This window comes from Tursiops truncatus, chromosome 8 (genome assembly GCF_011762595.2).
Source record: "Tursiops truncatus isolate mTurTru1 chromosome 8, mTurTru1.mat.Y, whole genome shotgun sequence".
NCBI lineage: Eukaryota > Metazoa > Chordata > Mammalia > Artiodactyla > Delphinidae > Tursiops > Tursiops truncatus.
Window position 1 is genome coordinate 1,149,389 of NC_047041.1, and position 144,179 is coordinate 1,293,567.

The 144,179-nt window shown below is 47.3% G+C and overlaps 1 long non-coding RNA gene across 1 annotated transcript; it reads left to right on the forward strand.

Moving 5' to 3' along the window:
- The first annotated feature begins 3,895 nt into the window (after positions 1–3,895).
- On the forward strand, positions 3,896–66,555 carry LOC141279237 (uncharacterized). Its single transcript, XR_012333207.1, has 3 exons — positions 3,896–3,910; positions 4,451–4,621; positions 66,520–66,555. It is a non-coding gene; the product is annotated as an uncharacterized lncRNA (long non-coding RNA).
- Positions 66,556–144,179: the final 77,624 nt, after the last annotated feature.

Below are 144,179 nucleotides of genomic sequence, written 5' to 3' on the forward strand. Positions count from 1 at the left end.
TGTACTTGCTGTTGGAAGAGAACAGGGCATGGGTGATGTAAAATAGATCACAGGATATTTTTTACTTGGCTTTGAAATGTTTTTTATTTTCTTTAGCAGGGAAATTTGATAATTAGCTTTCCTTGCCTGAGCACTTAGACTGATGTCAGGAGGAATTTAAGCTGTCAGAAAAAAAAAAAAAAAGAAGGAGGGGAAGAAGGGAGTAAGGAAGGAAGAAAGAGGAAGAATGAAAAAGAGAGAGAAAAAAGGAAGAAGGCAAGCAAGCAAACAGCAGAGAGGGTGGTTTACCTGACTTCCTTGGGTATGTTTGAAGTGGCGTTATACCAAGATGTGAAAATACGCACATTTACTTTACATCATGGTGAATATTTACTTATTTATTTTTAGTGGGGTATAATTGTTTCACAGTGCTGTGTTAGTTTCTACTGTACAGCGAAGTGGAGTTCCCTGTGCTATACAGCAGATTCTCATTAGTTATCTATTTTATACATATTAATGTATATATGCCAGTCCCAATCTCCCAATTCATCCCACCCCACCCCCTTTCCCCCCTTGGTATACATACGTTTGTTCTCTACATCTGTGTCTCTATTTCTCCCTTGCAGACAGGTTCATCTGTACCATTTTTCTAGATTCCACATATAAGTGATATTATACAATATTTGCTTTTCTCTTTCTGACTTACTTCACTCTGTATGACAGTCTCTAGGTCCATCCACGTCTCTACAAAGGACACAGTTTCGTTCCTTTTTATGGCTGAGTAATATTCCGTTGTATATATGTACCTCATGGTGAATACTTAAGAAACTTAAGTGTGAGAGCTGCAGAGCATTCCACAGAGGGTAGGAAGGGCTGGGGCTGGGAGGGTCTGCATGCCGCCCTGAGGACTGCAGAGGGAGAAAGGAGCTCTGGAGGGTGACCTGCCCACACTCAGGGGTCATCCTGGTCCCCACCTGGCACTGCATCCCTGGCATCCTCGGAGGAACTCCTGGGTAATTATGGGGAAGGAGAGCTCCTCCGTGCCTTGGCCACGGAGAGGGCAGTGAAGGGCACGTGAGGGGCCTCACCAGCTGACCAGATGGGGGCATGGTGGACGTGGTGCTGGGCTGAAGGAGAAGGCTTTGGAGTCTGGTGGGCATGGGCTGGATTCTGGCTGTGTCACTTACTAGCAGTGTGGCCTCTGGCCAGTTGTAAATCTCTCTGAGCATCAGTTTTGTCAGCGGCATCAAAGGGAAATAACACCTGCTTCATGGGGTTGCTGTGAGGATAGAGGACATTCTGTGCAGAGCACGCTGGGCGGACGTCCGTCCTGAGTGTGCCCGGCCCCTCCACTTGATCCGTGTTCTCTCCTGCCCAAGTATCCAGGGCCCCCTGTGGCAGGGCTCAGGAGGCTAGGTTGGTACATGCTCCAGTCAGATTTTCAGAGAAGCCACCTTTGCGTTCTGACTCTGAGATCAGACAGTTGGGGAGCTTGGTGGGAGGGGGTCAGGAGAGGGTCAAGCATTTGAGTGCCCAGGGCAAAAATAAAGATGCTCAGATAGATGCTCGGGTGGAGCAGGGCGTCTGGCTTTATTCTTATCAGCACACCCCTTGGGATCTCGTTTCTTCAGACAAAAGTCCTACCTGGAAGCCCACAGGCACTCACCAGGTAAAGGTGAGACAGTTCTGTGGTGGAGCCCCTCCCAGAGCAGACCCGCCCTCCCTTCCCAGGGGGAGTCCCGAGACTTCTGGGGCACAGCGCTGGTTAATTCAGAGCCACTTCTAGAACTAAATCTTAATCCAGGGATTATCTCCAGACACCATGATGTCTCTTGGCAGAGGGGTTCTTGCTATTCCCTCCTTGACTGGGTTGCTGCATATTTTAGGTAAGATGAACTAGCTACTCCCAGACATCAGTGCAGTAGAAGTTTGCTTCTTGCTCACATGACGGTCCGCTACAGAATTTCTGATCAGCAGGTGGCGTTCCATCCCGTGATGGTGGAGGAACTCAAGGTCCTTCATCAGTGGTTCTATTTCAGAAAGCCTTGCTCCCTCTTTATCTAGAGGCGGGGGCGGGGGGGGGGGGAGAACCACGGCGGGGGCACAGATACTTCCTAGAGGCCAGGAAAAGGCACCCTGTGTTCGCTCGTGTTCCATTGGTGAGAGCTTTGCACGTGGCCACGTTTAATGGCGAGAGAGGCTGGGAAGTTGAGTCTGGCCGTGGGCCCAGAGAGGAGGGCACAGCAGAAACCTCAGTGTTGCTGGACAGCCGGCCAGCTCTCCCACAGGTGGCCCTCTGGTCCCCGAATACCTTTTGGGGCTGTCCTTCCCACGCAGAGACCCTCGCACGCCCTAGCCTCTGAGGACACACGGTCTTCCCTGCCAGGATCCCCTGTGGTTTCTGAAGGTCTGTGAACTAAAAGGCAAGCTCTCCACCCCTCACACTTGCCCCCAGTACCACCGGGGTCCCCCCGCCCATTCGGATGGTGCCCAATGGCAGGCACTCAGCATCCACAGGAGTGGTGACGTCTTGCTGGGCGGGCAGAGTGAAGACGCTCTACGCCTGGTTGGACCGTGCTTCTGCTCTGGGAGAAAAGTCCTTGTCTGCTGCTCTCAAAGTGCCTGCTCTGCCCTTTGTCCACGCCTGCTGTGGTCGTGTCTGAGGCGGGCGCTGGGGAGACTGACCTCTTGGGAGCGGCACCACTTGCCCAGCCTGCCCCCGTCTGGGGCGGGTTTTCCACTCTCAGGCTCCTTTGGTATTCAGTTCCCTTAAAAACTTTGGTGGGTTTCTGAGCTATTTGCTTCCAGTCAGTGCCAAATGCTGGTAACAGCACCTGAAGTTCTTTCCGAGGTACAGTTCTCAGTGGGTTTCATTTTTTCTTCTTTACCCCTACCTCGCGGGCTTCCCTGGTGGCGCAGTGGTTGAGAGTCCGCCTGCCGATGCAGGGGACGCGGGTTCGTGCCCCGGTCTGGGAGGATCCCACATGCCGCGGAGCGGCTGGGCCCGTGAGCCATGGCTGCTGAGCCTGCGCGTCCGGAGCCTGTGCTCCGCAACGGGAGAGGCCACAACAGTGAGAGGCCTGCGTACCGAAGTAAAAAAAAAAAAAGGTCACCCCTACCTCGCACCTAGGGCTCCTCCCACCTCCCCAATTTAATAGCAGCCACCGTGAGCAGTCGGAAACAATAGGCTTGGAAGGTGATTGGTTTGCCAGGGCTGCCGTCACAAAGTACCGCAGGCTGAATGGCTTATAAAAAGGCACTCATTGTCTCACGGTTTTGGAGGCTGGAGGTCCGAGATCAAGGTGTCAGCAGGGCTGTTCCTCCCGAGGGCTGTGAGAGCCTGTTCTCTGCCGCACCCCAGCTCCTGGCGGTCTGCCGCCAGTCTCTGACGTCCCTTGGCTTCTTGCTACATCACCCTGGCCTCTTCTTTCATCTTCACATGGCATTCTTCCCGCGAGGGTATCTCTGTGTCCAAATTCTCCCTTTTCATAAGGACGCCAGTCATATTGGATCGGCCCCCCTACTCACCTATGGCCTCATCTTCGCTGATCTTATCTGCAGTGACCCTGTTTCCAAATAAGAGGTCCTGGGGCTAGGACTTCAGCGTCTGAATTTTTAGGGGACGCAGTTAACCCACGGCAGAAGGCAGACAGCCTCTTAAATCTGATCTCTGTTACAGGGCTGAGTCCCTCTGCTTCACTGAGGATTCTTAACGAGACTTTGCTACTAAAAGCCCTTTCAGTTTCATCCCTGTCCCAGCTGTTTGTTGCCCCAATTTCTGAACTCTCTTCAAACATTCTTCCTAGAAAGAAAACTAATCCAGAGGAAAGGAGATTATCATACACTGAAGACCTACTAAGTGCATTATATGAGTTTCGGGTGTACGATATAATGATTCAATATTTGTACATATTGTGAAAGGATCACCGCAGTAAGTCTAGGGAACATCCATCACTATATACATAGTTACAGATTTTTTTTCTTGTGATGAGGGCTTTGAATCATGTACCCTCCTAGCAGCTTTCAAAGACACAGTGCAGTATTTTAACTATAGTTACCATGCTGCACATCACACCCCCAGGACTTACGTTTTTGACCCTCTTCACCTATTTCACCCAGCTTGGTTTTTGCTCTTTGTTTTTTATTTTAGATTCCACACAAAAGTGAGATTATACGGTACTTGTCTTTCTCTGTCTGACTTATTTCACTCAGCATAATGCCCTCGAGGTCCATCCACGATGTCACAGTCCACGAACAAACTCTGAAAAACATGTCCCCTCCCTAACCTCAATTCTTTGTCCAGATGTCAGCTCCTGGGGGAGCGTTCCCTGAACACTCCATTTAGAATTTTGCTGCTCTAGTATTTCTGATCTCAGACACTTTCTTGCTCTTTTTCCTTGTAACACTTGTGCTGATCACCTTCTGATGAAGTGTGTCATTTTCTAATCTTGTTTATTGTCTGTCTTTCTAGGTGTTTACTCCTTGAAGACAGCAGAGATTTTTGCTACTTCATTCAGTGAAGTACTCTCAGTGCCTGGAACAGTGCCGGGCACCTCGTTGAATGAATGGATTGAAGATGTCTCGTGGAACCTGGGAGATTGGGGCCGAGGGCAAGTTCCCAGGGGCTGAGCCAGTGTTACAGGTAAGCAGATGGGCGAGTCCCAGCCCAGTGGTTTCCCAGGTGTGGACCTGAGTTGAGGAAAGTTACTTCATCTTTCTGTCCTTTAGTTGCCTCGTTGGAAAATGGGGGCAATCACCGTCCTTTCCCTACCGGACTGTTGGAGAACTAACTAACAGAACACACAGCGTGCGCAGGGGTGTGGCATGCTGGTGGTGCTGACAAATGTTGGGTCTTACTCATCCCGTGTTGGTGACACTGATGCTCACAAAAGAAAATCGCCCTGCCTTTTCTCCTGTCGCTTCACTGTTGATGTATTTTTTGTTTGACCCCTTATGTTGGAGAATGCGAAATGATGCCCCTGTAGGTAAGAAGGCAGAAGGTGGCTTTTGCTATAAGATACTCAGTGTTATTCCACTTGGTTTCTTCCTGGCCCCGTGGACAGTCACCCAGTTGTGTGCACAGCTGTGAGACCACTGGGCTTGCCAACAGCCTGCCTGGTCCCGGGTGTTGCCCTGCCCCAGCCCCACCCGGCCGGACACCTCGGTCCTGGAGTCTCATCACGCCCCTTGCCTCGTTTCTTTATTTGTGAAATAAAGGGGTTTCTTTCTTGGTAGGTAATTTGAAGAGAGTTCTGGCATTTGGGGCATTGAAGGGTTGTGATAGAGATGAAACTGGAAGGGACTTGAGTAATAACAGCCCATTAATAGTTTTCATTAAACAAAGTGTGTAAAGTTCCTTCAGTTCCGACTTTTCCTGATACTGCCCTCTATGGTTTAGCCAGAACTATTTCTCCCCTGTTACTGTCCAGCCGCTAAAGTCTCTAGGTTCTATAGGCTGTCATGCTTGCCAGACTCCCGTGTCTCTCCTGGTGCCACCTGGGCAGATTCTCCTTTGGCCTCGGGACCGTCTTTCCATGAACCGTCCTGGACCAATGGGATCAGCCTTGGTTCTCCAGCTTCAGAGTGCAGGAGATCTGGCACTCGGCAGGCTCCTCTCCACCCAGGAGGGCTGGGATGTGCGGGCGCAGAGAGGGTGCAGGGAGATGGGAGGTCAGGGACGACAAGGCACTGACACCCCAGCCCGCAACCCCCACCCTGTCCCTTCTGCACATGGGAGCTAATTCAGGGCCAGTGAGGACAGGACCGGACAGCTGTACTCTGACTGACTGTGCGCTCATTAACGAAGGGAGCAGACAGCACTGGAGTGTAATGACATCACAGTGTGTCGGGTCTGATTATGCTAATGGATTCCTTTGGCTTATCACAGGGTCTCCTGGTTGGGTTCGTGTCAGGGATTCCCAGAGTATTTGGAGAGGCTGTCGGGGTGGAGTGGGAGCTGCTCCTGCGGTCCCCATTGCCTGTCCAGGGCAGCGGCTGCGGTGTTGCCCTGGGATTCGGGCTGAGCCCATCCTGGAGAGCATCCTGGAGCTCGTGGTCCCCCAGGAGAGGCAGAGCTCGCACCTCCGCACCCTCACCATGGTGGCTGCAGGCCAGGGGCCTGACCCCAGCATTGGTCCAGCCACCCCTGCCTCCACCCACAACCTGTGAAGCACCTCTTGACCCCCAGAGGGTTCATCGCTCATACTTTGGCCAGAACATTATCCCGTTCTGTGCCTGTGTCTTCAATTTGTATCTCTTTCCAGCTCTCTTTCTCCATCTCTTCCTCCAGTTGTGGGTGTATTTTCATGATGGGGCTAGACTTCACGTTTGGCTGGGCAGGTAGCATATTGCCTATTTAAGGCATCTTGAGAAAACTCAGAAACCCAAATAATCGTACTCTCACCTCACCAGCTGCCTAAAATTTTGGGGGGCTTAAATCATAGATATGTGTTAAAGGGGCCCATCTCCCATGGGTAAATGTGCAGTGCTTTAAGCTCTTATCCATCATACCCATTGGGGGATAATCTTCAGGTCCTCTCTTTAGGGGAGTTATCAAAGGTGGTGGAGCGAAGGGACATTGAGAGCCTTGTAGAGAGGGTGGGGTCTCTACAAGAGACAAGGGGAAAGAATAGTGAGACCAGGGGTCGGGACGCTACATGGTCATACTTTCTCCAGAGCTGCTAGGGCTACATCTCCAGCGGTCACTTGTAGGACACACCAGTGTATCCCTCTGTCCTACTCCGGAGGGTCCCGCTCGAAGCTGTGTCTCTGGACGGACCCTGGCAGATCCCGAATTCCAGGAGGCAGGGCCGCGTCTCACAGCGTGTGGACAGAATGGTGTTCAGAACCAGCGTTTAGGGCAGGCCACCTGAGTCTCAGAGGACTGAAGAGGATGCGGGTGGAGCCATGGGGCGTGGACAAGTCGCGTCTACGTTCTGGCAGAGATTCAGGACCATGGAGCTCATTTCTCTGGGAGCTCTGGACATGATGCAATATTGCAATAGGAGACTCAGAGTTTGGAGCTGACGGCATTAGTTTTCTACTGCTGCTATGCAAACGGCCACCAGCAGTGGCCTGAAACACACATCGGACAGTTCTGTGGGTCAGAAGTCCAGCACGGGTCTCAGAGGCTAAAGTCACAGCACTGGCAGGGCCATGCTCCTTCCTGGACTTTCCTCCTGTGCCTCTTGCCTCTTCCAGCCTCTCGAGTCCCATGGCTCACAGCTCCCTCCTCTGTCTCCAGGGCCAGCAACGTTGCATCTCTCTGACCTTCTTCTGTGGTCACACACTGTCCCCCCATCCCCACCCCTTGTGACCAAGGCAGGGGAAGGTTTCTCTGCTTTTAAGGACTCGTGTCATTAGGTTGCACTCGGCTGGATGATCCTCATGAAGGTCCTTAACTTTACTGACCTGGGCACAGTCCCTGTTGCCATGTAAGGTCACATACTCACTGAGTAGGGGGATGGGACACAAACATCTTCGGACCGTTATCCTGCCGCCACTTGGCAGTACTTAGACAAACCTCGAGCAGGTGCCTAAGGACAAGCTGCTGGGAGGGTCTGGTCCTCAGAGCAGAGCCTCGGGGGAGGGGTCCGTCGGGACCCAGTGCTGACCTTTCTCTCTGACTCTGGGCAGACGGGAGAGGACTGGCGGGATGCTTGTTTCTTCTTCCCGGGGGCATAGCCGAGCCAGGCTACGCTTTCCTCATAGTTATGTGGGGACAGTGGTCTGTGGGGAGGAGTGAAGCTGGCAACGCCCAGGCCTGGTGCATGCTCTCCATGCTGGCGGGATGCAGACGACATGGGAGGAGGGCTGCCGGGCACTGCCGGAGGGGAGTCTACTGGCCCGGCAGGAGCCTGAGTTGGAGCAGGGGCCCCTCCCCTGCCCACACGCGTCAGGCTGTGATGTGAGTTCAAAGCAGACTTTAAAAACAAAAAAAATCTATCTGTCTATCTATCTATCTGTGCTGGGTCTTAGTTGTGGCACGCGGGATTTTTTTTTAGTTGCGGCATGCAGACTCTTAGTTGTGGCATGCATGTGGGATCTAGTTCCCTGACCAGGGCTCGAACCCAGGCCCCCCGCATTGGGGGTGCGGAGTCTTATCCACTGGGCCACCAGGGAAGTCCTGAAAAGCAGACTTTGAAGAGTTAAGCTGCTGAATTGTGGACTCTCTGTTACAGGGTTAGGTCACCCTGAGTGACACAGAAAGTGATCCCAGGAGTGATGCTTCCAGAACAAAAGGTCTAAAACATGGGACGTTGACTTACTAGTCAGGTGGCAGGTGGTGAGGGCTCGGAGGTGGGAGAGCCTGTGAGTGGGGATAAAGCGCTTGGTAGGGCTTCACGGCGATGACTTGGAAGGGAGGAGACCTTGTGCCTCCTGAGGGGTCAGATCCAGGAGGGTTGTTGGGAAAGGATTAACTAACTTTGAAGAAAAATAAAAGGGAGTGGAGAAAATGTGGAATTCGGGGCATCAAACGTGTTCCAGCTGTTACTGCTGTGTAAGAAATCACTCCAAAATATAGCACATAACCCTAGGTTCATCCGAAGCGCAAAGATTTCTTTTCCTCCCAGAGATTCTGGGCTTCTGGAATTCAGGCAGGACATCGCAGGGGCGTCTCGTGTCTGCTCCACAGTGTTTGGGTCTCAGCTGGGAGGCTGGAGGGCAGGGAACTGGGATCTTGGGATGCTCACTCACTCAGAGGTGTGGGGCTGGATGGGGGCCTCTGCATGAGGCAGTGAGCGCGTCCTTACAGCCTAGACAAGCCAGCCGCCGGGCATGAGCGTCCCGTCCTCCTCCTGTTGGCACTGTCACCAAGTCACTAAGGCTGCCCGTGCTTAGAGGGAGGGGAGCGAGGCCCTCGCGCACGGTGGGCTGGGTGTCAGGCTCGGCAGAACAGAGAGCCTGGCTGGCAAAATGGCCAGGCGAGACGCGCCCACTTCCAGTTCCCCTCTGACCTTCCCTTCGTCCTGCCAGCTGGGCTCAGAAGGGCCGGGCAGACTCCGAGTGATCCAGCAGCAGTGCCCCTCCTGGCCTCACCCCCGACATCCCTGCCACCCACAGTCGACCGGGATGTGAGCAAGAAATAAGCCTTCGGGGTTTTGTAAATAGCAGTTAGTCTGCCCTGACTAGTGCGGACTGTTTTCCTGACATACCCTTTGAAGAGACAGTGAATGATATTTGTAGGTAAGTCCATTTCTTTAATGCACTGGCACGTCAATTCTCTGCCTCCCCCGGTCCCGCCAGCCATGGCTGACTGCTTCGAGGGCGTACAGATGACCTAAAGTGAGTCGGCCACCTCACCAGGCTGGGGCATTTGGGCTAGGAGTTTAGTAGGCTGCTGTTGTGTGTTGTGGATGAGAGGGGCCCAGGAAGGCAGCCGTTGGTCGCTGCTGGGCACAGAAACAGGAGACTGGGCAGCGGGAGAGGACGGTGCAGAGAGAGCACGGTCAGGTGCCATGCACCGTGGAGAGTGAGGAACTGGTGCTGGGCCTTCCCGTCCCAGCTGTCCTTTCCTGGGTTCTAGCACGGATTCCTGGTTTATATAATCAATTCCCTTTGCATCTACTTTTAGTGGGTTTCATTTGTCATAAACCAGCGTTGACTAAGACAGAAGCAACATGGAAGAGTGTTCATGGAATTCCAGGTGGAGGGAGCAGGGCACACAGTAGATTGTATGTATGTTATGACCTGGAACTTGTGCTGGTCATTGTATATACATGTATAAGAAATGTAGAACGTACACCAACATATAAACAGTGGTTATCTCTGGGAGAAGGGGCAGTATAGGGAATTTTTAAACGTTCTTGTGCTTTTGGTATTTAAATTTTGTACCACCAGCTCTGGACCCTGGATGTTCTACTCTCAGCCCCTGACTGGCTCTTCTGAAGGCTTGCTGGCGGCTGGCTTTTACCCTTTGGTGCCTGTTGAATTCTTTCTCTTTTGTTCCAGTCTTGTCCATCTGGCCTGGCCACATCTGCTTCCTAGGAGCCAGTTGGCTTGATCTGTCTCATTTCCCAGAGCAGACATGATCATCCTACTCCAGCCCCACCCACGTCCCCTCTCCTTCCTGCTTGCCCCTCAGAGGCTTGGTATTACAGAGCTCTAGCAATCACACTGCAAAGGCAGCAAACTAACAGTGCGGGGAAGACCTAGGCCTAGAGAACACAGGCCTCTCCTGGAGCTCCCAGGGGACCCAGCCAGACTCTCTCCTGGAAGGACACGGTGGTCTCCCTGCTTCCGAGATTGGGGATGTTTGCCAAAATGGAATTGCCCCAGCTCCATGTACAATGCTGTTGGTTGAAACTCATGTTTTGAAAATGCTGATGACATTTTCATTTTATTGTTTAGTTTAATTATCATCCTCTTATTGCCTTGAAACAGTGTTCTCTTTCCCCTGCAGGAGTGTTAGCCCAAACACAGCTGCATCCTTGGGTTATGTGGGAGAAGGGACCTGGAAGGAGTGAAACAGACTGCAGGCAGGAAATGAGTTTGACCCGCAGTCTGTGTGCGGGATTCCCAAATCTGCCCTGGATTTGGGAAGTGTCTCTGTCATTAGAACAGGCATCCCTGAGAGGGGGCATTGACCCTGGGGCCCAGCACAGCTGACCAGTACTCCAGGCACAGGGATATCTACTCTCAGAGATGATTGTCCTTGAGGGGAGGCAGAGATGTGTTTTCAGTCCTCTTTTTGGGAGACAGGGGGATTTATTAGGAAATTAGAAGTCGAAGCTATGTAGGAATCCATAGTTCAAAGTGCTGAAGCACAGTTCAGAAATAACTTTGCTGCTTTAAATGATATCTGTGTTTACACATGAGGCATCTTGTACGATTCATGAGGATTTTGCATCATTTACCAGGAAGGATCAGCAACTATAACTTTCACCTTCTTGTAACTTTGCAGGTCCTAGGCATGCACGGCCTCACCTGACAGGCACATTTGTACCACTGCAGGGACTTTGTGATGAGCGTAGCAGCACTCACAGGGTACAGATGTCATTGATAACAGCAATTCTTGGCTTCCAAACAAACCAGGGAAGTCAACATTATTCCCATTTCTACTCCTGTTCCTACCCCAGGAACCAAGGCTCTGAGAAGCTGCGTGTTTGAGCTAAGGTCACAGCACTGTGGGGCTGCAGTAAAACTCAAGGCCATCTGGCTCCAAGGCTCATGTCTTATTTCTCTAAACATGGCAGCGATGGAACCAAAACGCACAGCAACCCAACCCAACCCCACCCAACCTAACCCAACCCAACGCAGTGCAACACAATACAACCCAACCCAACATGACTGGACCCAACACAACCTAACTCAAACCAAGTCAACCCAAGCCAACACAACCCAAGCCAACACCACCCAATGCAATCCAACCCATCCCAACCTGACCCAAAACAACAACACCCAATTCACAACCCAACCCAATGGGACAGTACACCCAACACAACACAACCGAACCCAACCCAACGTAAAACCCTGTTGCTTGGAGGACAGGAGAGAGCTCTCCCCCCTGCACAGAGGGAGGCATTTACATCCTTCAGTTTTCCAGTTCCCCTTGGATTTACTCTTGTTAGGCTGTTAGACTGTGACATTTCAAGGAGAGAGACATCACTTAGGGTATCCAGATCCTCCAGATATTTGATACTTATTTTGATATAACGGGATTTGGTGGGGGCTTTGCTAGGGAAACCCTGGGGTAGCGTGTGTCGATGGCTGTCAGTTTGTAACATGAGACAGGTGGAGAAAATACTGTCAATCTTGAGAAGGATTAGGGCAAACATTTCATATTTTGTTCCATGGAATTGCTGTTCAGCATTTACCTTGACACTCGTTTGGTCATTTTTCTGTCCTTCTGATTCTCTCTCTGTTCACAGGTCCCCCAAACGCCACTGTTGCTGGGGAGATAGTTATACAGACGCACTGTTCTGTTTTCAGAGCACATAGGGCTGTGTGCTGAAGGCTGTCCTCAGCCTTTCCTTGTGGATCCTTTGAAATTTCGTTGTCTTATCAGAGGATCGAATCCAGTGAATCCTTTACAATTAGGTTTCTATGGATAAGAGACGGTGAGAGGTACTAGTATTACAACATCCACTTGCAAATATCAATTATTAATCTGACAAGCTGGGGGATTTGGGGCTTTCTGAGCCAGACACTGAGAGGCTGAACACTTTCAGTCTCTAAAAGCTCGGGATCTGGGTCCAGCAGTCCAGCAGGATCACTTCCTTGCCATGTAAATTTGTGTTTTGGCCGAAGGTCCTTCTCAGTGTAGGCAGAGGCCTCTGTCAAAAGCAGGCTGAGCATGGCAGCTGTCCCAGGCCTGGCTCCATTCCCTTCCCTCCCCCTCCTCCTTTCTCGTGGGCCTTTCTGTGGGGCTGGGCCCTCGTGGGGCTTATCAGGTGCACCTCATTCACTGGGCCCCACTGTATGAGATGGGTCTCAGCTGGAGGCAGCCGTGTAGGGGGAAAAAAGGGCTGATTGAATTTGGTTTGGGATCAGCTCCAAGTCCCGCAAGGCTTGCTAATATTTGGGGGTGATTTCCATATCACTCTAAAGTTGCTTGTCTTTCTCCCAGAGGCAAAGGCTGCTGCCAAGAGTGGAGGACCTAAAGCTGGAGGCTGCCCTAAAGATGGGAAATGAGGCAAACTCCGCTTCTGGAGATTGTGCTGTGTGTGTGCGTGCGTGTGCGTGTGTGAGCATGACGGTCCTTGGCTCCCTGCTAACTCCCTGCAGTAGAGATCACAGTGCTGAGGAGAAGACCAGGGCTTGGCTAGGCATCTGGCCAGTGACGAGCACACGGTGACACCGTATGAGGGGGAGAGGGGGTTCCTGGGAGAAAATGGAACGTGGCAGCGTGAGCCTTGGCTACTCTGGAGAGATGTGCAGGGCAGGGTTGACGATGAGTGTGGAGTGACCCTCAGTGAAACAGGAGGAGCCAGGACAAGCTTGTTTGCAGCTGGATCTGGTGGAATCCCTTTATGCAAGTCACTGGCTGCTCTGTACCCCATAGGTTCTAGGCTGTGGATGGAGACAGTGGTTCTCTTGGAGCTCTCTGGTCAGTGATCACATAGTGGAAGGAGGTACTGGGATGAATGAGCCGCTGCCCTGGTCCTCGAGGAGCTCCCTGCTGAGCTGGGGGACAGGTGCAACGTTTGGAAGAGGCTGTGACATATGTGACTGTGCATTTGGTGGGAGGAAGACTAGGTGGCTTCTGAGGTCCTTTTCAGTTTGAGGGCTGAGTTTCTACGAAGCCAAGTCAGACACATTATCCATTCACTTGATTCTTCAGCAGTTATGTATGAAGCACGTTTGATAACCCACGTCCTGGGGTTCAGTGAGAAGGAAGACAGAAGTGCCCCTGCACGTATGGAGCCTGGTGTCTAACAGACATTGAAGGGACGATTTGTATGACACACAGACCTAGGCAGGCCCTCTCCTCGGGGCGGCAGGCGTGGCTTCTCAGAGAAAGGGGTGACTAAGCGATACCTGACAGTGATTGGCTGGATGACAGGGCGAGGGAAGGGGGACAGATGAGGGCGTGGCGTGCATGCAGGTCCTGCCATGAGGGAGAAGGTGACATCTTCAGGGCTGGGAGGGGTCCAGGCTGCTGGGAGGAAGTGGAGATGAAGTTAGACAGGAAGGGAGGCAGGAGCTGAATTATGTCTGGCTCTGCCACATGTTATCTTTATCCTAAAGAAGGAGACTGTGACCCTGTCAGCCTCAGGTCAAAAGGGAAGCCTTTCCCGAGTACCTGAAAGTACAGGAGGCTTCCCTGGTTACACAGTCTCAAAGGACAGATCTTTTCCTTCAGAGCTCTTATCCAACTTATAATTAAAATGATTTTCATGTTTGTTTTTTAATGGCTGTCATGCTTGCTGTACCACTAAAAATGCAAGGGTCGTCACGACTTTTCTAACCAGTCTGTATCCAGTGCTGGTTACAGCGGCCGGCACATTGTGGAAATGTCATAGATGATGATTGCCTGAATATATGCGGCCCGGTGGGAGTGTCTAGGGATTCCTTTGCCTGCATTGTGGGCAACTCTTGCAGAAGACCAGGTGAGATAAGGGCAGGTTGAAACAGGTGGGAGGTGGTATTGACAGATAGAAAGAAGTGGGCAGACAGTGAGAAGCACCCAGGATGTTGTGGTGGGTTAGCTGGGAGAGAGGGGGGACGGGCTGCCCAGGTTTCTGGCTGGAGCAGCTGCATGGATAGGGTGCCTTTACTGACGTGAGTTCTCGAAGAGGAGCTTAATGAGTGGCCTGGGGTGAGGATAATGCGCCCAGTTGCAGAGGCCCACGCGGTGGCACGTCTGGCCTCTTGCTCGTTACATGTAGATGGACCACTTCCTGTCTCCCTGTTCTCTGCACATGGATGCTTTTCCATTGGGCTCTCGTGGTGCACGAGTCCATTGTCCATGCAAATAGTATGAAGTGAGGAATTCTCTGTTGTCGGCTCTTCAGATGGTCACTTGAGAAGTCGTGTGGGGAAGACAGGACGAGTGCTTCAGCGCAGCGCACTGTCTTCACTTCTGGGCAGCTCTGTTCTGACTCCATGGACTTCCCTCCCCACTTAAACCGGGTTGACAGGCTGGACGGGGAAGTTGGTGTGCTTTACCAAACCATCCTTGAGATCCTGTCTAGCCCACAAGCCCTGAAAAGACATCCCTATTGATTGTATTACTTCTTTTCTCTCAGCCCAAGCTGGCTGAGTTAGAAGTAGACACTTGGTCCAAGGCCAGCTTACCCGAGCAGTGGTCAATCAGATTCTCTCAGGGATCTGGTCAGTGGAGGTATTTGAGCAGAAATGTCTGTAGGCTTGGCACTGGGGTACTCTGAGGGACTAGGAGAATATAATGAAGTGAAGAGACAGAGAAGGACATAGATACACAAGTGGCGATGAAAGGCCAGTTGGAGGGAGGGGGCGCAGAGACCGATTTCCAGTTCTTATTTCAGTGGAATTGAAAGGACCTTATGTCCTTTCTCCTATGTCAAATGCAGCCCATAGAGAATGGGAATTTTGCCTTTTCTCCTTGTAGGAGCAAGCTGGGGATGAAGTCTCTACTACTTGTTCCTACTTGTTTACCTGAAATATTTAGGAAGTACAGTCAAGGAGAGTAATAGCAAGTGTTTGTGTACTCACCAACTAGATGGGCCAGATCTCAGCATTTTCTCTTTTGCTATATTTCGTTGACATCCCCACACTTCTCCCCTGTTCCATCCTACTCCTTTCTCCCTCAGAGGTACCCACTGCTCTATATTTGTTGTTTATCAGATAATTTTTCCATATTCAATATACTCATTGACATTATAAAGTATTGGGATTTTTTGCTTGGTATTAAACTTTATATAATTGGTTTTATTCTGTAAAAAATTTTGTAATGTTCTTTTCACTTAATGTTATGTATTTTAGATTTGTCCATGTTACTCACTGCAGGTCTAATTTTTTCATTTGCATTGCTGTAGATTATTGGGTTGCATGACTATATTCCAATTTATCCATTCTTCTATTGATGATCTTTCAAATTGTTTTCCTATATTTTTCCAATTACAAAAACGTTACAATGAATATTCTCACGCAGGGCTCCTAATGAAGACACACAGGGTTTTCCTAGGGAAGATACTTAGAGTTGTAGGTGCTACATCTTAAGGCCGTGCACATCTTCAACATAACTAGACTTAGCCAAATTGTTTTCTAAAGTGGTTTACTAATTCTGCCTGCTCTGTATTCTCACCAACATTTGGTATCATTAGACTTTTAAATCTTTGCCAGTAGATGGATGTGAAAAGATATATCACTGTTGTAATTTACATTTCTATGATTACTGGTGAGTTGGCTATACTTTCTAATGTTGGCCATTTCAGCTTTTTTTCCCCCTAAGATTTGCCTGTTTATTCCAGTTGCCAATTTTCCTCCATAGGATTGTTAGCTTTTGCTTATTTAGTTTCTATATGTTCTGGATATAAATCCTTGTTGGCTATATGTATTGCATAAATCTTTTCCTTATTTGTGGTTTGTCTTTCCAATTTGTATATGGTAACTTTCATAGGTTTTAAGTTTTAATGTGAAATTTATAAGCCTTCTTTATGGCTGGTGCTTTTTGTGTCTTAAGAAATCCTTTTGTACCTGAAGTCATAAAGATATTCTTTAATTTTCTTCTGAAGCTTTTTAAAGATTGATTTTGTATTTAGTTTTTAGATCCACGTGGAATATATTTTTGGTCTGAAGTGCGGAACATAATTTTGGTCTTCTCCAAATGAGTACCTTGTGGTCTTGGCATCATTTATTTATTACCCTGTACTTTACCCAGTACTCATCACTCTGTCCTATATACCAACTTTCATTATATTCAAGGTTCTGTCCTGGGCCTTCTATTTTGTTTTCTTCATTTCTGCAGCAGTGTCACATTATTTTAACTTTAGCTTTATATTAATATCTGATATAATGATTATGCCCACTTTGTTTTTCTTAAAAGTTTTTGGTCAATTTTTCATCTTTTTCTTTTTTTTTAACATCTTTATTGGAGTATAATTGCTTTACATTGTTGTGTTAGTTGCTGCTCTATAACAAAGTGAATCAGCTATATGTATACATATATCCCCATATCCCCTCCCTCTTGCGTCTCCCTCCCACCCTCCCTATCCTACCCCTCTAGGTGGTCACAAAGCACCAAGCTGATCTCCCTGTGCTATGCGGCTGCTTCCCACTACCTATCTATTTTATATTTGGTAGTGTATATACGTCCATGCCACTCTTTCACTTTGTCACAGTTTACCCTTCCCCCTCCCTGTGTCCTCAAGTCCATTCTCTAAGTCTGCGTCTTTATTCTTGTCCTGCCCCTAGGGTCATCAGAACCCTTTTTTTTTTTTTTTTTTTAGATTCCATATATATGTGTTAGCATATGGTATTTGTTTTTCTCTTTCTGACTTACTTCACTCTGTCTGACAGACTCCAATTCCATCCACCTCACTACAAATAACTCAGTTTCGTTTCTTTTTATGGCTGAGTAATATTCCATTGTATATATGGGCCACATCTTCTTTATCCATTCATCTGTCGATGGACACTTAAGTTGCTTCCATGTCCTGGCTGTTGTAAATACAGCTGCAATGAACATTGTGGTACATGACTCTTTTTGAATTATAGTTTTCTCAGGGTATATGCCCAGTAGTGGGATTGCTGGGTCATATGGTAGTTCTATTTTTAGTTTTTTAAGGAACCTCCATACTGTTCTCCGTAGTGGCTGTATCAATTTACATTCCCACCAACAGTGCAAGAGGGTTCCCTTTTCTCCACACCCTCTCCAGCATTTGTTGTTTGTAGATTTTTTGATAATGGCCATTCTGACTGGTGTGAGATGATACCTCATTGTAGTTTTGATTTGCATTTCTCTAATGATTAGTGGTGTTGAGCATCCTTTCATGTGTTTGTTGCCAATCTGTATGTCTTCTTTGGAGAAATGTCTGTTTAGGTCTTCTGCCCATTTTTGGATCGAGTTGTTTGTTTTTTTTGATATTGAGCTGCGTGAGCTGCTTGTAAATTTTTGAGATTAATTCTTTGTCAGTTGCTTCATTTGCAAATATTTTCTCCCATTCTGAGGGTTGTCTTTTCATCTTGTTTATCATTTCTTTTGCTGTGCAAAAGCTTTGAAGTTTCATTAGGTCCCATTTGTTTATTTTTGTTTTTATTTCTATTCTCTAGGAGGTGGGTCAAAAACGATCTTGCTGTGAGTTATGTCATAGAGTGTTCTGCCTATGTTTTCCACTAAGAGTTTTATAGTGTCTGGCCTTACATTTAGGTCTCTAATACATTTTGAGTTTATGTTTGTGTATGGTGTTAGGGAGTGTTCTAATTTCATTCTTTTACATGTAGCTGTCCAGTTTTCCCAGCACCACTTATTGAAGAGGCTGTCTTTTCTCCATTGTACATTCTTGCCTCCTTTATCAAAAATAAGGTGACCATATGTGTGTGGGTTTATCTCTGGGCTTTCTATTCTGTTCCATTGATCTATATTTCTGTTTTTGTGCCTGTATCATACTATCTTGATTACTGTAGCATTGTAGTACAGTCTGAAGTCAAGGAGCCTGATTCCAGCTCCATTTTTTTTTCTCAAGATTGCTTTGGCGATTCGGGGTCTTTTGTGTTTCCATACAAACTGTGAAATTTTTTGTTCTAGTTCTGTGAAAAATGCCATTGGTAGTTTGATAGGGATTGTATTGAATCTGTAGATTGCTTTGGGTAGTATAGTCATTTTCACAATGTTGATTCTTCCAATCCAAGAACATGGTATATCTCTCCATCTGTTTGTATCATCTTTAATTTCTTTCATCAGAGTCTTATACTTTTCTGCACCCAGGTCTTTTGTCTCCTTAGCTAGGTTTATTCCTAGATATTTTATTCTTTTTGTTGCAGTGGTAAATGGGAAGGTTTCCTTAATTTCTTTTTCAGATTTTTCATCATTAGTGTATAGGAATGTAAGAGATTTCTGTGCATTAATTTTGTATCCTGCTACTTTATCAAATTCATTGATTAGCTCTAGTAGTTTTCTGGTAGCATCCTTAGGATTCTCTATGTAGAGTATCATGTCATCTGCGAACAGTGACAGTTTTACTTCTTTTCCAATTTGGATTCCTTTTATTTCTTTTTCTTCTCTGATTGCTGTGGCTAAAACTTCCAAAACTATGTTGAATAATAGTGGTGAGAATGGGCAACCTTGTCTTGTTCCTGATCTTAATGGAAATGGTTTCAGTTTTTCACCATTGAGAATGATGTTTGCTGTGGGTTTGTCATATATGGCCTTTATTATGTTGAGGTAAGTTCCCTCTGTGCCTACTTTCTGGAGAGTTTTTATCATAAATGGGTGTTGAATTTTGTTGAAAGCTTTCTCTGCATCTATTGAGATGATCATATGGTTTTTCTCCTTCAGTTTGTTAATATGGTGTATCACATTGATTGATTTGCATATCTTGAAGAATCCTTGCATTCCTGGGATAAACCCCACTTGATCATGGTGTATGATCCTTTTAATGTGCTGATGGATTCTGTTTGCTAGTATTTTGTTGAGGATTTTTGCATCTATGTTCATCAGTGATATTGGCCTGTAGTTTTCTTTCTTGGTGACATCTTTGTCTGGTTTTGGTATCAGGGTGATGGTGGCCTCATAGAATGAGTTTGGCAGAGTATATAGCCAAACTATATACAGAGGGAGTTTTCCTCCTTCTGCTATATTTTGGAAGAGTTTGAGAAGGATAGGTGTTAGCTCTTCTTTAAATGTTTGATAGAATTCGCCCGTGAAACTATCTGGTCGTGGGCTTTTGTTTGTTGGAAGATTTTTAATCACAGTTTCAATTTCAGTGCTTGTGATTGGTCTGTTTATATATTCTATTTCTTCCTGCTTCAGTCTCAAAAGGTTGCGATTTCCTAAGAAATTGTCCATTTCTTCCAGGTTGTCCATTTTATTGGCATATAGTAATATGTAATATTGTAGTAATCCCTCATGATCCTTTGTATTTCTGCAGTGTCAGTTGTTACTTCTCCTTTTTCATTTCTAATTCTGTTGATTTGAGTCTTCTCCCTTTTTTTCTTAATGAGTCTGGCTAATGGTTTATCAGTTTTATCTTCTCAAAGAACCAGCTTTTAGTTTTATTGATCTTTGCTATCGTTTCCTTCATTTCTTTTTCATTTATTTCTGATCTGATCTTTATGATTTCTTTCCTTCTGCTAACTTTTGGGGTTTTTTTGTTCTTCTTTCTCTAATTGCTTTAGGTGTAAGGTTAGGTTGTTTATTTGAGATGTTTCTTGTTTCTTGAGGTAGGAATGTATTGCTATAAGCTTCCCTGTGAGAATTGCAAATTAAGGACGTTTTCAACTATAATTTCTTCAAATATTTTCTCAGTCCCTTTCTTTTTCTCTTCTTCTTCTGGGACCCCTATAATTCGAATGTTGGTGCATTTAATATTGTCCCAGATGCCTCTGAGACTGTCCTCAATTTTTTTCATTCTTTTTTATTCTACTCTGCAGTAGTTATTTCCACTATTTTATCTTCCAGCTCACTTATCCGTTCTTCTGCCTCAGTTATTCTGCTATTGATTCCTTCTAGAGAAGTTTTAATTTCATTTGTTTTGTTGTTTATCATTGTTTGTTTGCTCTTTAGTTCTTCTAGGTCCTTGTTAAATGTTTCTTGTATATTCTCCATTCTATTTCCAAGATTTTGGATCATCTTTACTATCATTACTCTGAATTCTTTTTCAGGTAGACTGCCTATTTCCTCTTCATTTGTTTGCTCTGGTGGATTTTTACCTTGCTCCTTCATCTGCTGCGTATTTCCTTGTCTTCTAATTTTGCTCAACCTACTGTGTTTAGGGTCTCCTTTTTGCAGTCTGCAGGTTCGTAGTTACCATTGTTTTTGGTGTCTGCCCCCAGTGGGTAAGGTTGGTTCAGTGGTTTTTGTAGGCTTTCTGGTAGAGGGGACTGGTGTGTATGTTCTGGTGGTTAAGAATGGATCTCATCTTTTGGTGGGCACACCGCATCTGGTGGTGTGTTTTGGGGTGTCTGTGAACTTAGTATGATTTTAAGCTAATGGGTGGGGTTGTGTTCCTGTCTTGCTAGTTGTTTGGCATGGGGTGGCCAGCACTGGAACTTGCTGGTTGTTGAGTTGAGCTGGGTCTTAGCATTGAGACAGAGATCTCTCAGAGAGCTCTTGCCAATTGATATTACATGGGGCCAGGAGGACTCTGGTGGTCCAATGTCCTGAACTCGGCTCTCCGACCTCAGGCCTGACACCCGGCCGGAACACTTAAGACCCTATCAGTCACACAGCCAGGTATGTGGGGAGTTTCTTGCCTTTTGGGAAGTCTGAGGTCTTCTGCCAGCATTCAGCAGGTGTTCTGTAGGAGTTGTTCCACATGTAGATGTATTTCTGATGTATTTGTGGGGAGGAAGTTGATCTCCACATCTTACTCCTGCACCATCTTGAAGGTCCCCCTCATCTTTTTATTTTCTATACACATTTTAGAATCAGTTTGTCATAGTCCTCTAAGATCCTTGTTTGAGTTTATTGAAATTACATAAAGTATTTAGATTAGTGTCAAGAGAAAGATCAGTTTCATAATATTATCTTCCCACTTATGACATACCTCTTCATTTATGCTTTCATTAACATCTTTCAATAACATTTTATTTTTTTTTAGAAATATAATGTATAGCTTTTGTTATTATTATTTCTCTATACCATTATTATTTTCTATTATTTTTATATACTTAAAATTTTTTTAAAATATTATTTTAAAGCTACCTTTGGGCCCATGGCCATGGCCACTGAGCCTGCGTGTCCGGAGTCTGTGCTCCGCAATAGGAGAGGCCACAACAGTGAGAGGCCCGCATACTGCAAAAAAAAAAAAAGCTACCTTTGCTTATACATAGGGCCACTACTGACTTTTAGAAATTAATTACATGTGTAACAAACTTGCTGAACTTTCTTGTTGGTTCCAATTTTTTGTTTTCTGTTTATTAATTTTGTTCTTAGTTTTTATTATTTTGTTTTTCAAAAAAGCTTTGTGTATTACCTTGTTATTTTCTACATTCTTCATATTCAGATACAACTCAATCTTTATTTTCTAGTAAATGTATTTTAACACTATACATTTACCTCTAAGTACAACTTTAACTACAGTTACAGTTGTACTTAAAGCTGTGTAAGTTTTAATATACTATATCTTTTTGCTCAATTCTAAATATTTTGTTACTTAAGTAGTAATTTACTATATCCAAGGGTTTATTTAAGAATGCATTGAAATTTCTAACATATTTATTTCCGGGACTGCATTGGTCTATCTCTTTATTGTTCTTTTTCATATAAATACAATTTGTCAGAACATTTGTTCTATGATATTAGTACTTCTAAAATTTCTGAGATGTTTCTGTACTAGTTCAAGTTCAATTTTCATGAATACTCCGTGGATGTTCTTCATTTGTTGGTGCAGCATTTCATGTTCATGTCTGTCTGATCAACCTTGCTTGCTTTGTTGAGTGAGTCTTTAATGTCTTAACTTTATCTACTTGCTTTATCTATTTTGGATAGAAATATTCTGAAATTTTCAAGTATGATTGTAAAATATTCATTTCTTAATGTAATTTTGTCAGTGTAAGGTATATTTTGCAGCAAAATCATCATTTACATAAAATAACGATTTTTACAACTTCCTGGTGAATTGTTTTGTTGATCATTCTGCAGTGGCCCATTATGGTAGACTGTATTATTATTAAAATATTCACTCCTCCCACTAAGGCAAGATTCTACTTCTCTTCCCTTGTCATAAAGTTTACTTGTGTAACTTGGCTGGGGCAGTGAAGTTGAGTGGAAGTGAGAAGCACCACTTTCAAATAGAAGATTTAAAAGCCAGCACATGGTTCATGATGTCCTTTTCTTTTCTTCTATCATGGGACCAGCAAAGTTTTGGATAGAGATTAACCCAACAGCCAGGGTCCAAGGGTGAAAGCATTATAAAGCAGAGCTGCTCCCACCAGTGATGGGTATGTTCCTGAGTGGGAAATAGACCTTTTTTGAGTGAGTTGCTGAGATCTTTTGGGTTGTTTGTTACTGCAGCCTAACCTAACCAATCATGACTAATGCGTCCAACTAACTCTTATGAATGCCGTCTGCCTTAAGGTTGATTTTTGTCTATCATGACTACAGCCACTCCAGCTTTCTTTGGAATAGTGCTTTCCTGGTGTGTCCTCTTTAACCTTTCTCCCTTCAACCTTCTTTAGTCTCATAATTTTGGTATGTCTCCTCTAAACCATGTTTAGCTACATTTTGTTTCCATTCTATTCTGAGATGCTCTGGCCATTTAATTTTACTGTTTTTACTGATGCATTTCTTCCATCTTAATTTGTGATTTCTGCTTAGCTTACTTTTTACTTTTGCCTTTGCCATCTTTCCCATCATCCATAAACTGTTGTAGTGTGCTGATGGGAGCATCCAAAAAAGATATGTTCGCTTCCTAATCCTCAGAACCTACGATTTATATGGCAAAAGAGTGAGCATTACCTTATATGGAAACAGGTATTATTAAGTTAATGATCTTGGGAGAAGAAGCTTATTATGTATTATCCAGCTGGGCCCTAAGTACAGTCATATGAATCTTTATAAGACAGACACACAGAAGAGAAGGAGGCAGTGTAACCATGGAGGCAAAGATTGGAAAGACGTAGCCAGAAGTCAAGGAAAGTGGACAGCTTCCAGAGGAAAGGACAGTTTCTCCCCTAGAGCCTCCAGAGGGAATGTGGCCTTGCCAACACCTTTAGTTAAGACTTCTGGCCTCCAGAACTGGGAGATGATAAATTTCTGTGGTTGTAAGCCATCCAGTTTGCAGTGATTTGTTACAGCCACCACAGCAAACTAACACAAGTGGAAATAATAGTGTTCATATCCCATAGGATCATTGTGAGAATTAAATGAGATAATACAGATAAAGGACCTATCAGTGCCTGGCCTACATTAAGTGCTTGATAATTTTTAGCCATTATTCTAATTATTATTGTCAGTTAAAATATGTCTTAGGTCTGGTTCCCTAGAAGAGCCTGAGATGGAGACTTTTATTGAAGGGTAAACCTGAAAGATAGTGAGGGGGCAAGGGGGGCAAGGGAACCGTGTAGAGTCTAGCTGCTAGACAAGTAGCTGCTAGACAAGAGCTGAAGGCGAGTCTCAGCCTGACCCTGTGAGAATCTATGAACGACACCTGGAGTTTTCCTACCTTGGGACAACAGAGCCAAACTTTTCTTTTTTTAAAAAAATTTATTTAGTTACTTTTGGCTGCATTGGGACTTTGTTGCTGGGTGCCGGCATTCTCTAGTTGTGAGTGGGGGCTACTCTTCATTGCAGTGCGCGGGCTTCTCGTTGCAGTGGCTTCTCTTGTTGCGGAGCATGGGCGCTAGGCGTGTGGGCCTCAGTAGTTGTGGAGCATGGGCTTCAGTAGTTGTGACTCACAGGCTCTAGAGCATAGGCTCAGTAGTTGTGGCACACGGGCTCAGTAGTTGTGGCTCGTGGACTGTAGCACGCAGGCTCGGTAGTTGTGGCGCACGGGTTTAGTTGCTCTGCGGCATGTGGGATCTTCCCGGACCAGGGCTCAAACCCATGTCCCCTGCATTGGCAGGTGGATTCTTAACCACTGCACCACCAGGGAAGTCTGAGCTAAACTTTTCTATTCCTACATTAGTCAGTCACTGGATGGGGTGCTAGGGAATGGGGTGGGATGGGGTAGTGAGGGGTGGAGGCAGCATAGCCTTCCTCTCACTTCAGGGTGAGCAGGTTCTTCCCATCCCAGGGCATATCTCTTGAGAAGGGTGCAGCTGTGAGCTGCTGGCATCCAGTCCTCACAGCAGCTGGGGAAAGAAGCGCAGCCCATGTAGTAGGGGTGTGGCTGGACACCACCAGTGTCTCCTATACAATAAAAGCTGAAAGACAGTAGTTTATTGTCTTCAAAGTGATAAAGAAAAAATAACTGTCAACTCAGAGTTTTAGCCTCACTTCAAATAGTATTCAAGTGCTAGGAAAAACACAATAGCATTTTCAGACAATAGAGTTTTCCACCCACAGGCCATCACAAAAATATATTAAAGGATGTATTTCAGCAAATAGAAAGGTGAATCCAGCAATGAACCAGTAGAATTTGAAGTTAAAAACACATTACTATTTACATTAGCACCCCCCAAAGTGAAGTACTTAGGTATAAATCTAAAAATATATATATATAGGACCTATATGGGGAAAACTGCAAAACTCTGATGAACGATATCAAAGAGGAAATAAGTAAATGGAGAGAGATTCCAAGTTTACTCAGTATTGTCAAGATGTCAGTTCTTCCCAACTTGATCTATAGATTCAGTGAAATCTCAATCAAAATGCTAGCAAGTTATTTTGTGGATATCAACAAACTGATTCTGTAGTTTATTTGGAGAGGCAAAAGACCTGGAACAACCGGCACAATCTTGAAGGAGAAAGAACAAATTTGGAGGACTGATACTACCCAATTTTAAGACTTACTATAAAGCTATATTAATTAAGACAGTATTGGTGAAAAAATAGACAAATAAATCAATGAACAGAATAGAGAGCCCAGAAACAGACCCACATAAACATAAGCAGATATTACTCAGCCATAAAAAGGAACGAAATTGGGTCATTTGTAGAGACGTGGATGGATCTAGAGACTGTCATACAGAGTGAAGTAAGTCAGAAAGAGAAAAACAAATATCATATATTCACGCATATATGTGGAACCTAGAAAAATGGTGAAGATGAACTGGTTTGCAGAGCAGAAATAGAGACACAGATGTAGAGAACAAATGTATGGACACCAAGGGGAGAAAGTGGCAGGGGGTGGTGGTGGGATAAATTGGGAGACTGGGATTGACATATATACACTAATATGTATAAAATGGATAACTAATAAGAACCTGCTGTATAAAAAAATATAAGCAAATGATCATTGACAAAGGAGTAAAAGGCAATACAGTGGAGCAAAGACAGTCTTTTCAACAAATGTGCTGGAACAGCTGGACATCCACATGCAAAAAATGAATCTAGACACAGGCCTTGTACCCTTCACAAAAATGAATTCAGAATAGATCAGAAACTTAAATGTAAAACAAACTGTAAAACTCCTAGAAGATACATAGGAGGGAATCTAGATGACCTTGGGTGTGACCTTGGGTATGGAGATGAGCTTTTATGTACAACACTCAAGGCACAGTCCACAAAAGAGATAATTGATAAGCTGGACTTCAGTATAATTAAAAACGTCTGCTCTGTGAAAGACAATGTCAAGAGGATGCAAAGACAAGCCACAGACTGCGATAAAATATTTTCAGAGACACATCTGATAAGCAACAGGAATTTTCATTCAGTACTGGTGGGAATGCAAAATGGTGCAGCCACTTTGGATTGTGTTTTGGAAGTTTCTTACAAAACTAAACATGGTCTTACCATAACATCCAGCAGTCACACTCCTTGGTATTTACCGAAAAGAATGGAAAATTATGTCCACACAGACAAATGCGTGTGCATATTTATGGCAATTTTATATAGACGCAGCCAAGATGTCCTTCAGTAGATGAATGAATACATAAACTATGATACATCCAGACAATGGAATATTACTCATCTCCAAAAATAAATGAGCTATTAAGCTATGAAAAACCATGGAGGAACTTAAAGTCATATTACTAAGTGAAAAAAGCCAATCTGAAAAGGCCACGTATTGTGTGATTCCAACTTCGTGACTTTCCAAACAAGGCAAAACTATGGAGATGGTAAAAAGATCAGTGGTTGCCAGAGGCTAGGGGGAGTGAGGGATGAATAGGTGAAATACAGAGGATTTTTAGGACAGGAAAACTACTCTGTATGATACTATAAAGATGGCTACATGTCATCATACATTTACCAAAACCCATAAAATGTACATCACCAAGAGTGAACCCTAATGTAAACTATGGATTTGGGGTGATAATGACGTGTCATGCAGATTCATTGATTGTAACCAATGCACCATCTGGTCGGGGGGGGGTGTTGGTAGTAGGGGAGGTTGTGTGTGCCGGGGCTGCGGGGGGAGGGAACATATGGGAATCTCTGTACTTACAGCTCAGTTTTTCTATGAACCTGAAACTGCTCGAAAAATAGTTTATTAACTAAAAATAAGTGAATTGAAGAGGGATGAATGGGATACAAGATACAAGGCGGAACGTGGCAGAGAGGCAAGATTTGAAGAGATAGTGATATTTCTAATAAAATTAAAGAAAAAAATGAACCTTCACACTGAAAGTATGTTCCAGAACAGAGCAGAATACATACAAATATGAATCCACATCGAGAGACCTCACAGTGAAATAGCAACATATCAAGGATAAAAAGAAAAACATATAGTTTAAACTTCTCATCTCAGAGAAATCAGACTGCTTACAAAGGAATCAAATTAGAATGAGAGCATATTTATTATCAACAGTCTTTGTTATGAGAGCAGGGTTTCAAAGGTGAACAGAAAGTGAGTTGTATGTCTGTGTGTGGGAGTGTCTAGGGCGTGTGGTAGGGCCAGCGTGAGACAGAGACAAGAGGAGGGGGAGAGGGTTCGTGGTCAGATGACGAGCTCACCTGGGACGAGCTGGGCGCGAGGCACTGAGGAGACCACAGGGACCACAGGAATGGTCAGATGTGGCCATGGGGCCAACATGGGGTAGTGACCACATGGGCCACTGTGCAACCCACTGGTGAGGAATGCTGGGTGCCTCTGTGCTCTGAACCACCACTCGGGCCCTATTTCCATGAATTTTTCAAGTGCTACTGGCTTGGCAGTATCTGAAGAAGTCTGGGTGGAGGTGTGTAAAGATCTTAGCAGAAAAGTGGGGGTGAGGAGAGATGAGAGCAGCGGTGGAGGCAGGTACCGGGAACTCGATGTCCCTGGCGCTGGAGCATTCCTGGACACCCCATCTCTGCGGGCACGTCCCTATGAGTTCTTTGTGCAGGATAACAATGGGAGCAGTTGATGACTGTGGTGGACAGAATTCTAAGGCGACCTTCTGATATTCCTGGCCTCTGGTGTACCCATACACCTCCCAGGTTATTCAAACATGAGTCTAGATACTGCTGTGAAGGGTTGCAAATGTAATTAAGGCCCAAATCAGTTGACCTTAAGATAGGGGGGTTATCCAGGTGAGTCTGACCTAACCACCTGAGCCTTATAAAGGAAGCCAGCGATTTGAAGCAGACGCACAGGAGAATTGGACACGGAAGAAATTCTCTGTTGCTGACTTTGAAGATGGAGGGGGGCACTTGATGAGGAATGTGGATGGCCTCTGGGAGCATGGCAGCTCGCAAGGAAATGGGAACCTCAGTCCTATAACTACAAGGACTTGCACTCTGCCAACAGCCTGAGTCAGTAGCAGATTCTCCTCTGCCCCAGATGAGAACCACAGCCTGGGAAACACGTGGATTTCACCTTGTTGGACCCTGAGTGGAGAACCCAGCCACACCAGGCCCAGACTTCTCTCTTCAGAGACTTTGAGGTACTAAGTCTAGGTGGTTTTAAGCCGCTTAGTGTGGTAATTTGTTACATGAAATAGGAAACTAATCCAGTGATGCTGATGATGATGAAGAGAGAAAGAAGGCTCAGGAACGGCTGGAGCAAAGAGAGAACCAGAGAAACCCAGGTCATCAGTGCAGTCTTATGACTCAGGCTCTCCGTCGTCTGAGCTCGGGAGCAGCCCCGGGTCTTGATTCTGCTCTCGGCCACTTCAGGCAGGCTCTAGAAAAGAGGATTCAGACCTGCTTAGTGAATGAATGTCTTCCTTTTGTCTGGTTTTCCCTTTTACTCTGAGAACAGAGGCACATGCTGTTTTTCCACTGATCCCTTCTCTAATAAGTGTGCCGACCTGAAACAATTGACCTTAAAAAATAAAAATAAGTAACCAGTTCCCAGAGCCCTAGCAGGCAGCATTAGCATTCTCCCGTCTTGCTGGCTGTGTCCTGGGAGTCTCAAAGAAATGAATCTTATTATTAGTCTGCTGCCAGTGACTGCTCCTGACGGCTTCTTCCTGCCAGCCGCAGCTGCCGAGCCTGGCACAGGTGTCATGAGCCTGACGGCTCCGCAGGGCGGGGCGGGGCGGGGGAGGCACATTGAGCCGTCAGCCCCAAGCTCAGAGCAGGCTGTCTGGGTTCCCCCAGACAGAGGAGCCTCCAAATCGATGTTTCCAGGACTTTCTGGCAGATAACTGATAAACCATTATCATGAATGGTGATAAGATACACCATTCAAGCCTTCAGACCCTCTCTTTTTGTTGTGAGATATATCCTTCACTTAGAGGAGCACGTATAATGTGTGTGTACAGTTATAAAAAATTATAAAGCAAATGCCAGTGTGAAAGGAAAGACAGACATCGCCAGTACCCCAGAAAACCCCCATTCCCCTGTTCCCATACACAATGCCTTCTTCCCCCAGGGGAAGATTATTGTTATCCTGATGTTCAGGAAAATTATTTCCTTGCCTCTAAAAATACTAGTTAATGCCTCTCTCTTCCCATGCCTGGATAGGAAGTGTCTAGTTTTGCCTGCTTGCAAACCTTATGAAAATGGAGTGTGTTCCCTTGTGCATCTTGCTCCTTTACTCAATACTACGTTTTTGAAATTCATCCATATTATTTATCATATAACTGTAGTGTGTTCATTTTCATTGCTGATTAGTATTCCATTTTATACCATGATTTATTTGTTCTCATGGTGGACATTTAATTTAGGTTGTTTTTACTGTCTGGATATTTAAACCACACTTCTGTGGACATTCTGGTAGCTGCACACCTGGCAGGAGGTTATGTAGGGTTAGGTACCAAAGCACAAAATTGAATGGACACAGCATACGTGTCTTCAGTCTTCCTAGATAATGTCAAACTGCTTTCCAGATGGGATCCAAGTGCACTTCCATAAACAGTAGGTACAATTTCCTAATTCTCTGCATCTTTGCCAGCGCTTGGTATCCTAATTTTCTATCACTGCATAACAAATTGCCCCAAACTTGGTGGCTTAAAACAACTTAAATTCATTACAGTACAGTTCTCATGAGCCAGAGTCTGGGCACCGATTACCGAGTCCCCTGCTCAGAGTCCCACTAGGCTGTAATCAATGTGTTAACCTGGTTTGGGGGCTCATCTGACTCTTGGGTTCTCTTCCAAGCTCCCCCGGTTGTTTGTAGAATTCATTTCCTCGAAACTGTAGGACTCGTGGAGCCTGCGTCTTCAAGGCCAATGGGAGGATGCCTCTGACACTTACCTTCTTCTAAAGGAGCCTCTGATTAGGCAGGCCCACTTGGATAAGATCCCTTTTGATTAACTAAGTCAGTGGGGCACTTAGGTTGCTTCTATAGCTTGGCTCTTGTCCATAATGCTGCAGTGAACATGGGGGTGGACATATCTTTTTGAATCAGTGTTTTTGTTCCTTTGGATAAATACCGAGAAATGGTATTGCTGGATCATATTGTAATTCGATTTTTAATTTTTTGAGGAGCATCCTTACTGTTTACCACTGTGGCTGCACCAGTTTACATTCCCACCAACGGGGCACAAGAGTTCCCTTTTCTCCACATCCTCGCCAACATTTGTTATCTGTTGTCTTTTTGATAATAGCCATTCTGACAGGTGTGAGGTGATATCTTCTTGTGCTTTTGACTTGCATTTCCCTGATGATTAGCGATGTTGAGCATCTTTTCATGTGCTTGTTGGCCATCTGTATGTCTTCTTTGGAAAAATGTCTGTTCATATCCTCGGCCCTTTTTTTTTTTTTTCGCGGTACGCGGGCCTCTCACTGTTGTGGCCTCTCCCGTTGCGGAGCACAGGCTCCGGACGCGCAGGCTCAGCGGCCATGGCTCACGGGCCTAGCCGCTCCGCGGCATGTGGGATCTTCCCGGACAGGGGCACGAACCTGTGTCCCCTGTATCGGCAGGCAGACTCTCACCCACTGCGCCACCAGGGAAGCCCCTCGGCCCATTTTTTAATCAGACTGCTTTTTTTTTTTGCTATTGAGTTCTATGAGTTTTTATATATTTTGGATATTAACCCCTTATTGAATATGTAATTTGCAAATATTTTCTCCCATTCAGTAGGTTGTCTTTTCATTTTGTTGATGGTTTCCTTTGCTGTGCAGAATCTTTTCAGTTTGATGTAGTCCCACTTGTTTGTTTTTGCTTTTGTTGCCTTTGCTTTTGGAGTCAGATCCAAAAAAATCATTGCCGAGTTTGATATCAAAGAATTTACTGCCTATGCTTTCTTCTAGGAGTTTTAGGGTATCAGGTCTTACATTCAAGTCTTTAGTCCATTTTGAGTTAATTTTTGCGTATAGTCTAAGATGGTAGTCTAGCTTCATTCTTTTGCATGTGGCTGCCCAGTTTTCCCATTTATTGAAGAGACTGTCCTTTTCCCATTGTATATTTTTGCCTCTTCTGTCATAGATTAATTGACCATATATATACGGGTTTATTTCTGGCTTCTCTATTCTGTTCCATTGATCTATGTGCCTGTTTTTATGCCAACGGATAAAGAATAATGTAAGATTGATCTGTCTGTCTATCTATCTATTTATCTATCTATCAATGGAATATTATTCAGCCATTAAAAAAATGGAATCTTGCCGTTTGTGACAACATGGCTGGATCTTGAGGGCATTGTGATAAGTGAAATAAGTCAGATAGAGAAAGACAAATACTGTATGATTCCACTTATATGTGGAATCTAGACAAAACAAACAAACAAGCCAAGCACATAGATACAGAGAAGAGATTGGTGGTTATCAGAGAAGCAGGGGTTGGGAATAGGAAACATGGGTGAAGGGAGTTAAAAGATACAAACTTTCAGTTATAAAATAAAATACTTCATATGCTTCTCATTTGCAGATATTTCTGACCTGGTGGAGCAATATTCTTTAATAAAAATATTGTATGGGGCTTCCCTGGTGGTGCAGTGGTTGAGAGTCCGCCTGCCGATGCAGGGGACACGGGTTTGTGCCCTGGTCCGGGAGGATCCCACATGCGGCGGAGCGGCTGGGCCCGTGAGCCATGGCCGCTGAGCCTGCGCGTCCGGAGCCTGTGCTCCACAGCAGGAGAGGCCACAACAGTGAGAGGCCCGTGTACCGCAAAAAAAAAAAAAATGTGTATATATATATATATATATATATATATATATATATATATAGTATAAGACTTTTTTAGTGCTTATTGTTTGTCAGCCATTTACACACAAACCTCTTTTAATATACTTAAACCCTTTATAATAGGTCCTACGAATTTCTCCATTTTACAGATGAGGAGCTTGAAGCTCCAAGGAGGTAAGTGACCTGGCAGGGTCCTGTAGGAACCGCTGCTTTGGTCTTAGAGCTTTGCATGGCTCGAGAGCCCATGTTCTCAAGCTCTAAGGACATCTAGCACGCTGACTCAACGGACAAGGAGATCTGCTCTGTGCCATGTTAGAGGGGCAAGTGCTTTCTTATTCCTTTTATGATTAAAATGCTGCTTTTATGGAGAAGAGTAACAGTTTATATTGCCATTCTCTTCCTCCAGCTAGCCTCTTCTCCCTTCTCCAATCTACCCAATACACTGCTGTTAATTCCTCTTCTCCAGTCTCTGAGTTCATCATGTTAGCTCTGCCCCAAAGCCTGTGGGATCAACTGGGAATCTGGTGTCTAAGGCCTTTCTCCCATCTTTGGGAGTCTGACTCCAGACTCATTCCCAGCCTCATCTCCCACAGACCCTCTCTTCTGGCCCTTGCACAGCACTGGAACATACACAACCCAGTGCTCTACTCAGACCACTGCCCCTAGTTGTATAGCCTAGTCCCACTTTCTTTCTCTTCCAAATTCTAGTAAGCTTTCAAGGCCCACTTCAATTCAGACTTTCTAGATGAATCACCCTTTAACCTCTCTGTCCCAAGAGATCTTTTCCTCTGTCGTTTGAGTTGCTATATCATTTATAATTTTTACCATTTGACCCCTAGTCAGGTCCTTCATTATAATGCTACTTAAATGTTCATGTCTCAATAAAATTATATACTTATTGCTAGTTAGTGAATCTGCTGAATCTTTCTCAATTCCTGTGTTATTTGAACTTTGCGTGGCATCTAATACTGTTAAGCAAGGAATTATTCTTCTCTATCAGTTTTTATGACATATTTATTTCCTAGTTTTCTTCTTTCTTTGGATTCTCATTTTCACCTACATCCTAAATGTCTGTTCTTTGGGATTCTGCTTTTGGCCCTTTTCTCTTTCACCCTGTACTTCTGTGTGCAGCTCTTACTATACTGTCACTTTATTGGATTCTCTCTTCCATTGATCCATTAGCTCCTTGAGGTCAAGGACAGCATCCTGTCTTCATTGCATCCCACGGGGCTTGACCCAGAGACTAGCCTCATGCATTCCTTGTGAATTCCTGCAGTTGCTCTGACGCTGCAGTGTCAGAGGTGATGCTCGTGGATGGAGGAAGGCAGAACTGATGCTTGTGGATGGACAGGATGTCTAACTGATGAGACCAGGATGGAGGTACAGTGTTTTCTGGAGGAGACCCTCTTGGGAGTTTCTCTTTTCTGGGATTTTTTCCTTTTAACTTGGGGTGTGTCTATATGGGGAATGCTAGTTGTCTTCAAATATTTAAAATAAATATTCAGAAAGCTCTCATGCCTTTAGTCCTGTTCATGCATTTCAGATTGTGTCAGATCTATTCTGATCCATCGCTTCTAAGATAACCAGAGCTCTCTGACTTGGCTCCCAAACCAGACATAGAAAGTTAAATCAGATAACTCACGTTTGGACACAGATTTTCTGTCTTCAACAAGTTTCCACATCTCATTTTGTCTTCATTAGAATACCCTGTGTATGAATTCATTCACTAAAAGTATTTCTTTTTTTTTTGTGGTACGCGGGCCTCTCACTGTTGTGGCCTCTCCCGTTGCGGAGCACAGGCTCCAGACGCGCAGGCTCAGCGGCCATGGCTCACGGGCCTAGCCGTTCCGCGGCATGTGGGATCTTCCCGGACCGGGGCACGAACCCACGTCCTCTGCTTCGGCAGGCGGACTCTCAACCACTGCGCCACCAGGGAAGCCCCTGAAAGTATTTCTTGATCCAGGCACTGTCCACGGTGCTGGAGGAGCCGTGGAGAACAGCTCCAGGCTTCAGTGGCAGCACCTGCTGCCCTTATTCCCATTCAAAGCTGAGGAAGTGGAGGCCCTGGCAAATTACAAGGTTTCTAAATGTTCCTCTGATGGTAAATGAAGGAGCTGGAGCCTCCTTATCTCAAGCCTGTATTCTGCCTGTTACACCACCTTGCTAAGTGACCTTGCTAAATGACCTTGCTAAGTAACTTGCTGAACTCTAAAGTTCAGTGGAAATGTGCTTTTATTGCCACGTTCAGTTTGCAAGTTTTGTCTTTTTCTGAAAGAGAAACTCGGAGGAGACCAATGGTAACATTTGAAGCAATGCTTCGCTTTTCCTTTCAAGTTCTTTCATGTTGAATGGCCCAGGTTCCAGGGAGCTGTTTCCAGGAATGACACCCAGACTCCTCGGCCTCTCATTGCTGACATACTTCCCCTGGAGTGGGGCAGAGGGCAGGACGCTGTGAGAAGTGTGCCAGCCCTGCCCAGCTCACACCCTTACTGGTTTTCTCTGAGTCCTGAGGGCCCAGCTGCCTGGGTCTCTGCCCCAACCCTGCTAACTTTCCTTAGAAGAAAGCAAAGGTTAGCTGAGATCACACAGCCAGGTGGATGCCCGGATTCGCTTTCCCTGGGGCTAATTATGGAACCACATTAGATAAAAGTCAACATATGTTGTGAAAGGCACTGTGTATCACTGCTTGACAGTTTCTAACAATGTGCTCATGTAACAGCTGTCAAAGGCAGTGCTAGAAAATGAGTAATATGTTGATTTATGTATATCAGATCTGTCCTGCGCTCTGTGCTGGAACAGACCAGGCTCTGTGGGTGGAGACTTGGGGAGGGCGCGGAGGAAGGAAGGAAATTCCCTCATCTTCAGAAGCGCCTGGAAGGCATGGCTGAAGCCTGTAGCAGCTGTTACTTTCCGAGGTCCTTTGGAGAAAAATTGCCAAGGGGACATCTGCTCCCTTTCTACAACAGTGGGAAGAGTAAAATCTGAGCCTCCTTAGGCGACGGGGGCTGCTGAGGTAATCACCTGTGCATTCCTTGGCCTCTGCACGGGGCTGAGGGTGACACCGTCGGGCCCACTCTAAATGGCTTTTGGAAAAGGGGGTTTCTCTCCAAGTAACCAGTTTGGATTTTCTTTAGAGTTAGGGCATTTTCTTAATGACCAGATCGATTTTCTTATTTGTTTCGTAAGTATCTCATTTTGTTTCCAAAGTACATTGGAAGAGGAAGTAGAGTAAGTTTTCTCTTGCATTTGAAATGCTGTCTCCACTTTCTGTGTTGTTTTCTCTTGAGGCCATTCAAAGGGCCCACTCGATTCCCAAAGGGCCTGATTAGTATGCAGGGGAGGTCACTTTGGTGTTGCCCTTGGGATCTCCGCTAGGTTCCAGATTTACCATCAGCTCCTCTCTCTGGCCTCCTTCTCTTGCCTTTGCTAAACTGTTCGCTCACCCATAATGTTCTGCTTCTCTAAATGCTAAGTGACTTAGTAAGAGAATTAGGTCTAAATCACAGAGCCAGACCCTGAAAGCTAACAGCAAATCAAAACTCTGAAATAATCACTACTTAATGTGTAGTTTGGGGGAATCTTTCACAAATAAACATAAACAAATACTCTACTTACTTGTTGGTATTTGTTGGGACAAAAATAGAAACTCCCTGCTCATTTCTATAGCCTTCGGAATAGTATCCCCACAGTGAGATTGGGGCTGGAGTCCAAAACACACTTGCCTTGTGTTTAAGGTGGGAAACATTGATCAACAAAGAAGACTTGAGGGCTCTTCCTGTGGGTCTGAGGGTGTGAGTAGATGGGGCACGCTTTCCTCTCTCGAAGGTTGTGGCATTGATTGTGTTGACAAAGGCACACCCCTGCTCCTCTGGCCACACACACCGCAGCTGCCATGTTGGCTGGCAAGAACCTGGCGGATGCCAGGTGTCTCCTGCCGCTGCACTTCCCACCCCCAAGGCCTGGATGCTGCCTCCATGGAACAGGACTTCATCAGGCTAGTGTCCTCCAGCTCTAGATCTGATGCGCTCCCAGGGGCATCCAAGTCATATCCAGGGGTAGCCAACCCCCTACAACAGAATCCGCTTCCAGCAGGCTAGGTAATGGAGAAAGCCGCTTGCAAACCGCTCCTGGTCACTAAGATGCTGTAGGAGTAGTTGACTGCACACCCAGTTAGTGAAAGTTCATGGGCACTGCACACATGCTCGGCCAAGGGTTTAGAAAGAAGTGAAGATTCACAGTAGACCAATGGTAATTAATGTAGCCGATTCAAAATTTCAACCTGCAAAAGCAGGTGTCCTTTCCCCAGAGAGCTATAATGAAGTGAGCAGTGTTGAGCCATTTACTCCAGGATCCATTAGACCTTTCAGTGATGCAGATCTGCTTTTGGGAGGCTGCACCTTTGGGGGACAGCTGTATCTCTATTTGACCCATCAACTCACAATGATTACAGAACTTGACTTGTACCAACTCGATTACAATTGGTATGAAGGCAATCTTAGCTAAGAGTGAAGGAATCTCTGGAGCAGTTAGGAAGAATCTGCTGTGGCAGTCTTTTTAAAAATTATCTTTCCTTACTAGTGATCAGCAAGATATTTTAGATTAAAAGGTTCTACTAGTTTAAGACAGAAAGGTAACATGGGGTGGTGGAAAGAACACAGAATTAGAACCAAAGAGTCAGCGTCCTGGGTTAGTAGCTGCGTGATCTTGAGCAAATTCATTAACGTCTTGGAAGCTTGGCTTTTTCAGTCTATAAAATGAGAATAATAATCGTAGCTACCTTGTGAAACTGTGGTAAGATTACATTAGTTAATGAATACAAGAGCTCTTCAAACTGAGTTTAAACTTGCTGTGTTTTCTCTCTTCTAAGACACATTTCCCCTGTGTTTGAATGTTTCTAAAATCCATGGGTTTCTTATAATTGATATATATATATATTCAGTGGTAGTACTTTCCTTTTTCCCCTGGAAAGTTATTAAATTGTTGGCATGTGTTGCAATCCATGGCTGTTTAGAGACATGAACATATGGTAGTTCAATAAAAAGAGGTCAAATTTATTACTTTTCATTTGGTATTTAGAGTCATTGTTCATATGGTGTAGTCACCATTTATTAAGTGCATTTCATTATTTGCAACAAAATACTACGCTAACACTTGTCTACAAAATTTCCATCTCCTCTGAATTATATTTGACTTCACAGTTGGCACGATACTTGCTTGTCAACATTGCCACCTGGCAAGTCACTGCGGAGTGGCGATGGCTGGAATCTGCTGCGTAGCAGAGGCCACCTTTACTGATGGAGGTTAGCTGGATGGCTCTGGGCAGAAAACCCCATGAGCTCTGAGTCGGCAAAGTCTTAGAGATCTGAAGAAAGAGCCCTATAAGTTGATGGTTTTATTACTATTAAGAGGTGAGATTACTTAGACACCGAAATGCAGGTTGCTTTCCTCTAGATTGATTTTTTTTTTTTTTTTGTGGTACGCGGGCCCCCCACTGCCGTGGCCTCTCCCACCGCGGAGCACAGGCCCCGGACACGCAGGCCCAGTGGCCATGGCCCACGGGCCCAGCCACTCCGCGGCACGTGGGATCCTCCCGGACCGGGGCACGAACCCGCGTCCCCTGCATCGGCAGGCGGACTCCCAACCACTGCGCCACCAGGGAAGCCCTAGATTGATTTTTATTAACTTGAATGCAAACTGTTTTTGTACCTGATTGTACCATTTTATTTTCAAACACACTGCGTTGATAAACCTCGCTCCCTCTTCGCATTTTCTGCAGGCTTTTGTTGTCTTTCATGAGGCTATTCCAGTGAGGAAAAAAGTAAAATGGACTTGATGGTGATATATTTACCTGGCTAGATTATAACTACTGCAAAAATAAATAAAAGTTTTAAGACAACAAAACTGAAAAAGTGCAGATATCCACCGAAGCCTTCTCACCTCCCCTGGGAGGGATAAAAACACATCCCACTTACAGCATTCCTTTTTCTAAGGCCCTTTCTGGTTTTCCCAAATAACCATTGTCTAAATAGAGTAGCTTGTATGAAACTGTACACGTGGTGGGTGGTCCTATACATATTCATTAGTAAAATGTACATAAGGCACTGATCCATGGGTTTTTTTAGCCAAAGATATGGTTTCGGCAATAAAAAGTTCAATTCGGCCCTACTGGGTAGAGTCCATGTAGTTCTGAGATCATGATCCTGAACTCCATCCGCTCCCATCCTTTCAGAACTTGAAAGATATATTAACAAATTTGGCCCAAAATGAAGCTGGGAAGACAAAAATGAAGCAATAAATGCTGGTAGATGCCAAGTTCAGAATTCATCTGCTCCTGTTGAGGGCCTCATGGTGTTTGCAATGCAAATCTCAGACTCATGCCTTAATCATTACCGCAGGGAGACAATTAGGGTTAAAATATAGATTTCTAGATAACGAGAGCAAATAATAAAGAAATAAATACACAGAACAAAGCGAGCTAATGTGACTCATTTAGAGCAATGCTTTGTTTACAGCTTGCAGGGCCTTTGTAGCCAGGAGATGGGCTTTCTGGACGTGAGACTGTGTAACTTGGCTCCAGATTGTTTATTCATAATTCATCAGTTTAATACTTTCTTGAATTGAGAGAAATACGGGTTTTATTTTTTGGCTCCGGATTTTATGAAGGGAAGATGGGAATATCCCCTCAGGACCATGGGTTCAAGGATTGTGCCCTAAAATCAAGGCACATGAGTTGTTTGATGTTTTCCATTTTATGCTTTAGGGGTTAAATACTCAGGCCCTGGAATCAGACAGGCCCAGCTCAGCAGATTAAAGCTCTGGCCTTGGGCAAATTATTAAGCCTCTTCAAGAGCTAAGACTTGAAGGCTCCTCGTCCAAAGGGTTATCAAGCTCATGGGCTCACTGGGGAGACTGAAGGGGGGAGTGCGTGTGGAAAAACCCAGCGTAGCTGTTCCTGTTAATCACGTTGCTCTTTTCTCCTGAGACAACCTCCTTCAATCTGTGCCTCCTCACTGTTGTCCCTCCAGCCCTCCTTCCTGATCAGAACTTTGAATGATCAGTCTCTGCTGCTCATGAGCACCTGTCTTGGAGCAGAAGTGGATACCTGTCACTGGGGATCACGTGGACGTCCCCTCCTACCCGTGGTGGTAACAGCTACCCTCCTGGGGGTCATCCACCCATCTGCTCAGACAGAAGCGCTTCTGAGTAGGTACTGCCCTGGACAGGAGTTCAGGGACACGAGGTTCCAGGCTTGACACAACCCTGACTATGGTGTCTTTGCTGTGTCACCGCACATCCCTGGGCTTTCGTTCTGTCCTTATATTAGGGGAGTTGTTCTAGATGGTGGCTTCCAACCATGGCTGCCTTTAGAATCACCAGGGGAGCTTTGGAAAAATACCAGTGCTCAGACCCCATTTCAGCCCCATTCAACTAGAATCTCTGGGGTGGGGTCTGGAGTTGATATTAAAAAAAAAGCCCTGCCAGGTAATTCTAGTGTGCAGCCAGGCCTGAGAGTCACTTGGAGAGGTTGCTGGTCTCTGAGCTGTGCCTCTCCGGCAGGGAGGGAAGCTGGTGCCGTGGGTTCTGGGCCCACTGCATCCTCAGACAGGGCAGCTGGGTTCCACAGACAGTGCTGTTCTGCTTGAGGTTTAGGTTAAAGAAAGTTCCGCTGCTACAAACCAAATCAAAACCTTTGAATGGTAGTGATGACAAAAATTTCTTCTGTCCACAGTACAGCAAAACTCAAAAAAAAAAAAAAAAGAAAAAGAAAATTAAGGGACTCAATTGTCTCTGATGTTATTTGGCACTATTCTCATGATCTGGAGCTCATTTGTTCTGAAGGTTACAATTGATTTTTCCACTTTTCATCATGGGGTCTAATGAATCCCTTTACATTTTCTGATTCATCTTGGAAATACCTACTTAATAATTACGAAAATAATGTTTTGTTTACATAATCATTATTAAAGGCACAATGTGGTATATTAACATTACATTTATAGCACATCCTGCTATATGCATCCATCAGTTATTTACATATATGAATTGAATTAGAAATTTATAACAGATGTCCTCATCCTACACCAACAGGAAATAAGGTTGTATTTACATATAAGCTACGTATCTATATATCTGTATATGTGAATACAAGTTTTTTATTATTAATGTATTTTATTTGTTTATTTTTGGCTGCGTTGGGTTTTCGTTGCTGCGTGCGTGCTTTCTCTAGTTGCGGCGAGCGGGGGCTACTCTTCTTGCGGTGCCCGGGCTTCTCATTGCGGTGGCTTCTCTTGTTGTGGAGCACGGGCTCTAGGCACGCAGGCTTCAGTAGTTGTGGCTCACGGGCTCAGTAGTTGTGGCTCTTAGGCTCTAGAGCACAGGCTCAGTAGTTGCGGCGCACTGGCTTAGTTGCTCCGCGGCATGTGGAGTCTTCCCGGACCAGGGCTCAAACCCGTGTCCCCTGCGTTGGCAGGCGGATTCTTAACCACTGTGCCACCAGGGAAGCCCCAGTACAAGTTTTTTATCTTTTAGTTTCATCTTCTGTGCATCCATCCATGTATGTGTTCATTTATTTCTTCCTTTAAGAATTACTTCCTGTTGGATGTCTGGTTTGTATGAGACTTTGTGCTGTGGGGGTTGTGTGTTTGTCATGTGTTCGTGTATGTATAAGAAATGAGGATATCTGTTTGTAGATAAATACAGGAAAATATTTATACGCATAGCAAGCACATGCTTATAATTGTAAAAGATGCCAATTCATTTCCAGATGCTACGGAATCAGTTTTCTGTTAACCGGGTAAAAAGAAATAATTTTCAAAACTACCCTGGAAAAATGTTTACAAAAAACTTTTACTTTGTTCACTTGCTTAGTTCAAGATATCCAAAATATATTTAATTAAGAAAGAATAAAATCAAATGAAAATGCAAATATATGTAGAACATATCTGAAAAAGACAATGATAAAAATCATAAGAGTGAATAATAAAAAATATAAAATAAGGATCTACTGTTAGAAGAAGCAGGTGCCAACTAATCCAGAAAAATGCGTCTATAATGAAGAAGGAGGGGCGGAAGTTGGGGTTCAGAGACTCCAGCTGTCTCTGTGGGTAAATTCACACACCCCACTGTTTTTCAACCCTGGGGATATTTTAAAAAATACTGATGCCTGGACCCCCAACTCAGACCAGTTGAACCCGACTCTCTGGGCATGGGGTCTAGGTCTCAGTGATTAAAACTTGCCCAGTGAATTGTCAAATGCAGCTGGGGTGGACGAATGCAGAGGCACCAGTGGCTTCTGTCCTGGGGCACGTTCTACGCTGGAGTCAGGCCCAGATGCACACTATTTTTGCAAGAAGCAGACAAGTTCTACAAGGAATTTTGGTGTCGTGGGAGGTTAGTTGGGTTATAATTGGCTCTAATTGGCTCTCCCAGCAGCTGAAACATTCCTTGCCTTAGCTGAGTGATATTCCAAAGGGGAGCGTAGTGGTCCGACCTTTGAAAACATCAAAGGAGTCACTTCCCGCTGGTCTCACAGCCCAGCGCCCTACAGCTCAGCAGGGCTGGGGCCAAGCCCAGTGGAGCTGAGAGGAAAGAACTTATGCAGAGTCAGATTTTTATCTTTGCCCCCAGATCAGCAGTGCCAGCAGACTCGCAGGAAAAGAATGGGGCTGGGAAGGAGGCCGAGCCCTGACGTAAAGTCAGCATCTGCCCTGTAACTTACTCAGCTACCACCAGTGTCTTTGGGCGGCTTGTTCCCCTTCTGGTGGTGAAGCTAAACTCCATTCACATGTGTTTTAGTGCAAATGTGGAAGGGTTAACATAGGTTACATGCCAGGTGATTAACATGACTTGTGAGGTATCTGTGATGTTCACTCATGTCTCCAGTTTCATCTCTTACGACTCCATGTACCAAACATATGGAACCATTTCTCTTTCCTTAATTAAGCCTGGTGTTCTCTGTCTCTCTCTGTCACTCGTCTGCATTCTCCTCTACACAGGTAGCTCTGCGTGGACAGGGACATTTGCTATCCTGTCGAACACAGTAGGGTTCAAATATTTGCTGAATGAGTGGAACGTGTACGATGAGGTGAAGTGCTGAGACGTGGCCTTGATTTTCATGTGGCTTGCTGTCCAAGTCAGGACTGAAAGACTCAGAGTCAGCACGGCCCTGCCGTCTGGGTGGCTGCAGTCCAGGGTGGGAGCAAACCTGAGGATAAGTACACGAGGAAGCACAGTGCAGTAGGGGTAGGAGGGGATTTCTTATTCCTTCTCTCTTGGGGTGGGCCTGGTAGGGGGCAAGGAAGGGCTGAGACCCCAGTGGGTGGGAACAAAGGATCAGGGCCTGCCCAGATGTGCTGGTGATCGAGGGGAGTGGGGCCAGAGGCCAGGGGTAGCTGTCTGGAGGAAAGAGCAGGATTAAGAAGGAAAAGGCATATTTGCATTAGAGTCCAGGTTATGGGAACAAGCCAGGAATGCACTAGAGTATGGAGAGAGGAGGATGAGGAGGTAGCAGTTCTGGAGAAGATCCACGGCCTTGAGCAGCCCGGATGCCAAACACCACTTCTGTTAAGTGGAGCCCACACCGCGTGGTGGGTCAGAGCCCTGGATCTGGGTTTGGGTGGGCTTGTGTTCAACTCTCACTTCTGCTACACGTTAATTGTGGGTGTTCGGGCAGGAGACGTCACCGCCCCCCAAGCCCCCCAGGAACGGGAATGGCATGCTTGCTGCTGCAGAGTCTGTCACAGGGGTTAGGGGACCCTGCCCGCCTCAGCACTCCTCCTGGACCTGCCCATCCTTGTGTTGCCTCCCCTGAGGCTTGTACGAGGGTCCTGAGCATCAACGGTGGCAGCGTGCTTCTTTCTCACAGCCAGCTGGGGAAGTGGAGGGGCTTCTTCCTGATTTCCTGAGAAGCCCCCTCTAGTGCCCTCAGCCCAGGCTGGCTGAGGACAACCGACTGCACATCCTAGGGCTGCTGTCCAAGCCGACCACAACTGGGAGGCTTAGAACAGCTGACACTTGCTGCATGGTTCTGGAGACCAGGAGCCTGAAGTCGAGGTATGGGCGGCCCCCCCGAAGGCTCCAGGGAAGGCTCTGTCCAGGCCTCTCTCCCGGCTTCCTTTCCAGTGGGTCCTTCGCTCGTGGCAGCATCTCTCCAGGCTTCACATGGCATCTTCCCTGTGCTCACGTCTCAGTGCCCCAATTTACCCTTGTAATCAGGACACCAGTCCTATTGGGTTAAGGGCCACTCCAATGACCTTGTTTTAATTCGATTACTTCTGTGAAAACCCGAACTCAAATTAAGGTCACATTCTGAGCTACTGGGAGTTAGGATTTCAATGTATCTTTTAGGGGAGCTCAATCCAACCTGTAGCAAGGCCCACCCCTGAACTGAACGCCGCAAGAGAGAGACTTGTCATGACTGTTGTAAATCATCTGCGGGGGGGCTGGACACTGGAGTTGTCTGCGTGCCCACACCCTCTACTCTCGGGGTGCCGGGAGAGGGGCGGAGGCCCAGCGCCTGCAGAGGTGAGGCGCCTAGAGCCTGTGCTTAGTCCACATGTCACCTGGACCAGGTGCTCGGCCCGTCTAAGCTTCAGCTCTCGAGGCTGTAGAAACGGTGACCTGGCTGGTGGTTCTAGGAGCTGAATGAGCTGATCCGTGTTAAGAGCCAGGCCCTGGGCCAGGCCCCGGAGTGAGTGCCCGAGTCACAGGGCTGTCACTCGCTGTTGTTACTATGACAGTTAACACTTGCTCTGGCCATGGTGAAGGAGCAAGAATGTCACCGTGTCACCAGAGGAGCAGAGGAAATGAAAGCATTTGGCTTTGGAATCTTTGAATTAAGGCCCTTAGAATGTTCACAGAGGATCCCTGGCAAAGATTCAGGCCTGGAGCTCTGGAGAATGTTGGGGACCAGAGGCTCTGTCAGTGGGTAACTGACACCTGTGAGTGTAAACCTGTGAGCTCAGGGACAGGCGGGGAGCAAGGGGGGGGCGATATGGACAGAACCCAGGTGCTGCTGTGCTCAGGAAGGTGCTGGATGGAAAGAAATCGGGGAGCCCAGAGGTCCTGACAGCAATGTCTTATTTGGCGGTGCAGGGTGCAAAAGAAAACGCTATAATTGAGCGGCATGAGTTCCAAAGAGAAGGAGTTGTGGGGCAAAGTCAGGGGCCAGCTTCCACTCAATCCCCGTGGAGGGCTGAGTCAGCATCCCTCTGCCTCAGGGCATGCAAGGCTTGGAGGGGAAATTGGAGCCCGGGGAAAGGGGAGCAGACGGAGTGTGGGAGCTGAAGGGGAGTGTTCAGCACCAAAGCTGAACACTGGGCAGGAGGCTGGGGTCCTGGGGCAACTCGAAGAGCAGGGGTAGAGCACGGGGCATGTGCTTTGCCCTACAGTGATGGCACCGTGAGATGCAGCCAGCGTGGGTCCAGTCTCGGCAGGATCCTGAGGAAGATGCCGCGTTGGGAGCTGTCTTTGGTCACCAAAGCCCTGGAGGGTGGAGGAAGCCCCGGGGCTCTCAGAGGGGGTTCGGGTATCATGGCAGGTGCTGCCCCAGCAGACACAGTCCGGTGTCGGGGGCTGAGGAAGCTGGGTTGGTTCTGGCCCACGTGGATGTGATGACAGAGCAGCTCAGAAGGCTAAAATTGTAGAAGCACATTTGGGGCTGGGGGTGGAGAGATGACTCCTTACAAGGAATATGCTATAAAAATTCTGGGCTTTTTTCCTGTAGCCTGGACCAAGTTGAAGGCTCTGCAAATGTTATAAACCAAAAAGAAGTTGTTTCCAACTTTGTCATAATACTTTGAATTGGTAAAAGGAATGCATACTGTAATTATTTAGTGGTTTATTCTTAATTTCTGGGTTTAAGCATCATGCTTTTGTGAAGCGTCTGCGTTTTTCATGGTTTACTTTTCCACAGTCTGTTCTAGCATATAAACCCCTGGGAATAGGGGGTCTGTTTCATTGGACTCTGAACTGTCTAGCAAGGTTTGTAACTACAGATAATTCGGTATATTTCTTTTGGGTGGTGCAAACTGTTGGAAAGACTTTCTTTTCTTATTTTTTGTAAATTTATTTATTTGTTTATTTATTTGTTGGCTGCTTTGGGTCTTCATTGCTACACACAGGCTTTCTCTGGCTGTGGCGAGCAGGGGCTACTCTTTGTTGCAGTGCGTGGGCTTCTCATTGCGGTGGCTTCTCTTGTTGCGGAGCATGGGCTCTAGGTGTATGGGCTTCAGTAGTTGTGGCACACGGGCTCAGTAGTTGTGGCTCGCGGGCTCTAGAGCACAGGCTCAGTAGTTGTGGCACACGGACTTTGTTGCTCTGCGGCATGTGGGCTCTTCCTGGACCAGGGCTTGAACCCCTGTCCCCTGTATTGGCAGGCGGATTCTTAAACACTGTGCCACCAGGGAATTCCCATGAAAAGACTTTCTTTTATTAATGGAAATTGTTTCCAGCGCTGGAAGCAGGAATCAGGTATCAGTATGCCTGTGTTTGTTCTGCCAGTGAGGACCTCGGGGGCAGTGGAGGAACTGCCGTGGAAACCCCTGGTTCCTGGTCTCTTCCTGAGGTGGTAGTTCCTAAACTTTGCTGCACTTTGGAATCATGTGGACATTTCTAAAATTACGAGTACCTGGTTTCCACCCGCAGACATTCTGACTTCATTGGTGGCATTGAGTGCAACTTGAGTGTCATTGTTTTCACAACCTGCTCAGATGGTTGTAATGTTCTGAAAAAACTGGGCGTCACTGTCCTGAGGGCTTCTCTATGACAATTCAAATGAATATCATCATTGCATCTTTCAAAACACAAGTTATAAAACATATTATAAATCTGTATGATACTGATTTATGAACCAGTATCATGAATAGAATATCGTAAGTATCATGTTTACCTATAGTATGTAATAGAATGAATCAATATCAGGAGTAGCACATACAATAGAGTAAAACCCCGAGGCTTAAGTATATAAATATTCAAAGATGTAATGAATATTCAAAGCTATAAAATGAAGGAAGACTCATGGATTGGTGAGGATGGGACTATTATTTAGTTAGAAATCAGTTTAAATTTGGGGGACCTAGGGGGCTTGACAAATGACCTCCTCTTCACTGCCCACATTCAAAAGGAGTGAGTGCCAGACATAGAGTCAGAAAGATGAGGATCAGTGTTATGCGGGTCACTGGTGAAGACTGGGTGGGGAGTGTGGATCTGGATCTGCTGGGAAACGAGGCTGGCTACCACTCTGCACCTGGGCTGGGTAGACTTGCCCGGGTAAGACCCTGGCAACACTGAACACCTCAGGTCTGCCCTGGGGGCCAGCTCTTGTGGAGCTGCCGGGTGGAGGAGCAGACCAGAACTGAGAGCTCTGGATGGGAGGGCAGGAGCGCAGAGGGCGAGGGAAGGGCTGAGCATTCACCCAGGGCACTTGCTTACGGTGGGATCTGGGCAGAAGAGCAGGAGGGAGAGAACTCTCCATGGGGAAGCAGGAAGGAACTGGCAAAGGGGCTCCACCCCAACGGGAGAGCCCTCCTGTCCCATTCACTAATTTCTAATGGGTTGTACAGTTCGGTGTAAGACAGTGAAAGCCTGGAGAACAGAATGATTATCTAGGTGGCTCTTTCTCTTCTGTTTGAATGAGCACGGTCTTTCTCAGTGTTGGAATGGTGGAAGAAACCACAAAGAAACAGATCAATACTTGACGACACACCATTTGGGGCCTATCAGATTATTAAAGATTTTTAAACATGAGGATAATACATGAGGGTGGGAGCATAAGTTGAAGCAACCTTTCTGTATATGAATTTGGCAACTTATTTTAAGAGCTCTCACATGTTCATCCTTTGACTCAATACTCCACCCTTAGAAACCTGAGAATGTAATCAATGATAAGGTCAAAGATTTATGTCCAAAGATATTAATTCCAGGTTATTCATCATAGTGAAAAGAATGGAACCACCTGAATGCCCAACAGTAGGGGAATGATTAAGTAGATGAGGGTGACTCCATTCTACAAGAGTGTTATGTTTTAACTAAAATGGACCTTTTGAATACTTTTCAATGGGGAAATGCTTGCAAAGAATTAAGTAAAAAATACACAGGACAAAAATAAATATACCCTATAATTATAATGGTGTAAGCAATTTTATTTTAAAATATTGGAAGGAAGTGCATCCAAATGTTAATAGTGATTGGGATTGTATTTTTTGCTTTATTTTTTAAAATGGAGATTCTGGTTTTTACATTATTTTTATTTTCTTTATTTACTTAATTTATTTTTATTTTATTATTCTTTGGCTGTGTTGGGTCTTTGTTGCACACGCAGGACCTTTCGTTGTGGCGTGCGGGCTTCTTTCTAGTTGTAGCGGGTGGTCTCTAGAGCGCATGGGCTCTGTAGTTGCGGCATGTGGGCTCTCTAGTTGTGGCGAGCTGGCTTAGTTGCCCCACAGCATGTGGGATCTTAGTTCCCCGACCAGGGGTGGAACCCGCGTCCCCTGCATTGGAAGGCAGATTCTTAACCACGTGACCACCAGGGAAGTCCCTTTACGTTATTTTTAGATGAATGCTTACTAATAATGTTTTTTAAAGCACATATTCTTTTATTTTTAACATCTTTATTGGAGTATAATTGCTTTACAATGGTATGTTAGTTTCTGCTTTATAACAAAGTGAATCAGTTATACTTATATCCCCATATCTCTTCCCTCTTGCGTCTCCCTCCCTCCCACCCTCCCTATCCCACCCCTCTAGGTGGTCACAAAGCACCGAGCTGATCTCTCTGTAAAGCACGTATTCTTTGTGGAGGTCTGAATGTCATGGGCCTTCAGCATGCCAGCCTGGTGGCATTGGGACTGAGAGTGAAAACTACCTCCAGACCATGAGTGGGAGAGGAGGACATGACAGCTTCGCCCCGGGGCCAGTGGCCTCACAGCCACACACAGCACCCCCGAGATGGAGATGGACGTGGAGGGGGCTGCTTGTCATCACCTCTGTGCCAGCGCACGTGCTGTAGGATACAAGGAGATTTATAAAGAATAGACGATACTTGCTCTTTGATTAATTTCTTAAAATAGGCAGTCAGCCAGTTAGACATAAATGCCTGTTAGGACTTCTAGGCCTTGGTGGAGGCCATGCCCGTGGAAGTTTCTGGGAAAGAGCACTTTGGGAAGAGGCGTGCCGGAGCCATCCCAGCAGTTAGAGCAGCTGGAGCGAATATGGGTACCTGATCCCTGACAGGTGCAGCTGAGCACCTGCCGCACACCTGCCTAGGGCGCAGCCCACACCTGCCCCCCGCTCCCTGCAAGTGCAGGGCCAGGACGGCTCCGCACAGGGGAGCGTCCAGAGTAGCCCCCATCGGCCTCTCCCCACGGAAAGCCAGGTGGCTTGTAGGCAAACTAGGTTATAAAATTCCTAACCATGCTATTTCATCCAGGCCTGGAGAGTTTGGCCTTGTTCAGATTCAGATATAACCACAACAGAACCTGGTTTCCTAAAAGAAAAGGCTTAGAGATTTGAGCGCAGGGTGAGGCTGAGACCAGGACAAACTCATGGTGCAGAGCACAAGTTCCCAATGAAACATTTCCTCCACAGTTAGGCTTTGCTTTCAGTCTTGGCTCTTCTACCTTTTTTCAAATATGTTTTTTTTTTTCTTGAGTTAATTTTTTTTTTTAAGGAAAAAAATTCCTGAAAACAAAAGCATGTTTACTCAGATTGGTACTTGACTTTGATGAATCACTAGTTGAAATTAAGAATATTCAGGGACACTTTATTTCTCCTATTTGAAAATTTGCCCTTTTTCAGAATTTTGGTATTCTTTATTTAAAAAAAAAGCTGGGAAAAGTGTGCTACCAGCTCCGCTCTTTGTATTAAGATCTCTGTATTTTCTGTACAGCACTGAGCAGTATTGACAGCGACCTTGAAAGATGAGAGAGAGAAATAACTGCTGTGTTAATATCTTTTCCCTATTTCCTTAGACCTGCACTGCCCTCTCTTCTGCATTGTGCTGCTAAAGCCCAGTTTGGTTTGTGATGTCTAAATTATTAAATGGTGCAGGATGTAATCAATGCAGGACTAGGGAGGCTCCGTGACCTGAGAGGGGAGGTGGCTTTCACCACGTGCAGTGACGTTTCAGAAACGTGTAACAAAGCAGGTGCCCTGATGTTCCTCAAACTGCCTCTTGCTGGGTTTCTTCCTTTGTACCTGGGGAAGATGTGGGTCTGTGGCTGTGCAGTTGGGCCTCCCGGGAGGTCGTTCTCCAGGCTCAGGGCACTTTCTCTAGCATTGGGACTGGTTTGGATTTGGCGAGCAGCAAGGGGAAATGCTTCCTGCGTCAGTGTCTCGTATGCATTTCCGCACTGACTCCCACAGGTGTGAGGACCTAAAGTAACCAGGGAACGGTAGGAGGGGGGAAGGGATCAATCTGTGCCGAGGTCTGTCTCACTGATCCTTCTAGCGGAGATGGTGTCGCCTCTGAGCCCGAGCGTTCTTGTATGGGAAACGCATCCTTTTAAAGAATTAGTCTTTAGCGTTCTGTCAATTATGGCCTGCAAATCTGCCTGAGTAATTCAATGCCAGCTGACAGTAAATATCAAACTGCTTGGGAGCTGTAGCGAGATATAGACAAGTGGGTCTGTGTGATTGCTTTCGTAATTTGCTTTTTAATCTTTAATACCAATTAAATGCAGGGGAGCTGAGCCTGAGTGTCGCCCAGCTGAGACAGCCCACATCAGCTGATGCTGTGAGTGTCCAGCACGGAGTTCTTGGCTCCTGTGACTGCACCGGGTCTTGGGAGACGGGGAAGTCTGATGGGCAGTGACTGGTGGGCCCTGCACTGTCAGCAGGCAGAAGAGCCCCCTGCCCTCAGGGCACATCCTCAAAGGCTTGTGTCAGTTACTTTTCCTGTACTTTCTCCTTTTGGGTGTCCCCAGCACCACTGTGGGTTCAGTTTAAGGCTTGATGTTTTTTTAACCTTCTTGCTTTGGGGGAAGGCAGAGGAGGAAGAGAAGCAGTACTTGACCCCCATCAGGTGCACTTACAAAGTGGAAACTGCTCTTCGGTGGTTTCTGGCAAGACACCAGCCAGTACGAGCGCAGGCTCCCGGCCCCAAGACCAATCCCAGAGGGACTTAAGGGCGGTGGTCTCAACCAAGGATGAGCCCCCGCCCCACCCCAGGAGACCTGTGGCAGTATCTGGAGGCCTCTCTGGACGTCTCAGCTGGGGAGGGGATGCCTGTGGCCTGTAGTGGATGCAAGCTGGGATGCTGCAGGGATCCTACAATACAGAGGACAGTCCCCACAGCAAAGAATGATTCGGCCCCCATGTCAGTGGTGCCAAGGTTGAGAAACTTGCTCTAGAGTGAAAACAGGAACTCAAAGAGAATTGAGAATATTCTTGGGGTTATAGAGGGTTTTGAACTGTGAGTGGGCGGGAGTGAGTCTCGGGGCAGGACGGCCGACACAGCGATGGGAGGGTAAGAATTGTTGGGGCAGCTTCTGTGTCCCCTCATCGTTGTTTTAGGAAATGCAGAGCCTGTGCTGTACCCTGGGTAGCCCAGGCTCCAGCCCAGGTGTTCTCCAGAAATAGACAAGGGCATCTCAGGAGCCCAGTGCTCCTTGGAGCTGACAGAATAGGTGGATATGCACCTCCTTGGGCAGCTGCCTCCTACCACTTCCCTCTAACCTTCCCCACCCTCTCTCCTACCCCTCGGTGAACTGTTTACTATCTAAGGAGTGTCTCTTTTTACTGTTGTTCCTTTCGGGTTGACAAAAAGTAAAATACCGAATGAGGTGGTTGTTTGTGGAGCAGAGGATGATTGACTGCAGTTCATTGTACCTAAAGTTCTCCAATATAGGCTTCATTTTAGCTAATTAGGCTAATATTGACAGGGGCTCTGGCTTTCCCACCCTCATTGATACCCTTAGGGAGCTCACTAGCCAAAACATGAGACATTTGAGAAGTATAGTTACTGCAAAAAAAAGGTGGTGTAGTGCATTACAGATTGCAGCAGAAGCAGATGTATTAAAACATTTAGACCAAGATTTTAAAATAAGCCTAATAAACATGCTAATCACTTATATGTGGAATCTAAAATATGACACAAATGAACTTATCTATGAAACAGAAACAGACTCACAGACATGGAGAAGAGACTTGTGGTTGCCAAGGGGGAGGGGGCAGGAGAGGGTTGGATTTGGAGTTTGGGACTAGCAGATGTTAGCTATTATATACAGAATGGATGAACAACAAGGGCTACTGTATAGCACAGGGAACTGTATTCAATATCCTGTGGCAAACCATAATGGAAAAGAAAAAAATGAGCCTAATAAACATTATAAAAGAGGCAAAGAGACATAAAACAAGAACAGGAAAACATAAAGTGGACAAAGTAAAAATCTAGGTATAAAATAATGGTTGAATAATGATGGGTTATTTAGCAAAAAGGATATAGCTGAGGAATGAATTAGTGACTGGGAATATCGGATTTAGGAAATTTCTGAGAAGAAAGGACAAGGAATTAGAAAAGCTGAGAAAGATGGGAAAAAGAAATAGAAGAGTGAGATACAGTCCCTGGGGGTTACACAAAGCCAGCCATGCAGAGGAGGTCACAGGATACAAGAAATAAAGGGAGAAAAACTCTTGGGGGAAATGATGGATGAAAAAAAATTTTTAAACTTTCTTTAATATTTTCTGTAGTGTAGTCTGCTGGCAGTAAATTTTCTCAGTTTTTGTTTATCTACAATAATCTTTATTTATCATTTATTTTTGGAAGATACTTCACTTGGTATAGAATTCTGGTTTATAATTTTATTTCTTTCAGCTCTTTGAAAATGTTACTCCATTGTTTTCTAGCTTTCATGGTATTTGAAGACAAGCATAATATAATTCTTATCTTTGCTCCCCCATATACAATGTGCATTTTTTCTCTGGCTGCTTTGAAGATTTTCTCTTTGTCTTTTGTTTTCAGCAGTCTGACTGTTCTATGACTAAGTATGCTTTTTATTTGCTTGCTTGTTTTGGTATTTATTCTGCTTGCTGTTCTCTGAGCTTCTTTAGATCTGTGGTTCGGTGTCTGTCATTAATCTTGGAAAAATTTTGACAATTCTTTATTTTTTAAAAAAATAATTGATTTATTTATTTTTGGCTGTGTTGGGTCTTTGTTGCTGCATGTGGGCTTCCTCTAGTTGCGGCGAGCGGGGGCTTCTCTTCGTTGTGGGGCGCAGGCTTCTCTTGTTGTGGAGTGTGGGCTCTAGGCACACGGGCTTCAGTAGTTGTGACACACAGGCTCAGTAGTTGTGGCTCTTGGGCTCTAGAGCGCAGGCTCAGTAGTGGTGGTACATGGGCTTAGTTGCCCTTCAGCATGTGGGATCTTCCAAGACCAGGGCTCGAACCCGTGTCCCCTGCATTGGCAGGCAGATTCTTAACCATTGCACCACCGGGGAAGCCCTGACAATTATTTCTTCAAATACTTCTTCTGTTCTGTTCTTTCTTTCTTCTCCTTCTGGCATTCCAGTTGCTTGTTTGTTAGATGTTTGATTTGTCCTCAAACTCATGGATTCTCTGTTCTGTTTTTCTCTTTCTTTTTTTTTTGTCCGTATGCTTCAGTTTGAGTAATTTCTTGAGATCTTCAAGTTGTTTTATTCTTCAGCTTGTTGAATATATAGATAGGCCAGTTGAAGGCATTTTTAACCTCTGTTACTGTGTTTTTCATTTCTACCATTTCCATTCTTTCTTTTTTTTTAACATCTTTATTGGAGTATAATTGCTTTACAATGGTGTGTTAGTTTCTGCTGTATAACAAAGTAAATCAGCTATACATATACATACATCCCCATATCTCCTCCCTCTTGCATCTCCCTCTCACTCTCCCTATCCTACCCCTCTAGATGGTCACAAAGCATTGAGCTGATCCACCTGTGCTATGTGGCTGCTTCCCACTAGCTATTCCATTCTTTCTTAATGCTTCACTTCTCTGCTGAAATTACCCACCAACTCTTGCATCTGGTTTACCTTTTCCATTAGCACCCTTAACATATTAATTATACCTATTTTAAATTCACCATCATATAGGTCGTGTCATATCTGAGCCAGGTTCTGATGATTACCCTCGTTATGTGCTTTGTCACTTTGTCTTGAAAGACACACATCTTGTGCAAGATAGTAGAGACTGAGGTAAATATTTTTTGTGTCAGAAAAAAGTATATATCTTTCCTTCTGCTAAGACCTTAGCACAGGAGTTTGAGTTAATCTACTTAGGAGCTGGGCTGGATTTGAGCTTTGTTATTGCCATGGTTATGCTTAGTGAGTTTTATAGACTTCGTATTTCCCTGGTATTACACTGAGTTTAGCGTGGGGGCTAATTTGCCAGAAAATATTTTTCAGTGTACGCTCCACCCTCTGGCTCGAGGTCTTCACCATGACCTGCACCTGAGAGAAGGGGTGTGTCTTGTGATTCACCTGTTACTCCATGCTTGTTGGCCCCACCATAGGGATATTCTCTCTTGTTCTGACTAAGCGTCCATCTGGGAGGTGCTGTGTCCCTGCGTCTCAGGGAGGAGGGTCTTCTCTGTGCTGATCCCCTCACCTTGGGGAGAGGGATTGTCCCCTTTTTCTTTTCTCAGTCGCAGTGGGTCTTCACTAGTGCTCCAAGTGAAGTTCACTGCTGCCTTTTCCCTCATCTGTTAAGGCTTTTGTTGCAGAAGGGGATGGAGGTACCAGTGGGCTTTGCCCCTCCTGCAGTGTCTGCTCATCCTTTACATCTGCACCACGGGAGACTCTCCCAGGAACCTCCAAGTCTTGTTGGTGAGCACCCAGTAGAGTCTGTACAGAAAAAGCCTGTAATAGTGTGTGGGCCCCCAGTGCCCATGCCCTGTGGAGGCTTAATCATGGGTTACTACCCTCTCCTACGCCACCAGTTTGCCAGCCCCGCAGCTGAAGCCCCTCCTAGTGCCTGGATGCCACCAGTCAAGCTAAGCCAGGTCCTGTACCTCACCTCCTGCTGGCACATGCCCTTGAGCTCAGCACTCCAACCGGCTCAAGAGAAACCATGAACTTGCCGTTTGTGCCACTTTGGGTTTTTTTTTTTTTATGTTGTTGTAGGGTTGGGACAGTCATTCTTTCCCAAACTCTACCTGCCTGAGGGGAAACCAGATGTCTGAAAAAGTATTGAAGAATACTTTTTTCTAGAATTATATCCAGCCAGGTTCCTGTTCAAATGTGAGAGTATAATACAAATATGCTCAGATATAGTCTTTGTCACACAACATCCACACTGCGAACAGTTTTGTTTGAAACACTTAAATACCAGGAAAGAATAATCCAGAATATTTTACCTATGTAAAAGAAGTAAAGGTAATAAAATGCCTAAGCTTGTTGTCTTTTTAAAAAGGAAATTTATTCATGGTGACACAGAGTTGAAAGTCTAGAGTACTATAAATATTATGGGTGCTGGGAAGGAGATCAAAGAACCTAAGAGTAAGCTAAAATTCCTGTTTAATTTGGGGAAAATAATAATTTTTTTAAAAAAAGTAAGAATAGATTAAAATACAAAAGGTTGGGATAAATTAAACAAGTAAATAATATGGTAGGAACAGGCTCAAGTATATCAGATTACAATAAATATAAATAGATTAAACTCACCATTTACAAGACAAATCTTGATACATTGGATTAGGAAATATCCAGATATAGGCATAACTGCAGAATTTTCCTCTGGTTCAGATTTTTCTGGTAGAAAGTTCTTTTACTAGCCAATCTTTACAGAACATACATACTTCCTAGTGCAGTATTTTCCATCCAATGTTGTAATGGGAAAAATTATATTTATACCCACCAAGCTCAACTCAATTTTAGCAAAATGATTTCAGGGAAGATAACAAGTTATGTTCTAAATACAATTGGTGAAATCATGTGTAGAGATTTTGAAAATCTTGACAAGTGTTAGCAAGGAGGATGTTATCTTGGATTTTGCTGAAAAGCATCTCAGAGTCGTTCTCAGTTGAGCAATTCTCTGCCATTGTGCACTTGTTCTCAACGTGTTTCCAAAGTGCTTTCGTATTTAGCTTCATGTTGTAAAACAAGTCCTCAAGAATGTTGAGAAAATGTTGAAGAAAATTGCAGAGAGGGAAGCAAAATGAGTAAGGAAGATGTTTGAATGGTAGAGATGTTCCTGCATGTGAGGAAACTTTTGTTACAGCCATGTTGATTTTTGGTGATTGAGAAGGAATCTTTAAAATACTTTATGATGTAATAAGTTTGTTACTGACAAACAGGTATTTTATTTTAGGAAATAGATCGGGGGGTTTGACTGATGTGTAATGGATTCTTGGAAAAATAAAATAAAGGAGACTAGGCTGCTGATTACTCTTTCACATAAGAAGCCTGAATGTTGGGGAAAAATTGTTGGCCTTAAGTGGAAGCTGCCTCCAAATGAGGTAACATAAAGGTGGAAAGTGAAAAGATGTGTGAGGACAAATCCAGCCAAATAAAGTTAGCCTGGCTATCTTATTATTAGATAAAACAGACTTTAAGACATTTCTAGGAATGGAGAGGATCACTGTATACTAAAAGTGTTTGTTTCACCATGAGGATATGGAAATACTGTGTATGCATCTATAAAAATCTTTCAAAATCTGTTAAGTGGGGCTTCTCTGGTGGCACAGCGGTTGAGAGTCTGCCTGCCGATGCAGGGGACACGGGTTCGTGCCCCGGTCCAGGAAGATCCCACATGCCGCGGAGCGGCTGGGCCCGTGAGCCATGGTCGCTGAGCCTGCGCGTCCGGAGCCTGTGCTCCGCAACGGGAGAGGCCACAACAGTGAGAGGCCCGCATACCGCAAAAAAAAAAAAAAATCTGTTAAGTAAAAATTGATAGAGCTATAGGAAGAAAACTGATTAATCCACCTTCATGATGGGAGATTTCTACATACATTTGTTTATAATTGATAGGTCAAGTGGGAAAAAAAAAGCAGTAAGTGAATGAGATTTCAAAAAGACGATTAATTTGAGTTCTGCATATTATTTTCAAAATATTTCTTGAATATTCTCAGGTATTGAGATTTCAACATCTCTTTGATTGGAAGATTCCCCCTTGTCTTGTGTCTCAGTCTTTTCTCTCTGTAGTTTACATTCAGTGTTTTTTCATTCTACTCCATTAGATCATGCAGAAAAGGACTATTCCCTGCCTGTGATGTAGAGCAGTTTGTTTTGAGTTAATTTTTTTGTGGCGTATGAGGTAAGGATCTAAATTCATTCTTTTTTTCATATCCAGTTGTTCCAGCACCATTTGTTGGACAGACTGTCCTTCCCCCAGTGAATTTCCTTGGCACCATTGTCAAAACCAGTTGATTGTAAACATAAGGTTTGCTTCTGTCTACTTCTGTTCCATTGATCTGTATTTCTACGTTATGCCAGGACCACGCTGTCTTGGTAATGGTGGCTTTGTGTAAATTTTGAAATCTAGAAGTGTGAGTACTCCAACTTTGTTGTTTTTCAAAAATATTGTTTTGGATTTTTTAGATGTTTTGCATTTCCATACAAATTTTATAATCTGCTTGTCAATTTCGGCAAACAACACTGCTAGAATTGGGGTGGTTGGTTACCCAGCAGTAGACACCTGAACAATACTGTTTACTCAGAGTCACTTTATCCTGTACTAACATCCAAGTCTTTCTCCAGAGAACTGCTTCAAAGACATGTCTCTCTTATCCCCCACAGTGGATTTCTTTCCCTTTCTCTCCTTCTTTTGGTTTGACCCCTGTGAGGCACTTCACCTTTTTTTTTCTCTGTTATGCTTTCTATGACTGAGTTTTGCTCATGATTTCAGCCAGTCATCAGTTGTGTCATCCGGCATCTCCAGCGTCTCCCAGCTGTGAATCATCGAGGGCTCCAGGAGCCGCACTTTCCTGTGAATTCATGCAAGCACAGAATAAGATTGTGGAGAAGATCAGGAGAGACCTGGGCCCAGGTGTGAGTCCTCAGGGCTGGTTCCCTAAAACAATACTTTAGAAACTGTAGGAAACTGGGGAGCAGCAGGGAGAGTGACACTTGTCTGGGGGGCAGCTGAGCTCTTCCCCAGAATGTTTTTTGTCTTTGCAAGAGTAGAAGATCACCATTCCTTCTGATGAAGAGAGTCAGGGATCGATCCCTTCAGCCTTACCTTGTAAAAGGTGACTCAGGGCGGGAGCTCTAAGGAAGGGCCGGGTCTTTCTCAGAAACATGCAGGATGACAGGGACATGGACTGTACTTCCTCAGTGAAAGCCAGGAGCGAGGGAGGAGCAAGGTTGCAACAGGAGAAAGGCCTCCCCCCATGGAGCTGGGAAGACCACCCCGGAGACTCAGGCAGTCTCTCTGTAGTTGAAATTATATGGAGAGGAAAAGAGATTCAAGAGGGAGAAACTGACCCACGCACCAGCAAGAGGAGACAATTGATGCCAACTCTCCCCTGCTGGACGCTGAGCTTGCTGGCAAAGCAGTCCCTGCAAGAGAAACCAAGCAGTGTGGACAGTTAGGAGTAATGGACACCTCGCACAGTGTGGACAGTTAGGAGTAATGGACACCTCGCACAGTGTGGACAGTTAGGAGTAATGGACTCCTCGCAGAGACAGCAACGGGCAGGAACAGGCGAGGTCTGGGAAAGTGGGACGCAGAAAACCTGAATCTGTGACAAGCTTGCGTTCGGCCCCCCTTTCTGCCTCACTGTCCATTGACGTGCATTTGCAGCGAGAGAACCCCGGAGGGTACTGTCTTTGGAGACACGCCTGGTCAGACCTGACTCCCAGGGTTGCCTCTAGCAAGGGCGGAGATGGGGCAGTGGGATGGCAGAGAGGACTTCCGGGATTCTCACGAGGTGCAGCCTTAGGCAAGACCCCTCACCACGGCAGCATCCTCCTCTGTGGGAGTTTATCTCACCAGCATCCTTCCCCCGCCTCACCAACCCTCCCGTGGGGAAGTTACTACCCCCTCTCCATTCTACCTGCTTTTGGTGGAGCTGCCAAGCAGAGGGCCCTGCTTTGCTGAGTGTAACCGGAGCCAGGGCAGCCTACGGCAGACAGTCTTTTGCAGACCGAGGGGAAGGGGAAGGCACGGAGATGGTCAGAGCGGGGGCCACACCAGAGACACACCAGGAGTCACTGCGCTGCTTCCTGCCCTTCCCAAGCCTTGGTTTAGGGGGTGAGGCCAGCGTCCTTCCAGTGAAGGCTTTCTCTCTAAAACTTAAGTCAACAAATGTCTGTTTGGTTGTTTGTAACCAAACCAGGTTATCTGATATCAGAGAAGAGGGTGTTCCAGGGACGTAGAGAGAGAGCTTCAGGCAGAAACACAGGAGCTTTTCATCTCTGGCTGCTGAGATGGGCAGCGGCTCTGGCTACAACCACACATACAAGTTCTCCAGGCCCCGTGTGGGTGGGGGACTCGCATGGGGCCTGGAGCGAAGGCTCTTCTGCTCTAAAGCTCGGCTTCCCTGGGTATGGTCCCATCTCCATGGCTGTCTTCCATGGATATTTTTAGAGTAAATAAAATGCTATGAAGTGCTTTGATGATTCTGGAAAAGCGATTAAAAATTAATCCAAGATAGTATGAAAATCTGGGCCCGTCCCTTTAGCCAGCTGTAGGCATCTCAAAGTATCTGATCCTACAGGAATGGAGCTTCTGTGCGTTTTGTATTCTGTCACACATGGCCCTGTGGATTGGCCAGTCTGGGCTAGAAGGGAAGCAAAACACATAAAGACAAAAAACTCTCAGCAACTAATTAATTATTTTCCAGTTTCAGAGGGAAGTTGGGGGGGAAACCCATTAAAACCAAGTAACCATCATTTTTAAAGGAACCCAACCAATGCATTTCCATAAAGCAAATGCGTTGGACCTAGTAAGAGGCAGAAGGCTCACTTGGAGCTAAAACTTCTCCAAAGTTGCATGTTTTTAAAATAGGGGCTGAAAAAAGCAAATACTACAACACAAATAATTATAATATTTTAATTGCGTTTCTTTGGGGCTTTTAAATTTTAAAAAATAAACATACGTAAGACGAAGTCAGCGCTGGCAAGTGGCAGAGATTCCGTCAGATCCAATTGCTCTTCTGGAGCTGCATGAGGAAAGAAAGGGGTGAATGTGGGCTGCTCACCTCTTCGAGTTCCAGAGCTGCTGGGGATCAGTCAGGTCTGGGGCTCGAGTCCTGTTTAGGGAAGATGTCACAGCCCCTCTCTGCTCTTCCGTATTTTGTCACTTACCTACCTGCCCTCTGACTAGCACAGTCCACGGCACACAGTAGGGCGTTTGATAAGCACTTGGAGTGGGAATCCTCTGCTAGCATGTGGGCAGCAGCACCTCACAGGTTCCGTGGATCACAGAACGTGGAGACGTTAGGGGCAGAGAATTCAGCCACACCTACAGACTTGTAGCAAAGACTGTGAGCCCCCAGGCTCTCCTGGGGGCCTTACTGCAAGCTGCCGGAGCCACCGCAGTGGGAGACCACCGCCAGGGCGTTCAGTGTGCCTGGTGGGTTTTCCTCAAGGAGACACTGAATAGGAAGCTCTTCCTCTCTCCGCTCTGATTGTCCAGAGCCACCCCCAGATTCTGAGGCATCTTATCTTGTGTTCTGGGTCAAGCCATGGACCCTTGGAGCATAGGATCCCATTGCTGCAGCTTTCCATAGCTGTGTGGAGGTCCAAAGAACTTTACAAATCAATAAGCTGGTGAACCCTTCAAGGCTTACTTAATTTAACACCATCACAATTTTGTAGGCAGGACTTGGAAAACTATGGCTCTAGAAGTGGCCCAGCTGGTTCCCAGCCACTGGGCTCCCCCTTCACACCCAGTAGGTCAGTTTGGTCCCCACGTGCAGGCCCAGGTGAATCCCCAGAACCCAAGTTCTACCCTGCTCTCAGACCCCACTAATCAAATATGCGTGGTCTGGCTGGGGCCACCCAGGGTCCTTGTGTGGACTTGGTGTGTTGCTTCCATTTCTAGCAGCAAGGCCTTTCTTCAGTTCCCGTAGTTTCCCTCCTGTCCTTGTCGTTTTCTCTAGAAGTCCCATTCTCGGCATAAAATGCTCCTTGCTCTCTGTAACCCAGGCAAAACGACAGCCTCTCTGAGCCTCAGTATCTTCCCTTGCAGAGTGAGGATAATGATACTACTTCATAGCAATATTGTTATTGCTGGTGTTTAGGGTTAGTTGACGTAGCGAAGAGTCTGGAATTGTCACGAGAGAGGTGGAAACCATCGTTTATTCCTTGTTGGCCCTTGCTGGGTGTGTGGCTCTCCATCCTCTTGGCCTTCTCTCCTCTCTGGAGCTGGAGCACTGCTGTGGCCGCAGTGTGGCAGTGGGGCCTTGCTCTTACTGCACAGACTTCCGGAACCCTGACTCTAATCTAACCCTGACCCTAAAGCCCAGCTTCTCTGGGTCCCAGTCTGGCCGGCTCTGATTCCCAATCACTGGCTTCCAGTCTGCTGGGCTCTTTGTCCTGGACTCTTTCCTGTGACTGCTTGCCTGGTCTTGGCCTGGTCTTGGCCTGGTCTTGGCCTGGTCTTAGCCTGGTCTTGCCATTTCCCTCGTGACCCCTGCAGGAGCTGGCTCCCTTCCCGAGGGCAGACCCTGTGTCTGGCCCCAGGACCTCCTACCTGCCAGCCCTGAGGGCATGACTTTGACTTGTCAAGAATCTCCAGGGAAGATACTAGACAAGCTCACTAGCCGGAGTTTGTTCGGTGCTACTCACTATTATATTCATGGACCCTCTGGCCCTCCTCCCTTCAACCCTCCCCAGGCTCAAAAAGGAGAAACATCTGCCTGCAACCCCCAACTCAGGACGAAATAACAACCCAGCTAAATAACAAAACATCCGTGAAAACTGGTTTTGGTAGGAATAGACAGAAGCACAGCCCATCACAGGTCCTGGAGGCGACTTTACGGCATGAGCGTGAAACTTCATGAGACCAGGCAGGGAGAGGGAGGAAGTGGTGTTGAGGTCGGGGGGAGGGACCAGGGAGAGGAGAGAACATGGCTCAACGTTTCTTCAGTTCATTCTCTTATTCTTAAACGCAGAAAAGTTCCTGAACCTCCCTCCTCTCCCTTTACACGTGCAGTGATAGCACCTGTCTACGGAGCTTGCACTAGGGCGTTTCTGTCTGTTGGTCTGTTCCATATGTAGCTTGTGTTCTGGTTGTTTTCGTATGAATATATTTTCTTTCCCCAGCTAGATGCCAGGTACAGTCCTTTGTGTCGAGTGACATGTTCAACCAATGCGTGGAAATCGGTGTCTGAATCCCGGTGTCCCACCCGCCAGCTTTATTCTCTCTGACGCCTCCTTCCATCTGCAGCCCGCCTTGGGCATCTTACTCTTCAGAGTCACACGTTCCCTGACTTCCTCCTTGCTCCTTCATAGCCTGAAGTCCTCAAGCCCTACTGTTTTGAAAGTTGTTTTGTACCCATTACCGTTTCAGTTCCAGCACTCATCACATCACACCTGGATCGTTGCCACCATCTCCGCATGATTCTCTTTCCCGCTGCTCTCTTGGTACCACGCAGCATCCTCTACTTAGAGACAGTCCCCGCAGCACGTCAGTGAAGCCAGTTCCAGGACCAGGTCGTCCCTGAGGTCTGTGGGGCTGGGCCTCTGCTTCCCCCGCATGTGGCCCATCTTCTCCAGGCTGTGGCTCACCCCACCAGGGTACACGGTGCCACCCCCCACCCCAGCGCTGGCTGTGCCGACTCCCTCTGTCCTATCTTCATTCTGGGCTCAGCCAGTGCCCTGTCTCACGCGGGAAGCCTTGTGGACCCTTCCAGCCACAGCATCCTCTGATCTCAGTGGCAGGTGTTTTCACTTTGGGATTCAGCCGTGAGCGTTCACGCACAGGTGCCTGGCTATTTCCTGCGACTCCTGTCACCTGGACACAGCCGTGACACCCCCTCTAGTGAGCAGGGGCCAGCCGCGTTGCACAGCAGCCCTGCCGCTGCATTTGTTGAGTCTCCCCTGGCTGGGCGTGTGTCAGGTGCTGGTTCAGAAGTGAATGACCATGTCACCATTGCCATCAGCTGTCTAGATCCGTCCATTGGTCTAGATTTAGCCTCAGGAAGACCCAAGGTCAGGCCCTGCCCCCCACTTACCAGAAGGTCATGCACCAGCTCTTAGACCTGGCTTCTTCATGGGCTAATGGCGTCTTTATATGACATGTTGTTATAAAGATTCAGTGTGTCATGTATGTACTATTCCTGTGATGGCCCTTGACACCTAAGTTATTGACATGTGTCGGTTCTCTCCTCCTCTGGATGGTGACAGAACTATTTTCTTAGGTGGCCACCACTGTCAGATGTGCCCTACTCATACTTGCAGTGTCGTCTGATAAGACCAGAGGAACACAAAAAACCACGAGCTCTACCTTCTAGTTTCACTTAGAACTGAGGTCACAGGGCTCCGTGGGCCCCACTCCGTGGCTGAACCCCAGGGACATAGAGCCTGCCGTGCATGGCCTTTGCAGCTGCCCATTTCCCCTGAGGCTGTGGAGCGACCGCTAGGTGAGCTCCCGACCTCTTGGCCACTCCTCTTGCCTGCTTGCCTGCGTGGCGAGCACTAAGCGCACAGTAGGGCCACATGAATACTTCCAGGATGAGTAGATGGGGCCCAAGGTTGTGGCAGATTAAAGGGGCACGTGGCGGGCGGTGCAGACGTCCCCGGGGGAGGACCGTGGGAGTGGGGGTGGGGCTGCCCCGCCTCTCTGCAGCCGGGCCTGACTCGCCGTCGTTTTCTGCAGCTCCCGCTGTTTCTTTCTCCTGCCTTCGCCCCAGGACCCCGTGTGGCCCTGACGGTGGGGGGGAGGAGGCCCGAGAGGAGGGTGTGGATGTGTTGTGTGGAAGCGGGACCCGTGGTATGCGGAGGGCTGTGGATAAAAGAGCAAGTGAGGAACTGGGAGGGAGAAAGGGGTGAGGCGGGGAGGGGGAGGGAGGCGGCGGGGGGGGGGCGGGAGACGTGTGTGTGTGTGTGTGTGTGTGTGTGTGTGTGTGTGTGTGTGTGTGTGTGTGTGTGTGTGTGTGTGTGTGTGTGTGTGTGTGTGTGTGGAGAGAGAGAGAGAGAGACAGAGAGAGAGACAGAGAGAGAGAGAATCACGGGGCCAACGGGCAAGAGCCCAGCAGGACACAGCAGCAGCGGAACGGCCGACTGAAGGCACGTTTGGAGTCTGAGCAGCGGTGCGTGTGGGTGCGGGTGCCCCGGCGTCAGAGACCCCGCCTCTCCAGGAGTTCTGGGCATCCTGTCGCTTGGGTCCATGCTCGGCCCTTTGCCCTCCCTCTGGGATGGGAGGGGAGAGACGATGAGCCCACCAACCTCCCTGTCGTTTTGGGAGGGGGTGGAGGGACGCGCTCAGGGAGCCGTTGTGACAAATGCCTGTCTCCCAGCGGCTGTTGCCCCAAACCCTCCTCTAGCGCATGGCCCTACAGGCTCTCCTGCAAACCTGGTCCCCAGAGGGTCCCCAGAGACACAACCTTGACCTCTCCACTGGCCCCTCCTCCCTCTGGGGCTCCTCCCCTCCAGCTGGGGGGCTGGCTGTCCAGGTGCAGCCGTGCCTCCCTCATCTGCCATGAAGCCCCCGGGGCCGGGAGACCACGGCGCCGGGCCGGACTGGAGCCTGGCCCCGGTGGAGCTGGTGTCATGCGAACTGCTTCTCCTGCTCAGAGCTTTGGAGCCACCCTGTTTCTCAAAAAAGCTGTGTTCCCAGGAAACTCACTGTTCATCCAAAGAAGGTTCTGAGGGAGGGAGACTCTGGTTGCACTTTGAGAAGCTAAAGATACACCCCACGTGGTCTTCTTCTGGGTTTGGAGAAGGGAGGTGCGTGAGGCCACATCAGTGGCCTGGAAACGCTGAGGTGAAGAAATGGAAGAGATAACAGGACTGAGCTGGGGCCACGAGCGTGAGGTGGTGGCCTGGGCACCTGGGGGCTCAGGTTTCCAGATTTGGGTCTAAAGGCACGTGTATCCACCACGGGGTCTGATGGCCTGGCCAGCCCTCTTCTCTCGAACCTTCTGTACTGTCCTGGGTCACCAGGAGGCTTGCCCCCTGCCCCTTACTGTCAGCTCTGGAGCCATTTGGATAATGAATTCCGTTTAAGACTGAAAACCTCGAAGTTCCATCTGTAACAAGACTCAAAATAATTACAGCTGATGATTGCCTGGTACACTCAGCCAGAAAAAACAGAACAGCTTTTGGCCGCCAGCAATTACAAGCAGCACGGGCTTCAGCACAGAAAGAACTTTTAAATGAATACATGAATACATTGCAGAAGATCAGAAGGCAGGAGAGCCTGTTAGGGCTGGGTGGGGCTGGGGGAGGTGAGTTGGCAGAAACAGAATGACTTTACCCACCGAGAGAGAGGGAGGGGGAGAGAGAGAGGGAGGGGAGAGAGAGAGAGAGAGAGAGAGAGAGAGAAGGGAAGAGAGAGAAGAGACAAGGAGAGAAAGAGAAAAGAGAAGGAGAGAGAGAGAAAAGAGAGAAGGCGAGAGAGAGAGAGAGGAGAGAGAGCTCTTCCCCTAATCCACTTGCCCATCCAATACTTGACTTTGAAATAGCAAAGAGGCTAGGGCTCCGTTTAGGGCTTGCTCCAGTTTACACGCATCCTGGGAGACAGTGAGATGGAGTAGCTCGCTTCCATGGATGTGGTTTGAAGTTACAGAACATGGTGCTTCTCTTCTTGCCTGGTGTCGAGATACTGTAAGCTTTGGAATCAGAGAAAATTGGGCTCAAATGCCAGGTTTGCTACAACCGTTATCTTGCTTGGCCACTGAGCTACCCTGAGCCTGTTTTGTCACCTGTGAATACCTTCTTCAGAGCATTCTCCTGGGGATTGAATAGGCGAACGCTTGTTTAGTGCCTGATGCTGCCGTCTGTCTGGAGTGGCGCCCGTGTTCGTTAGGGGTCGGTGGTCTTCATCCTTCTGTCTCCTTCCACCTGGGAAGGGCCCCTCAGTCCTTCCCCGCTGGTTTTACCTCACATCTTTAATCCTTTCTTGTGTCCACTGAACCTGTCCAACCTCCCCCAATGATTTAGAAGAACCAGGGTGTTCAAGACTCTGTAAGAAAAATGTGGCCAGTCGTTTGGTTAGAGACGTTTAAAGATGAAACCGAAAGGACTTCTGAGCCACAGCGGAGGGACAGGGCGATCGCCTCCGATCTTGCCTTCTCATTTTGCACAAGTTTACTTTGATTTCCCTGCCTGATTCACACATCTACCTTCAATGGCTAATTCCAACCAGGATTAGAAGTAAAAGCCTGAAACTCTCGGGACTTTAAAAATGAGTGGATGAGCCATCAAAGTCCTGGTAATCGGGCCACTGGAGTGGGGAATTTCAACCTCACTTGAAGACTGTGATTTTGGGGCACTCCGCTTCTCGCCAGCGCTCTGACTCAGCCCTCCCACGCCCATCTGGCAGTCTGGGCAGGGCTTACGGCTACTTCCTGTCCCCACACTCTGGAGCCATCTGATGGGGGTTCACAGACCAGCCTCTGTGCAAAGCCTCTGACGTTCTCCAGGGAATTATCTCAGTGAGCCCAGTGTGGCCATTTCTCCTCTGCAAGGCAGGGTGCACGACTTGTTCCCCTCTCTCTGTCCATCCTCTCTCCCTTGTTTCCCACTCTCTCACCCGTGAGCATCTGCATGGGGCGGGGATCTGCCGCTCCCCATAAACCCTTCCCTCTCAAACAAGAGGCCTCTCCACGGGGCTCTGGTTCTATGCCATCTTCCTGACGTCATCTGAGGTCAGAGCATCTCTCAGATCTGATGGGTGTTTTTGACTTTGCCCCCAGAGCCCTCCTGGGCTTTCAGGTTGAGTGCGTCTCAGCCGCTTGGGAGCTGCGCTGCATCTGCCCCTTTCTCCGCCCACCTTTGGACCATCCCATCGCTCCTTGGCGCTTGCCCCTAGTAGAGCGAGGGTCAGGGGACAATGGAAGAGAAAATGGCGCTGTGGAAAGCAGATCCCATAGTTTAAGGTGAAGTGTATGGGGGCAGCACGGTTGGTGAGAGAAGCAGGGGACCTGGGACCAACCATCTGGGGTGGAATGTGGGACACCTGCCCCGGAGCTGTCTCAGGTTCCTCATCGTCAAGTGGGGCTGCCACAGGGCTTGGACTCTGTGGGTCAAAGCGTGCGGAAATGACGACCCAAAGAGGACGCTCAACATTACACAGCACGCAGGGTACTGCAGATCACATCACCCAGGTCTTCCTGCTCCTGAGAGGAGGAGAAATAAATAGGAGAACTGGTTGCGGGGGTGCGGGTTGGGATAACGACTCCACGGTCCTGCAGGGGCTCATACTCTTTCCAACGTGAGCTGACTCTCCTGAAGTTCCCAATATTGAGACGCCCCCGCAGAGTTGCTCTGGGAGGGGTGAGGCACTGTCCTGGTCACAGGCTCCCTCCCGAGGCTCCCCTAGATCCCTTGTCCAGGGAGCCTCAGGCTCCCTGAAGTGCTGGGCCCAGTAACGGTACCGGCCTGTGTGCCTGGTACTGGCCAAAAGCTCTGATTATGTCACTCGCTACTGGGGTCTAGGTGATTTAAACCCTTTTGAGATCAAGCTTGGCTATCAGTACACAAGAGGATAGTAATTATAATACTTTGTGATGCTGGCTGGTTTGCTTAATCTCTCTGAGCTTTGTTTTAACTTTTAAATCAGCTTGACTTCGTTAGTATTTATCCCTTTAGGAGTTACTGCTTTGTATTATCTACCTGTATCTGTCTATCCACCAACGTATCTATCCCTTAGATGAACTTGAGGTTCTTTGAGTGCTGAGGCTGTCTCACAAGATAATACATGGACACTTATTATTAAATAAGCATCATTGAGATCGTTTTGGAACCACCAAGATGAATGTGAATGATACGTGATTCCTTTATTCTAGACAGAGACAGAGAAAGAGAGAGAGAGAGAGATTAGCTTCTACTTTTTCTTGTTCCTACGACAGTATCTTCCACATGGTATGTAAATTTCTCAGTAGATACTTATAAATTGACTGATAAATAGGCCTAATTCCCTCATGGCAACACGGTGTGTTGTGACTTTTAAGTGGAATTAGTAACTGGTAGAGGATTTTTGGTTAAACTTGGTGATGTGAACACATGGTTGCATCTTGGCTTCTCCCCCAACGTCCTCTAAAATGGCAGTAAAGGATTAAAAAAAGAGAAATATCAATAAATACAAAGGGATTAAGAAAAGGGACAACAGCATATGAGAGATGACCAAAAATATTAGGAGCTGGAAAGCAGATGAAAGGGGCGCAACTGCCCTAGAGTAGACAAGCTAAAACTTAAGCGCTTGTGTGCGTGTGCACGTGCGTGTGGGCACGTGTGTGCATGTCATGAAGCAAACAAAAAGCAAACTGAAAAAAGACTTGGATGCCAAGCTACCTCTGAAAAGCTTTCGACCCCAGATGAACTCCCCCAGCCTGCACCTGGTGCCTGCTCTACTGCTCTATCCCCCATCCCCTACCCTTCCCAGAGGAAGGGTGAGGCACTGTTCTGAAAATAAAGCAGGACTACATGAAAGTTTGCATAATGAACAGTGGCTCTTCCAGCTCCTCCCCAGACCGGGCAACCAGTCCTCGTAGCAGGAGATTGGATGATTCCTCTCCAGGAAAACTGACTGCCATTTCACAGGAAGTTTTCAGATACTGAGCAATCCAAGGCAAGCCCCCAATCTGAGTCAAGTCAAAATCCAAGTCAAATCAAGCCCTGCCCAAGCCCAGCCCCCGTGAACTGCCTGTCTGCCATGGGCTGGCTTGGGATTCTGTTCCAGCTTGTCCTCACGCTGAGACTCAGTGGAATAGCCGTCATCAGGCACGTGGGCCATCGTCATGGAAACGGTGCTGTGGGCTCTGCAGTGATTCCTGAAGTTCCCCACGGAAGTGAGGAGTCTATGTCCCCCTTCCCACTGTCTCTCCATGAATAGCTCTCTCTCCTGGGCCACTGAGCGATGGTACCAACTCAGCCTCTGGAACAGCGGTACCCGCAACCGTTCTCTTCGTCAGGGGTGCTGCTCAGGAGTCCCTATTTCAGGCTCATAGGGAGCTCCTAGCAAGTCGGTGACCCAGGAATTCAACACCACTCCCCCTCCCTCCGCCCAAAGCAAAAAGCCACATAGCAAACAAGTCACTTGCCTCCCCTCCACCCTCTGGATATATACTCATGGAACAGGACAGAACGACTGCAGTAAACACTCTTGTTCAGAAAGAGGACAGAGGGTACCCCCTGGGCCGTCATGTGTAGGGTCCCTGGCCTGAGAGAGGGAAGTGCTCCCTGATGACCCTCGGTTCCTTCCCCTGCCTGGTTCCCTGCCCTCTGCGTCCTGTGCTGCCTTTTTCAATGTCCTACCTTTTTATTATCCTCCTTTGCCTCATGAGAGGTGGATGTTGGGGAGTATACTTCCTTTGGAACCAAGTGATTTTTTTTTTTTTTTTTTTTTTTTTTTTTGGCGGTACGTGGGCCTCTCACTGTTGTGGCCTCTCCCGTTGTGGAGCACAGGCTCCGGACGCGCAGGCTCAGCGGCCATGGCTCACGGGCCCAGCCGCTCCGCAGCATGTGGGATCTTCCCGGACCGGGGCACGAACCCATGTCCCCTGCATCGGCAGGCGGACTCTCAACCACTGTGCCACCAGGAAGCCCCCGAGCAAGCTTTTTAATCCTGTTTCCCGTCCATAGATAGTAGGAGCTCAGGGGTCATTTTATGTTTTAAAGAGTCACAGCCCAGGCTGTAGTATTTTTGACAACATAAAGCTCTCAGAAATGTAGTTAGCTTATAATTTATTTGATCATAGCTCCATATGCAAATAGACACATAATCATTTTATAGAAAAACTTAAATTTGCTCCATTTATTTGCTCTCTTACTGTCCTGCCTTTTTCTCTCTCAATTTAATTATAGGTATCTTGGGAAAATCTGATCAGGTTTTGGTAGGAGAGCCATTCCTGCAGCTTCTTCCCTAAGTCATTTTTTCATTTGAAAGGATTTTCTGGGTGCCATATCTTTCTTTTTTTAAATGAACATCTTTGTTCATTGAGGAGTTTTAGCCCTGCATCTGGTGGCTGTGCTTTTGTGGTTCTTAATTCAAGGTTATTTATAATCATCCTTTAATTTTTTTTTTCCTCACAGACCTTCTCAGTTTTTTCTATTACTATTTGGGCTTGAGAAGGAGCTCCCTCTTCCAACCATGAAAATCCCCAGATTTTTGACTCTGTTCCTTTGCATTCCTGCTTGGATGCCCACACACTCTCTTCTAGGCTCATCACTACCTTTTTGTTTTTTTGGCTGCACTGAGGGTCATGTGGAATCTTAGTTCCCTTACCAGGGATCGAACCCTCACCCCCTGCAGTGGAAGTGCAGAGTCTTAACCACTGGACCACCAGGGAAGTCCCCTTATCACTACCTTTTGTATTTAGCTTTATACCAAATGCAACCGATATCAACACATGCACACTCCTGATACTCTGCTTCCCCAGAGCTGCAGGGTCGGTAGGGTATTGTGTTGGGGACACCAAGTCAACAGGGTGTGTCTCTGTCTCTACATCTATATCTATATCTAATCTCTCTCTCAATAGATACCTACATAGATGTATCTATAGCTCTGTCTAGATATATATAGGCCTGAGAACCAGGAGGGCCAGTGCTGTAAGTTCTCGTCCACATCTGAGTCTGAAGGCAGAAGAACACGTCCCAGCTCTAATACAATTGGACAGAAAGAAAGAATTCTTCCTTACTAGGCCTTTGGTTCTACAGAGGCCCCAAGCAGGCTGGACGAGGCCCACCCAAGTTGGCAAAGACATGTGCTTCGCTTGGCCCACGGTTCACGTGCTCATCTCGTCCACAAACACCCGCAGACACACCTGGATGATGTTTAACCAAACACCTGGGCACCTGCGGCCCACTCACGTTAGTTAAATGAATCATTACAGTTGCTTTCTGCTTCTCAGGGCATCTCCCGGGAAAGTTTTCCAGGTGTTCCCCTTTCCTCTAACCCCCCAGTAAGTCTTGTTCGCTGCCACGCCACTAAACCAATGCCACGTATTTCAGGTGTTTGCTGTGGCAGCCCCCTAGTCCACGTGTCAATTTTTGTGTCTCGGGAGAGTATAGGTTAAGCTACAGTAACAGACAATTCTAGAATCTCAGTGGCTTGTATTAACAGAGGTTTATTTCTCACCCACATCAGCTGTTACTGGCGGATCGTCTAGGGTTTCCGCACTGAGTCATCCTCGCTTCTGGCGGTCTGCTACTTGACGTGCGTGGCACAGAGGGAGATGCAGGGTCACCTCTGCTCGATGCCGTGGGTCACCATGAGTCACGTGGCCACAGGTAACGCAAAGGCCATGCATCCAGCCTGTGCCAGGAAGGAGGGCTCGCGTGGCTGTGCGCAGGCCAGAAGACCACCGCACAAGCCCAGCACACGTGCACAAGCCCCCAGGCAGCTCTTTAGGGGCTTCTTCTTAACTATGAAAGGAGGGAGACCCAAGGCTCACCAGACGCCTGACAGACGCCCCTAACATGAAAAACAGAGACCAATGCAAACGAAGCTTTAAGAAAGGAACTGGGAGAAAAGAGGCATGTGGGGAACAGAAGGAAACTTGAAGAAAGGCCTCCAGTTGATCTCAGGATGAAACTGTTCGACTTTGGCTATACATCGGGTTCAGAGATCAGGCAGCCCCTTGCAGGGAGCGGGGGAACGGAGGCCTCCCTGGCGGGAGGAGAGGACGGGAATTAGCACTGAGGAGTGTGGGGCAGAGCTGCCTGTTTATGTCATAGGCCTTTTTGTCTTAAAGTGGCATGTGTGTGTCTTCTGTTTTAAAAAAAATCCAAAATGTCAGTGTCCTGTGTAGCAGTGGATTATAAGTCGAAGAAACCATGAGATTGAGTTCTGATTCTGATCACTAACTCACTGTGTGGCCTTGATCAAGTCACTCAGCCTCTTCTGCAGAGTCTTTCTGATTTCTTCATTTACAGAATAAGGCAGCAGGAATATGTGACCTCTTAGGTTCTCTCTGGTCCCGATGTTCTAGAATCCTGAAGGGATGCAGGTGTCAGCCTCCTTAAACAGAGTGGCCCAGGCTTGGCCCAGAGTTGCCCTCCTCTAAGGCCAGTGTGCACTGGCCTGTACCTGACTCAGCCTTTCAAAGAAGAGACCAGGCCTCAGGGCTTACGGTTTATGTAGATGCTTTGGGCTCTGTATCCCGGAGCTCCCCCTGAGGCTCCCTGCTGCACAGTGGGGCTGGCCAGAAGCTGATCTGGAAGCTCGTTAACACTCAATTAAAGCTCTTCTCTCCAGCATGGCATTACTTTTAAAAAATTTATACATGCAATTGAAGGAATTAAGTGCAACTGTGGTTTTCAAAGTGGCTCACGTGAGGGAGGCTGTGAGATTGTTCTCATCTGCCTAGTCTTCAGTTTCCACATTTACATGTGCAATAGAGTTGGAAATTAAAGTGCAGTTTTAAGGTGGGTGTGAGTGTCTAACATGGCACCAGATTAACTGTTTTAAATTTATAAATGTAATTAGAGTGGGATTACTTTGGAATTAAAGAATGTAGGAAGGAAAAGATACACTTTCTCAGGGATATGCTGCTTTTTCCCCTTCCTACAATCTGAATTCACGATGCATCACCTGACACCACCCGCCTTGCCTGTCTTTCCATGTTGTGAATGAGGGTTGCCTCCCATGGGACTTGGGAGGGTGTGTAGACTGTACCCTTGGAGACTCATTAGTCCTGGGAATGTTACTTTGCCTTAGTGATGCTATGGTAGGGATCCAGAGGTTACATTTCCCACTTCCTGGAGTCATGCATAAACTGGTTTTCTGGAATTAAGGGAGCAGGTGCCGTGGACACCTCTGCCCGCAGTCACCAACAGGGAGGATGCCTCGTGACTCCATCCCCGTGCTGAGCACGTTGCTTTTTCAGGTGGGGGTCCGCAGACAGGGGGCACTGCTGGGTCTTCAGGAGGATGTGGAGACTGGGGCAGATGCTGGTGAGGAGCACGGGCAGCTCCCTAGCCTTGCGGGGATCCAAACAGCATATTCTAGAAAATTAGAGGATTACTCTGCTGTGTCTTTTCTGACTCTTATGACATTGTCAGAAAATTCTTAAGAAAAGTTTCCCCTTCTGGTTTAGACCGGTTGCTTTCAGACCCCTGTGTCTTCTGACTGCATGGTTAGGACATGTCTGAACTATCTGAGAATGCCTGTGACTCTGGAAAATTCCAAGATGAAGATGCAGCCTGCATGATCTCTGAGATGGTGAGGTACGGGGGATGCACATCGGTGAGCTCAGCTCCGGATGGTCCAGCCTCCTGTCTGTCTCTCCTCCTTCAGGGCAGGGAGCTTGCACCCTGGTCACCATCCCCCGTACTCACCCGGCCCCATGACTGTCCAGAGCAGCGCTTTGTGAGGGAGGGTGAGTGGCTTCCGTAGGCGCTTCTGCCCCATCTGGGATCCCCAGGCGTCCTCTTTGTCCTCTTGGTGGCTTTCGCAGGTCGGGCACAAGCTACAGTCCTGACTGTGCTGAGCAAGGACAGGGGGTGGGCACCACCCCATTTTGTCTGTCATCTAAGCCCCTTTATCATTCATCCTTGTCATTTTCAGAAGTCTTTGAATCAAGACCCCTTTCTCCTTTTCCCCCCTAATACATTTGCATGCTCATTGAGGCGAAAAATTACATGATTTCAAGATTGCACCGAATCCTGTTTCAGGCCCTGGGCCTACTTAGCAGGGCTGTCACTTTGCAATCAGGCTGGGACTCTCCGTCCTCATTTAATCCCGCTCTGCTCCGATGTGAGGACTGGCGGCTCGCAGCCCCCGGGCGTCTCTTTGTCCCATCGAGAACTGTCCACGCAGCCTAGACAACCCCCCTTCCCCCGGGACAGGTCCAAGGACACCCATCATGTAACTGCACAGGGAATCACGGTAAAGGACTGACTGAAAGACTCAATCAGTGAAACATGTCATTAAAAAAAATTGTTTAAAGAGTTCAGAAGAAAAGGTTAAGCTTCACTCGTTGGTAAGAAAGTTAGTCTTACTATTAAACAACAAAGCCCAACAGCCCAGAGGAAATCATTGACTGCTTCGCCCTGTGCCACAAGTCACCAAAGATTTGTAGGAACCTCCAAAAACAAGTAAAAGGCAGCAGGGTTGAAATGGAGGAATTAAGGGTGATGAACAGAAAAGATCAATGAGGAAATAATAGGCCTCCTCCCACTTTTTTTGAGAAAGAGGAAAGTGTGTTGTAATTCCTGGCTAAGGGAAATGCAGACGGCGGTTCCTGCCAACTCTGAGGCCGCTACCTGCCAGCCAGAGGGGCCTCCAGGAAGCCATGAGGGCGGCTGGCCTGGCACAGAGGCCACTCTCTGCTCTGCCGCTGGGAAGCGAGGGGTCCAGGCTGCAGCTGAGCCCCAGCGCCCGGTGGACCCACCTTGTGTGCACTTCTGTGAACGGATTTTCACGGGACTCCATGAGTTTCTCATCCATGTTTTCTCTTCACCTCCAATGCCTCAGTTGTTTCAGAGTTCCTGCAGATCTGTGCTGACTTGAAGCACAAAGTCCATCAGTCAATGAGTCAGAAATTATTATAGAATTTACTCAGAGGATGAGAGAAGCCACTTACTATAAATCTTCCTAAATTAACCTAACTGAAGGGCAGGTCAGAATGACTCGTCTGATTTAGTGGACTTCATTTGTTAGTACCTTTATCAATTTTCAGTTCATTAGTGAGAATTGACAGCACCCACATTCATGCATGACCCTGACTGTGGAGACTCTCAGGGAGACGCTGAGAAGACCCACACTGACAGGCCCCTGTCGCCTCTGGACCCCAACTTTCCAGATGCTGGGAACTGGAGATGGAACGGGTGGGCCTGAGCCTCTTCCCTCTGCCTCAGTGGGTAGGTGGTCCCACCAAAAATGAGCGCGCCTGAAGGGTCGGGATGGGAGGGCAGTGGCCTGGAGCAGCAGCTGCGGGGCCTGGGCCTCCGCCCCCATCTGGATGGCCATTTCTGGTCTGAGAAGGTGGGCTTTGGCACTTAGCCTGACTCTGCTGGGGCCGTGCTCTCTCCCTGCCCTTCCTCAGGCGGCCAGAAGCTCTTTCCAGGGAACAGACAACAACATATAAGCAAAGTCATAACGTAACTTAGAGTGCTGTGTGCTACAAAGGAAGATGACACAGGGGAGCATGACGGGGTAGTAGGGTGGTCGGATGTATGTTCTTAGAAGACAGTGTTCTGGGCAGAATAAACAGCCCGTGCCAAGGCCCCGGACCCCACCCACCAGGTGCTTAAGGAATGAGAGGGGCCTGGAGCCCGGGGAGTCCAGGAAGGCAAGGACATTGGGAGGAAATGAAGAGCCTTGGAGGCCATGTGAGGAGTTATTCCAAGGGCGATGGCAGGACACTGATGCTTAGGGAGGAGAGTGATATCATCCGATTGCTGTTTCCAAAGTTCTCTGACTCCTCACCCAGGATGAGTTAGAAAGGGGGGTGGGGAGGGGAAGAGGGAAGCAGAGGGACCAGGTCAGGGCCAGCTCTACCGTCCACGGGAAAGGTCATGGCGGGGTGGCAGTGGTCAGGACGTCTGGCCAAGGCCTGACCAGCTGTGTCGAGAGGGCTCCCACCATCAGCATTCCTGGTCACCTCCCGGGGCCTCTACGTGGACTGAGTCCCTCGGAGCCCACGCCATGCACGTGAACACGCCTTCCTGTAATTGCTCTCTGGGCCAATCACCTTCACCAGAGGGTGAGCACATCTAGGGCAGGCGACACACAGCTGGGGGTGTTGCTTAAGTTATGGGCCCAGGGGAAACGTGTGGTGCTGGTGGTGGTGGTGTGTGTGTGTGTGTGTGTGTGTGTGTGTGAGTGTGTGTGAGACCCATCTCACACTGGCTTCCAAAGGCTCAACGCCTGATTTCTGTGATTGGACATAAAGCGCTGGTAATGAAACAGACATTCTAGGAAAGTCTTTTTACCCACGGGGCCTCAATTTCCATATCTGTAAAATAACCATGTTAGATCTAAAATGCCCTTTCCGGCTCAAATGGGAACACGGACCCCTGCTTCGGGGCTTGGACATGCACAGGGTCTCACAGACCTTGATTGTAGAGTTAGGACATTACTTGTCATCCCATGGGTGCCTGCTGCTCAGGGATTACATCAGCTTGGTTCTCCTGTGCAAATCTTATTTATACCATTTATTTGCCCAGAACAACTCTCCACCAACTTCTTCCCCCAGGTCACTGTAAAGGTAGGTTTCAGCCCAAACCAAATAATCATTCATAGCAAATGAGTTAAGTCCTACCGTGATGTTGTAGGAGAAAACTGGCGGCCCAGTGGAAGCCAGAACCAGGTGAGGCTGGAGTCCAAGTCAGGGGCAGATTCATGGCCTTGTCCCATCTGGGCGGAAGCGACTTGAGGGCAGTGTTGTTGTTTCTGTCTCTGGTACCATGTCCAGCTTCCCTGCAGGCACTTAACAGCTATTCACCGTTATCCTGGAGACTGACAAGTGATGGGAGCCCTCCTGCCACCCAGCACGCGGAAAGGTAATGGCTGCCCGGCCGGGATCAATTCCAACCACACCACTGCCGCAGGGACGGGAGCTCTGCCTTATCGGGAAGCCGTCCAGCTGCCGGAAGCAGCAAAAGCCAGAGTGACCTGCTGGTGCTTTTAACTGGGTAGCAGTTTCTCAGCAAACAAACACATCAAACTCTTAATGGGGTTTTTGAAAGTAAATCTCCTGTTTGAAGTGAGAAAGAAAGAAGTAGACAGTTATTATTCTATTTCTCTTCTTTAAGAGAAATTCCTTCTAATTTGGGGGAGGGGGCAATTGAGTACAATGTGGGTGGGCAGGATGATTCCTTAAAGCAAATAGCAGTTCCGTTGGAGAGTCGCCTCATGCAGCCTCTGGTGTGCCCGGGAGCCGTGCAGATAAAGCGTTAAGAGCCAGGGTGGCAGCAGTGTGGTTGCCATAGAGGGAATCAGATGAGTTGGTCAAGGGCAGGCGTTGATGACTGATCAACCTGCAAAGTAACTAACCCTGCCCTTTACATCTGTGTAGCAACTTTAAATATTTAGTGAATCCGTAAGTCTGTGAGGGTTTGTCCTCACCCCGCTCCTGGTCACCTGTGATTTTTGGATGAATTTATCAAACGTGCCTTTTTATGGACTTATGATCTAGGCTGTGGATGCAGGAAGCGCCGTTTAGAATTCGTGTCCCATCCGCTTCTTGGCACAGTGCTCACTGGGGCCAAACTCACACGCAGATGGTGTGGGGGGAGGAGGCTGTGCTTGTGGGCACAGTGTAGGGGCCATCAGGACACTGGCACACCTCACAGGCACCAATCACAACGTGTATCTGCAGCCGAACCCACAACGTGACACAGCTCAGAACGGGATCTGGTTCCTTGCTGATGGCTATTTGGGCTGCAAGGGTTCCCAGCCTGGAAGGCCTGCGATGGGGAGGATGCAGGGCAGTGCCCCCGAAGCAGCCTTTGTGGTTCACGTGCTCCACGGGTCGGGGTGGTTCCATCAGAAGGTGCTACCCAACCTTCAGTGCTGGGGGGCGCCTGTGTTTGAGAGCAGGGACGTGGCTCTGCGGGTGCGTGAGGACCAGCCATTGCCGCTGCGCTCAGGGGAGCTGGAGATGGGGGACCCGCACGGGACTCAGCTGTAGCACGTTTGTCAGAGGAGGGGAACTGGCAGAAGTGGCGATGAGGATGGACATCTGAGGTGGCCACGGCTAGCCACCTGCTTCTGTTCATCTGGTGGCTGTGGGCAGCTATCCACTGTCAGGGGGTATTGTTACTGGTGCCTGATGGGGGACATGTGGCCTCATATGGGCCCAGCCGCTCTCAGGGAGTGTCCACCCCTGTAGTCTTATTTTGGAGACAATACTGAGTTTCACTGAGTCGAGAGATACTAAAGGCTGCTTGGAGTCGCCAGGAATGTGTTTGGTCTGGATTCACTGAAGGGACGAGACGTAAGGCCACTGAGCCTTTTGTGCTCCACTGTCTTAGTAATTAGACAGCGGTGCTCAGTAATGAAGGCTTTCATTTATTAGAGTCAATACATATTTATTAAGTGCTTATTGTATGTCAGGTCCAATGCTAAGGACGTGGGGATAAGGCCTGAGAGATGTGTCTTGACTCAGAGAAGCGGTAGGTCTCTACCAGAACTGTCATCTCACAGACAGGATGACACCTGTGGATCTTGCTGGAGAGTTTGTTCCAGAGCTTTCTTCGATAAAGAGCAGAACATGTATTCAGGGAGAATCTCCGTGGTTATACCCAGAAACTCAGGTCAAGCGGGAAAAACAGGGAAAGGCAAGGTTATCTGGAATTGAAAGACCAGTGATTAACTCTAGGAACTAGCAGAGGAAGCGGGCTTTGGTGATAGAATCCAGATTTCGCCTTTGTACACGTGCATCTGGGACCAGGCTCGGCAAGTCCCAACCAGCGGGTGCTACCAAGAGCAGATGGAGAGGTGGGTCCTTCTTCTTGGGCCTCGCGCAGCGCTGACAACGCAACAGATGGCCCCGCACAGCCGAACGAGGCCAAGTTGGGGTGCACGGCGGGCCCACCTCGCCCGGCTGTGCTCAGTGCCCCGGAGAGGCGGGGAGCACAGGCTGTGGAGGATGCGGTTCCCTGGGGCTGACCTTCGCGGTGGCTGGAAGAGAGGGTGGGGTGAGGGTCATGAGAACGGGGAGGCCGTGATGGTGGCCCTGCTGGAGTGACAGCTGGCGGGCAGCTGTGGGGAGATCTTGTGTGTGCATTAACAGCCACAGTGACTGGGTGTTTACTGAATTGCTGTGGATTTTCTGAAAGCAAAGCAAGCATACTAAATTGCTGCAGATTACCAGGGGCTTCCCTGACGTTCGATAAAAATACCGTGAACGTTTAAGGACACGGGCTCTGGATGTGGGTGTAGGGAAGCTCTTGCTTTGAGAACAAACGTGCCGGCTCTTGAGTACAAATAAACGGAGCTCACAGAGTGATCCTGGCACCAGAGGCTGCATGTTACATATTCGAGGTGGTGGCCCCTCTTCTTTCAGTATTTGCTTCCGTTTCTTCTGAGCAGCCTGGCGTGTGCCTGCCGTGCCTGCGGGGTGGTGATCGCAGTGGGGCACCGCCTGGTGGGTCGGATCATGCCTCCAGTCCGGTTGTGGCAGCTCGTCTTCTGGTTCAGGATGAAAACAAGTGCAGGGGGATGGGCTAATTTTTTAATCGTCTTCCTTAATCATCCCCAGTCTTGTCACCTTTCTCAGTGTCCCTGAGCCTATCCATCATGGTCTGGGAACGGGAGTCTCTTGCAGAAAGCGGGGCCCAGAGGTTTGGACCAGGACACATTTCCTGCTTAGCAGTCTAATCCCTCCTCGTCCCCATACCTGGTTTCTTCAGGTTCAACCTAATTTCTTTCTGTCCCTGGGCCTTTGCACTTTGGCTTATTTTCCTCCCTGACTTAGGTCATATTCTTTGGACAGAAATAAACCATAATTTTTGTCCTGAGGAAAAAAATATTGCTAGATTCAGAGATTTGTGGCTTCCAGCCTTGTACTGGGACCAAGAATTAAGGCCCAACGCACTTTCAGTTAAATCAGTTCAAAGCATCAGAAAAATTGTTAGAAATATTTGAAGAGCACAACAGGTGGCTGGGTTTGCATTTCTTAACCTGTGTCATTTGATGTTTTGCTTCCACAGGGAGGGTATGAGGGATTTCATTGCCTTCTAGCAGTTAAATGCGTTCAGGAATCCTACATAGCCTTGGTGGTTTGCAACCAAATTTCAAGCATAGAGGCTTTGCCTCCTGTCTGATAATGGTTACTGTGGCTAAAACCATCACCTTCAAGTCTCAGTGTGCAATTCTTTCAGTCATGAGGCGATTTCGCTGAAAACCAAAAAGACTAGTATAATTTCCAAAGCCAGTGTGGGTGCACTTTGGAGGTTTGCCCAGGCAAGGGAGCCAAAGGTATTGAAGTTTCCATAGAGTCTAGGAGAGAAGGTCCAGTACTTTTGGGTTAGAACAGATGCTTCCCAGATCAACACAAAAAGTAAACAAACAGCAACAGAGACTAAAGCTGGGCAGAGGGGGAGGGGAGTAGTATAGGGACGGGAGCCACGTCCTATGCAACACAGCACAGCAGCCCAGCTGTGATGGGACCAGCACTAGGGGTGAGGCAGACGAGAGAAGATGACCGTCGATGGCATAGGAACAGCAGATGTTTCCCTCAAGGACAATTACTGAGCAGTAATCCCAGGAAGAGGCAGACTCCCGTGATGAGCAGATGGACTTTATTAGCAGCCTTACAAATTGGTGCTCAAAGACCCCTCTGATGATCTTTGAGCCCTTAGCCAGGACTTACTCTCCTGATGGGACAAAGGCCTGATCAACCCGGCAAAGCACATTCTAGAGGAGGCCTTTTTGAAGCGTGGCTTCTCCGGGTGAAGAAGGAGCTCTGGGGATGAAACTTAACTTTCCTAGGATGTGCTTCTGCTCCAGGACTAGGAATCCATGCTGCTGGATGGCTATATTTTGAAAGGTGGTCACAGAATTGGGCATAAATGTGACCTACATCTCTGTGAGTGCCAATTTTCTCATCTATAAAGTTAGGGAGTTGGGTATTCTGATCTCTTAGGTTCCTTTCATCCCCTAAGTTTCCCAATTCAGTCTCTCATGCTCCATGTCAAATCTTTTGGGGAAAATAATCGAGGGAAGACAATTGTGCAATGTCCTGTGCTCAAAGCTCAGAGATGTGTGTCCTTGTAAAAGACCATCCATCCATCCATTTAATCAGCCACCCATTGATTTATTGGTACCTTTTTTTTTTTTTTTGCAGTATGCGGGCCTCTCACTGTCGTGGCCTCTCCCGCTGCGGAGCACAGGCTCCGGACGTGCAGGCTCAGCGGCCATGGCTCACAGGCCCAGCCGCTCTGCTGCACGTAGGATCTTCCCGGACTGGGGCACGAACCCGTGTCCCCTGCATCGGCAGGCGGACTCTCCACTACTGTGCCACCAGGGAAGCCCGATTTATTGGTACCTTTAATGATTCATTCATATCATTAATACACATCACTCAGCCCTTAGGATATAACCGAATCCATGATATTTTAACCTCTGGTGGGGGCAAGAACTGTGTGCTTCACGTTGACACTGTATCTGTTCCCCATGCCTGGCAAATTGTGAGTGCTTAAATATTTGCCAAATGAATGAATGAAAGGTAACTACCCTGCCCGTTTTACAAGAACAACAGGATGGGGGATGGTTCTGCTTTGCTCTAGTCCACTTCCCTAGTTTTTTGGCAGTTGTACATATTTCAGCACTAAACAAATATTTGTTAAAGGAAAGAAGGAATCTCTGTGAAGCTGCGGTTGTTTGTGTTTATGTGTTTTGGCCATATGCTCATGAACCATCTCCTTAGGCAGTGTAGTATAGTGAGTAGGGCATGGTGGGTCTAGAGTCGGGATCTGGATTCTCCTCCTCATGCTTTCGAGCAAGCTGTGCCAACTTGGATAAATCATGTAGCCTTTCTGGACCTCTCTGTTCTCATCTGCAGTGAGAGGTCTCATTTGACTCCTTCCAACTTTAAAGTGCATGATTAGAGCATGAGGAAAAACAGATGTAGGCAGAGAGTATGCCCCTAAAAATGATAGCTGTTATTATACCAAAGGCAGGAGGCTTGTCTTCTTCATCACAATATTAAGGAAAGGGTTGAATATCCTTCGAATATTCAGTAAATGCTTTTGAACCACAATAATAAAATAACTGAGAAGCATTTACTTAGACATTTCGTAGGGATCACTATGTGACAGGCACTGTTATATATGCTTCATTAATGAATTTCATCTTCATGACAACTAAATGAGATGGGTAGCATTGGTCCCACTTTGCATAGCAGACAACTGGGACCCAGAGGGGTGAAGTCAGCTCCCCCTGCAGCATTTGAAGCCAGGGGCTCAGGCACTCATGCCTGTGATGTTGACCGCTCTGCCACGCCCTGGCATGTGTGACAACTGTGTTAGACTCTTTGGTGGCTAAAACAGAATATGAAGCTCAGTCCCTACCAAGAGGTGCTCACAGTCTCATTGGGCACGTGAAATATTTAGAGAATGAGACAGTGGGCAATAAAGCCTCAGTGGAAGGTGTAAATCATCGGAGAACAGGAGAGCACATCACAGGTACCGGACTTTTAGCGAACATGTTATACCTTTCTGAGTGTTTTCCATCATCTCATTTGCTCCCCATAAAAGCTATCATTATTTACTGAGGGCTTACCATGTGCCGGGCACTGGGCTAAGTGCTTCGCTTATATTATCCAACCAAGCCTCACAGCAATCCCATTATACAGGCACCACTTCTCTTTTAGCATCAAAAACCCAATTCAGTCCGTTCATGGAACAAAAAGTGGAGGAGGGAGGACTGGCATCGAGCACAGCTGGTTCCAGGGATGCAAACGATGCCTTCGGGATGCCTCATCTATCCCGCCTCTCCTGTCGTGGCTCCGACACGTGTTGGCTTCACCATCAGATGAGCTCTTCCCTCAGGTGGCCTCACACAGTCCCAGGCTGAGGTCATCCTCAATGCAGATGATCCCAGGAAAGAGAGGACCTCCCTTCTCAGAATTTCCAGCAAAATGTCCTGAAATTGAGCTCCGAGCATGTGACTGTCCCCGAACTGGTCACTCTGGCCAGAGGGATGGAGCACGTTGATGGGTCAGACCAGGGTCACAAGACCAGCCCTATGTTTCAGAAGGAATGGACCTCTCAGACCCTAAAAGGAAAGCAAAGATGATGTTTCCAGAATAAGGGAGGAAGGATGCTGGGCAGACACAAAGTGAAAAAGTACACAATGGTTATTTTCTGTATTTTATGGGGAAACAGGTTCTGAGAGTTGAGTGCTTTGACCAGGGCTGCACAGCTAGAGTAGAGAGCGGGGGTTTGTGTGGCCTGTCTGCTTCTTCTCATCCGTTTGTAGATAGGAAAAGTGGGGCACAGACTGGTTAAACGCCTCCTGGATCTGTCTGGATAGGAGAGACCTTCTAGGATTCAGGGCAGTGCTCTCTGCAGAGCGGCAGCTGACAAAGTCCTGAGACAGACGTCTGCACTGTCTGAGGGAGGCTGTTCAGGGTACGAAATCTGGACAGCTGGCATTGCATCTTCTTTCAAAACCTGCAACTCGGGTTTTTGAACCACAGCTTCTGGTTGAAAAACCCACACGGTCCCTAAATTTGGAGGAGAGACACGAGTGGTTCCTGTTGGGTGGCTTCTTTCAAAGGAGATTTTCAAAACGTGGCAGTGGGTGGTGGCTCTGGGCCCAGGGGATGGGGGCTTGGCTGTGAGTTTGAGGCAGAAACTTGTCGGTGGACACCGCCAACGCCACCACACACGCCAGCCTCGCGGGCTGCACACATGGCTTTTCCTTTACTCTGGTTTGGGGAGAAGCCGACTCGGTTGGGGACCGGTGGTCAGGAGTGGTCTCAGGCAGAAGTCTGCAGGCGTTGCTGTGCGGTGGGGAGGCCTGGCTGCAGGTGTCAGACTGTCCTCCGTCTGACTGTTAGCTCTGGCTCTCCTGTTGTGCGGGTTTGGTGTCTCAGCTAACCCCTCTGTAGGTGGGACCCGTAGGGCAGGCCTCCTTGGGGTAGGAGACAGGAGTCCTCATGATACTGACCAGGGTTCCAGGCCTTCCCCAGTCAACAGAAACTGACTAGAGGCCAGGCAAGAAATTCAGGCAAGGCTTTACTGGGGCCCCTGCTGCACAGCAGCGTGGCGGGAGAACAGACAACAGGTTCCCACACTTGCTTGCTCCCTGGGTGGGGGAGGGGAGCTGGTTCCTTACATGGGGTGAGGGTAGGGGCCTGTCCAGGGGTCGTGCTGGAGGGGTGGCTTGGGTGTTTCACCCACCCCTCTGGTGGTGGTGAGTGCAGGGGGCATGTGCAGTACCCCGCTTTTGCTCCCGGCTCCTCAAGAGTGGCAGTGGGTTCTTTGGTCTCTTTAGTCCCATAGAGTTTTCTATTTTGTTGCTCCGGGAGAGGTGTGTCCAGGTGCAAGCACTGCAGTAGAGGGTCCCAGGTCCCAGCCTGTGTCACTTAAACCAAGGTCAGGCCTCTATGGGAAAGGCCCCTCACCAAAGCTAAGGTTCCCTGGCCGAGGAGGAGATGGACCGCCCCCCTAGGTTCTGTGCCGCCCTTCATACCCACGAGGCTGCGACCAGGCCGGTCAGTGGCGGGGCAGTGCCCTCCTTCCCTCCTCCACACGGCGGCCTGTCCTCTGCCCAGTGGTTCCCCGGGGTCAGCCCCGCACCCCTTGCCTTTTGCCCCAAGACCCAAGTTCCAAGCACAGGGGCAGGGCGGGCGTCCAGACACGACCGCCTGGGTTGGTCCGGCCCCTCCGGCTGCAGGAGCACATCCCACGGGTGCCAAGTCTCGGTTCCGGTTCCGGCCTGCTGTTAAATAAATCAGATAAGACCTTAGCGTGCTCGGTGATTACTCTGCCCTGGTCCCCAGAGACTGAGGACGTGACTCCCGTTGACTTGAGGCCTGCGTGTCACGGTGCCCCGCGTGTCACGGTGCCCCGCCAGGCCCAGGGGAATCCCCTCTGTGTGTCCCGGGGGTCACGACCCCACGCCCAGCCTGGGCGGTACCGCGCAGCCGCACTTGCTTCGCTCCGCCCCCCACTCCCGCCCACTGCCCTCTGACCTCTCTGACTGGCTGGTGGTGCTGCACCACTGGGGGGGTCCGTCCTCCGTGATTCACTCTCCGCTCGCCTCTTGCCGCTGTTCGGCTGGTCCTCAGAGCTGCTTGTAGCCCGTCAGCTAGTAACGGAGCTCCGGTGCCGACTGCGGGGAGAGGGGCGGTGTCTGCGGCTCCACAGCCTCGGGGGGCGCGAGGCCCCGCGTCAAGGCCACAGAAGGTGAGGCGCTGTGTCGTCTTCTTTGTTCCGGTTTCCGCTGCGAAGGCTGCCCTCTCGCACAGCCCGGCCCGCCCCGGCGCACCTTGGTCCTCAGCGGCGTCGTGTCCGCGGCTCTTCACCCCGCCCTCCCCGAGCTGCTCGGGCAGCTGGCCCCGGCCTGGGTGTGGGCGTGGGATGAGGAGACCCGGCGCACCCCCAGGTCCTGCTCCGGCTGGGCCGGGCGGAACCTCAGCTCCCTCGTCTGACCAGGGGGACGGGCGCCAGGCTCAGGGCGGTGAGCAGGTACCTGACGGGCAGCACAGGGTGTCAGACAAATGGTAGGGTTTTACGTTGTGGAAAAACACACAAAACATAACATTTACCATTTTAATCATAGTCAAGTGCCCAGTTCAGTGGCACTAAGCACATTCACAATGTTGCGCTACCATCTCCTCCATGTAGTTCCAGAACATTCCATCACTTCAGACACACCCACACCCGTCAGCAGTCACTCCCCTGCTTCCCCAGCCCCTGGCAACCCCTAATACACCTCCTGCCTCTTTGGGTTTGCCTGTTCTGGACGTTCCGTTTATGCTACAAGTTGTGGCCTTTGTGTCTGATTTCCGGCCCTTAGCGTAGCATGAACCAGTGCTTCACTCTTTTTTATGACTCAATACTCCACTTTGGGCTGTACAATAGTGTATAAAAATGGTAGTTTCTATTTAAAATCTCATTCAGAGGCTGGTGATCATGATGGAAAAGGGGTGGTTTGAAGCTGGGGAGCAGAGGTGCTGCATTTGGAGAAGAGGAGGCCTGGGGGGTGTCATGAGACAGGGAGCTCTCATGTGGAGCTGGACTCTTCCCTGCCTCCCATTGCCAAGACCAGGGCTATTGGGGTGTAATTTCTGAGTCCCTTCTGGTGGGCTCGGGAAGACCTCTAGGATGCCTCCCCACAGGCTGCCCCTGAGGAGGGAGGGGTGCTTTGGGGTGTCCTGCAGCCACTGAGAACGGTGACCTGACAGAAGAGAGGAGCTGTCAAGCCAGACGGAGGAGCAGCTGCATGTGATGGGTGTGGGGCTGGGTGGGAGGGCGTGAGGCCCCGGCTGGAGCCAAGGCGAATGGAGGGGACACGTGTGTGCAGAGGGCTGGGATCGGGGTAGAAGAGGGCAGGCCTTGGGACCCAGGCCAGGAACAAAACCTGGGAGCCGGTCCCAAGGGCTTGAGTGCACCTTCCTCTCCACCCGCTGTCACCACCCTCGTGTGTCCGGGGTCACCTACCGCTTACAGGTTCCCTGAAGGACCCTTGTCTGGACCTCTCCCCACCTCATTCCTACCACTTATCCGCCCTTTGACTTGCTAACTGTTAGATCAGTTCCGGCTGAGATGCTGCCTCTTCCAGAAAGCCTTTCTTGACCTGCACCCCCGTAATCCACAAAAACACCCTGGTGGCATCTCTCCTACGTGCCCCCACAGGTCCCTGCACATCCAGCCGGGCTCTAGAATGTGAGGGCCATTTGCTGGTTTGTGTGTCTGCATGAGGACGCACTATGTCTTATTCCCCACGGCACCTCTGGTATCATGGACCAGCGCCTGGCATTGTGTACCAGTGCCTGGCACATGCAAGGTGATCTGCACATAATTGCTGAATGAATTGGGCTGGATAGCGGTTAAAGTGAGGCAGGCTTGAGTTTATTTTTGTAACAAATTACAACCATGGAGTAGAGAACCTTGGGAGAAATGAGGTCGCCCACATCGGAGAAGCTCCAGGCGCTCCAGGCGGAGTCTTGGTGACGTGATGTGTTGGAGGGGGATTTGAGTTAGGGGGATGGACCAGGTGACCTCTGAAACCCTGTTCGGCTCAAATCTTCTGGGGTTTGATGACTTAGCTGCGCCTTGCCCTCTGCCTGGGCCGTTCCTCATGCCAGCTGAACCCCCGTGGGGACCCAGTTGTGACCCAGATGCTGGTCAGGATTCTTCAATCCAGCAACTGCCGCTGTTTATTGAATTTAATCTAGTAATGCATCGCCCACGTGGCCTTTTCATTAATCACCCCTTCCGACTAGGAAGCCAGAGCCAGAGGCTGGGGAAGCATGAGAGGAGAGGGTGAGGAGCATCTGACAGCTTAGCAGGTTCTGTTGGAGCCAGAAGAAGGTAGGGGCTGTAGGGACGATGCTGGGCCTGGAGGTGGACAGGGTCGAAGACTGGAACTGTGGGCAGGTGCTGGACGGGGCAGAGATTGCCGTGCTCCCCTCCCGGTGGGAGCTGTGCCCGTTCAAAACCTCCGATTCCAAATACTTTCTCTACCAACCTCCCCAAGCCCCTCGCTCTTCCTCAAGGTGGCGAGATCCGCCCCACTCTGGTTGCTCTGAATCCAGCGAGTCCGCTCAGTTCCCTCCGTGCAGATGGGACGTTACAGAAGGAGAAACAGAGGCCCCGGGAGGTATGTGACTTGCCCGAAACTGGCCTCTGTGGTCAGAGGGGGTGAGGAGAGAAAGTTGGAATCGGGTAGAAGTTGGGGTAGATGAAGCGGCAGGCTGGGGACCAGCAGTTGTGGAATCTCATCCCTCCGTCATTTCCTGCCAGGGGCCCAGGGCCCATTTCGTTTTGTTTTTCGGGAGTATTTTCCCTTTGGTTTCCTTCTGTTACTTGCTGTCCCCTATCAGCGAAGAGTCCCGGGGCTGCCCTGTCCCTGAAATCCGCAGCGTGTGCGGTGAGCAGCCTCCTCGTCCCGGCCCCTCACCCTGGGTTTGCCCTTCATGGATGCCCCTCCCACCCGCCACAGTCCCCAAACACATTCGCTTCCTCTCCTGCTCCCTCTGGATCACAAAAATGGAGAAATGTAGGAAAAAGCAGAAATGTGCACAGACACAGGCTGGTGAAAGGAGCACAGGGAACGCGACAAATTAAAGCCCAAATTAAACAGTGAGAAGAGGGCCGAGGGCAGGGAGATGGGGCTGAAATGCAGATCAGAACAAGCGGGCACATGCCAGTGCGCACTGGGCACCGGGTCGCTGGGCATAGGGGCCGCGCACGTGGTGAGGTAAGCGTGCCCTCTTGGTGGGCCCAGTTGCCGGCCTCGCGAAGTATCGCGGTGTTTTATCTCCCGGAGGCGCCTTTGCTCACTGAGGCGGAAGTAACGGGGTTAATGAGCGGGGATCCCTTTCCCGAAGACACAGACGGCTCGCTGGCCGGAAGCGGAAGGTGGAGCTATTTAAGGAGGAAGACGTGGAGGTCGGCGCCGTCCCCGCCGCACCCTGCATCCGGAGCACACACTTATGTGCCCTGTGCCCTGGCTTGCTGAGGTAGTTTCAAAGGCCCAGGAAAGGAGACCTTTTGCAGAAAATGTCACTTTTTCTGTGGGAAAGCAGGGTATGATGATTGAGGTGGCAGTTGGGTAAGTGGGCAGAGGGTGGGATCCTTCTAGCCCCGGGGCCTTTGACATAAAGGAGACACTTCCTGTAAGCTGTGCATTGTGAGACAGGGAGGAGGGAGGGCAGCCTTCTGTCCGTGCTGGCCACCATCAGGCGCAGAAGCCCTGTCCATCCCGCTTCTTCATAGCCTTGCCCCGTGGGCAGACCTGGCGTTCAGGTCGTCCTCCTCCTTGGGACAAAGGCATCATTGAGGTGCTTAGTGGGGGCTTCCCCACATCGCTCAGCTCGTTAGAAGGGAGCCGTGCCTTGTAGCGGCACAGATCATGAAGCATCCGGGGTGCCTGCGGCTCTAAGAAAGTAGAGAATTAACTTGGTAGGATCAGTTCCCTGGGCGGCAGGTTGCTTGGAATCGCTTCTTACCCCAGGGCCGGGAATTGTAAACACATTCCTCTCCCAGGACCAGCGCTGACTGGTGGGGAGGCTGAGCTAGAAACGACCACAGGGCCTCAGAGAGGAGCCCCGGGGGGTGAGGGGGAGGCTGCAGCCAGCAGCCAGCTCTCTGCGGGGGAGATGCCTGTTTTCTCACCAGGATGTGGCTCAGGATGTTGGGCTGAATCGTGACCTGCACGCCGGGAGCCCCCGGCCCTGTGGGCCCTGGACAGAGGCCCAAGTTGAAGTTGCAAGCATTTGTCTTCCCAATTCTAATCCTAATTCAAGTGTCTCCTGGGTTACAGGAGGCGATGGAACGAACAGAAAGGACACAAGGCATCCTTAGGATTCCGTTGTGCTCCTGCCCCACAGGGCTCTGTGCTGGATGTCTCGGGAGAGACTGAACAGGGCACGTCCTGTGCCCTTGAGCTGCTCACAGACCCTTAGGGAGACAGCGGGACACCAGCCCCAACACGACCGCGTGGCCCAAGGCGACAAGACTCCAGTAAGTTTGCTTGGCCATGGGCTGCGAAGGGCCTGGAGACCTTTACAGCAGAAACCGCTTTTTCTCCTTTACCTGCGTGGGCTACTGCATCACCAGGTCAGGGGGTGCTGGGATCGGAGGGGCCTCAGAGACTGGTGGTCCCTCATATGTGGGATTCGTTCTGGGTCCCTGTGAAAGATACCAACCCCAGGCCTGTGCGTGAGGCCCAGTGATTGTCCTGTAGCACCTGGGAACCTGCATTCAGACAGCATCCCAGGTGGTCCTGCGATGAGCTGAGAGTGAGATACACTGAAGTACCCCATCCTCTGCCTTCACAGGGGAGGACTTAGCCTCCAGGATGGGGGTGCTCAGTGCTGGTTCGGGGCTGTTAGCTGGTACACGGGGTGCGCCGGGCCCTGAGCTCAGATCCGAGTTTCCAAATCCAGTGCTGTCTTCACTAGGGGTGGCCACACTTGGCATGTCCCACAGTGGGGACCCTGCAGCACATAGCAGGCTGTGTTGGGACAGAGTCTTCTGTGGGGTCCAGAGCACCTTCAGAAGAGGGGAGAGCTGGGTGTCCAGCCACTTTCCATTGCTCTGCTGGCTCTGGTGGGGTGTTCCCTGTTAACCCCACCTGCTCCAGGCTGCAGCCTCATTTCTGGAAGGTCATGCTTTCCTACGTGGAGACTAGCAAAACGCTTGATAGACTGGGGGTTTCTCACACTCTAGATACAGATGGCAGTATTTGGGAGGGAACAAAGTTTTGCCATAGAAAGTTACCAAACTCTTGTTTCTAGAAACAAGGCTCTCCAAAAGCCATGAGCAGGAAGGTGTGACTCTAGGGCATCATAGCTGTCCTTCCTGAAGGAGAATTGGATGCCTTTTCTGCCCTGGGGGGATGCCCTTTGTGACCTGTTTGACTTGCCCAGCTAACAGCTGCTGTGGCCAACATGTGGCCTTGGCTTACCAGCCACCTCATATTCAGTAGGAGGAAAGAAATGCGTTTCCACGAAGTGTGTGTTCTATTACATCCAAGCTGAGGAGCCATCACTGGTTTCCCAGGCTGAGCCTGGCCTCTAAGCAGTGGGCTGGTGGCCCGTCCCCTGGTGGCCTTGCATCTCCCGCTGTGCTTTCTGCCTGCACAGCCTCCCTCGGGCCCCTCCCTCTAGGCTCTTGGAGGTAGGAGGGAGGGGTTGCAGGTAATATCTTTGTCTGTCACTGTGGACGTGGTACCTGGAGACTCACACCCAGGTTCCCGGTTCTAAATCCTCCCTTCTTGGTCCAGCCAGCCACATCACCCAGGCTCCTGCCCAGCTCTGCACCTTTGCAGATGTCTTCCCCTCCGGACTGCCTGCCTTTTCTCCAACTTCCCCTTCCTTCACAGCAGAACCTGAAGCTCCTCCACAAGCCCTCAATCCTCTCTGAACCTGAATGACACTATTTAGTGCTTAATTCTGTTCCATCGTATTGTTGGCTATTTGTCTAACGTGCGTCATTTTTCTCAGCACATCTCGTTTGTAAATTCCAGGATGGGGATCACTTTAGGCACGAGTCTTTGATCATGGTACCCAGCCTGATGCTCAGCACAGAGCTGAAAACTTTTTGCTGAAAGCCTGCCTGGAGAATGCCGACGGCGTTTATCTTCCCAAGGAAATTAACAGTGACCCCATTTCACACATCTCATTGTGTGTGGTTTCTCCCCATCTTATTAGTGTAGAGACAGAAGCTATCTGGCTCAGAAAAAGCATCCAGCTGTTCAGAGCAGCTGGAAACCAAGTACGGGATATTTTGGGATGAGTTATTTCTTGCTTCTTAAGCCCTTTCACATGGTATTGTCTGGGATGGTGCTGCCTGATGGAGAGGACTCCCCTCATTCCCATGAAACCGATAGAAAAATTACTCCAGGGCAAGATCGAGGACAGGCTGGGAAGAGCAGGAAGCCAGTCTTGCGGCCAGCTGCTTTAGGGGCTCTTACCGGGCCCCATCACTGCTTCTGTATAGCAAGTGTTCTCGGGGGCAGGGGGACAGCATGGTTCCAGACTCGCTTCTACCCAGTGCTTCACGCATTTGGGGGCCTAGTGTTTGCTTATTCCTTATTCTGTCTCTGCCTTTAGGGATGTCACAGGTTTAGTGGGGACGCATGTAGATAAATGAAGTGATTGCAGTTAGTATGTGCTTGGAGGGAAGTGGGACAGGTGCTGGGAACAGTGGGTGAGTGGGTGCGAGTTGCCTTAGCTGGCGTGGTCGTGGTGGTCAGAGAGGGTTCCCTGGGGAGAGTCAACTGAGACCCGAGGGAAGAAAAGCTGGTGGGGCGAAGAGCGGGAAAGGCGTTCTGGAGAAGGCGTGCTGGCCTGTGGCGGGTGCTCGGGAAAGGGGTGGGGACGGACGGAGGCCAACGTGACAAGAGCTGAGCCGGGGAGGGGGGAGTGGTGGTGCAGGAGGTGCCAAGAGACCAGCCAGATGTGGTCCCCAGAGAGGATTTCACTGGAGTGGGTGCGACGGAGATGGGGGGTGCGGAGGAAGGAGGGAGGGAGGGATTTGGGAGCTGGGCTGGGGCGTGTGTTGAACGTGGCGCAGCCAGGCCTGCGCAGGTGGGGTCTGGGCTCACAGGGTAGGGAGGGGTCAAGGATGAATCCCAGGTTTCCAGCTCTGGTTGGGGAATCGTGGGCAACAGAACAGGTGTGTGTGTGTGTGTGGAGTGAGGGCAGGGGCTAGAGGTGGTGTAAGCCACACGCTCTAGTCTGGATGTGTTGATGCGCAGTGGCCACCACTTCTTCATTCAGCCGCTACTTTGTGCACCTGCTGTGTGCCGGGCACTGTTGTGGGCTCTGGGGATGTAGCAGGAAACAAAAGCACAGCATCCAAGACAACAAGCAAGATGAGTAAATAAATGCACAGAACTACACTAGGGAGGGAGCAGCGCCTGGCGGGAGGCAGGGCAGAGGGGACTGTGGAGAGGGGGAGCGTTGTGCGTAGGACGTCGGAGAAGTCCTCACAGATGGTGGGATTCAGGCAAAGCCTTCTAGGAGCTGAGCAGGCTTTGGAGCAAGGCCTTCCAGGCAGGGGAGATAGCAGGTGCATTCCTGGTCTGCAGACAGGAGAATGCCAGGGGTGGGTGACCCAGGAGCAGGGAGGTGGCCGTATGGCCAGAGCAGCGTTAACGGGCTGAGAAAGGGAGTGGTGGGCCGTGTGGGCCTGGTGGGTTGGAGCAATGTCTGGCCATGTGTGGGGAAGTGGGTGGTTCTCCGTGTATGTGAAAGGGCTGTGACTACATTTGCTAATGGATTGGACCTGGGGCAAGGAGGCGGGAAAGGTCAAGGGTGACTCCAGTGTTTTTAGCTTTTCAATTGAAAGGATGATTTTGCGTCACCTGGTCCTGGGAAAAAAGTGGCAAGAATGGGTTTGGGAAGATCAGGAGCACAGTTCTGAGCAGTCAGGTCTCTGACGTCCATTAGACATCTGTACGGGGATGCCTACTGGCAGCGTGATGTATGAGTTGAGTTCGGAGTAGGGCCTGAGCTGCTGGTACAAATCCGGGTGACATTTTCAACATTGATGGTGTTGAAATCCAGAGGCTGGATGACCCAACCCAGGCAGTGGGAGGAGACGGAGAAGAGGTCTAGAATCTGAGCCCTGGGGCCCTGGCACTTAGAGGCAAGGTGAGAGGGACCCAAGGTGGACACTGAGAAGGGGGGGTCAAGATGTGGCTGGAAACCAGGTGGCATGTGGTCCAGGGAGCCCTGCTGAGGCAGTGTTTCAGGAGGAGAAGGTGACAACCAGTGTAACACACTGAGAATAATTAAGAGGATTGAGGCTGAACACCGACGTTGGCTTTTGCAGTGTGGGTGGCACTGGTGGCCTGAATTAGAGCAGTGTTGGTGAGAGGTGGGGGCAATTTCATAGGAGGATGGAGGAGATGCAAACGCACAGCAGGCACAGACGTTACTTAAGGAGCTCTGCTCTAGGGAATGAGAAATGGGACAGCTAGAGAAGGAAGCATCGCTGGGAGATTTTTAAAATAGAAGAAAACATCAGTATGTTTGCATGCTGGTGGAAAAGGTGCACTAGAGTGAGAAAAATTGAAGCTGCAAGAGAGAGGAGGGCCAATTGCTGAAATGTCGTCCTTGAGCAGATGAGGAGAGATGGGATCAAACACACAGGGGAGGCCGGCCTTAGAGCGCAGCCATCACGGTGACAGGGGAGGGAACGTCACGTGCACACATGCCGAAGGCAGATGGATGTGTGGTGGGAGCCGTGGACATTCTTTCCCCACTACTGCAGTTTTCTCAGTCGAATAGAAACAAGGCCGTCGGCCGAGATGAGGATTGGTGAGGAGCCATCCTCCGTTAGAGACGAGATTCCTCAGCATAGTGTCTAGCAGTGGAGAGAGCGGGCAGCACAGGTGTGAGTGTTGCCAGCGCCCCAGGCCCCCTGGAACCTGCTGGTCACAGATTGAAGCAAGCAGCACGGTCGTGTGTTCTCCTTAAACTTGTTCAGTTGTGCAAGTCGGCCCAAGTCTGGCTGGAGAAGACTGGTGGCAGGGCATGGAGGTGCAGGTGAGGGGTATGCACAGTGATCCACATGGGATCAAGATGGGGACCTGGGGGAGGTACGGGACAGGCTCGGGTTGTAGACTCAAGTACCAAACCACGGGGGTGGGTAGAAAGATTGCTGGAGACCAGCTGCTTGAGGAAGCGGACTTGAAATATGGGAGGTGGTGGGCAGAATAGGGGAGGTTTGAAATTATGCTTATGATAAGTTAGGAAAGAGGAAAAGCTCCCTGGAGGAGCGGAGGATGTGGCATTTGTAGCGTGATTATTTGTATGTTAAATCACCAAAGCAGGTAATGCTGGACAAAGGGATTATCAGGAGCTAAATTCTTCAGGGTGAAAGAGGCAGGAGATACATTACAAGAATGGGAGGTGGGTGGCTCAGTCATTAGTCACATGACAGGAGCTTCCAAGCAAGGTCCTTTATAGGGGAGTCTGGGGGGGGTGGGTAGCAGCAGCCCCAAGCCTGGGGCAGATGCCCCAGGAGGGCCCAGAGGCCAAAGGAGCCCTGGGCGAGGGTGAGCGGGTCTCCAGGGAAGAGCCGGGTCTTAGTTAGAGGCGCGGGTGGAGGGGGTTCATAGGAGAAGGTGAGGCCGGGGGTCTTGCTGAGGGTCGGCCGTGAGTCCTGGAGGGCGTGTGGCAGCCGGTCCTGAGAAGGGGAGGGAGGGGACAGATGGGAAAAGCAACGTACAGAGCCTTTGGGTTTGGGGTCTAGGGGCCGAGGGCCGCTCGTGGTGACTGGATACGAGCAGGCGGAACGTTTGATAAAAATAGCCAAGATTTAGTGAGTGTATGCCACGTGCCAGACGTTTCCCCTGTCTTTCTACTTGCGTTAACTCCTTCAGTCCTCACAATAACTTTATCAGGTCGGCACTATTATTACCTTTGGTTTATGGATGAAGACACTAAAGCACAGAGAGGTTAAAACACTCACCACGGTCACATAGGCTGTTGAGTAGGATTTGAACCAGGCAGAGAGATTCCGGAATCCGCCTTCCCGCCAGTGGTGGTCCCGCCCCTTATTAGGTATGCAGCCTGGGGAACATCTGTTAACCATTCTCCGCGGTTCACTTTTCACATCTGCAAACTAGGGGCGATAAATAGGAGAACGCAGAGCCCTGGTCACGTGGCTGCGTGTGTGTGGCAGGGTCAGGACACCTGCTTTGTCCAGTAGTGACTTTATGTGTTGACACTGCCTTTGGATCAGTAGCGCTAGGGTGGGCCCTGCCCCCAAACGGCAGAGTCAGAGTGCCGTCTTCACCCAGAATGAGCTGGCCTTGGGGATCTCTAGGGGTCCTGAGTCCCAGCTCAGGGTGCGACAGTAACCAGAGCCTGGAGAAGGGACCTGAGGTCATGCAGATGCCGGGCTCACTGACCGCGGATGCCTGTGCTCCCACCTGTTCTAAGGGAGTCCTCCGGGCCAGCATCCCTGGGGACAGAGACGATGGTGACACTTCACTGCCCAGGGTGCACTCAGCAAAGAAGGATAAGAGGGATTCCGTAGGGTGGACGGAGGCCCACCGGTCCCGGTAGTTTCTCCCAAGGCTCGTAAGGGTGGCTGGGAGAAGTCCAACTTCAGCAGGCCAGGCTCTTGTCCGCCTGCCTCAGACCTACAGCAGTGGCTGCAGCCGGGTTGAGGGGGGAGCAGGGAATAGACGCAGCACTGCCCAGAGCAGGGGCCCGCAGGGCAGGCTGTCCGAGGCCCTGCTCTCTCTGTAGGCCTGTGTGGAAGGAAGCACTGCCTCTTTCCTCCTCCCTGGAGCTCCAGCAGGTCTGCTTCCTTTGCATGCAGCGTGCATACTAATTGTAGCCTCTCCCTGAGAAGAAGCCCTCTTTTTGACAGACTCTTTAAGAATAGGTGCAGGTTTTGAAAAACTCAAGATGGCATTGCCTGTAATTAAAAAGTAATTGGTGTAATTGAGAGCGCAGGGTCTTATGCAAATCACCCTCCTGTTTTTAACTTTACATCAAGACTATTTTTACTTTTAAATGCAAGAAAAGCCCACCCCACAAGCCACATGTGCATCTGGGTCTGGCGCGTGTATATCTCGGCCTGTGCCCCTTGTGCGCGGAACATGACAGTAGCTGTGCAGGAAGAACTGCCTTTGACTGACCATCAGGTCGCTGTGGTCCTTGTGTGTCTTGGAGGGAGTTGCTGGACTACTCTCAGCTTTCGTTTTCTTCATCTGTAGAGCAGGGGTGGCAAGAGGAGCCTCCCGTGTTGTGAGAATTAAATGGTGTGGTTATGGGGGTGCTGTAGACTCTAAGGTGTGTTCACAAATGTTAAGTTGGGTTTTTAAGTTGGGTTTTAAGCTCCTCCCCCCCCCCCACCCCCGGTCATTTCCCTTCTCGTGGAGTTGGATCTGCACAGTGCGGGGAGTGGTGCCCTGAAGCAGAAGCCTGGAGTCCACGTCTTGGCTTTTATGTTTGTAAACTGACAAGTGACCTTATTTTTTCTCTTGTGTACAAAGGAGATCAGGTGGGGGTCAGCTGGTCAGCTGGTAAGATCAATGGGAAAGCACTTTGGAAAGTGCTAGTGCTGTTGAATTACTCCTTTGGCCAGTGATGCGATTGGCTCTGCGTTTCCTCTTCACTAACACCTTTCTGTGAGCAGTGGTGGCCGCTGTGATTTCAGCTGAGGGTGGACTTTTCCAATAGGAGATGCCCAGCTCCTGGTTGGAGCGAGAATACTTTCCTGCAGCTGCTGTAACAAATAACCACAAACCACAGGGGGCTTGAAACAACGGAAGTGTCTTCTCTCACAGCTGTGGCGGTCAGACGTCCACAATCCAGTAGGAAGGATCTCACTTCCCTCTGGAAACAGTGGAGGGGGGGATTGGTTCCTTGGCTCCATCACCCCAATCTCTGTCCCATCTTCACATGGCCATACCCACTGTGTGTCCCCAGTCTGTGTGTTTGTGACACCTCCCTGGTGTCTCCTTTAAGGACATGGGATGGCATTTAGGGCTCAACCACAAAATCCAGGGTATTCAAAATCCTTAAGTATGTCTTCAAAGATCCTTTTTCCAAAAAAGGATTTTAGCAAAACATTTTCCAGTTCCTGGGACTAAGACTTGACACATCTGGGGCATCATTCAGCTGACTGTAGGGATGAAGGCTCCCTGGAGCCCAGGAGGGAATCAGTGTGACCTCACACTAGTTAATGTCATTGCTCTGCAGCTCAGTTTCCTCATATGTAAAATGGGGAAAATAATAGCATCTACCTCATAGGGTAGTTGTGAGGTTAAATAAATCCACATACATAAAGCACCTAAAAAGTCCTTGGCTTGTGGTAAGTTCTCTCAAAATGTTCAGTACTGTCATCTCTAGTTTTCCTTTAGTACCTGGCGATAGATTTGTCATCATAGTTTCATCCAGACTCTTCCAGAACTTGATTATATTTGGCCTGAGCAAACCTTTGGGTGTAAATTACTTTTTATTTCCTCAAAAATTATTTTTTCATGCTTAAAGAAATAGCATCTATAAAAATATTTAACAATTTTATGAGCTAGTCTGTTTTTGCTTTTACCATCATTTTATAATTTTATAGAATTTCATTATGTCCCCTTTTATACTTTTTCATGTTAAGAAAACAAAATCATTGTAGCTTGACCCTGTACAGAAGAAGGAAGCTAATGACTCATCATATGTTACATCATGTCGTGTCCTAGTAATTCCCAGCATTTCCCTATAAATGACCTGTTACATTGACCCCTCTCTCCCCACCACCAACCACCACTGAACCACAGGTTTTGCAATGATTTTACTTACGATGCAAATATGATTAAATACTAATTAATTCAGTTTTCACCAATAAAAAAATATAAGCCTGGCAATCAGTTTTTCATCAAGCTGATTTGACATACTTTTTTTTTTTTTTGTGGTATGCGGGCCTCTCACTGTTGTGGCCTCTCCCGTTGCAGAGCACAGGCTCCAGACGTGCAGCCTCAGCGGCCATGGCTCATGGGCCTAGCCGCTCCATGGCATGTGGGATCTTCCCGGACCGGGGCGCGAACCCGCGTCCCCTGCATCGGCAGGTGGACTCTTAACCACTGCGCCACCAGGAAAGCCCTGATTTGACATACTTTTATCAAAAAGTAAAAACACTTGCTATTTTGGGCATTCCAGTAAGCTTTTAAAATATGAAAAACCTGTAGTTAACATTATACTCAAAGGTGAAAGACTGAAAAATTTTGAAGTGAAAAGGACTGAAAAATAAATGAAAAATATCTGTTTTTCACCACTTCTATTCAACATAGTATTAGAAGTTCTATCCAGAACAACTAGGCAAGAAAAAGAAATAAAATGCATCCAAACTGGAAAGGAATAAGAAAAATTATCTCTTCACAAATAACATGATCTTTTTATACATAGAAAACCCCTAAAGATTTCCCAAATGACTGTTAGAACTAATATATAAATTCAGTAAAGTTACAGGATACAAAATCAACAAAAAAATTAGTTGCATGTCTCTACACTAACAATAAACAATCTGAAAAAAATTAAGGTAACAATTCCATTTACAATAGCATAAAAAAAAATGAAATACTTAAGAATAAACTTAACCAAGGAGGTGAGAGACTTCTATATTGAAAACCCCAAAGCGATGCTGAAAGAAATTAATGAGGACATTAAAAAAAGGGAAAGGCATCCCATGTTCATGGATTGGAAGACTTAATAATTGTTAAGATGTCAATACTGCCCAAAGAAATTTATAGATTCAGTGCAGTCCCTATCAAAATCCCAGTTCATTTGCAGAAATAGAAAAACCTAGCCTAAAATTCATATGAAATCTCAAGGGACCCTCAATAACCAAAAACAATCTTGAAAAAAAGAAAAAAGGAAAGAAACTTGGAGGTCTTACACTTTTGGAATTCAAAATTTACTGCAGAGCTACAGTAATCAAAACAGTGTGGTGCTAGCATAGAGATAGACCTATAGACCAACAGAATAGAATAGAGAGCCCAGAAATAAACCTTTACATATATGGTCAATTGATTTTCAGCAAGGCTGCCAAGACCACTGAATGGGAAAAAGACAGTCTTTCACCTGGTGTTGGGAAAACTGGACCCATACTTTATACCGTATACAAAAATGAAGTCAAAATGGATTAAAACCTAAACATAAGAGTGGAAACTATAAAATTCTGAGAAGAACACATGGGGAAAAGCTTCATGACGTTGAATTTAGCAATGATTTCTTGGATATGATACCAAGAGCATAGGAAACAAAAGGAAAAATAGATAAATTGGACTTCATCAAAGTTAAAGAAAACCTTTTTCTACATCAAAGGACACTAACAACAAAGTGAAAAGGCAACCCACAAAATTGGAGAAAATATTTACTCATCATATATATGATCAGAGATTAATATCCAGAATATAAAAAGAACTCTTGCAACCCATCAACAGAAAACCAAAAAACCCAATTAAATTATGGGCAAAAGAATTGAATAGGCACTTTTCCAAAGAAGATAAACAAATGGCCAGTAAACAAAGTAAACTGTGCTCAGCATCACTAGTCATTAGGGAATTGCAAATTAAAACCACAATGAGATATTACTTCATGCCCCAAAGAATGGCTATGATCAGAAAAACAGAAAATAGCAAAAGTTGGCCAGGATGCGGAGAAATTGGAATCCTCTTGTGTTTCTGGTGAGAAGGTCAAATGGTGCAGCTGCTGTGGAAGAGTATGATGGCTCCTCGAAAAATTAAACATAGAATCACCATATGATCTAGCAACTCAGCTTTTAGGTATGTCTCCGTAAGAGTTGAAAGCAGAGACTTGAACAGATACTTATACACCAGTGTTTGTTAGCAGCATTATTCACAATGGTCAAAAGGTAGAAACAACCCAAATGTTCATTGACAAGAGTGTGGCATATGCAGGCAATGGCATATTATTCAACCTTGAAAGGGAAGGAAGTATTGATACAGGGTATTACATGGATGGACCTTGCAAATGTTATGCTAAATGAAATAAGCCAAACACGAAAGGCCAAATATTGTATGATTCTACTTACATGAGGTACCTGGAACAGCCTAACTCATAGAGACAGAAGGTAGAGTAGAGGTTTCCAGGGGCTGGGGGGGAGGGAGGAATGGGAGATAGTGTTCACTGGGGACAGAGCTCCAGGATAAGGTGGTGAAAGTTCTGGGTGGGTGGTGGTGATGGTTGCAGACCAGTGAGAAGGTACTTCATGCCACTTAAAAATGGTTAAAATGGTAAATTGTATGTATTTTTCATCACCATAAAAAATGAAAATAAAAAAGATAGCACTTAGACCCCCTTTCTTCCCTGTAAGACAAGGCACAGAGTGGACCTGACAGGGTGTCAGGGCACAGCACAGATCACAAACCATGTGGGAACTACCCAGCCCCATCCCTGTTCTTTCAGGGAGGAAACGAAGGCTCATAAAGGCTTGGTTGGGAAGAAATCCTGACCTGCTGTTGAATGATCAGGAGAAGGTCCTGGGGCTGATGGCAGGGCTGCTGAGCTGTAAGAGGGAACCAGGTCGAGGTGGTGAAGTTCCGTGTTCCTGTAACGGGTCAACGCTGGTGGGGATCCTCAGAGCCCAGGGCTCCGGTACGGGGTCTGCACAGAAAGAGCCAGGACCTGATTGCTGAGCCTCTTCTGTGCCCTGGTCAGGGGACCGGGGAAGACAGATTCCTTGAAGGAGCTTGCCAGCTGGTTGGGGAGGGGAGGCGTAAGTATCCAAACAGGGAACACTGGTTCAGGACAGCAGTGGCCGAGCTATGGCAGTGCTGTGATTCACTAACGGTCAGAGCGGCTGGGGAGGCACTGAGTGCTCACGGAGCCCACAGCTTGGCTCCGCACTTGAGGACAGAGGGGCCCAGTGGCTTAGGTCCCTGGGCAGAGGGCTGGCCCCGGACTCTCCCCGCAGCGCTGCCGGCCTGGCTGACCCAGGGCCAGTTTCTTAACCTCTTTAGCCTCTGTTTGCTCACCTGTGAGAGGGAATAGTGTCTTTCCCCACACGGTTGCAAGGAGGTCGTGTGTCCAGAGCAGTTAGCGCAGAAGCAAGCACACCTGGGACACACTCGCCGTTAGTGCCCAGAGGGGAACTGAGGCTCCAGGAGGGAACAGCAATGAGGGTGGGCCCGGGCGTGCAAGGCAGAAATAACGGGTGTGGCCACAGTGCAAGGCTTCTTCCTTTCCTGCAGAGGGAAGGTGGGACTTCTGGTAGACCTGTCACGGGGCTGAGTCTGAACAGTCTTAGAAAGACCGGCTCTGAAGCAAGAGGAAAGCCTGTGGGCAGACTCTGGCTGCCTTTTCTGGGGCTCTGTCCCCCTTTGGCCAGTGGGGTCACCCGGGACTGTTATCCTAAACATTTAGCCTTGATGCCAGTGTACAGACTGGCCATTGGGAATCGGCATCCCACGTTGGCCTGGGATCCTCGCAAAGAACTTTTCAGTCATTTGTTAGTTCATCAGAAGTTTAATGAGAAGCAGGAAACATCATGTCTCCTCATAGAATGAGATGGGATTGTTTGCAGGATATTTATGGTCTTCAAATGGTGCATCACCAGCAATGATGTTACCTCGCAGGAATGAACTTTGCATATTCAGTAGTTAAGGGGCTGCCCTATGGGGAAATGGGAAATGACTCAAATTTAATTTTATAAGGAGGAAAAATGAACCAATATTATCCCATAGGCTTTATATGATGAATTTTACATACATTTCCCTGAAATTGTGGGTGTTTATATTATGATTCTCTGAAACTTATCTTACTTTTCTAACTCAGGTCTGTTTAGGTAATTAATTAATCTGTGTGGTAAATGTCACAGCTGAATGATAGTCTTATTTCAGTTTTCCCAATGAAAACAGATTTACCTGCTCAGTGAGACAAAGAACTTGATTACCATTCTTCAGAATTTTTTTTTCCTAATGTCCCTTTCCCTTTCAATTCAAGATGCAATTCTGTGATGGTTCAGTTCTGGTCCAGAGCGTGGTCAAAGGTGCTTCCTCGCCCTCCTGCTTAGATCGGACTCAGATGAGCTTGGCACCGAGGCCGCTGGGTTTGGAGCGATGGTTGTCTCCAACCCTGCCCTGCTCTCTTGAGGGCGGCTTCCTCCCTGTCTCTTTGTCTGCGTTTCTCTCGCCTGCTTTCTAAACCCCTCTTCCAGTCACCCTCTTCCATCCCGCTGTGGGCCTCCAGCCCTTCGGAGACCCCTGTGGCCACACTGTGTGCTGCTGACTGGGGCAGCGGGGGCTGTGGAGGAGCTGGTGCTTAAGGGTCCCGGCGTGCGCGTGTGTCCCCAGCCTTCTTTCCCGGGTCTCCTCCACCCGCAGAGTCCCCGCCGCAGCCTGGTCAGAGCAGCACTCGCATGCCTCATTCCTTCGTTACCCAGCAGGTGCTGCTGGAGTATCTACTCCATGTCAGATGCGCACCTACTGTGCACAAGGGAGGAGGCATTGGACAAAACAGACTGCTGTCCTCAGAGAGGTCACCTTCCAGTGAGAAAACAGAACGGACAAGTGAAGGACACACGGGCACGTGGCTGCTCCGGTGGCAGCGATGGCTTTCAGGAGAGTTCAAGTACCAAGAGCAGGCTTGTCTGGTGAGGCTGGCGTCATGGTGGAGACGTGAATGAGAAGAGGGAGCCGGACACACAGATCCCGGGGAAGCAGTGTAGACAGAGGAGCAGGGGCTGGAAAGGCCTGGGGCCAGAGTCGGCCTGGTGTGTGAGGGGCAGAGGACGTCCCGAGGGCTGGAGGAGCCGTGCCGAGCAGCTCCTAGCTGGGCTGAGGGCCCCTGTCCTCTTCCTTTCTGGTGAGAGTTGAGCTGAGAGATGCTGCATCTTCCTTCTGATAGAGTCACTCCAAGTGAAGTCTTTTCATCAGCATTTCCATTTTGTTCTGGGCGTAGCAGGAAGAAGAGTGCAGGGTGGGTGTCTGCGCTTCTGCCTCCTGACACTATTTCCTGCTCTTTGGCTGCTGTGTCCTGTTTCCGTCCTCCCTGAACCAGCCCAGGTGTTCACATGGACTCCACCCCCCACTGGCAGGTGGAAGACTTGACCTGGGTCTCCACTAATCAGCACGTTGCATCCTCCTGGCCACTGGATCACGTGACCCAATCTGACCAACAGGACACAGTGAAGACTTTGCTGGGAATAGTGGAGAAGAGTCTGCTTTTCTTAGTCGTTTAATGCTAGCCTGTATGCGGTACACAGAGACAGCAGCCTCCCTGACTGCATGCAGGGGCCTGAGACCAGAGCCCCACGTGACATGCAGCTGAGACAGATGGACACTGAGTCCGTGATGTAATTTGAGGCCTTGCGTCAAACCACACTTGAAACAGTAATGTATCTTGAATTTTCTGTAAGCTGTTAAATTTCATTATTGCTTGAGCCAGCTTGCGTGGGGTTTAGCAACAATTTTTTTGTCACTTGCACCAAAATGAGCTCTGTCTCACTGACACAGGACTAATACGGGATGGTGACGTGACCGAGACCACAGACTGAAACTAAAACCAGCTCTGTGACCTTGGGCAAGGCCTTCACCTACCTAGGCATAACTGTCCTCACCTATAAGTGACAGCACCTACCCTGGGACTGTTGTGAAAATGGATGAATATATATATCTTTGGGAGCACACAGTAAGTGATATTTAAGTGTCTGCTGCTGTTATTATTTTTTCCCCACTTTGTGAAATAAGGTTTCTGAAGCTGGTCTATGTTAAGTGACTTCCCCTGAAATTAGACCCCAGGATTTTAAGGGGCAGCAGTTACCCATCAGAGAAGGCACTTCTGAGTGCCTACTATGCTCTGAGCCCCCTGCTGATGCTGCGATGTGGATGGAGATTGCAAATTCTGCGAGAAGAGAAGCTGCGATTTGAATTCGTGTATTTTCCTTGTTCTGTGACAGGGTTCTGCACCCAGTGAGTGATTAATCAGTGGTGTCAACTAACCTTCCCTGACATTACTCAGCCTCCCAGGGAGGAAAGGCATTTTCTGAAGAGGCTTTATTTGGGGAATCAGTGACCCGCACAGACGGAAGCCCGGCTCCCAGGGCCGGTGCTCCCCCGCTGGCCCGGCAGCCCTTCTGCCCAGAGGGGTGGCTGAGCCAGCAGCTGAGGCTTGGAGCTGCCCCCTGCCCAGCTTCCCCGGGCCTCTGCCTCCGCAACTTGCTCTTGGTCTCATGATAAATTCATTACCAGAAAATGAAACAGGAGTTTCCTGGTGACATAAAATATTGATGAGAGAAATAAGGACGAAGATAAATGAGCCAGGGCTGCTCGCAGACCCCATGTGCCCTGTTCCGCTGGGTCTGCAGACACTTGTTCTCGCTCCCTTTTTGGTTTGCTCGGGAGGGGCTCTGTTCTCTTCATAGGAAGTCTGCTGGAGCACTAGTGAAGAGCTCCAACCCCTACGTCACACCAGAGTGGGAAAAATAGACATGTCTCCTGGTTACTGTCAAAACTATGAAGCCCAATCCTGCCACTTCACAACCTTCTTGGCAGGTTCTTGGCACCCTTGGGGTGCATGCAGAAACACATCATCCCTGCTCAGAAACTGCTGATGGCTTCCACGTGCTGTGGAGTCAGACCTGAGCCCCGTGGGGTGCTGTTCAGGACCTTCTGTGACCCTGCTGCAGCCAGCCTGTCCGTCCGGTCCTTCTACGTATCACCGAGACCCTGCGCTTCCACACATCTGGTCTCTCTGAGCTGCTGTGCTGTTTCCTGCTGTGAAGTGCTCTCCCCAGCCACTCAAGGGTCAGCTCAAACACCGCTTCATTCACAAGACGTCTTCCTTGCTGTTCTCCTGCTCAGAACTAACTGCTGCAAAGGTAGAACAAAAGAACCAAACCCGCTGTTGGTAAGCGCGCAGAGAAACGGCTGTCTCCTTCATCATGCCTGAGGCCGTAAAGCGTCAGCTGTAGGTTCAGATCCTTGAGCAGGTTCACAACTTTTGACCCAGTGACTCCATGTCTGAGAATTCATCCTAAGGAAACAATCAGGAAGGTGTCAACATTAATGCAAGTATGTGTAAAGCTATTCGTCACAGTGTTCTTTAAAATAATGAAAAATTGGAAGGAATCTAAAATCTAAATGCTCTCAAACAGGGACTGAAATAAATTGTGATACAGCTGTATGATAGAGTGATATTCACCTGCTTAAAAACTATGGTGTAGAGAAGTAGTTGATGGTTTAGAGAAATGTTTGTGATGTTTTTGTAAGTGAAAGACATAGGAACACAACTGAGTGAAGGGGGTGGGGAGAGAGAGTAAGAGAGGGGGAGAGAGAGATGTCTGAGCCTAGAGTAAGCTTTGGAAGGGTAGGTGCCAAAGTCTTGGGCTGTGAGCCCATGAGTTATGTTTATACGATTTTTCTCTTAAGATCCAGTCCATGAGTTGACCTTATGATCCGGTCCTCCTGTGTGAACAAGTTGCCCATCTTCACTTCGACCCGCTTTCCTGGCTTTGCTCCTCTAGTGGAGGAAGGCCCCTCTCGTGATCCTTCTTACGCTTTCACTCTGTTAAACTCACTCACTCGCCCTGATCTTTTCTCCTAGGGCCTTCTTTTTACTGTTTTCTCATGTTGGCGGTTCTGCTCCAAAACTTCCCAAGCCCCAGGCTCCGTCTTCAGTAAAGATCTGACCACGTGTGTTCTACCATTGTTGCTTTCATATATTTTAATGTCTGACCATTTGAGGTCATCCTTACCGTTTTTAAATGCCTATAAGGGTGTGCAGGAAGTATTCTCCAGCAGAGGTTTTCTGCCGTCTTCTCTGACACGTATACATCCAAGGTGCTCTGGGAGGTCGTATTAGACCGGGTTCAGAAACAGGACACGTATACATCCAAGGTGCTCTGGGAGGTCGTATTAGACCGGGTTCAGAAACAGGACACGTATACATCCAAGGTGCTCTGGGAGGTCGTATTAGACCGGGTTCAGAAACAGGACGTGTATATTTATCATCGGGAATTAGCTCCCACAGTTATAGAGGCTGAAGGCTCCCAGGATCTGCCTCCGGGCAGCAGGCTGGAGACCCAGGCAGGGTCAGGGTGTCAGCCCGAGTCTGAAGCAGGACAAAACCATGTCTTGGCTCACAGTCAGGCAGGGGTGGGGGGCGGTTCCCTCGTACTCGGCCTTTTTGATCTCCTCAGGCCCGCAGTCCAGCTGAGACCTGCCCACATTAGAGAGGGCAGCCTGCTTGACTCAGCTCACCAACTCACGTGACGATCTCCTCCCAAGCACACTCACAGATGTGCCCAGAAGAACGTTGGACCAGGCATCTGGGCCCCAGTGCCTTGTCAGCTTGACACACAGAATCAAGTATCACAGGTTTAGTTGCTGAGAGATGCTCTTCTGGCCACAGGTCATGTACACGTGCTGAGGTCACCCTCTTCTCCCCGGTGTGTTCAGAGCCCTGGACCAGCACAGCTGCTTCACAGGAGCTAGAAACGCAGGACGAGGGCAGTGGGGTCTGCAGACACATGGGGACGCATCCAAGGCCACGCGTTTGTTTTTTTTTTTTTTTCAATTAATTAATTTATTTACTTATAGCTGTGTTGGGTCTTCGTTTCTGTGCGAGGGCTTTCTCTAGTTGCGGAAAGCGGGGGCCACTCTTCATCGCGCTGCGCGGACCTCTGTATCGCAGCCTCTCTTATTGCGGAGCCCAGGCTGCAGATGCGCAGGCTCAGTAGTTGTGGCTCATGGGCCCAGCCGCTCTGCAGCATGTGGGATCTTCCCAGACCAGGGCTCGAACCCGCATCCTCTGCATCGGCAGGCAGATTCTCAACCACTGCGCCACCAGGGAAGCCCGGCCACGTGTTTTTTAAGTGGCAGAGCCAGAACGAGCCCCAGGGGCTGACGGTCATGCCGCCCTGAAGGAGGGGGGAGGGCGAGGAGACGCTGGTCCTCTTGAGCCTCGGAGGAGGAGTGCACTCTGGGCACCTTCCCTTGAACTTGCCGTGTCCTGTCTCCCCTCCCCCATTGTTCCCGACCGTGGACTGTGTGTTCCTGCTGCTTTCCTGTCCCACCGATACTCTCTGACTCTGACGTGTGGCACGTCTCTCCCTGCGGGTGTGGCTTTGCTGTTGTGGCAAATTGTGTGGAGCACAGTTAACTCGTTCATGTCTGCGAAGGCTTTCTGAAAGTGAGAGAGGGGTGCTTCCCGCCCTGCGGCGCCCAAGGCCCGGGAAGCTGCTGGCGTCCGACCAAGATGGGGGCTGTGGGCTCCCGGCCAGTCCTGGAGAGGGAGGACCTGGATTCCCGAGGGGCCTCTGTGTCCTTCAGTCGGTCTGTTCTGGTCTTGCTGTCGGGTTATTTTCCGTCTTGCAGCCTTTCCTTGTCACCATGGGCTCTCTCCTTTTGGCATCCGTGTTTGGCCTACCCCTCGATGGCACTGATCAGTAACTTTGCAGGTCTGTCCCCGTTCACACTGTGACATCCTGTTTCCGCCTGCCAGGTCCTTATGTCTAACAGGCAGCAGGTATCACAGACTGAGGAGGCTTACTTTGGGGCCAGGAGCACAGCTGCACCTCAGTGCTCCTAACGTCCATTTGTACTAAAAACTCTGGATGACAAGAGGGCAAAAGGTGTTTTGATTTCACTTACTTGGGAAACAAGCATGTATAGCTCCAGATGATGTGTTTTGGGGGCTTTTGCAGTTTTCTTTGTTGTTGTTGCTTTTGAGTTCTTTATTAATAGGTACTTTATTTAGTATTTTTGCAGGTATTTGTTTTACTCCAGAGCATCATGTAAAGTATGTGTTCCTTCTGCAACCCCCTCCCCTTCTCCGTGCTCCTGCCTCCTCTTTACTTCTTTCGGTTAGAAGCAGAGGCCCTCCCAGACCTATGGGGGGCAGAGAACCCATGTCCCCCACAGCCTGTCCAGGTGATAGGGTGACACTGGGGTCACCAGCTGGGAGCTGTATATAGAAAGGGAGAATGGAGCAGCCTGAAGCATTTGGAACTTCGGAGGAGGCAGGCCTGGAATCAGACCGTAATTCTGAGGTGCGTAGAGGCCTGCCTCCCGGCTGAGGGCCCCATGTGGCACCTGGGACGCAGGTGTTCAGTGAAGGTCACTTCCCAGCAGTGGTGGAAGGATTCTTAGGGCTCTCGGAGAGCCCCCGTCCTGGACGGCTGGCCCAGGAAAGAGCGGCTGAGAGGAGCAGAGATCGAGATGAGGACCAGGCCCTCAGGACTGCAACTGGTCTGCTGACCAGGTGTCCACGTGCCTCCCACTAGTGTTCTGGTCCCTGGAGCGGTGCCCTCTCCAGCCCTGCCAGAGAACAGGGCCTGGGCCTTCACAGCTACGGCCCCCGGCCCCCTCCCCAGGGAAGGGGAGGCTGGCATGGCCTGTGGGGCGGCCTTTGGTGCTGATGGCAGGGGTCCTCAGAACCGGGATGCTAAGCCCATTTTGAGTCACTCAAACAATCTTTGCAGGGTTGGAACTACAGGCTGTGGTTTAAAACCTCTCAATGCATGCTGCCTTGAAAAGGCCACTACTACTTTCAAAGGAGGGCAGTTGTATTTGAAAGACGTATTTCAACCACAGTCTTTAAAGGCCTGGGATGGTCAAAAATAGATGGTGGCCGAGCATCACCAGCCTGTCCTGCCTCCGGATGTTCTTAAAATTCCCAGGTTGAAAACTGGGGGCCCTTCCTCTGCTCCTGGGACATTACCGTGCCCTGCCCCGCAACTGCTGGTTCTAGTTCCTTCCCAAACCCCCCGGTGGCTGTTAGCCTCAGAGGAGTGGCCCTGACTCTCCACCAAACCTAAACCTGAGCCCCGGGGCGAGCTGTGCTTCAGGAAGAGAGTGATGAGTGAAGCATCCCAGGCGTCCATGGAGATGAAGGAGGAAGACGCAGCCCTTCTCATCTCCTGAGGCTGGTGGCTGTGTGCACCCGGCAAGGGCAGAGGGGCTGGGCTTCAGGGGATGGGGTGGCAGTCCCCCAAGCCCTGCCCAGAAGTACTGACAGACAGCCTGCCAGGCCTGGCTGAGGGCTTTGTGGGGAGAGTCTCCAGTTTCCACGACAATCCCGTGAAGTCGCGCTATTATTATCCCAGTCCACAGAGGAGGGAAGTGACACCCGCGTGCGGTTATGTAACTCTCCTCTGGTCTCGGTCACCCTGCCAAGCGGGGATGCTTGTCCTTGAGCCCAGGTGGTCGGGGACCCAAGCCCTCTCTCTTAGCTGCTGCAGGCTAAGGGTCGGTAAATGTTTTCTGTAAAGGACCAGATGGTAAATATTTCAGGCCAGGCAGAGTGTGTCGAAAGAGTCTGTGTAAGTGCTGGTCTCTGCCTTTGTGGTGTGAAAGCTGGGTAGACAAACAGGAGCACGTGGGCAGTGCTCTGGTCCAGGGAGTGCACAGGGCGGGCAGAGAGAAGGCGGGCAGAGGCCTGAATTACCCGCCCCCCCCCCACCTGCTCACTGAGTGATGCTGGACTGCACGGTCCTCTTCTGCAAAATGGGGATGATAGCATGTCTCCGGGCACCGTTGTAAATGGATTTAATGAGATAATGTATGTGAAAGATTCACCCGGTGTCTGGCACGTAATTATCTCTCAATAAATGGAGCTTTTTGTCTCCCTACCTGAGGGCAGCCCGCGAGGAGGGAATCACTCGTTGTACAGCCCAGGGGCAGGAATGATAACCGGCACTTAGACAGCAATCTGCAGTGTGCACAAGGCCTTCGCAGCTCCGTCACATCTGGGAAGCCTTCTGAAGCAGACTTGCCAGATCACAGGGCTGCTGCCGTTTTACCGATGAGAGGATGGAGACGTAGAGGGTGAGTCTGCCTGGCTAGGGTCTGGATCCTACCCTGGATCCCATGTTGCATAAACTCCAGTCCCGGTTTGCAGCTTCCTCTGGGGCTTGGTGCAAGCCTCTGTGTCTGGTTCTCCTATCTAAAGTGGGGATGATAAAGCCATCTCCTTCCTAAGTTGGCAATTCCGATGATTTGATGTGAAGAAATCTCGTCTCTTACCCTTAGGGAAAAGCTGGTTCACTGCCCTTTTGGGGACCCTCGATTTTCTGAAGTGAGTCACACTGTGGTCCCTCTGGACAGTTGGGCAGCTCTGTCCCTCCCTGGACTGCCATTGGCCTCTTCTCCACCTGCTTGCCCCCTGCAGTCCAGCAGCTCAGGAGTGCTGCACCTGACCCTTCGTATAAAGCCGTGAACACTGCGATGGTGGCAGCAGTCAAGGGAAAGTGACTGAGGAGCCTCTGTCAGAGCAGATGGGGCGCTAACCACAAGTGACCTGCCAGTCCCTGACCAGCAGACACACAGCGGGGCCCGTGTGCCCCATGGCGCTGTGACACGTGCTGTGTTTTGACTCAGGGAAGCCAGGGTTGGGCCTGGCCTGAGCATGCCTCTTGGAGCACTTGGCTGCATTTGTTGTTTTGGGGGATGGTGGCAGCTGGGGGAGAGGAGAGCTGAGTAAACAGTTGGAAAACAGCCCACATCTTTTCCTCGTAGGCCATGGAGAAAAGGGGTTTAATTTACAAAATTGTTGGATTTGTAACATGGCGAGACGCCTCCCTGCCTTTGGCTGTCTGTCCTTTGTGGTGTTGGTTTAGAGGCTCCACTTCGTTGTCTATAGAGAGTCCTCTTGGGCAAGTCTCTTAACCCTCTGACCCCTCGGTTTCCACAGATTTGGATGCTGGAGATGCTTTGGAAATCACTAAGTTAATGAATGAAAGAATCTTCTGTAAACTGTAGGATGTGGGTCTTGTATGTGTGTATCAACCCATGGTGTTTACAATGACACTGCAGAGAAAAGCTGTCACCCCCATGGAGGTGAGGCTGCAAAGCTCAGTGGGTGGACCCAGGTCCTCCCACGGGTACGCACACCTTCTGTTTTCCATTTTAAAAATTGCTGTTGTATCCCAGTCTTGCCCTTTGGGAACCTTCTTATCGCATCTCATCTTCACCAACCCTGAGCACTGAGAGACACTACAGTTCCAGTTTGCTGGACAAGGTCAGGATGACAACAGCATCCCCTGTGCTGCTGCCAGAGGCCACTGCTGGCCACAGGGTGTGTGTTTTTATGAGCTATGATTCACACAACATAAAATTAATCCTCTTAGATTAACATGTACACACTACTGTATATAAAATAGGTGACCAACAAGGACCTACTGTATTGCACAGGGAACTATATTCAATATTTTGTAGTGACCTATAAGGGAAAAGAATCTGAAAAAGAATATATATATATATGCGTGTGTGTGTGTGTGTGTATAAAACTGAATTACTTTGCTGTATACCTGAAACTAACACAACATTGTAAATCAACTATACTTCAATTAAAAAAATAAATAAAAGAGGAAGTAAATAAAAAAATGGAATAGAAAGAGCTTTCTATAGTTAAAAATAAACAAGCAAAACAGAGAGAAAAAAATTAACCTTTTTAAAGTGTACAGTTCAATGGTTTTTCAGCACGTTCACAATACACTGTACAACCATGACCCTCTTTAATTACGTAACACTTTCATCACCCAGAGAAGAAGCTCCATCCTCCTTAGCAGTCACACTCTGTTCTCCCCTTCTCCCAGCTCCTGCTTTCTGCCGCTATGGACTTGCCCGTTCTGAACATTTCATATGTGTGGAATCACACAATGTATGGCTTTTGTGACTTACTTCTTCCACTGAACATAGTGTTTTCAAGGTTCATCCATGTGGCAGCGTGTGTCAGAGCTCCATTCCTTTTCATGGCTGAATAATATTCCACGATATGGATGGACTACATTTTGTTTATCCATTCATTTGGACATCTGGGTTGTTTCCATGTTTTGCTAGAATGAATAATGCTGCTGTGAACATTTGTGTACAGATTTTTGTGTGGACACATAATTTCAGTTCTCTTGAGTACACACCTAGAAGGGGAATTTCTGGGTCCTGTGGTTATCCTATGCTTGTCTATACTTACCTTTTTGAAAACCTGCAAATGGCTGCACCATTTTACAGTACCATCAACAATGTATGAGGGTTCCCTTTTACCTCCTCACCAACTCCTGTTATTATCTGACTTTTTGATTCTGACCATCCTAGTGGGTGTAAAATTTTGATTAGGATTTTTCTCATAACCAGTGATGTTAAGCATATTTTAATGGGCTTCTTAGCCATTTGTGTATCTTCTTTGGAGAAATGATTTCAGATTCTTTGCCCATTTTTTAATTGAGTTATTTGTCTTTTTACTGTTGAGGTGTAACAGTTCTTTATAATATTCTATATATAAGTCCCATATCAAATATCATTTGCAAATATCTCCCATTTTGTGGGTTGTCTTTTACCTTTCTTGATGGGATCACTTGAAGCACAACAATTTTAAATTTTGGTTAACTTCAATTTCTTTTTTCTTTTTCTTTTTTTGTTCTTTTGGCGTCATACCTAAGAAACCATTACCTATGGAGCAAAGAGACACTGCTTTTCTTCTAAGAGTTTCACAAGTTCAGCTCTTACGTTCAGGTCTTGGATCCACTTTGAATTAATTTTTGTATGTGGTGTGAAGAAAGAATCCAGTTTCATTTCTTTTCACTTGTATATTCAGTTGCTCCAACACCATTTTTTGAACAGAATATTTTTCCCCAATGAATTGTCTTTGTATTCTTTAAGAAAAACGTATGGGTTTATTTCTGGACTCTCAATTCCATTGATCTATACGTATATCCTTATGCCAGAACAATATAGTCTTTTTTTTTTTTATAGATCTTTACTGCAGTATAATTGCTTCACAATACTATGTTAGTTATCCCCTCCCTCTTGGGCCTCCCTCCCACCCTCCCTATCCCACCCCTCTAGGTGGTCACAAAGCACCGAGCTGATCTCTCTGTGCATTGCAGCTGCTTCCCACTAGCTATTTTACATTTCGTAGTGTATATATGTCAATGCCACTCTCTCACCTTGTCCCAGCTTACCCTTCCCCCTCCCCGTGTCCTCAAGTCCATTCTCTACATCTGTGTCTTTATTTCTGTCCTGCCCCTAGGTTCATCAGGACCATTTTTTCTTTTTAGATTCCATGTATATGTGTTAGCATACAGTATTTGTTTTTCTCTTTCTGACTTACTTTGCTCTGTATGACAGACTCTAAGTCCATCCACCTCGCTACAAATAACTCAATTTCGTTTCTTTTTATGGCTGAGTAATATTCCATTGTATATATGTGCCACATCTTCTTTATGCATTCATCTGTCAGTGGACCATTTAGGTTGGTTCCATGTCCTGGCTATTGTAAATAGTGCTGCAGTGAACACTGTGGTACATGACTCTTTTTGAATTATGGTTTTCTCAGGGTATATGCCCAGTAGTGAGATTGCTGGGTCATATGGTAGTTCTATTTGTAGTTTTTTAAGGAACCTCCATACTGTTCTCCATAGTGGTTGTATCAATTTACATTCCCACCAACAGTTCAGGAGGGTTCCTTTTTCACCACACCCTTTCCAGCATTTATTGTTTCTAGATTTTTTGATAATGGCCATTCTGACTGGTGTGAGGTGATACCTCATTGTAGTTTTGATTTGTATTTCTCTAATAATTAGTGATGTTGAGCATCTTTTCATGTGCCTCTTGGCCATCTTTATGTCTTCTTTGGTGCAATCTCTATTTAGGTCTTCCGCCTATTTTTTAGTTGAATTGTTTGTTTTTTTGATATTGACCTCCATGAGCTGTTTGTATATTGTGGAGATTAGTCCTTTGTCCGTTGTTTCATTTGAAAATATTTTCTCCCATTCTAGTGGTTGTCTTTTCATCTTGTTTAGGGTTTCCTTTGCTGTGCAAAAGCTTTAAAGTTTAATTAGGTCCCACTTGTTTATTTTTTTTATTTCCATTACTCTTAAGAGGTCGGTCAGAAAAGATCTTGCTGTGGTTTATGTCAAAGACTGTTTTTCCTATGTTTTCCTCTAAGAGTTTTATAGTGTCTGGTCTTACATTTAGGTCTTTAATCCATTTGGAGTTTATTTTTGTGTTTATATTTGTGTCAGGTAGTCTTCTAATTTCATTCCTTTACATGTAGCTGTCCAGTTTTTCCAGCACCACTTATTGAAGAGGCTATCTTTTCTCCATTGTATGTTCTTGCCTCCTTTGTCATAAATTAGGTGACCATATATGCATGGGTTTATCTCTGGGCTTTATATCCTGCGCCATTGATCTATATTTCTGTTTTTGTGCCAGTACCATACTGTCTTGATGACTGTAGCTTTCTAGTATAGTTTGAAGTCAGGGAGCCTGATTCCTCCAGCTCCATTTTTCTTTCTCAAGATTGCTTTGGCTATTTGAGGTCTTCTGTGTTTCCATACAAATTGTAAAATTTTTTGTTCTAATTCTCCGAAGAATGCCATTGGTAGTTTGATAGGGATTGCGTCGAATCTATAGATTGCTTTGGGTAGTATATAGTACTACTATAGTAGTATAGTCATTTTCACAATATTGATTCTTCCAATCCAAGAACATGGTATATTTCTCCATCTGTTTATGTCATCTTTAATTTCTTTCATCAGTGTTTTATAGTTTTCTGAGTACAGGTCTTTCGCCTCCTCAGGTAGGTTTATTCCTAGGTATTTTATTCTTTTTGTTGCGATGGTAAATGGGATTGTGTCCTTAATTTCTCTTTCTGATTTTTCGTTGTTACCCTATAGGAATGCCAGAGATTTCTGTGCATTAATTTTGTATCCTGTGACCTTACCAAATTCATTGATTAGTTCTAGTAGTTTTCTGGTGACATCTTTTGGGTTTATGGGTTTATTTCTGGACTCTCAATTCTATTCCACTGATCTATATGTATATCCTTATGCCAGAACCACATAGTCATTATTACTGTAGACTTTGTAGTAAGTTTTGTGAACTAGAAGTATGAGTTTTCCAACTTTGTTGTTCTTCTTCAAGATTTTTTGGCTGTTTTGGGTCCCTTGCCTTTCCATATGATTTTTAGGAGCAGTGTGTCTGTAGTGCAAAAAAGGCAGCTGAGATTTTGGTAGGGATTTCACTGACTCTGTAACTCAATTTGGGCATTATAATAATCAATATTAATTCTTCCTGTCCAGGAACGTGGAATATGTGTCCATTTATTTAGATATTCTTTCATTTCTTTCAAACATGTTTTATAGTTTTCAGTGTACAAATCTTTCACTTATTTTTCTTAAGTTTACTTTTTAGTATTTTATTCTTGGTGATGTTATTGTGAATAGAAGTTTTCTTAATTTCACTTTTGGATTGTACATTGCTAGTGTATAGAAATACAGTCTTCTGTCCATATCTGTGGGTTCCACATCCGGAGACACTGAGGGCTGACTATTTTGCTATTTTATATAAGGGACTTGAGCATCTACAGAGGTTCTGGAATCAATCTCCCACGGATTCCAAGGGATGGTTGTACAATTGTTTTTTTTATTTTTTGTATTTGATCTCATATCCTGCAATTTGTTGAACTTGTATATTAGTTGTAATAGTTTTTTAGTAGATGCTTTGAGATTTTAAAAAAATGTACAAGATCATGTTATCTGTGAATGGAGATAGTTTTATTTTTTTTCCTTTCTAATCTGAATGGCTTTTATTTCTTTTTCTTGCTTAATTGCCCTGGCTAGAAACTCTAGTACAATTTTGAAAAAAAGTGAAGGGAGGGACATCCTTGTCTTGTTTCTGATCTTACGGGAAAACAACTCAGTCTTTCACCATTAAGTATGATATTAGCTGTGGGTTTTTCAAATATAACTTTATCAGGTTGAGGAATTACCTTCTATTCCTACTTTGTTGGGTTTTTTTCATCATTAAAAGTTGTCAAATTTTGCCAAATGCATTTTCTGTATCTATGAGATGAGCATGAGGTTTTTGTCCTTGATTCTATTACTATAATATATTACATTAATTTATTTAATATATTAAATCAAATTCTCATTCCTGGGATACAAGTCAGTCAGTCATAGTATATCATCTCTTTTATATGTTACTGGATGTAGTTTACTAGCATTTTGTTGAGAATTTTTGCATCTCCATAAGGGTACTGGTTTGTAGTTTTATTATCTTGATGTGTCTTTGTCTGGTTTTGGTATCAGGATGATAATGCCCTTACAGAATGAGTTGGGAAATGTCTCTTCCTCTTGGTTTTTAGAAGAGTTTATGAAGGATTGATGCTAATTCTACTTCAAGGTTTTGGTAGAATTGACCAGTGAAGGCTTTCTTTTCAGGAAGCTTTTTGATTACGAATTTTCAATCTCTTTACTTGTTATAGGTCTATTCAGATTTTCTGTTTCTTCTTGAGACAGTTTTGGTAGTTTGTGTACTCCTAGGAATTCATCCATTTCATCTAGGTTATCTAATTTGCTGACTTAACAATTATTCATAAAATCCTCCCTATAATCCCTTTTAGTTTTGTAAATTTCATAGTAACCTCCGTTCTTTAACCCATGATTTTGGTAGTTTGAATCTTCACTCTTTTTTTGGGGTCAGTCTTGCTAACAGTTGTCACTTCTTTTCAAAGAGCTAACTTTTGCTTCTGTTGATTTTCTTTATTGACTTCCCATTCTCTATTTCATGTATTTCCATGTTGGTCTTTATTATTTTCTTCCTTCTCCTTGCTTTGAGTGTCATTTGCTCCTTCCTTTGTTTTCTTAAGGAAGAAGATCTGTTTATTGATACGAGATCTCTCTTCTTTTTAAATATACACACTTATAGCTATAGTTTTCCCTCTAAGCCCTGCTTTTACCACATCCCTTAAATTTTGGGATGTTGTGTCTTCATTTTCATTCACCTCAAAGTATCTTCTAATTTCCCTTGTGATTTCTTCTCTGGATCATTGGTTATTTAGGATTGTGGTGTTCAGTTTCAATATATTTATGAATTTCCCAAATTTCCTTCTGATGTTTATTTCTAATTTCATTCCATTGTGATCCAAGAACATACTTTGCATGATTTCAGTTCTTTTTAAAATTTAGTGGGGCTTGTTTTACCACCTAACACATGGTCTGTCCTGGAGAATGCTCCATGTGTACTTGAGAAGAACATTTCTGCTGTTTTTGGGTGGAATAATCTATAGGTGTCTGTTGGCCTATTTAGTTTATAGTGTTGTTCATCACTTTTATTTCTTCATTGATATTTTGCTTAGTTGTTCTATGAATTACTGAAAGTGGAGTATTCAGAGCTTCAGCTTTTATTGTTTCTCCTTGTCAGTTTTTGTTTCATGCACTTTGGGGCTTTATGATTGGGTGCACTGCCATATTGTTTAATGTTGCACCTCAAAGCATCCCTTCTTGGGCCTGATAAATTTGTTTGTGATACTATACTTGTTTCCTTAATCAGCTTTCTCTAGATTTAGTGCAGTCAGCTTGTGTCTGAGCATCCATCCAAAGCTTTGTGACTTGTTTTGTTCTAGAATTTGCTTGTAATTGATTCAGTCTTTCCATTAAGTAGGGCTTATAAATGATGCTGAATAAGAAGGCATAGATTTTTGGAAATCGAATAACCTTTGGATATTATTTAGTCTATTCTCTTCCTTCTTTTTTCAGATGAAGAAAGTGGGGCCCGGCTCAGAGAAGTGAAGTGATCTGTCTTAGGTCACACAGCAAGTTAAAGGCAGGAAGACGACCAGAACTGAAGGTATTTGGCTCTTTGTTCACTACTCTTTTGCTGAAGTGCTCACATCTGCATATTGTTATTCTGTGGTTTCTTTGTGTGTGTCAGTAGGCTTGTGCTTGACGGGGAGACTCCCCTGGGAATCTTGTTTAAAAAGCATATGTCTATGCATGTGAATATGTATATGTGTCTACTCCCCACCTGTTTCTCTCTCAGGGACTCTCATTCAGTAGGGCTGGGATGGGACCATAAGTCTGCTTTTTAGGAAGTCTCTCCCAAGTGATGCTGGTGCACAGCCAACTTTGGGCACACTGGGTGCTTCTTTACTTGATCCTGCAGTTTTATGACATATACACTCTTAGTAAAATTTTTCTTAAAAATAGCTTTTCTTTATAATTTTTTAAATCAGTTCGTCATTAGACAGTTTTATTTATACCTAATTATCACAATTCTCTGGACTCTTCTCTCGCCTCTCTCTCATGTAGCAAGTGAAGCCTGGAAGGTAATGAGTATTTCCCAGTCCATCTAGAAAGAAGACAGAGGAGGGTTCTGGTGACAGTGGGAGGTGGAACTGAGTGGATTTTCACTCTCTTTATGCCTTGTTGTGTGTGTGACTTTTCCTTTATGTGCTCAAAGGAGGAGGTGCAAGGTTTCTGGAATTATAAGGAGGCAGGAAGACCCTTGCCATCCCTCTGTAGGCAGGCTCTGTAAGTCAGTGCTTTAAACCTCAGATCTGTGGACACCTAGAAATGTGAGGATGGGCTTCATAGTGTCTGTGACTCCCTAAAAGGCTAGTCCACATTTTGCACGCACATTCTGGAGTTATTCTGAGCAGGGGTCTTACAGGTTTTACAGCCTTACAGCGTGCTCTCTGAGGTCCCATGATAGTCACGAGCGATGCTGCTGAGGCTGGCTGTTTGCTGGCAGGATCATCCCAGGTGCCAGGTCACCACCTGCAATGTGCATAGTGGTGCCCTGGGTTCAGTCACTCAGGACCAGAAGACTGTCCCTAAGGTGTGGATAACTGAGGAAGAGTAGAAACAGAACTCACGGTGACGAGTCATGCTTTCTGTCAGCACACAGCTCCTTTCTCTGGTATAAGAGGCCTAGAATAGATAAGTGGAACAGGATGTGATGAGAAAGAAATGTGAACACGGAGGAACATTGACAGTACTTATAAATTATCAATAGCTATGTAATGCTGTTGGCACCTTCAGTCGGGAGCAACATGAATGGCACATTTTTATGCCAAGCTTGATAGAATCCGACAAGTTAGATGCTAAGCCAGGAAGATGACCTGGGCAAGGGATCGGCAAACTTTTTCTGCAAAGAGGCAGACGGTAAATATTTTAAGCTTTGTAGTCCGTACAGTGTCATACTACCCCACTTTGCTGTTGTAGCACTAAAGCAACTGAACACATTACGTAAATGGATCGATATGGCTGAGTTCCAATTAAACTTTATTTATGGATACTAAAATTGGGATTTTATATACTTTGCACTTGTCACAAAGTTTTTTTCTGCTTTCAATTTCTCTTCAACCATTTAAAAATGTAAAAGCCATTCTGGACCTGCAGGTCATAAAAAAACCAGTGGGGACTTGCTTTTGGCATGTGGCTCTATTTTCTTGACCCTGAACTGGGGTTACCAAGAAACTTAGGATATTAGAATTCAAGCTGAATAACATCATTCTCGAGTTTTCTACTCTGGCCTTGGCTGCAGAACCCAGAGATAAGTTAGGCAGCAATTGTAATAATTGAGTTTTAATGTCAGAAGGTGCTTAAAACTTGATTAAATCATGTTCCCTGTTATATCTTCCCTTAATTATGCCCAGCTATTGTATGGTATTTTGCAGCTCACAAAGGGCTTGCACGTAATTATCTCATTTAATTTTGTTAAAAAAATCACTTAAAATTTATTTTATTCACAATAGTAGAAAACGAAAATACTCTTTTTGTTAAAAAAATCGAACACGGGAAAAGTAAAAGTTTCCATTGGTCCCCTTCTCAAGTCCATCCTTCTCACCAAAGGAAACTTTTTTGAATTTGGTGTGACGACTTCTAAAACTTTTCTTGTGTGTTTATGTAGCATTTGTACATATAGTTGTGTTTTGTGGGCTTTTCTTTTCATTTGCTCACTCATGTGGTAACATGTACTTATTCTATAACTTGTTTTCTGTTACTTTACAATAAGTATATCATGAAGACCATTCCATGTTCACGTAAGTATGATGCCTATTTTGTTGTCACTCACACAGACAAGTCCATAGTTTGTATGTATCATAGCTTGTTTACTTTTTTCTTTATTGATCATTTTAGTTGTTTCTCATTTTTCCTGCTATGAACAATGCTGCAGTGAACATTAACACACGTGTGTGGGATGTCTGTGTTATCTACGCATTAAATTTTAATAGGTACCACCTAACTACCCTCCAGAAAGTATAAGCCGGCAGTCGTGCACAAGAATCCACATCGCCCAGAGTGGCATCTCCTGAATTTAATTTGCATCCTTTCACATGTTTATTAGATGGACATATATTCCCACCTGCAACTTAGTATTGTCTTTGGTTGCAGAGGCATTTGTTTGGAACTAGATTGATCATCTTTCCTCTTTGGCCACTTCCTTTTTTTTTTTTTTTTTTAATTTATTGGGCTGCATCGGGTCTTAGTTGCGGCATGTGGGATCTTTTGTTGTGGCACATGGGCTCTCTAGAGCGCACGGGCTTAGTTGCCCCGAGGCATGTGGGATCTTAGTTCCCCGACCAGCGATCGAACCCCCATCCCCTGCATTGGGAGGTGGATTCTTAACCACTGGACCACCAGGAAAGTCCCTGGCCTCTTCTTTTCACATCTGGTATAAGAAACTAGACTTTTGATCATAAAAATTAAGGATTTCTGATCAATGAGGGAAACTGAAGATAACCTTAAAAGTTGAGTGAAAGATTGATAGAAGATAGTTGCAAGATAAAAGAATCGATAAGAGTAATATATAGTACCCACAAGTCAACCAGAAAAAAATGCTGGGGAACCTAATAGAAAAATGAACAAAGGCTATGGATAACAATTCACAGAAGGGGAAGTCCACGTAACCAGCAATCTCAGTAAAAAGTTTCTCAATCTTGGGAGAAGTTAAAGAAATGCAGATAAAAACAATTAGCTACAAAGTTATACTTATTAGATTAGCAAAAATTTAAAAGTGAAATAATACTACATGATGTCAAGGATGTAGGGAAATGGGCAAACTCCTGCATTTTCAGTAGGACTAGTCCCCTAGTCTGCTGCAGCCATCCTGGCAATTGTCTAGGACCTGGTGGCTCCCTCCTTGGTGGGAACCTTAGAGAAAGGTGTGTGTGAGTCTGCACAGGTGCGGGTTCTAGAGTGCTCACTGCAGCCTCCTTGGGGTGACTGAGCAGCACTGCAGTGTCACTGCCAGGCGAATGGATGGGCCAGGGTGATGGGTGTTAAGGAGGCTTATATAGCAGCACAGAGAGGGAGGCATCATGGGAGACAGCCAGCTCCGTAGCTCAGCAGAGTCTGTGCGCATTTCTACCATTAGTGTAAACAGCGGTGATGTCAGTTCATTGCAGCGGGTGCCTGTGAGGGGTGGGGGTGGGAGGGAAGACCAGGGATACATGTGGGGAAAACATACGAAGAAGAAACCTTGCATAGATCAGTGATATAAAGGGCCATCCCTAGGGAGTTTGATTACCTTAATTCTGTGCATCTGGGGTCCACGGGGAGGCAGGGTCTTACTGCATGATTACAAACATATTATCCTATAATCGTTTTTAATATTCATATGATTTGCTTTCTAGATGTAGCTTTTTATCTGTTGGAGGTTATTTTTTTCCTGTATGTTTTCGGAGATGTAACAAATGCCTTCTCACTGATAGTCGATGGTTTTAACACTATTAAAGAATCCATGCCTTTCCTCACTAACTTGATATATCACTTTTATCATATACCAAGTTCCCATTGTGGGTATGGGTTCCAAGGTTTATTTGGGTATCTTGTGGCATTTCCATACTATTTTAGGTACAGTCGCTCTGTACAATGTCTGTGTCCTGTCAGGCAAATCTCCACTCATTGTTCTTCATTTCAATATTTTGTCAGCTGTTTTTACAGATTTATTATGAAGATTGATTTTTTAATCAGCTTAAACATCTCATTAAAAGTTTAGAGGGATTTTTGAGGTGGCAGAATGTATTAAGTTCATACACTAATTTAAGGAGAATATCATGACAAGGCGTCTTCCTTCTTGTGCAGGAGCATGGCATGCCTTTCCACGCGCCCAGGTCTCTGTTTTCTTCAGTAAAGCCATAGGGTTTGGTTCATATAGGTCTGACTCATTTCATATAAGGCTTAGTCATAATTTTTCTTAATATGAATGTTTCTATTACAACTTTCTAGTTTAATGTTGCTTCAGATCTTTCGATGTTGATCTTACCATCTTGGTGAACTGCTGTCAGTTGATTCTAATAGTTTTAAAATCTATTCTTGTGGACTGTTTAGGCAGACAGTTGTGTATTTAATAAATAATAACAGTTTTCTTCTTCTTAGTGTTTATCTTATTGCATATATAGGACACCCCCCCCCCCCCACCATTACAAGGCCGTTTGGAAATGTTGAAAATGAGCTTCTTTACTTTAATGAGAAGTGTTCTGATGTATCGCAATTTAGTATTAGATGGCCTTTCATTTTCTGGCAAACATTCCTTATTGAGTTAAGGGTGAAGAAGTTTCCTTCTATTCCTAACTTTCTAATAGGTTTTTCTTTTTTTTTTAAAGCCAAGAATAGATATCAAAGTTTGTCAGGTTTTTTCTTTGCATCTATTGCAGTGATAGTGATCATGTGTGTTTTTTGTTATGTGTTTTAATTTTCTCAAAAACTCAGTGAGGTAGGTATTGAAACTAACCAGCCTGAAAGTTAAGAAGGGTGCTCTGGGCTGAGCCAGTGGTGTGGAGCCTTGTGCAATTAAACCTGGACCTTTTCCGCGTGCTGTTTGTTCTGTGTACAATGCTGTAGGAGCCAAGGCTCATAAGTGTGAAGCAGAGATGGAGATTAGAAATTTCTAACATTTCATGTTGTTGATTCTACTTCGGAGGAGGTATCCCAGGAAAATAGGGTGTTGCAAAATTTATGAACAAGGCTGTTTGTCACATCATAAAGTACAAAGAGTGAAAAAATAGAAACAGTCCAATAAGAAGTGAGCTGTCATCCATAACACAGCCATTAAGTGGGAAATTATGTTCTTATTAAAATATTTCTGGAAATTATTAGTGACAAGACGTAGTCTCATGATAACATAATGTGTGAATATAAACAGTAAGTGTATTACATTCTTGAAAATCTCCAGAACGAATACTGGTGAGAGGCAGGAAAAGAAGGAGCTGATTGGAGTAGCAATAACAGGAAGGCTCCTCTGTAGAAGGGTTTTGGAAATAAGCCAAGCATACTTGGTCAGGCTTCCCAGCAAGGTCATTTGCTCAAATATGCAGCCAGTCAAGGTTAGTTAAGGGCAGGAGCACAAGTACTTTCCATTCCTGCCATGAAGGGCTTGGTGTGTGTGGTGCCTGAGTCTGAGCTACCCTTGCACTGAGTCAGGAATAATCCTGCAGCATCAGACTCTTTGCCTCTCTCTCTCTCTGTCTTTTTGTCTCTATCTCTGTCTGTCTCTGTCTCTCCTCTCTCTATCCCTCTCTCTCTCAGGAACCCTCTGCCTACTCCCCTGCCCTCCTACCAGCCGGCAGCTGTCAAGCTGTCACTACTGGCTCTGTCCAAAGAGCCCGACACCCTTCATTTGAATAATCATCTAGACAGGCAGGTGAGGCAGCCCTCTGGGTACCCCCTTCACCTGGAAGTGAGTTAGTGGCCTATTAGCTTAACAAGGAGCTCTTCCAGCCTCCCCCAAGAGAGGAATTGGGTGCCTCAGGAACGTAGAGAAGATCTTTGGATTCAGGACACAGCCATGGCCAGCTGAAAACTGTGGTCCAGAGTCCCCTCCGCCCACACGCTGACTTCTTGGGTGATGCCTCTCAGCTGCATTATTCCTTCCCTTTTGCGTACAGCTTGTCACTTGATCTCAATTTAAACAGCCCTGGCTTGTGTGGGGGGAGGGAATAGGCAGGGGGTGGTGCGGGTGACAAATGCTTCTCACAGCTGATATGACAACCTGAAAGAAACTCCCTTTCCACTTTGCCTCATGTTTCTGCCTCTAATTCTTTCTTTTAAGGCATGGATCAACTCCAACCACAGGGTCCTTTCAGAGTTCTTCAGCATATTAACAATAAACTCTTACTACCTGGCAGGTGCTTTTCAAGGATTATGACATTTAATTCACAGTAATCCAATTTGTTGAAAGCTATTACTATCCCCATTTTAGAGATGAGAAAAGTGAGACTTAGGACAAGAAACTTGGCCAAGATTTCACAGCCAGTACATAGCTGAACAAAACCATAGAGACGACATTTGCTGAGTACTTTCTATCTGCCCAGCTTGTTACCTATATTAGCTCATGTATCCTTACAACAACCTGTAAAATAGGTAGTATGATCACCATTTTGGAGCTGAGGAAACTAAGACTCAGATGTTAAGTAACTTGCCCAAGTCTGCTTAGTAAGTGGCAGAGGTGAAGTTTGTACCTAAATCAGCATGACTCCAGAACTATGAACCATCACACTCAATGTCAGCAAATATATACTTAGTGTCAGTTACTTCGCAGGTGCCATGTTGGGTTCTTGGAATCCCAGATTAAATATGGCCACGCCATCAAAGAATGCATAGACCAGACAGAAGCAGACACGAAACAGACAATTCCAACATAAGGTAGCAAGCATAGAAGATGGGCATTGAAATCACAAAAGACTTCCCAGGGGAGATGATATTTGATTTAAATCTTTTTAAAAATTGAAGTATAGTTAATTTACAATATCATGTTAGTTTCAAGTGTACAGCACAGTGATTCAGTCATGTGTGTGTATATATATATATATATTTTTTTTTTTTTCAGATTCTTTTCCCTTATAGGTTATTATAAAATATTGAGTATAGTTCCCTGTGCTATACAGCAGGTCCTTGTTGTTTATCTGTTTTATACATAGTAGTGTGTATATGTTAATCCCAAACTCCTAATTTATCCCTCTCCCCCTTTCCGCCTTGGTAATTACAAGTTTGTTTTCTATGTCTGTGGGTCTGTTTCTGTTTTGTATGTAAGTCTATTTGTATCATTCATTTTTTTTAAGATTCCATATATAAGTGATATCATGCAATATTTGTCTGTCTCTAATCTTAGAAGGTGAATTGGAATTACTTGAATATGTGGTCATGGGGGATGAAGCAGGGGTCCAGTGGGATGCTGAGGGCAGTGGGTGGTATGAGGGTCCACGTGGCTGATGTGGACGTGGGGGGTTTTGGCTGGTGAAGCCGATTATGTCAACAGCATCACGGAAGACACGAGATGCCATGAGAAGGAGTTTGGAATTTATCTTGGAAATTGCCAACCATTAACAGGATTTTCAGGTGGGGAGAGTGATACGCTCAGAGTGGGGGAAAGAGAGATGAGGACTAAAGTCATGAACAGAGTCTGCACTGACTGCTTTGCCCCACCCTGATTGTGGGCCAGGAAGCTGAGCCTCCCTTGGGGTGAATGGATGGGCTGTGGACAGGCCAGAACTCGCCCCGTCTACACCTGGATTCTGAGAGCCAGGACAGGATGCCTTCGGAGCGGACAGCTTGGTCTCCTATGCCTGAGGCTCGGGTGTTGATGGAGAGGATGCAGATGGGGCAGAGCTGCATTAGTCTCCTCCAGGACTTGGTTTCTTGACAAATTTTAAATTTGCAATTTCATGGTTTGGTCATAGTGAGGTTAGTTTCTAAAATTCCTGAACTGTTAGGGGAGACTCAGAAATCCCTATGGATCAGTGAACACGGTGGCAGCTGCCACCAGCCTCAGGAAGTCCAGCTGCTCTGGGTTCTCTGTGGTGCCCCTGATTGGAGACTAATTTCTCCCAGGACAGATTGGCATTGCAAGCCCCAAACCAACCAAATGTTTAACTCTGGATTCCCTAATCCTGTTGGGAAGGGAGTAACTGGGGATGGTAGAGTGATTCACGGAGCAAAGTGGTGTTGGCAGTGGGATGGGGAGGGTTGGAGAAAAAAAGAAGCAGTGCACTCCCAGTGGCTTTGAAAGCCTACCTGGAAGGAATGTTTTCAGACTAACTCTTTGCGACTGCATCCTTTTGGGTAAGAAAACTTAGAAACATATGAGGTGTTTTCTTATAATAAGATTTTGGTTTTTATTGTGTCTCTAGAAAGCAAGGAGACCCTGGAAAGCATGTGTGTTTACTTTGAGCCAGTTCTTCATCTGATATTTGAGAACCAGGGACTAACTGGATGATCCCCAAAGGATCCCAGAAGACAGCCTTATGAATGGGGAGGGTCCAGAGTGTGAACTGGGTGAAAGATGCAGGTGGGGTGGTGGGCATTCTCGGCAAAGGAACACATTCCTCAGGTTTGGACCTGGGGCTGAGAACTAGGTGGCTTAGCTATTGGTGTGAGAACTGCCATTGAAAAGGAGGTTTTTATTTTTTGCAAGTCATATATGTGCATGGAACAAAATTTTAAATGGGCGAAAGGATATGTAGTGTGCAAAGCACATCTTCCTCCTTCTCCCATCTTCTGGCATCTTGTTCCTCTCCACGGAGGCAGTGCTGCTACTAGTTTCATGTGTTCCCTTCAGAGACAGTCCATGCATTTACTATGGGTGTGTATGTTTTTATTTTTAATTAATTAATTTTTATTTTTGGCTGCATTAGGTCTTCGTTGCTGTGCGTGGGCTTTCTCTAGTTGCGTCAAGCAGGGGCGACTCTTTGTTGCGGTGGCTTCTCTTACTGCAGAACACGGGCTCTAGGCGCGTGGGCTTCAGTAGTTGTGGCACGTGGGCTTCAGTAGTTGTGGCACGTGGGCTCTAGAGTGTAGGCTCAGTAGTTGTGGTGCACGGGCTTAGTTGCTCCGCGGCATGTGGGATCTTCCCGGATGAGGGCTCGAACCCGTGTCCCCTGCATTGGCAGGCGGATTCTTAACCACTGCGCCACCAGGAAAGCCCTGGGTGTGTATGTTTGTGTGTAGTTTTTCAGACACAACACAGAATACTCCCATGTATTGTTTCAAACCTTGCATGTCGGTGGTGCCATTTTGAAATACCATCCGCTGCAGAGCCAGGCCTTTGATTCGGTTTGTTTTCAGACTATTTGCAAAGTTCCCTTGCACCTTGGAATACTTATGAGCTCTGAGCTTGAAATGGTGTTAGCAAATTCTGACCCTTCAGCTTCAGTTTTTCTAGACTGATGTCTTCCCTCCTAGCAACCAAAATCGATCGTTTGCTTTCATAGCTGAGGATTTTTCATTTGCTGATGAACTGAGGAAGACCACAGAGAAGAAAGCAAGGATGGGAGGCTGTGCGAATAGTTACCAGTTAAGGTGACACGCAATAGTTCAAGGTGCGAGAGGGAAAAGGGTGTGATCTGGGAAGTATTAAATCAGACCACGCTGCAGAGAGCTGCATGACAAGCGCAGTTTATGAATCCTGTGAGATTCAAAGGAACAGTTGTTTATCGGTCTCATTCAGGGGCTGCACCACTCCGCCGCAGTGTACTGGGGTGCACAGTTGTCCTGGTTCCAGAGTGCCTTCTCCAGCTCGGGACCGTCAGTCCCTCGGGTGAGCAGCCTGGTGGAGCCGTGACTGCCAGGCTCTAAGCCTGGAGCGCCGGTCGGGGGCGGTGTGATGGGAATAAGAATGCCCGTGCAGCCTCATCCACACGCGCCACGCACACAGGAATAACGTATTTGGACATGTGTATTTCCTCTAGGACCTCTTTTCTCAGCAAAACACCCCAGTCTCAGAGAAGTAATTACAAGAATTGCATAGGCTATAGAATATTAATTAATGTGCCTTGTAAGTGGAAATGTTGCTTCTCACGCTGTTTCTCTCTCTTGGTAGCTGACATATTTCTAGAATTTGATTGTTGTTTCCTATTTGTAGTGAATATATTTTCTCAATCCACCCTGATAACTTTCTGTTTCCTAAGATTGGATGGCCTCCAGAATTTCTAGTATTTTATGCAAACTTTTGGGTTTTCAAATATCATCTTCTCATAAGTCGAGTTGCACATTCCCATTTATTTCCTAGGTGTTTGCAGTCACTAGTATTAATTCTCATTAGCTCTCTGGGCTGCCAGCCACATCTGTTTGGGAATGCCATAGGAATTGGCCTGCCACGTGCTGGCGTGACTGCAGCTCTGTGGGGATTGTGGCTGCCCCTGGTTTGCTCCAAGGACCCTGGAAAGCCACATGGCTAAACATATAAAATGAAAGGTCTTTACAAGTCATTGAATCATTTTTCCAGATTAGATTTCCAAATGTCAAAAGGAACAGCAGCTCATTAAAACTGCAGCTGTAAAATCCACCACCACCACACGTAGAAAAGTGATTACAGAGCAAGCTTGATTAATTAGGTGTGAAAATTCAGGACCAGCGTGGTAATAAATGATGGAACTCACCCAGCAGCCTGCTTCCCTTGCACCGTGTTTTGCTGAATGGCCGGTTTCCCACTTGTCTCTTGTACGGAGATCATGTTTCAAGAGCTGGTAAAGTTTACATCTATATCATGGAGCCAACAGAGGACCACTCAGAGCTGCAGCCAGGTCCACCTCGGGCTTCCTTATCTTCTTTCTCTGTGCCCTTGCAGATATTACTAAATCTCCCTGAATCTCATTTTCTCCAGTTATAGAAAATGAATTTCTGTTCCTACCTATATACCAAGCCTTTGAATAGAAGCAGTTTCATTAAAAAACAAACAAAAACTCTGCATAATCCTGTATGTGGCTTTGAATCTTTGGGTCTCAGAGATCCTGTGATATGTAAATATTATGTTCATTGTCTAGTATCAGTTAGAAATCTGATGATCTGGTTTATCAGACTGATCTTTTGAATTGAAGCAAAATAGCATTTGTGAAGGTACCTAGCCTAGGGCTTCATACATAGAAGGTATTCAGTAAGCTTTGGCTGTGTCACCATCATCTGAATGGAGAAGGAAGACTTCTAGTTCCAAAGAATGACAATAGAAAGCAATATACTTACTGGGACAGGACTACTCTGGTAAGCACGACATCATCCTTCTTTGGTGTTGGAGAAGGTGGCATTGTGCTGTGCTTTAGGGTCATAAATATTAATCATCGTGAACATAGCACTGATGAGCTTCCATTTCTTCTTTAGCGACTTCCAGTTGACGACAAAATAAAGCGTGCTTTCCTGGGCTTTTAACAATTCTGCACCCAGCTCCAGTGTTGGGGTGGTGATTTCCCCACAGGACCAGGTGACGCTCCGACACATGCTGGGTGTCGTAGGATTCAGCTCAGCTCTGACACCATCTACCCAGAGGCAGCGTCAGACCCCACAGTGCACGGGCTCAGTCTCACAAGGCTGCCCCCCTCCCCAGATGCCAGTCTCAAGTCCAGGGTGCCACCTGTGCTCCTGACCGAATGGCTAAAATCAGTGGCTCCCACGACCCCCTCCTTGGGTTCCATTAATCTGCTAGAGCAGCTCACAGAATTCAGGAAACCAGTTTACTCACTAGGTCACGAGTTTATTAGAGAGGATTGGAAAGGATACAGATCAGCAGCCAGATGAAGAGATATGAAGGGCAAGATCCCAAACAAAGACCTCTATCCCCAGGGAGTCTGGGCCCAGTATGGGGGCCTTCCCCAGCCTGGAAGCTCTCCAGACCCCATCCTTTTGGCGTCTTGTGGAGGCTCGAGACATGGGTATGAGTGGTTAAACCATAAGCCGATTGATTCAGCCTCTATCCCCTCTTCCTTCCCCAGAAATCAGGGGGTGGGGCTGGAAGTTCCAACCCTCTATCAGGGTTTGTTCCCTTGGCAACCAGCCCCTTCCTTGGGCGCTTTCCAGAAGCCACCTCATTAGCAAAAGAAAACACAAATTCCAAGGGTTTTAGGAACTCTGTGGCAGAAATGGGGATGAAGACCAAATGCACGTTTCTCATAAATCATGACCTTGCGGCCTGCTGTCCCAGGACACCCTTATCTTCAGGACATTTACCCAACATCCTTCTCACTCTTTATTTTCAAGCCTCTGAACCAGCTAGATTCTACTGCTCCTTGCATACGCCCCAGAGTCCCCCACTTCCAAGCCTTTGTCACTCACTGTATGCTTTGCTGAACTTTCACTCTGTCCCAGGAACTGTGCTAGGTGCTGGGGACATAACTTGAATATACATAGTCCTTGACCTCCAGTAGCTCTTTGGTAAGGACAGACGCATAGAGAGACATTTATAACCCAGTGGAATGAATACGGTGGTAAATGCTCACCCTACCTTCGAGCCTCAGGGGTCACAGCTTTTCCTCAAACACTGGTGTCCTTCACCTCCGCGTCACACCACCTGTGTGCTAAAGCCAACCGCAGCTACAATCGTGTTTACCTGGAAGAGCTCTGTCTCTGTCTTGCCTGAATAAAGGTGGCGCCTCTACCTGACTATAGTCTCCCTTTGCTGTGATCTTCATTCCTCTTAAGTCTCATTGAAACTGCCCGTCTTTTATTTCTAGTATTGTCTTCTGCCAACCTGTTCGTCTTCTCCCTTTCACTCTCTCCATCAAGCCTGGACCCTGTGGACCATCCCTTTACATTTCAGTGGCTCGCCGGACAGTGTCCCAAACCCTTTGTTTTTCCACCACGGGAATCCTGGATCAGTCCTGCTGTCCACCTTCTCTGCATCTATACTGACCCCTTTGGGTAGTGCTGAGACATCTTGCCAGGCAAATACGTCTAAAAAGTCATGCTCTTTCCATTCCTTTGGGCCTTTGGTGCCGCCCAGAAATCCTTCATGTGTTACTCACTGGCTGGTTTCAGAACTTCTCCCTTCTATGATGGAAAGATCACAAAGGGCCTTGTATTTCACGTTAAGAAAATTGGATCTTATTCCCAAGAAATGTATAGCTGGCAAAGACGTGTGCGAGTGTGTGTGTGTGTGTGTGTGTGTGTGTGTGTGTGTGTGTGTGTGTGTGTCTGTGTGATGTTAGGTTCTTTCTGGCAGACGTTCAGAGGTGAGTGTGAGGCCATGAGATGAGTTGTGGAGGGCAGAGCTGAGAAGGTCCCGAGCCAGGACTTGGCAGGAGTGACAGGAAGGAGGGGGCAGATTTGAGAATTATTATATAGTGAGTAAAATCAGTAAACTCCAACTGAGGCAGAAAATATAAGAGGAGGTGACATCTTAGGGAAAAAAACTAATGATTTTCATTTCCAACATGTTGACTTTTAGTTGCCTGTGGGATTTGAAGTGGAGCTTTGATATATGAGTCTGAAGCCCAGGGGATGAGGCCAAGCCTGGAAATATAGATTTAGGAGCCACTGGCATATAGATGGTAATTACAATCACGAGAATGGCTGTGGTTACCCAGGGAGCATGTGGAGTGAGAAAAGCAGTGGGTGGAGGACAGAACCCTGTGGAATGGCAGCCTTTGCAGAGCAGATGGAGGAAGACGAGCCCATGAAGGGGCCAGAGGAGGAACTGTCCAAGGGACTAGGAGAGCCAGAGAACGTAGGATCACGGCCGCCTCAGGAAGGAAGAAGTGATTAATTACCTAACATGTAGCAAAGAGATCCAATGAGATTGGGATTGTAAACTGCCCATTATGTTTGACATTTAAGAGCTCTAGCGGCATTTTCTGAGAACATATTCAGTTGAAGGTAGGAGCAGGAGCCAGGCTCCCGAGAGCTGGGGAGAGGAGGAAGGGGACCCGAGTGTCGATTTCTGCGAAAAACAACAGAGAAGGGAAGGGGTAGACCAGATGGCTACTTCCTGGATGCTTCCTCGGGGTTCTGGGTGGCGGTGGTCCAGCTGATGCTGCTTCCTTTGGCTGGAAGGCCCCACCCCCACGCCTGCTCCACATTCTCCTCTGTACGTCAAGGAATAACTAAATGGTAGTTCTTCCGTGGGCAATCTCTGAAGATCTCCTCATGGGGAAGTATTATCTCCCCTGTCTGAACTCCTGCAACACCAAATCTGTGGTCCTCCTATGCCGTTTATTGCTGTTTCTCTTTACATCCCATACTGTAGTTATTTAGCTACATATTCATTTCCTTTTTAGATTGTAAGTATGTCACATATACAATATATTTGTCTGATATTTATTTTTCTGTATTCTATATACCTATATTCATTTTTAGAATGAAATGCTGCAAGGCCAGTAGGAACTCAATAAAGAACTATTGAAGGAATCTGTCTATCTCTCTAGCTATCTTACCATCAGTCATAATTACATAGAAATATTTTGGAACTTTGCATGGAGTTTTGTTAATAGAATCAATTAACAGGAGGTGACCTATAGGCAATATTTGTACGCTAATTATTACCAAATTCTTTAGATTGGGCTTCTGCTACACGTAGTCCTCAGAAAAACTGAAGCTGAGTTTCTAACAAAGATGACAGTTTGCACCAGCCCGTGGTATGGCACCTTTAAATCACTGGAAAGAAAGGCCAAACTGGAAAGGCTTGAATTTGGTTCTCTCACGTCTTTGACAATAACAAACAATACGAAACCCACTCTTACAGGATTGGTTCAACTGCGTCCTGGGATTTATAGAAGTATTAAGTACATTTTCGTCTTTTTGTGTCATTTTAAAGGGTGATGGTTTCCAAGTCCTGGTTCTTTTAATATTCATATTTATATGAAGAATTACATAAGTTTGGATATCCTTGTCGTTTTAGAAATCAACATGTATGCATTTTTTCCCCTGGGAAGTAACTGCAGTGAGAGGATGTGGAAAGAGACGGGGGTTGGTTCCTATGTCTTCCCAGAAATCTGAGCGCTAGGGTAGCGCTCAAATTGTTTTCTTCTAAAAAATAGAATTTTAGAGAGACTGGGCACTTAGGAATTTAAGTGCATTTAACTCCTTCTCAAAGGCAAGCTCGCGTTGTACCTCTTCTTTTTTTAAATTTCTATTGAGTTATAATTTACATACCATACAATTCACTTGCTTTACTTGTACACTTCAGTGATTTTTGGTATATTTACAGAGTTGTGTAACTATCACCACAGGCATAGAGTTTTGGGGGTTTTTTTCCACATGGCATATGGGATCTTTGTTCCCTGCCCAGGGATCGAACCTACGCCCCCTGCATTGGAAGCGCAGAGTCTTAACTGCTGGACCGACAGGGAAGTCCCTCTTGTTGGACCTCTTTTACCCAAGAAGGAGGGAATACTGATTTGGAGTGTTTGCTGGGTGAGTGGAGGAAGCTTTCTCGGGAAGGTTCCCTACAGTCTCCCATTTGGGCCTCAGTGGTAATGTGGCCAAGTCCTGTCTCCTCTGGGTGTTTCCAAGGGAAAGGCTGATGGAGCAGCAGACTGGCTTCATGGGCCTGAGACCTGTGCCGTCATGGTCATTTTCACTTGCTCTTGGCCCTGCAAGTGATGCATCCTGGTCATAAGTCTCCACTTGGGTCCGTGCTCAGGGGTGCCCTGAGCTCCGTTTGTTTCCACGACCAGAAGATGCTCATCGGGGCTGTTGCAGGTTGGGTGTTGGGTCTCCAGGGGCAGTGAATGAGAGCGTGGGAAGGGCTGGCTGCTCACCTGTCAGTACTCTGGAAACAGCCCAGGGTATTCATGGACCAGCAGGGACATCTTCGTATATAATAAGGTGAACACTTTCTGTGCTTAATAAGACCATTGGAGTGTCTCTTCTAATTACCTTTTTGGGGAAAAAGAACGGAATGTACTGGCATGAACGAAAAGCAGCGAGTGTTCATTTAAAAGGTCAAGTGTACGTGGTCTCTGCTTGGCATGCCTGTCTCTCTGCTCTGACTCTGGGTGCCTTAATCAGACACTGGATTCAGAGTCCTGTGTACACACCTAGGGTTTGATGGGACCAGTGAGGGAGGCATTCATTTGGGTAAACGTGTCTTTTATTGAGTTTTCTTTTCAAAGAAGTTTATGCAGAACAGCAGACAATGAAGTTCCTGCTGGAAGGCCGTTGGGGGACGAGGGGAAAAGCATTTGCTGGAAGAAAGACGTTTTAAGAGTGTGAATTCAAAGTGAAGCAGAGCTTGCCTGGGGAGCGATTTTCCTAAAGTGGTAGTGACAAAATCTCATACAGACGCAAAGATCATGTCTGGAAGCCTGTAGGCCACCCTTCATCTTGGATGACCACGACCGCCAAAGACTGCAGACATTGTGGAGAAGTTACAAGAATGCCGGTAGCACCGTGGGAATCGCTGTGGAAGTGTAATTCAAGCGTAGGCGAGGGTGGCAGAGCAGAGCTGCCTGATTAAGTTATTATGTATCGATATTTCTCCTTTTGTTTTGACTTCCTAGGCTGTTTAAATTCAGTCTTGTCACAACAAGATACAAAAGAGGCTGCTATGACATTGATTTTTTTTTAAATCCTGCCTCTGAAGTATCCTTCAGAATGTGTTTTTTGTTTTGTATGTGTGTGTGTGTGTATTTGTACTCCAGAGTTGACAGGAAGGCAGAAATGTTGAAATTGTGGCACAAATAATTATGTTAAATTGTTGAGCATAAATTATCAAGGGAAATACAGTTTGGTTGCAAGCATAAATCAATTTTATGCATCACAAAATTGCCACCATTAGATTTTGCTGAGGTGACTTATTTCTGGCAGTGGTGAACACAGTGATGGTTTGAGAATAGAAACTCTGGTGTCTAAGGACTCTGTCAAAACCTGGTCTTATTGATTCATGGGGGAAAAAACATGGGTGAGGAGTGGTGTGTGCATGTGAAGAAACGCATATTTCACACTCTTTAACCTGAGACAAGCGAGTTTCCACATCCCTTCAGCAAAGCCTCAGCCACACCGAGCCTCTTCCTTCACTGTAACCTCGGATACCTCTGCTTCCAAGTCAGAAGCAAATGTAGCTGTAAACGCCCAGCTTATGCGTGCACCATTAAACATGCCTCGTTATAATTTAAAAAGACTTCTGTTTTAGCAGACAGACAATAGGCTATTACCTAGCCATTGCTCTCTTATCCAAACAGAAAGAACCAGTCATGTTTATAATCAGAATATCTATAAACCAGAATGTTCCTCTCTGTATTTTATATTTGGAATTTTGGGAGGTGTTGGGGAGGAGGGATTCATATTTGAATATACCTTTGTCTAACTTAGGTATCTTCAATACTCAGAACAAAATAATAACGCTTCTCTTAGGAAGCCCTAATCAGAGATGCTGGAAAGTTGTCTTTCTGGCCCAGCTTGTGACCCTGCCCTCCCTTCCCGCTGGGGACAGGCAGATCGTTGCTGCTGCCGATGGAAAGGAGCAGCCCGTGGAGACCGCCTCTCCTCCCTTTTCTCTCTCGTTCTGTGGGTGGGCTTTCCTGGGACAGTGGGAGTACTTGATGGTTTTGGTGTGGAGGGTATGCCAGTGGGACTGCAGAGAGCATGAAGGAGTATCCCCTATTCTCCTTAGCTGTGTTGAAGAGGCTGTTAAAGCAGCCCTGGCTCATAAAGGTGAGGAAGTGCCGCTCACGGCCCACGGCTGTTAGATGCCGCACTTTCCTCCTGAGCCTGGCCAGGTGCGCGGGACAGAGGGCCAGCGAGGAGCTGAGAGCCCGTACTCCAGAGACCAGACGGCTGGCTCTGGTTCTCGCTAGCCGGGTGACCTTTGGCAAAGTATTTAACCTCTTCCCGCTTCTGTTTTCCCAAAGGTACAGTGGGGACAATGACAGGACCCATCTCACAGGTCTGTTGGGTGAAATGAGATAATATATAGAGAATTGTTAGGAGAGAATGTGGCACCCACTGGAAAAACAGCATGTGTCTTACCTGCTGTTTATCTCTGTGTGGACAGAGCAGAATGCGTCACTCCTTACGTGGGCATTCGGGAAAGAGCTATAATTGTAACTTTACATGTAAATTCATTTCTTCCCTTTAATTTGGAAAGGACAGTTCCAGTACTCATTTCATAAATGTTTTCTTAACTCCTTTTATTTCTCCATCCACAGACTGGGGTAGGTACTTTCGTCAATTCTGGAAGTTTTACAGGACTCTCCAAAATGAATGGAAATGTTGAAATATCCCCCAAAGGAAGACACCATGCAAGTTTCTTGGAAATAGTCAATATTGGGAGTTAAACTGACCCCCAAAGCAGTCTGAATTAAAGCAGATGCTTAAAAATGCTTTTTAAGAAAGAATAAATGTAAATAGTAAATCAAATGTGAAGTAAAAGGAAAATCTGAAACTGTTATTTGCAGATAATGTGATCATATGCAAAGAAAACCAACAGAATTGAAGCATTATAACTAAAAACAGAGGTCAGCAAAGTTATTAAACACAAGCTAACTTAAAAAGATCAAATGCATTTCTGAATACTAGCAGTAACTAACTTGAATATTTAAAAAATCTAACATACAACTTATAACAACCAAAACCAAAAGCAAAATACATAATTAGGAAAGGATACACTACATATTTATGGGAAAAAATATAAAAATCTATTAATGTATATATAGATGCAATCCAAATACTATATGGTGGATCATTTCACACCTTTATTTTTTAAATTTTTTATTTTATTTCTCATTTTTAAAATAAATAAATTTATTTATTTATTTATTTTTGACTGTGTTGGGTCTTCATTGCTGCACACGGGTTTTCTCTAGTTGTGGTGAGCGGGGGCTGCTCTTCGTTGCGGTGCACGGGCTTCTCATTGTGCTGGCTTCTCTTGTTGCAGAGCACAGGCTCTAGGCGCGTAGGCTTCAGTAGTTGTGGCTCGCGGGCTCAGTAGTTGTGGCTCATGGGCTCTAGAGTGCAGGCTCAGTAGTTGCGGCACATGGACTTAGTTGCTCTGCGGTGTGTGGGATCTTCCCAGACCAGGGCTTGAACCTGTGTCCCCTGCATTGGCAGGTGGATTCTTAGCCACTGTGCCAGCAGGGAAGACCCTCATTTCACACTTTTAATATGATCATTTATTATAATAAACATGTCAATATTTCTAAATCTATAAAATCAGTAAATTTCCAATCAAAGTACTAGTAGTTTTCTTAAGAAAGAACTCAATAAACTTACTCTAAAATTTATTTGAAAGGGAAATGATGCAGGTATAGCTAAGTCAACTTTGTAAAAGAAAAATTTTGCTCTCCTATGTATTAAGATGTGCCCTAGGGATTTCCCTGGTGGTGCAGTGGTTAAGAATCTGCCTGCCAATGCAGGGGACATGGGTTCGAGCCCTGGTCTGGGAAGATCCCACACGTGGCGGAACAGCTAAGCCCGTGTGCCACAGCTACTGAGCCTGCGCTCTAGAACCCATGAGCCACAACTACTGAAGCCCACGCACCTAGAGCTCATGCTCCGCAACAAGAGAAGCCACCGTAATGAGAAGCCCGTGCACGGCAACGAAGAGTAGCCCCCGCTCACCGCAACTAGAGAAAGCGCGCACGCAACAATGAAGACCCAACACAAACAAAAATAAATTAATTAATTAAAAAAGAAAAAAAAAAAGATGTGCCCTAAAGTCATAGCAATTCAAATACGTGGGCATGAGTGTAAGAACAGACAGATAGACCAAAGGAGCAAAACAGACATCTCAGAGATGGACCCAGATTTATCCCATATATTTTATAGGTGGTACTAAAAACAATCAGGAAGGGACTGTCTCTCTATTTGATGTGTTTAGGAAAACTAGATTACTACATGGAGAAAAATAAAACTGGACTCCTAGCTGAGACCATATACAAAGGCAGCCTCCAGATTAACTGAAGACCTATATATTGAATATAAACAGTAAAGCTTTAAAGTTAATAGAAAGTGATATTAGGAAACTCTTTGTGACCCAGGTCTGAGGAAGACTTTTAAAAACACTAAAAGTTCATAAAAATCATAAAAGTACATAAAGGCAAAATTTGATTATTGTGAGATTGAGGGTATCTGTTCAATAAAGGGGATCATAGATACAGAGGACAGTAACAGATTGAGAGGTAATACATGTGATGACAGATGGGCTAGAGATTGACACCTAGACACTCTCGCAACTCAGCAAGAGAACACAGGCCCTTCGACAGAAAGATGGGTTACAAACAGGAAATCTGCATAGGGTGAGACCAAAATGGGAGCAGACGGCATCCAAAGAGATGCTGAAAATCACCTGAAATTAAAGAAAGAAAATCTAAAACCCCCATTTAATGGTCAGTAACCAGGAAGCTGAGTAGTAAGTCAGAGGGGACGTGAGGGTATGGGAGCCTCCTAGTGGGAGTGCAGACTGAGGCTGCCATTTGGAAGAGCCGTCTGGCAGCGCTGCTTAAACTGAGTACCCATGCACCCCAAGGTCAGGCAGCTCCCTCCTGGGCTACACCCCAGAAGGGTTTCCAGGCCAACTCGGGCATGTGCACGAGGATGTTCCTTACAGCCTTGTTCATGGTGGTGGAGAGGTGGGGGCAGAGTGAGTGGATAAGGAGAGCCTGTCGGAGCTGCATTGGGAGCTATGAGGTCACATTCAGGTAGAAGAGAACAGACGTACCCAGCATGGCACGGCTGAGTCCTAAAACCACAGTGCTCAGCACAGAGGGAAAGCGGTGGGGTCTACCACACCATACGACCCATGTGAAGTAAAATATGGGTATTCAGGTCAAATAACATGTTTTATACACATATGTAAAGGTGTGTGTGTGTGTACACATCTCTGTCTATCCTTCATGTATCTCAGAGATGTCTACGCGGTTGCCTATGGGAGGGGGGACATAGGAGTGAATATGAACACACAGATGGGAGCATGCATGAACCAGTGGGGTGGTGTGTCCATACGTGAGATTGGGATCAACTCAAGTCTCTGCACCGGAGGTGAACACTTGTGGGCGTTTATATGCCTGTGCACGCGCATGCACACACACATACGACTGGGGGTTGAATAATCAAAGGGTTTAGGAACCAGCCTCTTCACACCCTCACCAAACCCCCACTAAAGACAACCTAGCAAGGCTCCCTTTGTGTAGCAGGAGAGCCTCTGTGTTAAGGACTCATCCCTTGCTTCTGCAGGCAGAGACTTTGATTTGTCCTGTACCAAGGTTTAATGTAACTCTATCTTTGGCTCAGAGCCACTTTCCCACAAGTGGAGTATCAAGACCTTCCTCTCCCCAGGGCAATCTGGGAATTTCACTCAGCTTCATTACGATAAAATTCACCCTGCCTGAGAGTGTGATAAGCAACTTCTATTTCATTTTCTGAGTTCACGTGTTGAAGCAGGAGGCAAGTTGTTCTCCAAATTCATGCAGATGCTAAAATTCTAAGATGAAAAATAGTGGGGAAAAAACCGCTCCCATGCCTCAGATGCTAAACAACGGCAAGGTTTCAAAAACTGTTCCCAGATTTTCAGAAAATCTTTAACTTCATCAAGGGATAAATCAATTTGTAGGTGCTGTTGACAGCTATTTAAGCTGGAGGATGGAATCTTGATTGCGAAAAGCAAATTAAAGAGACAGCCAGTTAACCCTTCTGTATGTATCATTTAATCTATTTTCACAGACTTTTTAAGGTTTTTATTACACTTTCTAGGAACTTAATTATCAGAGGTCACTCTTTTTTAAATCAAATTTTATCTATTAAAAAACGTTACATTTACCAAAAAGGACAGCAGAAAATAGAAATGGAATATATCACTCTCCAGTCAGAGACACATTAAAAAAATTTCTGGGAACTAGAATATTCCATGTGCATTCAGAAGTGCCGTGTACTTTATCTGCCGTCTACGTTCTTAGTGCTGAGTATCAAATAATTATTTATGTGCACTAAAATAAAAGGTTAATTATGCTCAGAAGGTTAATGGACTTCCATATTAGAGTTTTTCTCAAAAGTGTTGCCTATGCAAGTGATTTGTGTTCGTTATTTTTAGAGGGTTCATTCATTCTTGAGTCCATTCTTTCACTCGTTAAACAGTGGATGCCTACTCCTTGCCAGGGACTGTCCAAGGACCTGCCTGTCCCTGCCAGGAGGAGCCTTTGGTGTCACCCTCACTCAGCTCCTTGTCTGTGATGGGGTCCGCGTCTTAGTTCATCCCTGTAGCGCCAGCACGAGCAGCGCCACAGCAGTCGGGGGACGCGTAGGGCTGGTTGAAGGAAGCTGTAGAGGGTCGCGGGGCCCCTCCTCCAGGGCCACCTGGGACATGACGTGGCCCATTTTCCTTTTCTGGACATTTTGGAAAGGTCATTTCTCACATCCTTGTCTGTATCTCTGTCTCCTGTTCTTGACTCAGTATTTAATAGCATAGGTGCTGGCGTGGTGTTTCTTACTCTTTATGAGAACATTTGCCTCCTATTACGGCTTCTCAGCAGCCTCTGAACAAGGACAGTGAGTTGGCGGCGTTTGCTCTGTGCCGGGCGCTGTTGTAAGAGTTTTACATGCGGGGAGTCATCTCGGCCTCGCCACAACCCCCTGAGGAGGGAAGAATGCCTGCATCCCCTCTCAGGTGCGTTTTAAACGAGTCAAAAACTGCTTCCAGATTTTCGGAAAATCTTTACCTTCATCAGAGGGTGAATCAGTTTGCAGGTGCTACTGACAGTTGCTATCCCAGCAGTTATTATTACCATCGCACAGGTAAGAAAGCTGAAGCCCAGAGAGTGTAGGGGAGTTGTTCAAGGCCAGGAGAGAAGATGTGAATCCCATCCTGGGACGCGGCTCCAAAAGCTCTTCCAGTGGAGTCTCCGTTCCCTTAGACTTGACCTGGAAGATAGGGGGTCTTCTGCTCCAACAAGAGCCACTGGTCTGTAGACAAACAAGGCCATGCCCACCCTTGGCCTGCCTCCTTGGGGTGTGAGACGATACCACTAAAGGTCCCCACTGCTCCAGCAAATGGATGGACCAAACGAGGGACCTGAACCAGGTGTCCCATACTCTGGTGGCAAGGAGAGAGGAAGGAGGTGGGCTGAGAAAAGAGGGATAGAGTCAGGGAAGGAAGATGGGCCGACCACAGAGCTGGAGGTGCGGCAGAGGGGGCGTAGGCGGCCATTCATGCAGGGTCACGTGGGAAAGGTTAGTGCTAACCGGAATAACCAGCTCCTGAGTGTGTGACAGAGCAAGCCGTCTGAGCAGGGGCAAGGCCCCCAGCCCTTGTATTTTTCCTTGTTTGTCTTCATGGAAGGCCTTCGACCCCCAGTTTCCCCCCACACTGACCCTATTCTGGGAATTTTGTGGAGGACAAATGCTTCATTTCAGACTCTTCTAAAGATGGGTTGATTCTGATTTAAACTCTAACATGTGCCTTGCAGAATCAGCAGTAGCTTATTTTATTTGGGGGGGGGGATGGAGAATAGCAGCTGAGAGAGAGTTCTTATTTTCTTTTTTTAATCTCCCCCCCCTTTTTTCTTAAGCAAAGGGTTTCTTGTACGTAGAATAGCTCTCACAAACTAATGCTTTGATGAAGTTAGAGGCATACATATTAATGCCACTTGTTTTTCCAAATTCCCCGGAGAATGGTCTTGAAGTACAATGTTGTAGGTTCTGCCAAACTCACATGTCAGACAGGGGCTTCTCGAGAGCGGAACGTATCATCTGAATATCCCCTCGCTTGTCCGTGAGCACTGCAGAGCCGCGGATGGTGCCACCCCGTCAGGAATCTTGCCTGTGCCTTTGGCTCATGGCTGCTGACTGAAGGATGTGGCATATGTCCCCTAAATATAGACATGCACAGATCCATATGCGGCCACGTAGCTGCAGATAGACACACCGACAGCCCCACACATGGGTCTGTGCAAAAATTGTCTCCACTTTTTCCTTCAACCCAACAATTCCTAACGGTCTGTTCCACATCTGAGCCAGGTTGCTTCTCATGGTTAAGCAGTCCCAGCACAGACCTTCATTTTAATCAATAGAGCAGTCAGAAGAGAGAATAGATCTGCTTGTTTTTTCTCTTTTTACATTTAATTGAAAAATTTCAAGTGATTACCAAGTTGCATAGATCTCAGAGTTTAGGAAGCAGTAGTAGGTAAGCACGTAAAGAAAGTGCAGGTTTGGGTCTGCAGGGAAGGTCGTTTGGTGGGAACTATGTCCGAGCAGTAACCCAGATGCCCAGTTGTCTCTCTCCCACCATCACTACTGAACTCACCTAAGACTCTGGAATGTCTCTATCCAATCCCTCACCTCACCCTCACAGCCACCACCTAAGTTCAAGTTCCATCATCATGCCCCTGTGCTCCCGTACATCTGGTCAACTTTTCCTTCAAACTGCCCTTTGGATGAGCTTTCTACAGAAACTCTGACCTTGCCACTTCTTTGCTTGAGGACTAGATCTAACTCTTGTAGCAGAAATTAGGCCTCTGTACACCCACACTGAATTAAATCTCAGAGAGAGTTTTGGGTGAAGTAGAAAAGAATGGCTTTATTGCTTTGCCAAGCAAAGGAGGCCACAGCAGAGTAATGCCCTCAAAACTGTGTGTCCTGCCCTGGAGTGGGTAGTGAGGAGTTTTATAGTAATCGTTCAAAGAGGGCGTGATCAGCTGGTGGACATTCTTCTGACTGGTTGGTGGGGAGCTAAGCGGGAGTCCGCATCATCAGCCTTCTGGTTGTAACGGGTCTGAGGTCTGCGTGCTCGTGGGTGGCAGACAGTTAACTTCTCCCGCCTGGAGGGAGTTTCAGTATCTGCAAAACAGCTCAAAGACATTGTGATGTGTATCCCCTGAGGGGACGCCAGGACCCTGCCTCATGGCTGCACTGTGGTTTCTCCTCTGCTCCTCCCTTGTCTCTGAAGCCCCTCCCTTCCTAATCAGTAACTGTTTGAACCTGCCCTTTGGAACTCAGGGAAGGTCTTGGAGGCTAAATGAAGCCTATTTCCTGTAATCAAGAAACTGGGGCCACAGAGAGGCTTTTGTGCACCGGAGCCCCACAGGGTCCCGCTCAGTTTCACTCTCCATTGCTATGTGGCCTTGAACTTGTCACTTAAGTTCTTTGGGTTTCAGTTCTCTTACCTGTAAAGTGGGAATAATAATCCAGATGCTTTAGCAGGGGAGGCAGAGTTCTTTGCCCTCTGCCTGGACCGTCCTCTCCACCCTCTACTGAACTACGAGAGTCTGAACACACCATGGCTTTTCACATCATCCTCTCTCTCTGGCAGACTCCTACCCCGCCTTCAGGACTCGGGTCAAATATGCCCTCTACTGTAAAGCCATCGCTCTTTGGGAGGATTACGCATCTCGCCATTCTGGGTTCCCCTCCAGGTTTTCGGCCATTGCCTGATCACAGCACTGACCACTGGTGGCAGCGGTGTTCCTGTAATCAGGCTGCAGGCTTCACAGGGGCAGGGGCCTGCCTCGTTTCTGTCTCCACTGTCACCTCCAAATGCCCAGCACAGAGCCCAGCAGATGGTGTGGATGAGCAAGCATCAGAGTGTGGTTCATAGAGCAACGCCTGCAGGCTTATCTTCTTCACGTCAAAGTCGGACTCTGTTCTAGGAAACTTAGAGGAACGTTTTCTATTCGAAGTTATCCTGTTGGTTGAAGTTGGCTCAGAATTTAAGGCCCTGTTAGATCACTGAAGGCAAGTTATTGAGAGAAAACCATTTTGGGGAACAATCTTGCTTGGCTTTGAAATGCTTCCTTAGTCTCTTTTGATGCAGGTCATTGTACGTGTAGATCACTCCCTTCCCCTGTATTTTCTCATACAGCCGATCCTTGTATTTTCCCGGTAGGACTATAATTTTATGGACTGCCATTCTCCTTCACAGTGGAGAAACGGAGCCTTAGGGGACATACTTCTCAACTGTGTTCAAAATAAATATCACTTGAGAGCCCGTTAAAGCCTCCCGCTACTCAGACCAGTTTCATCACAACGCTGTGGGTGGGCCCAGGCGTCAGTTTTTCTGAAGCTCTCCCTGTAACTCCAAATTGTAGTCAAGTTGAGAACACTGCCCTGGCCCTGGGGAACTTTGATTGCACATTCGTGGGGATTCCAGGTGCTGGAGTCAGGGCTAGAACCCGAGTCTCTGAGTCCTGCGAGCCCTGCTTCCCAAACTCCGTGCTGTCTCTTCATTCTGACCCCACACTTGGTACTGGCGTCAAGTTCGCAACCACAGTGCTGGCTTCCCCCTTGTGACCGGCGTGGGTCTTCTGGTCTCTCCCCACCTGTAGATGAAGATGCTAGTATTCTTCCCTTCCAAAGCTTCTATATGAATCCATTTAGATGTGGCTCTGTAGGAAGGGAGAACTTTTTAATCACAGAAGACAATGGAGATTATAAAGTTTAGAAAGAATAATTCCTGCTCTGAAAATGGACCCCTTAGAGTAGGTGGGCTTTGTATAGAAGACCTGGTGGGAAGCTTGGGGGTTTGAGGTCGCTGAATGCGGCGTTCTCCTCCAGGGCAGCTGTGGGGCTGGGGGTGTTGAGCAGGGAGTCTCACCTTGGGCGGGTGGGTGGTACCTGCTGGAGCAGTCCACACCTTCATATGTGGCTCTAGGCCGGTTTCTGTCTCGAAGTGGATGGTAATTTGCCCGTCCGCCCAAAGAGACCTCGCGCAGACTGAGTGTTCTGCAGGCGAAATCACACTTAGAGTGGCACAGGTTATCAGAGGAGTAGGTGGTAGTTGTGTGATTATAAAGTGGAATGATATTACTCAGACACGGATCTACCTGTAATCGGCAGTGACGAAAAAGGAGGTGCACAGGAAGTGGATGGCGATTCAGGGGTTTAGGGGGCTTTCTTGCTGGGTGTCTTCAGTCTCACAGGCCCAGAGAAGGACCCACTGCCCTTTCCAAGTCCCATTAGCAATGCAGCTCTTCTGTGGCTTGGGCATGTGGACACATAAACTCGTAATTTTGGAAGGATTCAAATGGCAACATTCTTGAAAGGATCTAACAACACAAACTTGGTTTCCAGTCCAGAAAAATACAAGACAGAAACGCGGTCCTGCAACCCAGTGGCTGCAGAGGATATTTCGGTAAAGCCTGCCTACCCGCGTGGGGGACTTCTGAGAAACGCGAGACCGAGAGGATTTTGAGATGAAGACTTTCACTTCCAAGGGAAGGAAGACAGGTGGTTTGTGGTTGTGGGACCCTCAGACCTGGACGGTGGAGGCCCGATTCTGTCCTCACCTGGCAGCTGGTTGACTTGTAACGTCCCCTTTCTCTTAGCCGTCTATGGGTCTTAGCTGCTGAACAGACATATGTTGATAATCAAGTAAGCAAATGTTATCTGACTTTCTGAAATGTTGATGCTTAAAAACTAGCACGTAAATATGATTGATAGCTTGTGAAAACCTCAGCTTTCCTACCCTCAGGCTGGCGATCTGACGTCTCCACAAAGGAAGCCTCTGAGAGTCTGTGGGCTTGTGGCCACAGTCTGAACGACTGGTACATGGCTGGGGGCGGTTGGCATGCAGAAAACTGCCTTAAATGTTCTACTGATTGTGAGACCTCTTACTTTTCTTCTGTATGAACCCGACCTCAGAACTGAGGTTCTGCACAGACCCTCCCTCTAATTAGGATCACTTGCTTTTCTCTGGGAGCAAAGCAGAGGCAGCCTTGTTTCATATGCAGATCACAGGCAAAGTTCCACCTGTCCCTGTGGTATCCCAGGACTCAGGAAATCATTGGCAGTCCTGCCGCTGGCTGTCTGGGGGGGATGTTCTCGAGCCTTCCTTGTCCATTTATTTATTTATTTATTTATTTATTTATTTTTAACATCTTTATTGGAGTATAATTTCTTTACAGTAGTGTGTTTGTTGCTGCTGTATAACAAAGTGAATCAGCTATATGTATACATATATCCCCATATCTCCTCCATCTTGCGTCTCCCTCCCACCCTCCCTATCCCACCCCTCTAGGTGGTCTCAAAGCATCGAGCTGTTCTCCCTGTGCCTTAAATGGGTGTTTAATAAGCTTGGAAATGGCATTGCCACCGACCAAGCCAGCACTGGCGCATTCGAGCCTGTTTCCTTGGATAAATATGAAACTTTGAAATAGTCCAAGAAGACCCCTGCAATCCCCACTAAATGAGATTTGATTTCTCTTTAAGCTGTGTTTAATAGCTGGAATTACAGAACATTGCTGTTTACGAGCTAATAGGTTTCTGAGCAGGCAGCTTGCTTTGTGCTCACGGTGACAGCATTCACACCTGAATTCAAGAAGCAGCCCCTCGAGTTCGCAGGCCTGCCAGCAAAGTGCAGCCGCGCTTCTGCACAGTTGAGCTGCAGGTCACGCCCTCAGGCTGGTCCGTGTCACACCTCTGTCGCTGTCTCTGCTTCTTTCCCTTATTTCTCCATGTGTTTAATTTGTTTGCTTCTTTCCCCAAAGCAGTTCTG